The sequence below is a fragment of the Lutjanus erythropterus genome, chromosome 9 (assembly GCF_056507025.1).
Source record: "Lutjanus erythropterus isolate fLutEry1 chromosome 9, fLutEry1.hap2, whole genome shotgun sequence".
Classification (NCBI taxonomy): domain Eukaryota; kingdom Metazoa; phylum Chordata; class Actinopteri; order Lutjaniformes; family Lutjanidae; genus Lutjanus; species Lutjanus erythropterus.
Window position 1 is genome coordinate 22396647 of NC_139325.1, and position 140696 is coordinate 22537342.

The 140696-nt window shown below is 39.5% G+C and overlaps 13 protein-coding genes across 19 annotated transcripts; 8 read left to right on the forward strand and 5 right to left on the reverse strand.

Annotated features, from left to right (window-relative positions):
• The first annotated feature begins 605 nt into the window (after positions 1–605).
• epn1a (epsin 1a) lies at positions 606–13577 on the forward strand. The gene is made up of 11 exons (XM_084726615.1): positions 606–707; positions 1105–1263; positions 2446–2574; positions 3442–3562; positions 3722–3879; positions 4061–4132; positions 5595–5678; positions 6921–7209; positions 9620–9784; positions 9986–10228; positions 11608–13577. The coding sequence occupies exons 1-11, from the start codon at positions 639–641 to the stop codon at positions 12072–12074; spliced, it is 1956 nt and encodes a 651-aa protein (XP_084582741.1). The 5' UTR covers positions 606–638; the 3' UTR covers positions 12075–13577.
• Positions 13578–13767: 190 nt separating this feature from the next.
• On the reverse strand, positions 13768–23138 carry foxj2 (forkhead box J2). Its single transcript, XM_084726617.1, has 9 exons — positions 22784–23138; positions 20874–20948; positions 20647–20746; positions 19912–20090; positions 19333–19834; positions 18338–18508; positions 18119–18220; positions 16268–16606; positions 13768–14928 (listed from the first exon to the last, which is right to left on the reverse strand). Exons 1-9 carry the CDS (start codon positions 23111–23113, stop codon positions 14816–14818), a joined length of 1911 nt encoding a protein of 636 aa, XP_084582743.1. The 5' UTR covers positions 23114–23138; the 3' UTR covers positions 13768–14815.
• Positions 23139–23919: 781 nt separating this feature from the next.
• On the reverse strand, positions 23920–27912 carry isoc2 (isochorismatase domain containing 2). Its single transcript, XM_084726613.1, has 7 exons — positions 27781–27912; positions 27475–27594; positions 26941–27065; positions 26187–26399; positions 25672–25742; positions 25438–25555; positions 23920–24068 (listed from the first exon to the last, which is right to left on the reverse strand). Coding segments are annotated over exons 2-7 (594 nt in total). The 5' UTR covers positions 27476–27594; positions 27781–27912; the 3' UTR covers positions 23920–24002.
• atg12 (ATG12 autophagy related 12 homolog (S. cerevisiae)) lies at positions 27869–31839 on the forward strand. The gene is made up of 4 exons (XM_084726614.1): positions 27869–28060; positions 29553–29689; positions 29835–29897; positions 31628–31839. The coding sequence occupies exons 1-4, from the start codon at positions 27967–27969 to the stop codon at positions 31685–31687; spliced, it is 354 nt and encodes a 117-aa protein (XP_084582740.1). The 5' UTR covers positions 27869–27966; the 3' UTR covers positions 31688–31839.
• A 3929-nt stretch (positions 31840–35768) lies between these two features.
• LOC146321457 (germ cell-specific gene 1-like protein) lies at positions 35769–43628 on the forward strand. The gene is made up of 6 exons (XM_084726618.1): positions 35769–36102; positions 41326–41508; positions 41684–41731; positions 41827–41979; positions 42990–43101; positions 43214–43628. The coding sequence occupies exons 1-6, from the start codon at positions 35907–35909 to the stop codon at positions 43584–43586; spliced, it is 1065 nt and encodes a 354-aa protein (XP_084582744.1). The 5' UTR covers positions 35769–35906; the 3' UTR covers positions 43587–43628.
• Positions 43629–46050: 2422 nt separating this feature from the next.
• On the reverse strand, positions 46051–51084 carry rcvrn2 (recoverin 2). The gene is made up of 4 exons (XM_084726619.1): positions 50822–51084; positions 50162–50704; positions 47903–48014; positions 46051–47388 (listed from the first exon to the last, which is right to left on the reverse strand). The coding sequence occupies exons 2-4, from the start codon at positions 50540–50542 to the stop codon at positions 47300–47302; spliced, it is 582 nt and encodes a 193-aa protein (XP_084582745.1). The 5' UTR covers positions 50543–50704; positions 50822–51084; the 3' UTR covers positions 46051–47299.
• A 2838-nt stretch (positions 51085–53922) lies between these two features.
• On the forward strand, positions 53923–56302 carry LOC146321459 (uncharacterized). The gene is made up of 3 exons (XM_084725685.1): positions 53923–54695; positions 54947–55031; positions 55608–56302. The coding sequence occupies exon 3, from the start codon at positions 55678–55680 to the stop codon at positions 56110–56112; it is 435 nt and encodes a 144-aa protein (XP_084581811.1). The 5' UTR covers positions 53923–54695; positions 54947–55031; positions 55608–55677; the 3' UTR covers positions 56113–56302.
• A 2753-nt stretch (positions 56303–59055) lies between these two features.
• On the forward strand, positions 59056–73327 carry LOC146321460 (C-Jun-amino-terminal kinase-interacting protein 4). Of its 3 annotated transcripts, none has more exons than XM_084726620.1 (28): positions 59056–59191; positions 60597–60977; positions 61105–61299; positions 61418–61538; positions 61649–61719; positions 61841–61905; positions 63006–63072; positions 63173–63345; positions 63489–63757; positions 65066–65123; positions 65367–65519; positions 65663–65705; positions 65917–66044; positions 66186–66239; positions 66775–66915; positions 67015–67147; positions 67538–67624; positions 67724–67771; positions 67918–68059; positions 68210–68252; positions 68372–68452; positions 68601–68668; positions 70787–70935; positions 71024–71195; positions 71711–71824; positions 71921–72019; positions 72957–73046; positions 73181–73327. In XM_084726620.1, exons 2-28 carry the CDS (start codon positions 60879–60881, stop codon positions 73297–73299), a joined length of 2982 nt encoding a protein of 993 aa, XP_084582746.1. In that variant the 5' UTR covers positions 59056–59191; positions 60597–60878; the 3' UTR covers positions 73300–73327. The 3 variants fall into 3 exon arrangements, with proteins under 3 accessions (XP_084582746.1, XP_084582748.1, XP_084582747.1); XM_084726622.1 differs by having other exon boundaries at positions 67051–67147; XM_084726621.1 differs by having other exon boundaries at positions 63176–63345.
• A 1263-nt stretch (positions 73328–74590) lies between these two features.
• LOC146321461 (transmembrane protein 238-like) lies at positions 74591–76615 on the reverse strand. Its single transcript, XM_084725686.1, has 2 exons — positions 76457–76615; positions 74591–75435 (listed from the first exon to the last, which is right to left on the reverse strand). Exon 2 carries the CDS (start codon positions 75423–75425, stop codon positions 75096–75098), a length of 330 nt encoding a protein of 109 aa, XP_084581812.1. The 5' UTR covers positions 75426–75435; positions 76457–76615; the 3' UTR covers positions 74591–75095.
• A 954-nt stretch (positions 76616–77569) lies between these two features.
• Positions 77570–82721, forward strand: ccdc106a (coiled-coil domain containing 106a). Of its 2 annotated transcripts, XM_084726625.1 has the most exons (9): positions 77570–77718; positions 78207–78276; positions 78368–78466; positions 78589–78810; positions 78939–78995; positions 79852–79925; positions 80022–80136; positions 80252–80419; positions 80592–82721. In XM_084726625.1, exons 2-9 carry the CDS (start codon positions 78207–78209, stop codon positions 80906–80908), a joined length of 1122 nt encoding a protein of 373 aa, XP_084582751.1. In that variant the 5' UTR covers positions 77570–77718; the 3' UTR covers positions 80909–82721. The 2 variants fall into 2 exon arrangements, with proteins under 2 accessions (XP_084582751.1, XP_084582749.1); XM_084726623.1 differs by having other exon boundaries at positions 79852–80136.
• A 1833-nt stretch (positions 82722–84554) lies between these two features.
• u2af2a (U2 small nuclear RNA auxiliary factor 2a) lies at positions 84555–95142 on the forward strand. 4 transcript variants are annotated; one of them, XM_084726626.1, is made up of 12 exons: positions 84555–85180; positions 86330–86471; positions 88386–88421; positions 88728–88831; positions 89283–89434; positions 89567–89683; positions 90192–90348; positions 90473–90552; positions 90749–90871; positions 91014–91100; positions 92486–92734; positions 93044–95142. In XM_084726626.1, exons 1-12 carry the CDS (start codon positions 85132–85134, stop codon positions 93176–93178), a joined length of 1431 nt encoding a protein of 476 aa, XP_084582752.1. In that variant the 5' UTR covers positions 84555–85131; the 3' UTR covers positions 93179–95142. The 4 variants fall into 4 exon arrangements, with proteins under 4 accessions (XP_084582752.1, XP_084582753.1, XP_084582754.1 ...); XM_084726627.1 differs by having other exon boundaries at positions 84556–85180; positions 90192–90330; XM_084726628.1 differs by lacking the exon at positions 88386–88421 and having other exon boundaries at positions 84556–85180.
• Positions 95143–102719: 7577 nt separating this feature from the next.
• Positions 102720–117153, forward strand: cacng6b (calcium channel, voltage-dependent, gamma subunit 6b). Its single transcript, XM_084725687.1, has 5 exons — positions 102720–102808; positions 106433–107178; positions 113397–113471; positions 114573–114710; positions 116368–117153. The coding sequence occupies exons 2-5, from the start codon at positions 106815–106817 to the stop codon at positions 116586–116588; spliced, it is 798 nt and encodes a 265-aa protein (XP_084581813.1). The 5' UTR covers positions 102720–102808; positions 106433–106814; the 3' UTR covers positions 116589–117153.
• Positions 117154–124073: 6920 nt separating this feature from the next.
• On the reverse strand, positions 124074–139650 carry cacng8b (calcium channel, voltage-dependent, gamma subunit 8b). The gene is made up of 5 exons (XM_084726630.1): positions 139321–139650; positions 137731–137955; positions 130794–130877; positions 128027–128167; positions 124074–126675 (listed from the first exon to the last, which is right to left on the reverse strand). Exons 2-5 carry the CDS (start codon positions 137951–137953, stop codon positions 125876–125878), a joined length of 1248 nt encoding a protein of 415 aa, XP_084582756.1. The 5' UTR covers positions 137954–137955; positions 139321–139650; the 3' UTR covers positions 124074–125875.
• Positions 139651–140696: the final 1046 nt, after the last annotated feature.

Below are 140696 nucleotides of genomic sequence, written 5' to 3' on the forward strand. Positions count from 1 at the left end.
ATTTTACAACAGTTCCAGTGAAATTAGACCTAGGATAAAGTTTTGGCTCATTTGTTGTGACTTAGTAGTAATCTCTCAGTGAGTATGGATTCTTTTTTAACTTTAATCTCAATCTTGCTCCATAGTTTTCATCTCCCTACGCCTGTGGTTTTGGGACCCAATGTTGCCACGGGAAGAAAGAGACAAACTGAGACATAGCACTCTGTGAATGAGTGGCTCACAAGCCAGAAAAACGAAGCAATATCAAGAGGAGAGACCCCTTTTCTGCATCATCCTTGTGTAACAGGTGTGCCTCTCTCTTCCTCTGTTGGTGCCAGCAGTATGATTTTAGATTGATTTCTGATATAGGCACCATCTTTCACACGCTGATTGTTCTACTGAAGGTCACCTGCTCTTTTATACAGACTCTTGTTCTTGCACACATCCTCTCTGGTCTTTGTAACTCTTTATCTTCTTGGACTCTTTTTAGTCATTTATTTATTTTTATTTTTAGTGGTATTAAGAATGTTTCATTTATCTTTGTTTGAAATAATGCTCCTTGCCCTCTCCTTGTTTGCGTTGTATTAACTCTATTGTACAACCTGTCTTCTCCATCTGCTATTCAGATTGCAACAGAACTCGACGGCCAGACCGTTGCCATGTCGACCTCATCGCTACGGCGACAAGTAAAGAACATCGTCCACAACTATTCAGAAGCTGAAATCAAGGTTGTGTGTCCTTCTGCTTATCTGACTTTTCTTCTTCTCCTCTTTTTTTTTTTTTTTTTTTACACCCACATTCCCTGTATGTCCATGGTTTTAAAGTGTAGCACATGTATTGCTGCAGCACAGATGATCAAATGTAACTGCTGATAATCTGATATTTCTTTAAAGTAACATTATCACTCCTTCCCCTTGTTAACACAATAGAAGGTAATCTAATCATATTATCCATCCATTACTTTGCCTCTCCGCAGCTTGTGTCGTGATTGGGTTTGTATTGCTACTCAGAACACTGTGGACCAGTTAAATTGTAGCAGAATATTGGACCAAAATGATTCTCGTCACGGACAGTTTGGATGGAGAATGACATAAGCTTGCCCCTCGCTGTGCTGTTTTTGTCCAGGTTAGAGAGGCAACATCCAATGACCCATGGGGCCCCAGCAGCTCTCTCATGTCAGAGATTGCTGATCTGACCTACAATGTTGTGGCCTTCTCGGAAATCATGAGCATGGTGTGGAAGCGCCTCAATGACCACGGCAAGAACTGGAGACATGTGTACAAGGTTTGTGTGTGTGTCTGTGTGTGTGTGTGTGTGTTGAAATTGGGAATAATTGTTGAGGCAATATATTACAATACATATTCTTACAATAAAATGTAGTAATATCCCAATATCTCAACTCATGCATTTTTGATGCACTGGTAGCAATATTACAGTATTGTGTTTGCAGTGTATGCATTGTGATTATATTTTGAAAATAAGAGGTGTGCAGCTGTGCCCCTGGTGCAGAATGAGTGCATGCTGAAAGGATTTCCTCCTGGTGAAGTGAGCGCTTGCAGGACCAGGAAATCCCATATTCAGAGAGTTGTTCATATTTGCATTGCTCATATTTGACTGTAAAGGCACAACGACCACAGTGTTTTAGTGCCCACTGCTGTCGCAGCGTGAAAAGAATCATCGTCATTCATCTGCCTCGTACGGTCTTGACATGAAAAGTGACCGCACAGTTGGTGTCTCAGTTCATCTTTTATCTCCTTGCCAGTATAAATGCATAATATGTCCATTTATTCTGTAAATATACAGAAAGTATGTAAAGGTTTTGTGATCAAGTTGATTTAGAAAATTAAAATGCATTAAATAGATTATGGCTCATCATTAAAAATGAAACTTAAAACAACATGAAAAAGTCTAACACAACCTCTGATGTGAAAGTTATATACAATATAGTGCCTTCAAATATTCCCAAAATGGAACAAAAGTAGTGACCATGGCACATACATTACTTTCTCCTAACATTCCAACAATGCAGTGCATGATAATTTGTAAGGGCAAAAATTATAGTTGTTGCAACACTACACATGTCAGGGGTGATTCAGACATGTCTGAAATCTCAGTTTACTGCTCACTGAGGAGTAAATGATTGACTGTGAATTGTATACTCAAAGAAGCTACGAGCGAGTGATTGTAGACACAGCCCAAATATTGGTGGTTTTATGAAATGTATGAATTATAGATTATTCATTCTTGATTTTCATGACTTTGGAGTTTTTTTTGACATTGTGAGTTATTTATTGATTCCCACTCCTAAACTACATAGCTGTGTGTGTGTGTATTTGTGTGTAAATGGATGTGAAATGAAATAGAGGATCTAATTGTAACTTGTTAACTGCTTTACCATTTGCATTTGTCCACTACTGTACTATCCAGAACTTTTCTACAGTTGTTTGTGATTTTTATTTTCTGCAGGCTATGACTCTTATGGAGTACCTGATCAAGACAGGTTCAGAACGTGTTGCCCAACAGTGCCGAGAGAACATATACGCAGTCCAAACCCTCAAGGATTTTCAGTACATAGACAGAGACGGCAAAGACCAGGTACACAAACACACCCATGTGCACAAAGCTTTACAGAGAGTTTAAATGATTAGTGTGTAAGGTCCACCTTTATGGAATGCAGGCACTCTTTGTCAAACATACCGCTTGTGGTTCATTCAAGGACATTTTACAATGAGTTTCTGACCTCTTGTGCAAACCTACAAAGCCAACCATAACTTTTTAAGGGTCATTGATAAATGAAACTGTGCTAAGTTAGCAAGCTATTACACTAACAATTAAATGTGCGGTGAAACTAATAGTATTGGCAATGAAATGTGTGTATGTTTATGTAATATATAACATTAAGGGTCTGTGTCCACCAAAGCGTTTGTTCTCAGCTGAAACACCAGGCACTCTTCTTCTGCTGGGAGCACATGAGAGCTCTTTTGAGCTGCATCTTTATTTTAGCTAAAAAGCTCTGGTTGCTGTTATACAGGATATCTGCTGGAGTAATCATTAATATATGTTTTGCAAATATTTAATTTCTCGGGTAGTTTGTCTTATCAACATATACTGAATGTAAAAGACTGAAGCACATAGGGAGAGAGGATGGACCTGCCAATCTATATGAGTTCAAGTACCTTTGTTCAAGCAGGACACAATTTGTGACACATTTCCACTGTGATTAAATGGCTGGACAAGCGTAGCACAATAAACATATTTCAACTCTGAACCAGAAAAAAAAGCCAAATGCTCAGTGCCTTGTCAAGCTGCAGGTGTTTGTAGCAGAGTGTGAATACTTGGCGTTCCCATTGGAGACAATTTAAAAAAATGCTGGGATCAGGAAAAACACTTTGGTGACACAGCCCCCCCAAAATGCTATGCTCATTTGCAGCATGTAATTGTGTATACCTGTATTTTTTCCAGGGGGTGAATGTGCGAGAGAAAGCCAAACAGCTAGTGACACTTCTGAAAGATGAAGAGAGACTAAGAGAAGAGAGGATCCATGCACTCAAAACCAAAGAGAAGATGGCACAGACCTCCAGTGGTGAGATGGGAACTTAAAAAGTGCATTAAGATTAAACTAGCGCTCAAATTACACTTTGAAAGAAGGGTGGCTGAACATCAGCATGAAGGACTTCTGATTAGCTGATAACGTAAGACAAGCTCTCATCCATGACTGTCCTTCTTTTTCTTTCTCTCTCAGCCTCCTCAGCTCCCTCAGCACCCAGCCTGGGGGGTAGTCTGTCAGTGGGGTCCCATTCTGGAGGGGCAGACCCTGAGCAGGCCTGGCCACAGAGCTCTGGAGAGGAAGATCTGCAGCTCCAGCTGGCTTTGGCCATGAGTAAAGAAGAGGCAGAGCAGGTAACACAAAGCAGTCTGTCACTGCTCTCTAAGCTAAGGATTAAAGCATAACTAAACTAACAGTGGCAAAGTTTGCAGTTTGAATCTGTTGCAGTACCTGTATACACAGGGGGATATTACTGATATTATTCCCTGCATACACGTAGCTTTGCTCTCATCATGTAACACCTGACCTCCCCAGACTGGCACGGACCCTCTGGAGGACGCAGAGATCCGCTATGCAATCACACTCAGCAAAGAGATGCAACAAAAGGTCAGGGGCAGAGCATGTGCCCATATGACTGGCCAGCCAGTCATCAACTATCTGTCTTTCTGTAAATTGGAATTTCATCAAGAATTGATCAATCAAGAAAATTAATTTATGCTCATATTTGTCATGTGTCATTTTCCTCAAGATACAAATTTGCATCAGACTGCAGTGATACTGTTGAGATAATTTAGTTTGCTGTAGTGTGTCACGTTCTTGCTTGCATTCATAAAAAGCTAAAAGATGTAAAGATCTAAAACTGCACAAAACCGAGCAACCAAAGAATTGATTAATCATAATTTGATTGTTGAATTTGCATGGCATTGACAAATATTTATCATAACTGACTCAATTAAACACTAAGTTGTTTATAAGCTTTGATTTTCTTTTCTCCCTGTTACCCCCTCTGATGGCATGCATTCAACTGTAGTTTTGATTTGAAATGCTTTCTTTTCCTTATCTGTTGCAAATCTTCTGCTATTGTAACTTCCTTGTACTGTGTTCACCGAGTGCCTGTATGCAGCTGTTAGAGTCCTGCACCTACTGTACCATTCGCCTGGTTTAGTCTATAAACTAATGCAGGATTTTTTTAAGGATAATGGCATTGTTTGAGTTTGTTACTTAGTGGCATTAAGTATAAGATTTGCTCAGTTCTTTAACAGAGAAAGCCTGTTTTCTCATGGATTAGTCAGTGTTTTGCAGTTTGATTGCCAATCCTCCTCATAATGAGATAGGATATAATGTGGCATTAGGTAGGGATGACCCAGTATTATCTGCAAAATATGCATCACGAAGGATCAAGGTGTTGTCCATTTCCACTCCCTTTTTAGTGTGTGGGGTTTTTTTGTGCTCCAGGTAGGCTGGATGATGAAGAATCTCCACATTGGTCATTTAAAAGACTGGCACCCTAATCCTACTACATACTGTTTTAAGGAAGTGAACCACGAGCAGCACAAACAGATATTTAAAACAGCCAGCCGTATATTATTAATACTTAGAATGACAGAATGTGTCAGGAAGCAAGCTAACCACAGGGTTTGCAGCTGTCCCCGCCTCTGAAGTGCTTCTGTTGGGTGAAACACTGTTCTGTTTTTAGTGGGGATTCACAGCCCCCATAAACCTTCTTTCCACAACAGTTTTACAGTTCTCATTTGTACTTTAGGTAGCTTTGTGACAGCAGTTCTGGATGAGCTCATTTTATGAGTGAAATCAGACAAGCTTTCATCTGATTTGATAAAGTTTTGCTAAAGTACTGTGAGAATTAGACAAAATAACAAATACTTGCAAATAATGCATGGACTGGTTAATTTTATGTTGACTAGAGTTGGTGATTAAAGGACAGGTTTTTAGTTTCCACTCCCACAGCATCAGGCTTTAATTGTCAACTGATCCTGAATCTGTACCTGTGGTATGCTTTCCGAGGTTGTGTGTCTCAGGTTGCTGACATCGCAGTGTGTGTGATTGGCAGGAAGAGCGACTGCGCAGAGGTGACGACCTGAGACTGCAGATGGCCATCGAGGAGAGCAAGAGGGAGAAGCTGAAGCCTGAAGAGGTGTGTGCAAAGTATATTCAACTAACTCTCACTGTGTCTCCCTCTCTGTCCTCCTATTTCAGTGAACATGTGCACTGGAAATTGTTAGTGTTATTTTTTGTCCCATAAAATCATCCACACAATAGAAACTAAATCATTAAGAAGTTTCAAAATATCAGTGGTAAAAAATTCATAATAATACCATTTATGGTTGAATAAACTAGATGCTGAATGTTAATTAGTTTAGGAGTGAAAATTCCGTACAGATTAGTGACATTCTAATGTGGATGAGATTTTCTAACTATTACATTCTCACTCCTCCATATGTAAAACCTGTCCCAGTATACAAATCCTGTCCAATTTAGGCTTTACTTTATATGTTTTGTATTTAAAGCTACTATGCTCAGATTCATATTTGTGTTTTCAGGCCAATCAAGTCAAATATACATTTGATTTGTGATTTTTTTCAGAATGTTCAGAATTTTCAGATATGATGAACATACTCAGGAATAGAAGATGCCTACGTGCTCACGATATTTTGATTACAGCTGTAATTGGCATTTTGTGCTGTCAGATTCTTGAAGGTAGTAACCCACTAGACTCTAGATTAATTCAGTTTAGATCTGGAGCCTGAGATATCTACTGGAACAGCGTCTCTGTGATGATCGCAGACAGCCCTCAAACCCCAAAATGAGTGTATGTGACAGTAAACAACTGTGTACATGTTGCAGAGTATATCGCTTACAAATGTTATTTTATTAAGGATGAATTAAGTTTGTTCTTCAGTTAAAAATGTAGTGTTTAGACTAGAAATATTGTGGCAGTTTTATCAAATTATTTTCACATTGCACAAACAAGGAACTAAGAATTTATTGTTAGAGGTTTAATGTGATTTCTTTTGTTGCCTGGTTTGCAATCCTCAGTCTCTTTCTAGTTCTCTCTTTCGTGAATTTCCTCTTATCACAACACCATTGTCTAACTTCAGTGTGGTTTGGTGAATTTGTCCTCAGGTTTCTTCCTGAATATGGCTGCAGGAACATTAATCCATAACCTAGAGAATAGAAATATATGTAAGCATAAAGAATTCTAAGAAAAAAAATGAAAATATGAATAAGAAGCATGTATAATGTGTGCATTATATTACAAAATAGGTCTAAATATGTATAATTATGTATAAAACAACAGTGTATATAACAACAAAGCTGAAAAATGTGGTCTATAAGTAAGTGTGTTAGAATGGAAGAATAAATTTCTCTTGAACAGGGTTCTCTGATGGAGCTGAGTGCTGTGGACCCCTGGGGGGCCCCTGCTGTTGCCTCCGCTGCCACTGTGGGCTCTGCTGGCCCTTCACCTCCACCCACAGTTCCTGCCCCTGCTGCCTCAGGTCCGTGGGGCGCAGCCCCCACAGACCCATGGGGCGTAGCATCACCCACGTCTCCAACAAGCTCTGACCCCTGGGGTGGGGGAGCCCCACCCACTATAGCCCCTCCTCCAGACCCTTGGGGAGAGACATCTAACAGAGTGAACAACGTCGACCCCTGGGGAAGCTCAGGTGAGCAGTGGCATCACTGGTCATGTATGAACTCTGTAGCCAATCAGGTTGGTGAGAATGTATTCAACGCTGATAATCAAAAGAGAAGTGGGTCCCGCTCTGTAAATGAAAGAGGATGTGAAGACCTTTCAACCTTTACGCCTCTTCATTCCACTGTTCCATAACAGCCCTGTTACATTTTCTGTCATGTCACCATGATGTCATATCTTCTCATCCATTCACGTGCTTTCAGTTTGTAATGAGGAAAGCGAGCATGCTAAATCCATTCTCCCTCTGTGTCTAAACCAGGATGTTTATCCTCTTGTTTCTACTCAGGACTGGCTGTGGCTGTGTCTCAACCAGAGCTGTCTCATCTCTTTACCCCTCTGTGCCTTTTTAATGTATGAGGTAGTTTCTTATGATCTCTCCTTTACCTCCACTGAGCTTCAGATATTGAAATAAAGTAACATGGTGGACAGCTTCAGAAAATCTGCTCCCACCTGTCAGGTTAGTGGGACCGCAGAGGTCAAGGAGAGAAACACTTTAGCTGTATTCCCACTACATAATACGACTCGACTCTACTCTGCCCACTTTCTGGTTCTTCTACTTTGTTTTTCCACTGCAGATTAGTGGTGGGGGAAAATTGATTATTAGATGGACATGGAAGATTCTTCATCGATTCACAAATGTCAAAAATCTATTTTCTAAATGTTAGTTAATAATGTGATGTTGAGGGGGGGAAAGGTCAAACTCAGCTGTAAGGACAGTGCAACACCTGGACAGTCTACAGAATGGACATGCTGGAGTTATCTTGTAATTCATCTTCACTAAAGGCAGCGGTTGCATGTTTTGACTGAATGCCAAAATAATTGTCTTTACGAGAGGTACGCGAAGTATGTGGTGACTGCTTTCCAAGGCATCACCCAGAGACTAGCAGTAGTGGACAAATGACAGTGGCTGATCACAAATACTGCAGCAGTAAACAACTTAAACCAACTTTGTGGTGAAGGAAATAACTCAGACTGTTTCACCTTAAAAACTCTCTGCTTGCTCTGCATCTTGGACAGTGATGGCTTTCACTGAAGCTAACAGTAAAGCAGAGAGGCTGTTGTCGACTGCTGGAGACATAAGGTTAATGGCAACGCAGCAGAGCACTCTGCCTCTGTTGTTTTGATTAATTAATTAATTAATTAGTTAATGCAGTTAACCTTTTTAAATTAAAAGTTTGCAGGCCATTTAATTGTCAGTTATGTTTCATAATGTATTCCAGTGGAACTGGAGCAAGAGACTGAGGCTGCATTCTGGTCCACAGTGTACTTAGACTGAGCTCCCTGCTCAGGGAATGTCAGTTAAGGTTATTTGTCTTGACAAAATTCTTCCTTTTGGAACAACCTGCAATGTCACCAATATAGACATCAGTTCCTGTAGTCGTTAGCCTGTTAAAGTAAAACACCTGGGATATCTTTTACTGCAGCTGTGTAAATTTTACATGACTGAAATAAAACAAAACAAAAACAGATGAATTACAAAACTTATTTTATCGAAATGTAGGCATTGTAAGTTGTGAATGAATGTGATTTGATTAATTTAAAAGATATATGATGCATTCCAAAAGAGGTTAATATGTAGATAATTTACTGATTATTAAGTAATGTTGATTATGTATAGACTACCACTCTGTAATATTTATATTGTATTGCCCTTAATAATTATGACTGGTAACATTATATTTATATATTTATTTATATTTATATTACATCAATACATCAATAATTTAAATGTATTGTTAAATCAGATTTGTTAAATTAATATTTTTAAATAAACAAATATAAAAATATTTGTGGAATATAAAACTCCTACGTGAGCTCCATTTTTTAATTTTGGCACAGTGACTTATTGGTAATCTTGCTTGTCATCTTCATGCAAAGTGAAGAAGAGTTGTTCACATGATCCATTCAGAGTTCACAGTTCCCTTTGAACTGAACATTTTTGCTCCCTACAGTTTTCAGTCTCACTTAACATGGCTGAATACCCTGTGCAGTCCACTTTGCAGTGAACTTCTAAGCAGTCTGTAAATTGTGCCCCTTTGGCTATTCATCCCGTCAAGAATCGATTCTGACTGGAATCAGACATCAAAGAATCAGCATCTAATTGAATCGTGGGATACCCATAGATTCCCGCCTGTACTGCAGATAGTACTCCCTCAATCTAGGCAGAACTGACTGTCATAGCGACGCTCTGCTAGCAGCCTCAACGGAGGTGATACCAAATAAAGTACCAGGTACCACAAAGTCGAGCCGTATCCTGCAGTGGAAATGAGTCTTAAAGTTGGAACCCAGCCCAGCTTCCTGCTCCCTCCTTATTGTGGACTGTACCTGTAAGGTGTTGTGTTAACCCTCCCCTCCCCTGCGTCTCCTCCCCTCCCCTGTAGCTGTGACCCCCCCCAGTGCCGATCCCTGGGGCCCCCCGGTGCCACCCAGCACTTCCTCCTCGGGGGGGCCAGTAGACCCCTGGGCAAGGGATGGGCCTGTCCCTGCCTCTGACCCTATCACCTCCGACATCTGGAGTGGCACCGCCAAACACACTAACGGCACAGGTACATTCACACGTAAAGCTACATGGACTCACACACACTGAGGTACTGGTACACAAACAGATTTTCAATGCATGCACTCAACAGTTGTCTTGTCTTACATTTCATCCTCCTCTAGTATGTGTGGTAGTGCAGGTCTAAATTGTTTTATTATAATGAAAGAATTTTCTGGGTCTGATTTAGTTTCTGTTCCTTCCCCCTCAGGAGACCCAGAGCGACGAGGGTCCCCAGCACTGGGCTGTGACAGCACAGGCTCACCGGTGCCCTTTGACCTGTCATCTCTCGGTACTTCACTTCCTGTTCGTAAGACTCCTGAGTCCTTCCTCGGCCCCAACGCAGCACTGGTGGATCTCGACTCCCTGGTGTCATCTAAACCCAAACCCAAACAGCCGCCGCCTCCTTCCATCTCTTCCTCTTCAGCGCACAACCCCTTCCTCCAGAACACAGGTTAGTTACAGCGATCGTCTTAACTGTGTGTAACCTGTGAAAAGAGAAGCGACTGCACTCTGTACACTCTGCATTCGTTTTGTGGACCGACAGGCTTACTTTGTTCCTGGGAATTGTCATGTTGGACCACACAGAGTAGTTCAAGATGCTTTAATCAGCTTGCAGAAAAAGACCATTTAATTAAAAATGCATTCTAAAAAGATCAAATTAAATGTCTTGAACCACAACTTTTTAACATTAACGCACAAGTATGGAGACAGTTTGGCTGGAACAAAGTTGGTTCTTCTGAACACCCCAGATCAGAAGCAGACCGTTAACCACCCGACAATTATGTTGGAGCCTCTGTGGTGACCTGGAGACAAACCATTCTCATGTTATCTGGAGTTGCACTAAATGAAAGCCTTTTTGTGGGACAGTGTAAATACAGCTATAAAAGTCATTATGGGTATGATATTCCAAACAACTGTGCTGTGATGTTTCCAATGAAACATTCAGGAGGTTATACAATTAACCTTTAAAACAAAGAAATAATCGAGGCTGATCCACTAGGGAAACGGCGATATCGCGATATTATTCAGGAAAGGTGTCCTGTGAAAAGTTGTCCTATCTTTGAAGAGCTCAAGGAAATATTGACTATTTATCGAGTACTTGGGGAAAAGTGAATCATGTACTTGAGTTGCTTAATAAAGAACTGGAATTTAGAATTTAAGTATAAAATGTATACATACCTTTGATAAGAATTTGTGCTTGTACTACAACTAGTGGTTATTTTCATAATTTGCTGATTGTTTTCCATATTAATTGTTTGCTCAAGAGCATGACAACACTTTCAAATATCTTTTCTCCAGCTAGCATAGAGTCACACAAGACAGAGAAAAATAGTAAGTAGCTGAAACCAATAAACATTTGACATGAAAATGCCCCAAAAAAATAGTTGATAATTAATTTCCACTGAACTGACTAATCGCACTCACTGGAGTATTAGGGCCACATTAAGGAAAAAAGAAATAAGAGGGAGATTTTGCATTTGGATTTTGTAAATCAAGTCAAAATGTCAAGAAGAAAATTTAACTTTCAATATAACCCGAGGAGAATAAAGTTGAAATACAGTGTTAAGGAAAGAAGTCAAAATGGTATGTCAACTTTACACTCAGTGTTTCTTGTCCCCAACATTTTTCCTTTTGCCTGGCCCTCTGATTCAACTCTTTTCAGTCTTTCACTCTATTTTCTCCACTGTCACATATTGTTTCTAGAATCTGAGAGCCTGATATAAATGAAAGTAACATAGATTTAAGTATATGTTGGATATAATGTATAAACAGATGTTAAATGACTCTTCTTTTGTTAAGGTTTTTTTTTCTGTCACGTCTGCTCCTCAGGCTCATCTCCTGCTCCTGGCATGGCAGTGACTCCAGGCAGCACCATCTCTAGTAGGGGGGTTTCTCCAACACCTGCCTCCTCCAACCCTTTTGGCGTGGCTCCACCCATGACCTCCATCTCACCTCAGCCCTCGTCACTAGGCCTAAGTGGTCTCCGCTCCAGTCCTGTGCCTCCCAACCCCATGCTGGGCATGGTGCAACCAGGAATGGGCATGGGGCCGATGAGTGTGGGGATGGGGGCTCCAGGAATGGGCATGGGCATGATGCAGGCCAGCCCCATGGGCATGCCCTACAGCGGCCTCTCGCCTATGGCCCCCCCGGGCTCGGCCCTGTTGGGGCCCGGAGGAGCACCACCTCCTCAGCTGATTTTGGGTGGGCCCACTGGAACAGGAGGAGTGATGGGAGCGGGAGGATCAGTGGGAGGTGGAGGAACGACGGGTGCAAGCACCAACCCTTTTCTCCTTTGAGGAAGTGTCACCACTACTCTGCTCACCTGTTTCGACCTCCTCTGTCGTACCTGCTGCCCCCTTCATTCATCCCCCCTCCACACGATTTGTGTCCAAAAAGAAAAATGTGTACATCTCTATATTTAAAGAAAAAACACAAAAAATCAAAAATTATGTTTATCTTTTTCTTCAAAAGCATTATTTCATTTCAGAATAATTTTCCACATTTAGTTCCTTTCATTTCAGTCTGGGTTGTTTGTGGGAGGGAAATAGAGATCTATTTATTTTGTTTTAATCTGTTCCATTCTGTACCGTTCTTCATGTTGTGTTTTCTTTCAGTCCTGTCTTGAGATGAAGGTAAGTCTGTGAGAGCAGGAGGTGTTTTTAGTAGTGTCACTTCTAATCTTACTGCACTGAGAGAGAGCTGGAGGGAGAGGGGACATAGCCACTAACAAACTGAACAGAGAAACTGTTGTACCTGCTGCCTCTTCCTCTTTTCTCCCTCTAGAATGAAGACGACAAACACTGAATCACTGAAATGAAACCAGTGCATGAAGGATGATTTCTTTCTTTTTTTTTTTTTTTTAAATGAACTCCAGACTGAGATACGGACTGAAAAACCTGCATTAACATTTCAGGCACAATGTGGTCAAATTGTTTCAACTATTTCACTTTTAATTTAATTTAATGTTAAATGTAATTTATTTTTTTTCCAATTTTTGGGAACAAATAAACAAGGAAAATTATGACGATGCCATTTAAATCAAATGCTTATTTTTCTTTTCTTCCTGATTTATTGTAGAAAACTAAAGAGAGCTCTGACATCTGTGGTCCGATGGGGAAAAATGATGGGATGTTTGCTGAATGTGTGTGTGCGTTTGCAGCCATGTGTGAATGAGAATGCTCATTTGTGAGTGTGCAAGTATGCAATAGTGCAAATGCCTGTTTCTGTGTATATGTATCAGTATCTGTGTCCGATCTTATTTCAGTGACTCAGAAAGGAAGAGATGACATCCATTATTTTTGTTTTTAAAAAATTGTCACTTGTAATGATGCTATGTAATGGGGATTTCAAATGAGGTATTATAAGGGTCACACATTTCTCTGCCAATCTTATTTCACTTTTTTTAAATTAATCTGAAACATTATTTTTGTTTTCCAATCACATTTCATACACGGGATCCCTGGTGTACAGGAGTCCCAAAGCACCACTGTCCTGTGTTTTCATCCCTCTTTCCTGCGAGGATGGAGTGATACTGATGCTTCTTAAAAAAAAAGAAAAAAAGACAATTATTTCAATGAATGAAAGGAGAAAAAACAACAACAGGGACTTGACGACATGCTCCATGCTGTTCTTTTAATTTAGTTTGATGAATTTATTGTTATTTTATATCAACAAGAAAAATATCTCTTTTATCGGGTAAGGTTGAATTTTGTGTGGTGATGACTGTGAACATTCACATTTGAAAAGTAAAATGGAAAAAAAATCAAAAGGAATTTATGAAATAAAACAAAAACACAGGATGTGTGTTTGGCTTGTTTCGTACTTACTCTATAGTTAATGCTTAGGTCTATAAACCTTTTATTACTGCTATAGAGTACAATAACTTACAGCAGCGAATTACTGCCATGTCAGGAAAAAACAGATCAGTACCGTTATAAAGTGAAACTTTTGTTATAACAAGATATTTTCATGCAATTACGAATTTTTCAAGTTGTAAAAATACACAATTTTATCTTGTTAATATGTAACTTATTAAAACATTCATGTTATAATGTGATAACATTTTTATAACGTCATATAACAAGTTAACACATTAAACTTTTTATGGTGTAACAATAAAAAAATGACGTTATAACTTAACATGTTTCACATAAGATAAATAGTATATTGTTTTAACCAAAAGTTTCTTGTTCTGACAATGTTATATTACAACATGAAACATTTTATCTCATAACAGTAAGTTACATGTTGTAACAAAACTTTTCACATTAGACAAAGCTAAAAGCTGGTTGTTATACCCATATTATAACATTAAAAATGTTATAACAACAATTTACTTGTTACACATGAAACTTAATGTTATAACAAGTAAAGTTTATTGTTATATTATAAATTTGTATGTTACAATAACATGAAAACATTGTTAGAACTGTAAACATTGAAATGTGAAAATATCTTGTTATAATGGAAAATATTTGTTATAATATGAAATGGTCTTGTTACATGAGAGCATCTGTTAAAGCATTAAAACACTGATATAACATGAAGATATTGTATTATAATATGAAAATATCTTGTTTGAAACACAAAAACATTGTTAAAATGTGACAAACATCTTCTTATAACAAACTTTTCACATTATAACATTACACTGATCTGTTTTTTTCTTTTTCTGGCCTGGCAGCAATATGTTGGTGAAAAATGTGACAAGATTAAATTTACACTTTATTTTCTTTGGTGAACATGTTTATAAATCTGCTTTCCAATGGAAAACACCCTGCCAATAACCTACAGAAGAAAAGCTAAACAAAAGTTATTACAGCATATGAATTTGAATAAAAGGTGAAAAAAAAACTTACATCTTTATAAACCTTGAAATACAGCATTCAGTCATACATGAAAAACTTGATCCCAAATTTGCTTCAAGATGCACAACAGCGAGGCAGCTTCTGCATAGAGTTTAGTGAAGACGTCTGTGAAGAGCCACATTTGTCTTAAAAGTTCAGTTTTAATCGTTTGTCCACGCAGACTAGGAGCGTCAAGCGAGCAGAGAGTCCCAGTCAAAGTCGTCCTGGATCTCCTCACTGTTGCTGTGCAGACTCTTTAATGGAGGACGCTGTCTGGGTGGCATTGACTGAGGCTGCATCCCCGCTGAGACACAAAGACAAGCATAGACTCAGTTAGCATCGGGGCTGGGTGTAGGGCGACCAGATCCCAACAAACCAAATGTGGGACAAAGCATGAGTTTGAGTGGGACAATGTGGGGCATGTTGTTAATACATTTTAGAAAACTATCTGTCCTGCAGTGATTTAACTTTTGAAGAGCCAATCAAAATATGGGACATGGGACGAGGGATAAAAATGGTCTGCAGTCCAATATAGAGTGAGTTTAATTCTGAATAATCTATTTTTCATGAAGGACAGGAGAAAAAAGGTTGAAGTTAACTTCAAATTTAACTGCCTTTGAACTTTATGTATCAAGGCACACAGGTAATAGACTCAATGGATCAGTGGATAAAAAATTCCCCTTCGTCATGTCAGTGTTTGCAAAGCTCGTGAAAAACACAAAAAACCTGTATCTAGAGTTAGTGTTTGGTTTGTCCATTCAGGGCTACTGTAGAAAATGGTGGTGCAACATGGCGTCCTCTGTGGAAGAGGACCCGCTCCCCTGCATACATCGACTACAGGTGATTTTACATGAATGAAAACACACTCATGAACATTGTATTCCAATGATGCCATATTCTGCCAACAATCCTGCATTCATGTGGTGTTGCAATAATTGGAAAAAGTTCCCTTCTGGGAAAATTCACATTAAATACCCTCACAAGTCGGAACAGCAACTTGGAAAGCCTGAGAAAATTTTTTTAACACAAGTTGCTGAGTGGTTGTCTGTCACCTTCATATACGCAGGGACTTGGCAGACGAAAATAAATGTTTGGTTGCTCATGTTTTATAAATTCACTCATCACATATCAAGTTCTTGCTCAAAGGTCTCACATAGAGCGATTACTTAGATTAGTAAAAGTATTAGAAAAGTCATTTATTAGCAGTACTGCTGATGACACGTCAGGTAGTCAACAAATGTATAACATACAACTGTTTTTTCCACAATATTTCACAATAAGCTCATGAACATACCAAAAATAGACTTTCCAACTCAGGAAATGTGAACACAAGAGAATTATGTAAACGCTGTGTTGCTTCTCACTTGTGGTATGCGCCATTATCATGAGATATGATTGGCTGATGGCTTTAAGTGGAACTACTGAACACTTCATTAAATAATCTCTCAATGCTATTGATGAAGTGTATATTACTGATATTATCACTATTGTTTTATTGCTCAGGCCAAGTCAGTACATAACTGTGGTGCAGGGATGGCAAGAAAAAATTGAATTTGGTATTAAAAAGGCTTAACTTTAGTAAATACTCACTTAATAAAAGTTATAAATAAAACAGCCTTTTGTAGAAGATGTCAGGGTCTTACCAGTGGTGTTTCCAGGTTGTGTGAGCTGTGGTCTTAGTCCCTGTCCCTGCACATGCAGAGCCCTCCGGGGCGGCTGCGCTCCACTGATGGGGTGAGCCATGGTAGAGTAGGGGAGGGGTGAAGGGTGAGTGAGGGTGGCGAGGGTGGGGGCAGGAGTGGTGGTGTACGGTGGGACCTGTAAGGGGTGAGGGGCACCGAGGGCGAGAGGGGAGTTATTCCCAGAGGTGATCATGCCTTTCTGAGTGAAGAAGCGGTTCAGAGAGTCACAGAGGGAGGTGAAGATCGCCGGGTCCAAGGCCCAGTCGCAGAGCTCCGCCTGACGCATGCTCTCCAGCAGGTCTGGCGACACAAAGAATAGAACATTATCAAGACAGGCAATGTCAAATGAATATTTTTTAAAAAATGTGAAAAAGAGGTATCTTCTAATTTACTTCTGGTGGTATTTAGACATGGAGGTAATCACTTTCAGCACTGAAAATAACATTTATGGTTTTTGACAGCAGATTGTAATTTCAGGCTGCAACTAATGAGAATTTTCTTTATCGGATGATCTGCAAATTATTTTCTCAATTAATCGATCAGTTGTTTTGGGTATGAAATGCCCAATATGATTTCCTAGAGCTTGTAGTAGAAATGTTCATATTTCTGGGGGGTACTTCTGCAGTTCCCAGGGGCTGTGTGGAAAGTCTGTAGAGTAGCTCAGCTGATTTGAAAAAAAAATATGATTTATGATTTGAGTGCATCCACATTTTCAGTCAAATATAACAATTTATTTAGGTGTTATTGCAATTATGGACATGTGAAAACTAGTTAGCAGGCTAATAGAGAAGATAAAGGCAATGGATAACCAATTGAAATAATTAGCTAAAAGTAATGAACGGAGCTTTTGCTACTCCACGTGGTTGTAGCATGAATGCAAACTTGACCAAACTTACCACAACATTTCAATTGTACAAAAATATTTTAACATCCACTAATGTATCCACTTTTATATGATTTATGGTACTTGAGTTTATCGGACAGGACTGTTGGGTTTGGGAATCACTGAAGAAATTTTAGATGCTGAAACCAAAAAATGTTTGCTGTTTTGTAGATTAATCAGAGTAATGCTCAGAGGTGGACACCTCAAAACCTCATCAGATAAAACCTAAACCACCCCAAGAGGAGAGAGAATGTGTTATTTTGTAATTTTGGGTGAAATTAAACATAAGTCTGATAAACAGCACAGACCAAACCACTGACCAGTCTGCTTTATGAGTGTGAGAAGATTACACCCTACCTACCAGGCTATGTGTCTGATTTCTATAGTACTGTTCATAAAGTGAAATGCTGTTCTCTACACCACCTGAAAGCCCAGTGGGAGGAGGACTCCTGACAAACAGTTATTAAAACAATATATATTTTGTATTGTGTTATGCATGGATTGTTACAGAGTAACATATCTGACCAACTGCACTTCTGTAAAACCAAACTGACTGCAACTTAAGTTGAGCGTGCCCAAAACTGTACACATTCTGGCTGGAGATTTTTATACATTTTCCTACATACGTAAAAGAAAGGTTGACCCAGATCCTGATATTGCAACATGAGGGGTTATCTCTAACAACAGACATCAATCAGATCTAATACGATCTAATAAGATCTGATGCCAACGCCTTCGACTAGCAGTCCCCACTGTATGAACGGTCTCTATTTGATCTTTCTATTGCCATTACAAATTTCTGCATGTAAGGTGTGCAGGATATTGCACCCAGGTGTGGCATTTATACAATTTTGCCTCTTTGTTCTGCTCTGTTCCTCTCTTTATTTTTTATTCGCTGAAAACTTTAAAGAAAAATAAACAGCACAGACCTGGGTGACCAGAGAGGTCTATGTTGGCCCAGTCTAGATTGCTGGCGATGCGGAAGCTCTCTTTCAGAGAATCTGGATTACTGAACCAGTCAGGCGGCACCGCTGCAGTGGAAGAGAGGAAGGTAACTTTAGAAAAGCATGAATCTTTCCGGGATTATGTTGTTGGTCTTTAATACAATTCAAGGATTTTTGGCGTTGATAGAGTAACATGAGACTGACTGTATTGTGAAACGCGCTCTGACTCAGGAGGGTGTGCAGCCGGTGCAGCTGGTGCAGGTGGAGCAGGTGGAGCAGCTGGTGCAGGTGCAGGGTGAGGAGACATCGGAAGAAGAGTTGGAGTGTGAAGTGGAGTAGTGTCATTGCTGAGAACAGCTAGAGGGGCCACATCCGCTGGAAAGAACAAAACAGAGGTCATTCATCCGAGCTGTCTATGTGTATAATGCACGCTTTATAAAGTTAAAGGGGTAGTTCGCATAATTCAATGTAAGGTTGCGTGAGGGACCAGGTACAGTAGGTGGTGGTTGGCACGCTTCCAGTTTGGAGAAGCAGAGACGCTAATTAGTGAACTGCTGTGAATAGGGTCAGCAGTAGCAACTTAAAAAAGAGTTCCACCTAAAAAAAACAATATCAGTTTAAGTGAATGCTATATTTAGATATGTTTACCCCTTTATCTTGCTATCAGACAGTCTTTTCTGACGGCAAACTGCTGTTATACAGGCCAAATATTACTGTCTCTGAACCAACCAAGCTCCACAGGGGGAATCAAGAGTTTTATCTCACAAAATGCGGGAGTTGCTGGTCTTCTGCTGCCTTGATCTGTTAATTAGTCTGTGTTAATGTGTGACTTCGGTAAATCCAAACTAACCCTTTAAATGACGACAATCACACAGTGACACAAACTAACCAAGGCAGCAGCAGACCAGCATCTCCCATGTTCTGCAAGGTAAAATTATAGATTTTGCCTTTGGAGTTTGGTTGGTTTGAAGAGTGATATCTGGCTCACGTGATGGTGGTTTCCTGTCAGAAAAGGCCGTCTGATGGCGAAGTAAAGTGGTGAAAATATAGTGTACGCTTTGTAAACTGATTTTTTTTAGGTGGCTAAAATATGTTTTGTTGCTGACCCTGTCCACTGCAGTACATTGCTTAGCATCCACATTGGTGCTTGTGTCCGAACTGTCCCTTTAACGGACACAAAACACACATACAGTACTTACACTGTGAGCCCCCCCTCTCCCGCATGGTCTTGAAAAGTGACTTGAAAGATGCATACAAGTCTGGCAGAGTCATCTCATCGAAGGTGAAGCGGAGCTGAGGATCGGTGGAGGCGTTTAACGAGATTATAGGAGGGGCAGGGACAGACGAAGGGACCACAGGTACAGAAGAGTGGGTGGGTCCTGACACGGTGCAGACCGATACAGGCGCTGTGTTGGGAGTGCAGGAGAAAGTGGAGACAGATACAGGTCCTGAGTTAGCAGGAAAGGACAGAGCAGCTTCAGAGAAAGACGGAGCAGCTGGAGATGCTGTGGACATGTTGGCAGCAGCCAGAGGTGTAGCAGAGGTGGTGGGGATGGAGAAAGTGGAGCCGGGTGGAAAGGGAGGTGGGAAAGAATTGATGGAGGACATAGGGGCAGCAGGTGGGAGCCCAGGTGAAGGAGAGACAGATGGATGAGGGACGGGGAGGCTGGACACGGAGCTCGGCATGTAGGGCGACGGTTGCTGTGAAGATAAAAGATAAGGCATTAAAAACGTCCAGGAAACCTGTCAGTGATGACGAGGCGTGAAACAGACTCTACCTTGGATGGTGGAGGAGAGAGGGAGGCAGAGTGGGGTGACTGGTTGGCTCCCAGTGGCTCTGTGTTCAGAAGCTGGTGGTCTGTGTGGGAGGTTGGTTGTGGTTGATGAGGAGACGCTCCTCTGTCTGCTTGTGTCTCCTGTAACAGCACAGAGTTACAATTTGCAAAGGTAGGAAAACCTGGTATAAAACTAAAACTAGCATTACTCAAGTTTAAAGAGTTGAGCCTGAAGTTTTGTCAATTCAGGCTGACAAAAATGATAAATGAAAGTGTTAAAAAAAAAAAAAAGAACAGTTATTCATTTCCATATCATTTTTTGTCAAAGACACAGGGACCCACTGGAGAGGGGCAAAAGAGCCCCATGTGGCTTCAGTGCCACAGGTCCCTCACCCCTGATGTGACAGAACCTATGGTGGCCACAAAACTCTGGAAAAGCCATATCTGGAGCCAGTGTTTGGTTTGTCTGTTCTGGGCTACTGTAGAAATATGAATAGGTGGCCTCTGTGGAAAAGGACCTGCGCCCTCTGTAAACATTAAGAACGCTCTCTAAGCTAACGAAAACACAACAATACTTATTTTCAGGTGATAATACACTAATAAAAACATACTTGTATACTGAATATTATATTACTTTTTTGACAATACATTCCTGTAAATCTTACATGCTGGACCTTTAATTGACATGTTTGGACAATACAGTTTTTATTATTGACAAGTGAATGAGTGATATGAAACAACATACATCCTGCCTCTCCTCTTCGTCCTCTGGATAGGGACGTTTAGGTGCCCTCACTTGATTCCCCTCTGCAGGTCCATCCATCGTCCAGTACGAGCCCTAGAAATAGAGCACACGTTTGTAGCTTCAGGCTGTTTTTAAGCGACCATTTCTCCATCTCACATGATGCAGATTCTAACAAAAGCACATTTATTCTTGCGACATCAGAACATAGAAAGTCTTTCACCTTGCCGGGGTCATTCTGTGGCCGAGGAACTTTCCTGAAGCATTTATTCAGGGACAGATTATGACGAATGGAGTTCTGTTGAGGGCACAAAGTTTCATAAAGGAAAGGGTCAGTCCCAAACCAGCTGGTGATGCAAATGATATTAAAATTGGTTGCAAATCAAACAACCAACTGCTTTAAATACATTTCAGTTACAGATTTAATACTGTTCTAACACACGAATAATATGTTGTTGTTCTACATTAAAGTATTTTTCAATTTCTAACATACATTGGTGAAAACTGAAGTCCCGTTTTCGAACTCTTCACGGTCAGCAAAACAGACATCTGTGTGGACCAAACTGTGAATCTTTTTTCATTGCTTTCACACAAAATGCATTCAGTAACCACATTTTCTAAAATCAGTTAACTAATTTCTTGTTCATACCCTACTACATGCAAAACACTATAGATTTTCAGCACAATTGTTAAATGCTGACTGTTTTCAAAACAGTTAAAATTACATTCAGAATAGAATGAGAGTATATTTTGTGCATTTCTACCACAACAATATTGAAATATAGAGGAAATTTTATCAGATCATTTACAAAAAAATGTAATAATCATCATTCCAAACACAGATGATCGCAATTTCATCAGAAAGACAAATGTCCTGTATGTAGTCTTGTTAACAAACAGCACACAGCACCATGTAGGGCTGGATATCGATTTAGATTTCCCAAATCGATTTGATTTGATTTGATTCGACTTACGATGCATGATGCTCGATGCACGATTCAAATCAAGTCAATATCAATTTTATTAGGTCAGCTTGGATATGAAAGAGATTCTCAGAGAAGACACATAAAAAGGTCGATGTGGGGATTTTATGAATCAATATCGGACAGGCAAAGGAAAAAATCAATTCAAAACAATCGATTTTTTTAAAACCAGCCTTAGCACTGTATAGTATGAGTGATTTTACGATACATGTTGATTGTTTTTTTGGCAATTTTACTGCAGACCTAGAGGGTTTTTTTGTTCAACTTTCAAATTTTTTTTTCTTACAAGTAAATCACAATACTACGTAAAAGCATAGATATTATTATTATACATTTCTGGTGCATTATTGTTACATATACTTCTATAAGGTCAATAAATTGATAAGGTGTTATTTTTATCTTATAATGAAATACTGTTAAATGTCCAATATTAATGTTTTTATTTTTATTTTATTTTTTCTCACTTGCCCAGTCGGGCAAGGGTGTCGGAAATCCACTCAAAGTCAAGTTTTACTCGCATAGGTACAAACTTTTAGTTAATTTCCATGTTCAATCTAGGGCTGCAATGTCTATAAAATGTCAGAAAAAAAGTGAAAGATGTCCACCTCAGTCCAGGGTGATGTCTTTAAATGTCTAAAACTCAAAGATATTCTGTTCAATATGATATTAAACAAAGAAAGGAGGGAAATCTCTGCATTTTCTGTCAATTTGCATGAAAAATGATTTTAATGATTAATTGATTATGAAACAGTTTAACTAATTCTTTTTTCTTTTTAGATTTACTTTCCTGACATGGCATTTTACTTGACCTGCGCAAGCAGGTGAGCCATATTGTTAATCCTTGCAATTTATGTGAAATTCATTCAAACTTCAAAGAGAAAAGTTCACCATTTATGTAATTCTCCCTTTGGGAGTTTTGTTTTGGTGTCAGTGAGTTATGTGCTTTCTAAATGTTTTATTTCCAGTGTTTTGGTCCAACAAACTTACTTTGAGACATGAATGAAATGTTTTGGAGGCTCAAGCCTCCAAAACATTTCATTAAACTTTCTGGCCGAGACACGTGTTGATAATAGATTGCATGAAGAATTTTGAAAAAGTGGCTTCAATATTGACCAGTGATTATGAGCAACTGGAAAAAACATCAACTCACCTTCCATCCACGGCCTGTCCGGCTGTAGTAGGGGAAGGTGTCACTGATCCAGGTGTAGATGTCATTCAAACTCAACTTCCTCTCAGGTGCTGCTGCTATCGCCATGGCGATGAGTGTGGCATAGCTGTGAGGGGGTTTCCCTTTGGAGTTGGAAGGGGAGGGGTCCGGCACTGACGGTAGAAAGTCTCCCCTCTCCCTCCCTCTGTCTCTCTTCTTCTCCTCTGCTCCTCCTCCTGCTGCTCTTCGTTCTCTTCCCGAGCGCAGGCTGCTGATTCCCAGCTGAGGCAGCCAGTCAATACTGGTGAGACTTGAGTCCAAGTCAGAGGACATTCTGTTTCTTTTTCTCTGTCCAGGACCTGAGGGATTAGAAGAGGAAGTACTGAATCAACACGTCCTTTTACTTTTTATTGACTCTGGACTGTGTGGGAACAAACATGAGACATGCTGTAGTACATTCCCTCCTGCCTGTATTGTAACACTGTCAATCGTTCTGTTCCTGTACTCCAGCGACAGTTACAAACCAGCAAGACCAGACACAAGACACTCTGTGCTGCTACGGAAACCGTCCACTCGCAAGCAACGAGACACTGCATGAAAGTGACAGCATTTAAATGTGTGGAATCCACCTACACTGTCTGTTTTCTGAAGAATAAGAGAGACCTGCTTACCTCTGTGTAGTCACTCGAGGCCCAAGGCCTTAAAAAGTGTTAATATTTGATGTTGTCATCAGCTGTGCACGACTGCTGTTAAACTGGAGCCCGTCCTCCCCTTCAGATCTCTCTCTTCAGCATGTTGATCCCCTCAAGGCCTCCAGTCATACCTTTGCTTTGGTGGAAGTTTGTGTAACTTTGGAGAAATATACACTAAAACTTATCGGAGAGCTTCCTTTTTCTCTCTCTTTCCCTCCCTCTTTCCTTCCCCTCCCTTTCTGGATAGACCAGAATGACGTCATTCACTCCTCCCCTCTGTGACGTCACTCTGTGCACCCGCCTCTGTGAGCTGGTCCCACCTCTTCAGCTGTGAGGGAGAAGTTTCTGCAGCTGTGGGCTCATCAGGATGTCAAGAAAGAGGAATAAGCTCTAAGCTTCACCTAAAACCGATTCAGGAACATGAACACAAAAGCGCAGCAGTACAGATTTAAAGTACCAGTGTCACTTTATTGAAGCACTTTAACAGGATGTACAGTATCTTTAAAGCACAATAACAAGTGTTGATCTCTCTATAGACCGCTGAAGAGGGCGAGGAGGCCAGTATCAGGGGACGGGTGGGCCATAAGCTTCTGGATCTGTCAAAAAAGTTGAAAAAAATATTTGTTTGTCACTTTCATTAGTTAGGCAGGCAGCATACTCAGACTGAAAGCAACTTTGGCATGTTTACAGCTAAAAAAGGTGCAACATTTGGGTTTGATCATTGGAGTATGAAGTCTCCCTTCAGCACCTGAATCTGTATAGGACTGAGTTCACTCATTCACAGTAGCCACCCCAAAGCTTTACAACAGTTACAGTCAAGTGTTACTTCTCTATAGACCCTTTTAAAGCTAAAATGTACATTATTTTAGTTTGTCGAAATGTCTGAAAGTGCTGAACACATTGTATATGTGTGCTTACATTAACCAAAATTTTTCCAACAATGGTCAAATGCAGAGAAATCAGTCATTTAGTTAGAGACACAATGTGTTTCCTGCTAGTTGTTGCTGGTTGCTTTAACTTCCGGGAACACGTGACATGTCAGATACATCAGAGTGATGAAGGAAGTTGGCACACTTGACTAAACATCCAAAATCATGCCAGACAGATTTTCATTAACTATTGTCATTGTTTAACAATGAAAATAACAACTGTTGTGATCCTATGCTACTTCACATCATCACACTACGTCTTTTGTTATTGATTTAATGTGAGAGTGACCCCCAGCAGCAGAACCTTCACACTCTATATTTAAGGCTAAACTTGAGACCCACATGTTTTCTCAGGCTTTTGACTGTATTCTTAGTAGTGTTGTTTTGTTATTGTTACTGCTATTTTTCTGTTACGGTGTTCCAAATTTTTATTTTTCATTATTTCATTCTACAGCAACATTTGTTTTTAAATGTACTTTATAAACAAATTTGATTTGATCTGAATATGGCAACAAATCACAATTATTTTCATTATCGATTAATCTCTTCCTCACTTAGTTGCCGGGTCTAAAATGTGTCGGAGAATGGTAAAAAATGATTGCAAATTTTTCCCAAAGTCCAAGGGGAGGTCCTCAAATGTCTTGTTTTGGCTACAACCCAAAGATATTCAGTTTACTGTGATAGAGGAGCTTAAGGACTCAGGAAAGCAGAAAATATTTAAATTTGAGAAGCTGAAACGAAAGAATTTGGACATTTTTTTCTTTTAAAAAAAATTTAAAACAATTAATCATTATTAAAATAGTTGACACCGAATCGATTAATAAACTAATCATTGCAGCTTTATGATATAAGGTCACCTCTAACTTGTCAACAGTGTCAGTAATGTTTGTTGTAGGCAGTGTAATTTTAGCAGCCCTGAAGCTGCAGTGCGCAGGACACGGCAAATTTGTTTTTCTTTGTAGGGTACTGCTAGATTTATATTTATGACACAAACAAAAGTAACTCAAGTGAAACAGAGAGCAACTGCAGTGAGCACCTCCTTGAAGTTGGGGTGTTTAGCATCTTGAACCAGCTGTAGCAGAACACCCTCTGTGGTGGTGAGGAAAGCTCCGCTCTGCTTCAGGCGGGACAAAGCAAACAAACGGTCCGTCTGGCTGAGGAGGGACACACAAAAAGTTTCAACACACACACTCAAGCACAAATAGGAACAAATCTATATTTAAGGCAGGTAATAACGATGCTTTACAGCAGAAATAATAGACATAGATACCTTCTGGATGAGACGGCATCAGCCACAATATGAACCTCCATTCCTTTTTCAAGCAGGTCAAATGTTGTGCACTGTGGAGAAGACAAGAAGCAGAAGTGCTGAAGCTCTGTGGCACACCAGGCTAGAACATATTGCAGAATTTTGTCCTGAATTTTACATTTTGAACTTGTACCTTTTATACTTAAAACTAAAGTTGAAGGAGTACAGACTGATAGACGTGTGTATCTTGTAAGCCAAACGGCGTGTTGGTCTTGTTAGAAAACAAACAGTCCAATAATTAAAAATTTGTTTAATGCAATGGCATCACATATGGTATTAAAGATAACTTACATATTGAGAAATAGACAAAATGTGTTGAAGAAATAATGATATAATCCCCTTCGAGACAAAAATGACATTGAGTGTGTAAACATAACTTGCATGTATTTTTCATCTTCCAGTTGTCTTTTTTGTTGTTGAAAAGTTTATTTTGTCATTTTAACAGCTAAAGTGCAGAAACAATGATGTGGTCTTACTGCAATACAGGCGTGTGCCTCTATTCCACACAGTATGGCCTGTTTAGGGTTGCCCAGAGCCTGCAGCTCCTTCTCCACCTCCTCTATCATCATGGTGAATGAGGTTTTCGCATGAGCTTTCAGGTCTTCTGCTCCCAGCTCTGGTACTGTGGGACCCAGGCCTTTAGGGTACTGCTCCGTCAGGATGGGGGGGATACCCAGAATACGACTGGCCTGTGAGAAAGAGGAGAGAGAGAGCAGGCTGATTTTATCAGATCTGTTCAAATAATTAATACTTAATTTGAGTTAATCTTCACCAAATGTAAAACATCATTTTGCACACATACACAGTCACAGACATTTACATTCATGCTGCTCCTATAGTTCACGCAGACTTTTGATAGTCTTTTACTTTTATGCTCTGTCTCCATCTGTAATTTTTGACCTGCATGTGTTGCATACTGCAGTTCATTTTAAGTTTTGTTTGTCGACAAACAAAATTATCTTTGAAAGCCCAAGTCGAGTTGCAAATCTTAATTGATTTTGTCAAGTTGAGTCTAAAGTAATCAAATTAATGACTCGAGTCCACATATCTGCAAATTCATGTCTGAGGCTGCTACAGATTCTTTTCTTTCTAGCGACGTTTTATTTTGCATAATATGCTTTAGCAATACTTTCAGAATTCAGAATTTCATTAGGGCCATGCCAATAAAGCCTCTTTGAATTTCATAACTGGTATGAGTAAGACAGTTGTGTGACGGTGAGTATTTCCAACCTGGAGCAATCTGGCTGCATTGCTGACGATGTTGGTAAACTGGAAAATGTTGGGTCTGAACTTCTCCTGCATGTCACACAAGAGGAGGACTGTATCCTTGGTGGAGAGTCTGCCAATGTTTGCCACTGCGAGAACAAGGCGACACAAAAGAAGAAACTGTGTTCAGATACATTCATTGATACAATATATTTACATTTTATTGTTGAACCATCATTAGAGAGATGCAGATGTAGAGAGATGATTAATAAAGTTATCTTATCTTACCATATCTTATCATTAAAATAGAACTGCAGCTCTGAACAGTAACACTTGGAGAAATTAATTTGCAACGTAGTGCTGCTAACTGAATCTCACAGTATGATTTTCCACATAGGTGGAGGAAAGGTGTTCCCTTCCTTGTACGAAATATTTCCTCCATTGTGTTGCATTGTCTTGTAAACAATGAGACCTAAGAGTATATGGCAGTATAACAGCTCAACACAAATGAAATGCAGCGACATTTAAGCAAACTTAAACAGAAGAAAGTTAACTTACTGTTGTTGCCTGAATGGTCCGATTGTGAGGATGAAGAGTAGGTGACAGGTTCAACAGGACTGTAGAAAGTTCAACTGTCAGGTTAGGTTAGGTAAGGTTTTATGTCCCATGTGACGCCTCCTGTGCAATTGTAAACCAACAGAAAATTAACCTATTTTAATTGCAAGTGAAAGAGGAGGAATGCATTCAATGTGGAACTGAAGCCGCGTATCACAAGATAAATCAAACAGACAAACCTAAATCTGAGTTAGTTGTCAAATATTTCGTTATTAACATGCATATTACAAAGTCAAAATAATAACTAACCTAGCATGTAGCGAAGGAGACACACAAGTTCAACAACCTTTCCCGAAGCATATTGACCAATAGAATTACGTGATTCGCAGATTGGCGTATCTTTCATCCAATAGCAGCCGGTGTTTTCTGCGAATCGTTTTGCTAGCTCGGGTGGGAGGGACTCACACCCAGAGTGGTCATCACCACCTCCTGAAGATGTCTGACACTGCAGAGTCCCCAACGGAAACGCAAAAAGAGGAGTCGCAGCCAACGGCAGACGACTCGACCACAAATGAAGAGAAGAAGAAAAGTAAGCAAGCGTAATTTATCGAAAATTAGACTCAGTTAGCGAGTAATATGTGTTTATGAAGAGTCTTGCCAGAGGCTGTTGTTGAAAGAGTTCCGGGTGTGTGACGTAAAGACAATTGACAGACATTTTGACCAATAGGAACGCTGTTAATTTTCTGATCATCCAATGAACATTTAGTTTTTATCATGTGATACTACCGGTTTGGCGAATGGCTAAAGCTAATGCTAATATGTATGTGGATACATATTTTTCAGAGAGGCTGTTTATTTCTATAAGTTATTAAATATATGTTACGTTAATACCAACAGCAACTTCACATATTTTACGTAATAATACGTTATTAAGGCTAAGCTAACAAGTTTCGGTTGACCTGAAAATAGTCAAACTGTCAGCACAGTTTACTATAAACACGAATTTCACGTTTTGAGATTTGAAATACATTTGGTAATATATAGCTAAACAGCAACAACAACAACATTAATGATGATAATGATCATAATAATAACAACATCAAGAAAATGTTTTTACATTTCCTTCAGCCGGCTATGTGAAATTTTATATAATGATTTTCTTATGTTTCAGGGGTATTTCAGAAAACAATATCGGCGACTTTAACAAATAATTTTATCTATGCTTAAATTTCCTCTTAGGTTAAGATGAAACCCTCGTCAAAATTTATAGCATAAAGTTTATGCAGTTGTCTGGCCAAACCTCTACTTTTGATCTATTGATATTCCGAGGTCTTAAGATTTAAAGTAAAAGTAATCATATTACAGTAAATAAAAATTACTTAGCAGTAAATAAATGGCGCCTGCATACTGACTGTAGTTCATCATGTCTATTACATAGGAATTATATAAACTTAATTAACTGGCCCTGTATGTACAATCATTTTGTAAATGGCGGCACATTTATGTTGTGACCAATGTTCAGAATCTGAGCTACGGCTTGAGCATGAAATCTGAGCAAGATAGGATCAGATTTTTTTTCATGATTCACTTCCTTCCTAAAGGATGTGCAAGTTATGTTTTGCACAACTTTTATAACTCACCAGAATAAAGAGTATAAATGGATCTAATAACCTTAGTGCATGAAATGCCTGGGTTTCATTCAGAAACTTTCATTTTTAAATTATAACATAAAACATGGTTAAAGGAATCTCAGTACACAAAGATCCAAAGCAAGTTTTTTTTTAATGAATAAAGTTTTGCTGGGCAACATTGAATCAGAAAGCTTATGGGTCAAGAAATTAAAAGTAATTGAAATATATATCAGAAGTGATTAAAGGGGATGACAAGCCCAAGGAATGCTTGAAATTTTCACAACTGTATGGCAGTAATGCATCAATGGATTTAACAAACACTTCTCCAGAAATTTCCCCAGAAATGAAGAGTTCAAGTTTAGATTTGCCTGGACCTTGTCTGGGTGGCAGCAGCTGCAGCAACAGCAGCAACAGCACTACGTTCACTTTTTATTTTCTCAATTTTTACAGTTGATGTGTTGCTGAAAGCTGTGGGAGACACTCCTATAATGAAAACAAAGAAGTGGGCAGTGGACAGGGGGAGGACGGTACAGTCCCTGTCTCAGTTCATCTCTCGATTCCTCAAGCTTGATGCCAGTGAACAATTGGTAAAGATGAAGTTTTTCCAGTGGCTTTTTAATTTCACAAAATATTGAAACTTGAAAATGTCCATCAGGTCTTACAATTCTTTATGGTTAACTGCATTTGTTTTGTTTTTTTTGTTTGCTTGTTTGTTTGGGGGTTTTTTTTCAGTTCATTTATGTTAACCAGTCTTTTGCACCATCTCCGGATCAAGATGTAGGGGTCCTGTTTGATGTGAGTACATACAGACATAATTACTTGTTACTATGGTGTGCCGTGTTCTTACAGCTTATTTCCTATAAATCCTAAAACAAAATTTAGGAATGATGATTTCAAAGAGACACAAACAACAGGTGAACACTAGTCATATTTGTCTTATTCATTTTGTAATCCGCTTAAAACATGAGTGTGGAAGCTCATTCTTAACTTGGGAACAGTTTGTGTCACAAAATAATCTCTACTTACAAGCCTTTTCTGTGTGTTCACCTGCATCGTCATCAAACAATGTCTGGGTCTATTCACTGATGACGACCATGAGGTGTAGTTGAAAGTTTAGAAAAAGCTTGTAACTGGACCTTAGACACAAATTTAAACCATGTCTCCAAATAAAATTGCATCACACGAACACTTAAAAGACAAGTTTATTCATGTTTGTTTGACCACTTGCTAACAGCGTAGCTTGTCAATGCCAAACCTTATCAGTTTGAGCTTTACAAGAATATTATCTTCACCCTTATCAGTCAAATTGTCTTAGACTTGGGGCTGGGGTATCATTCAAAAAATGACAATACCAATACAAATACCAGTAGCCTTAAAGTGATGCCGATACTAATAGAGTACTTCATTTGATACCGATCACATGAATGGAAGCGTTCTACCACCATACTTTTGTATGTTTTGGCGGCATAGCAGAAGCTTAAGTGTGAGCTCGGTCAAATATATCACACTCGACTCATCATACAACAGACTGTATTGGTTCTATCTGCTGCGCTAGTAGGCCAATCACACATTAAACACATAAAATCGATTAGTTGCAAACAAAACTATACAAATAATTATTTTTTTCTAGATCTAGGAAAAAAATGGTCAAATGCAGGTATCATTTGACTGGAGAAATTTTGATAATACTTGGTACTGGGTTATTCCATTTTTGAGGCTTTTATATCATCCTGTAGCGTCTGATTGATTGTGTATTTGAATACGAAAATTAAAATCTTGGTTGAAATACGTACATTTTAACATCAAAATGCTTTTTTTCCCCAAGCCCTACTAAGTACGCTTTCCCATGTAACCTGATGTAGGTTTCTGTGTGATGACATTGCTACACATAACCCATCTAGGCTAAGAGTGTGAGAGAGTGATTTTGGTAAAGGCTGAGTGGGAATTTCCATTTGGAAAATCTGGTAAAAAAAAACAAAAAAAACAGATGGAGCTGCCCTTTGAAGTTGTCGAGTACCAATACCCAACCCTACTGACACTTCAAAGTAACAGTTGGCAAGAACGTAATAATTATATCGTTTTGGCTTTTTATAGGAGACACTCATGCTCTAACTTTGCCAGTCAAGCTGCAGCTGAGGTGGTATTTACAACACTGAGTAACAGTTTATCCAGATGTCTTCATCATATTGGTCAGGTCTCTTGGCCTGTAGTGAAATAGTAGAAAAGTAGCCCATGTAACTGGCAGGCGACTAAGTGAATGGGCTGTGTAGAGCTTTGGCCAGCAGAGGGGGCAATAAGAGGGAAGCTCCATGTTACATATGCCAAAATCCTCAGCCACTGATTAATGTCTTGATAAGTAACAGCAAAGACCTCAAAGTCCAAAATTCACAGTGGACTCACTGCTCTCACTGCTGGACGGGTCAATATCAACACCGTAATCGTTGAACTGTATTATTCCTCTGTCTTACAGTTTATTTAACAGTTATCTTTGTGTATGTTTTTCCCTCTCTTTGTCTCTTTTTCAGTGTTTTGGCAGCGATGGAAAGCTGGTTCTACATTACTGTAAATCTCAAGCCTGGGGTTAAACTGCTTTCCTCAACTCCATTTTGGACCTCTCCCTTTCTTAAATTCATCCTCCAGACATGCATACAATGTTGTTTTTGCTTTTTTGGCTTTTGTTTTCTTAAGAGTTTTTCTGTACATACATGTTGTAAATAAATTATTCTGACTACGTAAATCTCTCCCTGTTTTCAAGGCGTCACATTTGGTACCCAAATATAAACACTTAACTTAGTGGGCACAGGATTTGGCTTTGCATAGTGCTGGTGCTGATTAGGGACAAAAAAGGAAAAGCCTGTTCAAATTGATAAGTTGGCTCACAGTTTTATACTCTTTAGTGTAATAATTGAAAACCTTGTAAATGTCAAACCGGTGACGGACTTAAACTGATGGTAATGGTTTAGTGAGGAAACACCAATGAAAAGGGACAGACATAGGAAGAGAGGGGGCACTACGGCAACAGATGGACTTAGAGGGATTACATGATTCAGGATGGGTTTGTGACATAAATTCCCAAGAAAGACAGAAAAGAGAGTATAGTGGCGTGGCGATAGACACCCAGTCGCTCCACCAGTCTATCAGCATCTCCGTCCGACTATTGGCTGGGAGGATTAAAGGGGGAAGTGCAGCTGGAGAGGTAAGGGTCACTGATGCTCATCCTGGAGGAGGAACACTGGTGAGGGAAACGATGAAGAGGGTTGTGACACGGAGAATCAAGATGGAGCAACTAAAATCGAGATCTTAAGGAGTTTTTTTGATTGAAGGAGGCAGAGATAACGGAGGATTGTAGGTTTAGAGGACTGCAATAACTAAAAGTGTTTTTTGTGATTTACAACTTAAGCACTCCAAGGGACAAGAGAAAGCTCTTTGGTAGGTACCTGTCGCTATTTTAAAGTAACCAGAGCTGATATGATTGACTGAACATTAATCAGTGATTATGTAGATAATATGTTTTTTAGTTACATAAAAAATAAGAATTTGGTGCTTTTCTTTGTCATGTAGAACACAAAACTGAAGAGCTTTTAGTTTTGAACTGATGTCCAACTAAAACAAGTTACAGATCTGGGAAATAATATTTTTTTTCTACATGAACAGTCAAAATGATTAGAGCCCTACAAATAATTGAGAAGCAAACCTGCAACTAATGATTATTTTAATTGATTTCATTTCATCAATTAATTGATTGCAAAAAATGTCAGAAAATTGTGAAAAATCATGTCGATTACTGTTTTCATAAGTCCAAGTTGATGTCCTCAAATGTTTTTTTTCTTTTAAAAAAAAGGAGAATAGTTGCCAACTGACAAATGAATCAGCTCTTTGCAGTTCTTCTACAATGTGCTTCCTTTTCTTACTTAAGCCTAGATGGAGTTTCCAGATATTTTGCTAATTACTGATATTTTGCTAATAACTGCGGGTTATATGAGACAAATTATGAGTCCATTTTCTAATCGGCTTCTTAATATTTGTCATACAATTTCGAATTCTGTTTCTGTTGAACTTAAAATTCAGTTGAACAAAAAGTTATATTTGTGTTCTTCATGCTAATGTTGGTAATTCTGTCAAAGTCTATGAATTACCCTGCATCCAACCTGTTCATGCTGTAAACTTAGATTTATACGTTAAGTTAATTTACATATTTGAGTTAATTTTATAATATATTTAGAATGTTAATGCAGTTAACTGTTTAGTTAACAGTCATTATTTATATATTTACCCTCATTTTACACCCCTTATATTAATCAAACGTTGCTGTATGTTCAGTATATTATCACTGATAAAAAAAAAATGAACCAGAGTAATGTTGTGAACTGAGAAGTAACTGTCTTTATATTCGAAGAAATAATGTACAGAGTTCATGTCTTCTGAAAACTATGGACACATGTAGATGTCTACCATTTCAGAAATCACACAAAGCAGGCATTTAGGCTGGCCTTATTCTTTAGGAACTGTAAATCTTAATTAATTTGAATATTAGAAAATGATTCTAATATATTATCATATTAATATGCATATAATATTGTAGTACTGTGAACTGCAGTAAGATTAATACACCAAGAAACATGAACACAGCATCATAGCAATTTAAGACTATTCCTTCAACTAAGGGATTTTTTTTATAACTATCTTGCAAAGAGTTCCTATTTCCAGTGCACAACAGAATCTTAAGATTTATTATTTTCAATGGCGTGCAGCTCATAAAGCATAGTTTAGCTACAATTAAAAATTAAAATAGAGAGAAAGGTGATAAGAACAGTATGAGGATGTGGAAAATTTAATAATTGTATGCCAATATTATACATTGCCGTTAGTAGCAGCAGTTATCTCATCCATTAGGTTTGATGCACTTCCTTTTTTCTAAAGTTGTTAATTAATGTATATTTTGTCGCCATCATTCAGACACCAGCCGCAACCCTGTGTCTGTTCCCATGTAGATCGGGGATTGTGCTAAATTCAGATTTAGATTTTATTTCAAACATGTATAAAGAAAATAAAATACAATATACATGTACAGAAAACCCAAACAAAAGTAACAAAGGAACCTGACAGCAAACAGCAGAAATAAATAATAAATGTCTGAAAAGGAATAGGAAGAAGAGGATACTTATCAGATCATACACCCTTTTTTTTTATATTTCACTCCACCAAATGTAAACATGACACGTGAAGAGCAAATTAGCAGAATAAAATACAGTACAGTTGCTAGTTCCCCTTTTCCAGCATAGTTTATTATTTATTATTACTCCACGAAACCAAATTTCAATCACTCTGTCTGATTCTATATTATTTATCATGAGTTTCTTCTTTGAGTTAATAAAGACATTCCCAAGGTTTTTAAATTTGGTTTTACTTAAATTCTGTATAAATTTGTTACAATCAGTTTTCACAATTTTCTGCCATATCCAAATCTGTTCATAGTTCTGTCCTCTGCAAAAAATTGTGTCATCTACAAATAATATAGCCTTCAGTATTTCAGAGACGTCACATATGATATTAATTTATAATATGAACAGTAACGGTCTGAGCACTGAGCCCTGGGGAACCCCACAAGTTACCTTCCTGTGATTTGTCATTTATTATAACTAATGTCCTGTTTTATTTTAGGGGGCTGTGGGCTGACAGGAAGAAATTGCATGAGACAGACCGTGACAAACGGCAGATACGGTCAGAATGCACTTTCACACCGGAACACACCTAACACAAAGAGATTAAAACAGATTATCAGGGATTACTGGCAAAAATTTCATTTAGATCTGTAGCTTATTCATAATTTCATCAAAAAAAAAAAAAATAACCTCTTGTTTTTTGTCCCCCTCTGTCTTGTCTTCTGCAGAGGGTCCAGCGGCGGAGCTCTTCACAATGAGTGGCGGGGTCAGGCCTGAGTGTGTCAATCAGGAAGCAGGGAGATATTAGCCTGCATCACAGGACAGCACACATTAATTATTCATCCATAACACCTCCTTATAAACACAGCTGGTTGTCACATGTGACCTCAGCCAGTTTAAGGACATTCAACAAAGTTAGACGTCACCATATGGACACTCTGGTTTTAGCCTCTGTGCGTCCCAATCAGCATGTTAATTTCACTTTCTGGCCTGGTGATGAATTAAGTTTAAGGATGTCCTCTATCTCCTCTCCAGAGATTCAACTTTTAATGGTAAATTCAAGTATTTTTAAATGACCTTTATCCTTTTTTGGTACAGTCACACAAATCTAGTGCACACAAGAGGGTTTACAAGAGTTCAGGGGGTGTATGGCTACCATTCACCACAGGGATCAATAGCAGGATATCACATTAAAGCCGTCTAGTCAGCGTGGTGTTATGTTCTTGCATCCCACTGTTTTCTCCCACTGTGAACCATCGTCCACCTAAATCCCCTCTTGTTCATTTTTTCCATTCCATCTGTCCTTGTATCAACTTCGGAGAATCTTATCCCGCTCCCTCCCCTCTCGCTCCTCTCTTTTAATCTCCCTGACTTTACAGTATCGCTTTGTCAGCTGGGTTTTGTCATCCTCTCCCTGTACTGTTACATCACATTTATCTTCGTTTTACGTATAAACCTGGCAGCTCATCACCTTTTAAAACCACCCCGAAGCATCTGTCCTACCCTCTCGGCTCCATCTGTGACTGCAGTCACACCTTCTGCCCCGTTTGTCCTGTTCCCACGTGCTGTAACCCCTCTCATCCCCCAACCCCTCATCTCTCTCTCTGGCCTCCCCCCTGTCTCCCTCCCCTCCCGCGTGGCCATGCTGGAGCGTATGTCCCGTCGCTCTCGCTCCCTGCTCTCCCTGACCTTGACCACTCTGGCTCTGGCCCTCTCCATCCTGGCTCTCTGCACCTCTTACTGGTGTGAGGGCACTCACAAGGTGGTCAAGCCCCTCTGCCTGTCGCCTGTCAAAATGAAGAACTGTGGTCAGAACAACAGCGAGCCTTACACCACAGGTACTGACACGTGACATTGTCTTTCACCTTTCCAAAAGTTGTTTTCTCATTGTGCTTCCTGTTGCTCAATTGTCTCTTTTATTGTTTCTTCTGATGTATATTATATCTCAGATTGCTCTTTTACTTTGATTGGCCCTTGGACATACATTTATGTACAAAAATACATTTTATTATCCTCTTTTTGATATTTTGACAATGATTTGTTTAAAAAAAAACATACAGCAATAATCCCCCTAAATAATCCCCCTAAAATGACCCACTAGAGGTGTGTGTTAGTGTCTGTATCCACAGAGACTCTGCCTCTGCCTGTATTTTCTTATTTTCTCATTATCTGGCTGTGTTTGGGATGCTGCTGGGGCAGCAGCCTTTGGGGAGTGGTGTGTAACTCCCAGCAAATAACAGCACAAAGGTTTTGAGGTCAGGACTCTATAAAAACGTAGTGATCAACAGTTACATGACTGTCTCTGTCTCTTTCCTTTGCTCTCTTTCTGTGAGAGCTGCAGAAAGAGATACATACACACACATACACACACACAGGCAGCGCAGAATGAGAATCACTTACTGTCCGTATTCACACAAAATCCAGTGGTGTGCAAAGATGTGGGTGTGTTTATTTGTGTTTAAGAATGTAAGTGCTGTGAAACAATCAGAAAATTATGTTGCATTTTTTTTATTTTGATTTTTTTTTTTCACTTTTACGTTCGCCCCTTGCCTCATACTCTCTCTCTACCTCTCAACCGCCGCTGCTCGTTCACTCTCTCTTGTTTGTTCAAAACTATGTGGGCAGAGTGGAGAAGTTCAATTACTGTTCAGCTAAACGGAAGAGTTTTAGTTAAGTTTTAGTTTTAGGAGAGAACGAAGTTGACTTATGTTTCTATTTAGGACTTTTTCTACCTAAAAAGAAAGCAACAAGTATGTAAATAACAACAAATATGTATATAGCAGCAATACAAGAAGTTTTCAAATCCTTTGATACTGCAGTGTGAAAATACTTGGCCATCATATTTTATAAGCTGATCATATGATTTTTTTTTAAATGTGGAATATTACTCTCCGAAGTAACTAAGTATAGCTGTCAAATAAATAAAGTGGAATGAAAAGCACAATATTTTTCACTGAAATGTAATGAAGTGAAGTTGCATAAAACAGAGGTACTCAAGTTAAGTACCTTAACTTTTACACAGTGTTTGAAAAATGAACTTCATATTCCACGCTGGTAAATAGGAGTATTTCAGAACCTCGAGATGGACTAAAGTAAAAAAAAAAAAAAAAAAAATAGTGTTAAGTTTCTTTCCTGGGGACTAAAAACAAGTGGATGAAACCACAGTGAGCACAGTAGCCACAAAAAGTTGCCAGGTGAATAATACCAATATGTGTTGCAACTTGTTCACAGGCATGAGATCATAGATTCATCCTACAATGACATCAACTGATATCTGTTGTTTTCTTGGAATTAGGCTTAAGAGTCAGGCATAATCTGAATGTCAAAACAGTTACTGACCACTTACTACTCATCATGATTACAGTTACCATTTTAGAGTGACTGTAATCAAATATTTGTATCATTGATGTACTTAAAGGGATAGTTGGGTTTTTTTAAGAGTGGTTGTATGGGGTACTTACCAATAGTCAGTGTATAAGCTACAGAAGATGGCAGTTTTCATGCCCCCAGTTTGGAGAAGAACTGCTGAGGACAGGGCGTGCAGCAAATCCAGCAAAAAACAGCAATTTTACCTACACAATACAGGTGTTGCCTCAATCGATTAGTTTATTTGCGGTATTGTGTGACTTTGGTGAATCTAAACTAATCCTTTAAAACGCAGAAGTCACACAATAACATAATCTAACCGATCGAGGCAGGTAGATTCCTACACCAGTACTCCTGCTGCTTCCCCAAACTGAGAGTGTGCCGACCACCATGTTCTTTAGGTAACAAAAAGTCTATGGATTAATACCTCATACAACTCCACATCAAATAATCCAAACACTCCCTTCAACCTTAACTCTTTTCTGGAGCTTTCAACTGCATCTCACAGCCTTCATCAGCAGATTTTTCTCAGTCAGACTCAGAGATGTGATTCAAAGGTCAAAGCTAATAAACATGAGCATCATGTACCAAATAAAGTGGATACTAAATGTGCATATTTCATCACGTTTGTTTGAATGCATTTTATTAGTTATTGCGTATCCTTCTTCCAAAATGTGCTGAAGATACAAAATCCATTTTTCAGATTTTGCCTTCTCCAAAATTTTGGCCTTGACTTTTGAACTTGATTACACAAGTATTGAATTTGTTGATCTTTGCACTGTATCACTACATAACAACCAATACCTCGAATTAATCTGACTGGATAAACTGACAGGCTTCTCTCCCACGTTCGAAACTGATTGTCCTTGGTTTGATGTTTTTAATCTCTTTTTTCCCATACCTTACCCCACGGTGAACTTAATTATGGCTTAGCATTAATCTGTGGGGTGTGAGGGGAGCTCCCAAAGGTTTACTCATCCATGGAGTAGCGGTTTACACTGCCTGCTGCCTGGTTTTTAATTTATCAAAAGATATGCTTAATCCACACTGAGATTAACAGCTCTTACTGCATAAAGGAATTATCTTTGATAACTGTGTGTACTTTGTTTACTTGTACAAAAAGATCTACCTGTACAGTGGGGGATTTTACTCTCCCTTATGCTTCTAAACCAGATTTACAAACACAACACACACGTGGGATGACAAGGTGCTGGCTGACAAACTTGCATGTGACTGCAAAACACAGAGGCATGTTACTTTTGGGGCAGTGGTGTGATTAACAGACTTGTAGGTGTTTTGTGCTCACTGTTTTGTAACCGTCTGTCATTGTAAATATTCTTTAATTTCCAGTTGAACCTCCAGTAATTCTCCATCCCACACACATGCATGCAAAGTGGGTTTGTTATTTCATTATCCCCTCTGACTGTTTGGCGTAATATGTTTTTGACAATGGAAAATACTCAGCCAAAGAACCTATTGGATGTTGGAAGGCATGCTTGTATTTGGTCATTTGGAGCAGGATGATTGCTTTACCTCTGACAGGGCTATTTGCAGTGTTGTCCAGAACCGTTCATTTGATCAACTTCACAGTCAAAACTATTCCTCCTTCAGACCTTAGAAATACACCTGCCAAGTACGTAGTTGATTGAATGTACGGTTGTTGAGAAATGTGAGGAACTTTCATACACTCATGCTGCTACAACGCCATCCATTGGCCAAATATATCAAACTGGATAAGGTCACTCTACTCTGCCTCACTGGATGTAGACTATGGGTATAAGCCTGCCACTGGCTGCCTGTTTCAAAAGACATACACCATATCTGCTATCTCTTTCTTCAAAGTCTCCATTGGTCCCTATAGCAAACAACAACAACCTCAGAGCTGGCAACGTAGACACTAAAAATGGCAAGTTAGCACCTGGTTGCTACCAGTATGAATGTAAATAAGCTAGTAGTACTTATCTTTTTTTTTTCTTTTTTTTTTTTTACTGGGATTTAGCCTTTTTAATACTGGTGGTTGCCTCTCCATGTGCAATTGTTCCGCAAAAACAAGTTCCACAAACACTATTTTGTACTGGCACTGATGCTGCATCCTGGGCTTAGTGCCACCCAAGATGATTTTATTTCCCCATATAGCAGAATGATCAGGTCAGGATCGGGAGCCAGACCTTTGTCCAGCACTGAGCACTGTGGAGATAGGCGTGGCTATGCAAGACTATCATACAGCTGAGGTCAATATTATTAGCTCCTTAAGAACTGACCTTTTTACTGAACCATAGCACAAACCACTGTTGTGCAATGATGTGTAAAGCTCAAAGCTTGTAAAATTAAATTAAAACTGAGGGTTATCTTCCAATTTACACACAGCATAAAAACTTCAGTGAGGGTTTGAGCTGTCACTTGAGAAAGCATCAGCTTCACAAAAAAAAATCAATTCAGACTTGAGAAGAAGAATTGTTGATGCTCACAAAGAAAGAGAAGGATATACAAAGTTATCACAGCATTTACAAGCGTCAAGAACTGGAGTGAGAAGTATCATCGAGAAATTCAAAGAGAGACACACAGTACAGAACAAGGCTGGCAGAGGTAGGAAGTGAAAGATTTTAAAGACTCTGGAAAGAAAACTAGTGAGAGATATGTCTAAAGACCCCAGAACAACTGTCAAGACACTATAAGTCTTAGCCAAGTCGGGAATTGTAGTCTGAAAGAAGACAATCACTAGAGCTCTGCACAGGAATGGACTGCGAGGTTGCAGACCAAGAAAAACTCCACTTCTGCAGAAGAGACACCTTCAAGCCAGACTGAAGTACAACCTGGAGAAAGCTTATGCATACTGGAAGTGTGAGCTAGAGCTCTTTGGCCATAGAGACGTTGCTTATGTTTTGAAGAAAGAAGGGAGAGACGTATAACCCAAAAAACACCGTCCCCACAGTGAAACACAGTGATGAGAGTATTAAGTTGTGGGGATGCTTCAGTGTGTCTGGAACTGGGAATCTCATTAAGATAGAAGAAATCATTAAGAAAGAAGGATATGTGAAGATTTTGAAAGAAAACCTCAAATAATCAGCAGCAAAACTGGGTCTAAGTCATCACATTGTCTTCCAACAAGACAATGACCCAGAACATACGTCACTCCTGGTGAAGAACTACCTCCAGAAGATCAAAGTGAATGTTATTGACTGGCCTGCACAAAGCCATGACTTGAATCCCATTGAAAATCTGTGGGGTGAACTGAAGACCAAGGTCCATCCCAGAAGACCATCAGATCTGAAGGAGCTTGAGAGATTCGCCAAAGAAGAATGGGCGATACACCCACCAAGTGTAAAGATGATGAACAGTTGTCAAGATAATGGAGGGACATATAGACAGACATAGATAGAGTCCTTCCATTATAGACAGGTGCACCTCTGTGTGTTCTGCTTGCACATGCACATACTGTACTGGATGTTTGTGTTTTTGAGTGCATTAGTTGTTAATGCTCGCCCCTCAAAGCAATCAAATCCGGATTTTGTTTGATGTTTGCATGATATTGCTGCTATGTACATGGGTTGGTGTGTGTATGTCTAAAGAGACACGAAGAAACGGTCAACCTAGTGCATTTTTGGTTTTGCTCTATTATCCATGGTATATGAAGCTACACAAATGTCCCTAAAACACTTTTCTCTTTGTCATCCCGTTGTGCTGTCATCACACAGAGAGTCCCACTCAGAATCCATTCAACCGCACACTGTCTCCAGCCAGAAGGGAAGAACTGGCCAAGATCAGACAGAGGCAGCTGGCCAATGCTGTTCACTACATCTGGGAGACAGGAGAAGACAAGTTTGCTTTCAGATACTTCCACACTGGTTTCTGGGAAAGCTGTGAAAAACACAGTGATGGTGAGACAACAAAGCACACGTCCAATCACATAAATACACTTGCCGTTGATCACAATATTTGTTATACTGTTATACTAGTTGTATTTTCATGTATTAGCTCATGGATCAGCTGTCCACAAAATCTTTTCATTTCAACTCAAAGGACAATGTTTTCTATTCTCATTTTCATTGGCAGGGGAGAAATGTCGAAGCTTTATAGATTTGACACCTGGAGAAACACAAGGTGAATATCAGTCCTATATTGTGATATTTAGCCCCTTTCAAAAAATATTTTTTCTGTCTGTATGCCAATTGTGTATATATTTTCAAATGTTGCAGGTGTGCTCTGGCTGTCAGTTATTTCAGAGTTTACATACATCGGTCTGCTGGGGATGGGCTTCTTACTGATGTGGCTGGAAGTCCTGTGTTCTCATAAAGAGATGCACTCGCTAAAAATCAATGCTTATGCAGCAATCTGTACTGTGTTATCAGGTGAGACTTACCTTTAGTTTTACATTACTTATATGCACCTCCTCCATATATGAGTTTGTGACTGGGGCAGGGCCTTTTTGTGCAGAGTTTGCATGTTTTCCTCGTGTCCGCATGGTTTCTCTGCGGGTACTCCCGTCTTCCTCCCACAATCTTTGTTTTTAAACATAAGACTCATTTATGCTCTATGAAAATAAATGTCTGTTTAAAACTATGTAACAGTCACTGGCCACACACTTCCATGTGTCATTTATGTTGGCATGGATGTTAAGTGATACAGCCACCAGAGGGGGCTGCTCAGAGTCAAGTTACCCCAAAAAGAAGAAGAGGAGTCAAAAGTTTCAGACAGTCACAAACATGATAATGCTGGAGGAAGTTGTAATCATGTCCCCAGAGGAACGGCCAGGATTTGAAGCCAATTTGACAAAGTGGCCAGCCAACATCATCATAAAAAGACTTACACTGCAAAAGAAACGTCTGTAAAATGGAGGATACTTTTGTTGATATGTTGAAGCTCCGACATGAAAGTTGGCTTCTTGCACCACTGAGCAACCCTCATAGGAATGAACGGAGGCCCATCTCCAACACTGTATCACATTCTCCTTAGTACGTCTATGGTTGTAATAATATACCTCTTGACAAAGAGGCAAAAGCTTTGTAACGGCATTTTCTCTTCTCTTATTACAGCCTCCTCCAGCTTCACCGTGTTTGTTGCCACAAACTTATGACTCTTCTTCTTTGGAGTAACTTTTGACTGAGAGGCGCTTCTTGTAAATGTATTGCTTAACATTCATGCCAATGTAAAGGACAGGTGGAAGTATGTGGACAGTGACAGTTACAGCATTTGAAATGGACATATCTATTTTCAAAAGGGGGCATAAATGAGCTAAATCAAGCTTTTGGAAAAACTTGCACAAATCTGGATGAAATGAACGTAGTGTGCGGACAGAAGGCTATGTGCAATCCATATCATTATGCATTAATGAAGATATTTGTTTCATTCCCACATGTAGGTCTTCTTGGGATGGTGGCCCATATGATGTACACGACAGTATTTCAGATGACGGTCATTGTGGGCCCCAAAGACTGGAGGCCTCAGTCCTGGGACTATGGCTGGTCATTTGCGTAGGTGGCTGCCCTTCAGTCAGCATACAAGCCTGTGCTATTCAAGCATGTACATAAAAAACTTGTCATTTCCAGGATATGACGATATGCTTCTTTTCTCCTCTATTCCCAGTCTTGCCTGGGTGTCATTCAGTTGCTGTATGGGAGCCGCTGTGGTCACGCTCAACTCCTACACAAAGACAATCATCGAGCTCCGTCGCAGACAGAGGCTCCGGTTGGAGGAAGCGAGAGCCGCCACTCATGCTCCTTCCTACGACGAGGTTGTTCCAGGAGGCGGGCTTTACTCTGTCAGCGGCCTGTTGCAGTGTCCAGACGGCATGATTGATGTGGCATGGGCGCCGAACGGCAGCATGGTTGGAGTGGGAAATGGGGATGTACCGACGCTGGTTTTAGTAGGAGGGTGTGGCCCAGAGGGGTGTGAGGACTGTGAGAGAGAGATGGATGAGATGGATGAGGCCATGGACCGAGTTGATTCGCCTTGTTAGGGGATCATTCATATTCATCAACTGAAAGGGCTGAAAAACGGAAAGACATTGTTGCCGTGCTGGAGAAGGACCATGTGAGCAAACACATCCTGTTTTTCTTTTCTTCTATTTTGACTTTCAATGAAGTTGGGACTAATTTCGCTTGAAGCTCAGTGAAATCATATCAAGATGTAAAGACTACGATGTATTTATAGTTCACACTGACATGCATGTTTTCTGGATGTTTCTCAGTGCCTCAGGGTAGGAAAGTAAATGTATGTCTCTATATGTAAATGCACATAAATGTTTATATTATTTTATTGCTTATATTTTAACATGCAATGTATCAGGACAAAAGTCAGCTCAATGAGCTTTTCAATGCATAGATGGCATGAGTGTTTATCCTCCTGCTGATACCTGAATAGAACAGCCTGTTCTTTAGAGTAAAGTATTTGTTTATGGTTTGTATGATAGGGACAGACAATATAAACAGACAAAAGGAAAACAGCTATCCGATGACCCGTCCCTAGAGGGGTTTTCATGAAAACAAGTAACTGAAATAGTGAGGTAAAAAGAAGGTATGACAAGATATCATAAAGCTAATTAAAAGCTGAGCAAAACACAATAAAGCACAAAGTTGAAGACAAGTTTGTTGCTGAATTAACCAGGATCTTAAAGTGGTGAAGTCTGCAGAACATTTCAAGTGATCAGGTAGCGAGTTCCACGACTTTGCTGCAGCTGTCTGAGCAAAAGATTTTTTTTTTACTAAACTTTATAATATATAACTTTATAATTGTGACTTGAGGCTGCTCTAATAGACCTGCTGCAGCTCTGTAAGTTCTTGATGTATTCACAGAGAGGCTGAGGGGCAAGTCCATTTAAACATTTAACTTAAAATCTTTTATTTACTTAAAATCCAGCAATGATGGTACTTTATTTGCTTTTTGGCCACGATTTACAAAGCCTAATTATAAAAGCACTCGTTGGATTTAATTACTAAATGGTTGGCGTGGGACCAGTTAGTCAAACCATCAGACGGATGAGAGAATGTCATTGAATTTTGAAACAACAAGGCACAATCAAATGTCAAGCACTTTTTTTTATCATCTTAAAGCAGCGAAGGTTAGCCTTGAATGCTTTACAAAACTTTTAAGCGTGACTTTTAAATTTTAATTTTGAGAGAGTCTGTTTGTTGTTCAATGGACTCACCTTTAATTCTCAAGTTAAATGATTCTGTTGCAGGTAGCTTCTTGAAAGGAAAACATTCAGACTGTTTTCTTAGTTTCAAGCAGGCAGCATCAAGCCTCCAAGTTTGCGGTTAGTTTTTTCTGCAATAGCATCACAGATTTTGGCAGAAGGCTGTGTCGTCAGAGTACATCTGCAGACATGTATCAGGGCATATTTCAGTAAGGTCGCCGATATGGAAATTGAAAAGAATGGGACCCAAAATAGTTCCTTTGGGGATTCCTCTTTCAATTTTGTGAAAAGCAGATTTGATGTTGTTGTTAATCACAACACACTGTTTGTGACCCTTTGAATACAACTCAAAGAGAAAAAATATAATCTCATTTATCTGAGTGGGACTTTCATTTTTCAAGCTCGCCTCCCTCCCGTCACAAACTTTTCACAGACAGATGCAGCATTTGGATGCAATGTATGTATACCAGAAGGTACAACAAACATGGTCTCTCTGCAGCTGCACAGACAAACCCATAAGATAGACACATAGAGATAGAAAGATTACAGAGATTTTGAAAAGTCTGCTCTCTGATGTTGAACAGAAGATTATGTGTAAACCAGTAATCCCGAGTTGGATGAAACCAAGGAGGAGCAGAGTGAGGAGAGATGGTAGGCATGTGAAGGGATGGAGATGGAGAGGGGTGGGGCGAGTCGATGGGGGTCAGACTGAAAGTTGGACAGAAATGCAGGCATGCACACCCACAGACTAAACATCACACTTTCAGGGAAATAGCAGTTTGCAAACAGATATTACATTGTGGTATTTACATTCACCTTAAATGTGTGTAGGTTATACATTTGGGATAATCCTGGATTTACTGTCTGGGGGAGACAATTGAAAACTTAAAACCTCAAGCACCAGTTTTGTCAGCCACCAGCATTATGTTATACAGTATGTTTCTAGGTCATAGGAGATTTTTTTTTTTTTTTGGTAAAGATAAATTAATTGATTTTCAAAGCACAGATGTATGAGAAAAACTTTAATTTATTGTACAATGAATAATATGCAACACTTCAGAGCTACAACTTCTATTAAGACATTTCGAGTTCTGTAAAAAAGCTTTAACGAGCTAAAAGTCAGGTATGATACTATAATATAATTATTAATAATAACATTAAAGGTATAATATGCAGGATTTTCCTTAAAAAATGTACACACTCATACAAAAATAAATCTCTCTCAATCATCGCTTATGCAGAGACCCTGCCGTCTGCCTGTATATATATATTTTTTTTCACTACTGAGTGCTGAGTTCAGGTGTCAACCCTGGTACAGTGGTGTATAGCCAGGTGCACAGGCAGTGAGGTAGGGATTCTACAAAAACATAGCAACGAGTTGTTACATTGCTGTGACCATCTCTCTACCCTGCTCTCTGTCTATGAGAGCAGCAGAGAGAGATACACAAATACACAGACACACACACACACACACACAGGCACAGCAGACAGAACGCAGTGGAAAGGATATTGCATGTAGCATCTTCCTCCTGATGTAGGTTTTTTTTTTTGTGCTTCAGAGTGTAAAACAATCAGTCAATCAATAACGTTTCATTTTTCTTATTCTCTGTTCTGTTTTCGCTGCTTCTCTTTCAATTCACCCCCAAGCTTGTTTGACCATTGTTGCTGTCTCTCTCCTGTTCTCATTCATTCAGCCGGGGAGGAAGGGTCAACTCTGAAAGATGTGTTTACAAACAGCAACGGACAAATCCTGCATACTATACCTTTAATTTCTCCAGAGCCAAAATTTCATTCAAACCATTTAAGAGTTTAACAGTGAGACAATATTTACCATACACTTTCTTCATACTGTATAGATATATATGTTATGTATCTCATCAATATAGTCACCATGAATATTCCTCCTTTTAACTGTACACATTTTAAAACACTATACCAAAACTGACTGCCCCATTTTGCTCTGTGCTCCAATAACAGTTGAGCAAACTTAGTGCTTCGGTCAACTTTCTCTTTCTCCTGTAAAAGCAACATATAGGGTCTCAACTTAGCTAGCTGAGCTAATGTTAGCAAAACACTAGCTAGCTCACCGATGATGTGGATTTGCTAGCTAGTTAGCTAGAATTTTGCTAATATTAGCTAATTTAAGATGTGAATATAAGTTGCTTTTACACGTCCTGCAGCACCATCTTCAAATGTTGGTTTTCTTTTCAAAACAGATGAGCCTAACAAATAGCATATCTACGTGTAAGAGACAGGGAAGGAGAAAGTCGATAGAGTCAGTTGGTCTCTTTTAGTCTCTATTTGATATAAATGCATTGACAAACATTAGTGAAACAATGAAATAACATAAATGAAACTTACTGAAAAGTTAGTTGCAACCAAGACACTGGAGAGAAGAGTATTTACACAGGAGAGAGGAGTGAGCAGGAGGGAGGAGAAATCATATGAGGCTTGGTGGGAGAGCAGGAAAATTCAAAAGTTTTAAAGAAAGGAAAGAGTCTAATGAGAGAAAGGAGAGGAGATGAAGAAGGAATGATTTATTGTTTGATTGGTTCGTAGTGGATAAGACGCATTGCATTCTCATTTTCAATCACTCCTTTGATGAACTCGCCTTCAGCCAGCCGCTCTGCATGAAGAGAAAAAAGAAAGAGGACGAGATGTTACAGTGGGAGGAAAATGGTGAACAACATATACAGCATGGAGTGTGGGGTAAATATGAGGTTGAATAATGAGTCTTCTCTAAGAAATCCGGTCTTATCTCCTGTGTTGGTGTGCTTATGTTTTTGTGTGTGTCGCAGTAGCATGCAATGCAGTGCGGTCACTTGAGGTTTCGTGGTCCATGGCTGGTACATACACAACAAAGCTTGCATGACAGAAGTGATGCTGTAACTGGGGATGTGCCCCCAGGTGGATTTATACTTGGACTATTATTAAGCCAAACAGCTGATTGTAAAATGTAATCTTCACGACAGGATGTAAGAACAGCTGCTGAGGAAAGGTAGTAAGAGCTTACACAGATTTTCTCTCTCTTATGTCCTGACTAACATAAGTACATAGCGATGAGAACACAGTGACCTATCATTCACCGCGGGGGCACAATTTATATGCACATGTGTTGGATCATGTGTTATTTCCCTCACCGTTGTCTTTCTTTTCAAAGTAAGACCACAGCTTGTTGGCTCTCTTCTCGGGTGTGTTCTCATCCGCTGGTAGCTTGCTCTGCTCCTCCTTGGGGATCAGCTTAAATATGGCCTGGGAGGGGGTTGGGTAAAAGATTGGTGATAAATGCTGCATCATTTCTCTGACAGATATAATGTATGGAACGTCAAAACAGAACATAAAACAAATGTGTTCAAGCTGAGAAGCATGTAGCCTGTAGGACAAGTGAGTAAGATCAAGGCCTTTTTAAGTTAATTAGTGTCCTGAATGCATGTGTCATTTATCAAGCTTCTGATGCAAAACAACTTGACATTTAGAGAAAGACTTTCTCCTCATGATTTTCTTACATCTAGTAGATTACTGTTATTAGCCATTGTATCCTCTGTGCAATTTGGCTGAATACAACCAAATCAACTAGTCTGCAATTAAATCTTGCGTAAAATATAGCCTGCAATACCGACATGACAGTTGATCTGCCTTCCAAATGCAGCTGCTAGAGCAATACTCGAGGGCTTGACCATGATAATTTACACACAATTTAAAAATCCACTGCTTGTGTCGAAATTAATAATCAAGCAGCCCACGGCAGCGGCACATTCAGGCCTGTGTGTCATTTTCCAGAGATAGTTAATCTGCAATGGGCCACTTGGAATCCAGCGGATTGTAAATGACTGTGCACTTTAGGTTCAGGTCTTTAAGTGTGTGTCCCACTTAGAGAGGAAGCACTCATCTCCCACATTTAAGACACCTAGATTAACATGGATTAGTGCCAAGACTCAGGCCACAGGCCAAACACCAAGATCTCGTTTCTCCCTGGACTGTCCCTCCATCTTGCCCCTCTGATCTTGTAGTCTGAATAGTTCACAGACAGTTGGTCAGATATAAAAAAAATTAAACCAGATGTGTATCAAGCAGACACATGTGGATACCTTGAGAGACATAATGTGTTTACACCGTCTCTTAACTAGTCTAATATATCCATGTAGTAAACTATACTAGACTAAATTATTATTGGCTCCTCCTGCTTTCCTCACTTACTTGTTCCCACTTCAACCATGAAAACAGATATCACTGGATTATCTTTATGTAATATGGATGTTAGCCTCTGTGCATATAGCAGATCTGTTTTTGCCCAACTCTTCACAGACTCAAATTTTGTTATAAGTTGTTGAACTCTTGGCAGGGTGGCTTTAAAATGTAGCTATTTTGTGCAACGGTTGTAAACATGATGCATATGGACTCAGGCCAGTTGGCCAGGAATTAAATCCCATTACAATGCCAGCTGGATCCTCGGCTGATCTGTCTAAACCTCTTACAATTCTATTTCTCTTGTCTTAAAACTTTACAACGTCCATCACACTGATTTTTCATCATAAGAAAACAATGGCTAACAAGTCTTTAACAGTAATTTGCATTAATAGATCTAACAGTCCAAACAGGCAGCCTCATGAATAAAAGAAACCTGGACTACAATCAGGGATGATGGGCAGACCCTCTTGTGGAGTAGCCTTACTTAAGAGTAGGGCTGTCTACATTGTCTACGAGCTAAACCTGTAATCACAGAGATTATCAGGAGTTTGGGGCTCAAATAGGTTGGCTAATTGGGCTGCAAATTAGTACTGGGACCTACATATTATGAGAGGGATGGTCACTTTCCAATAAATAGCAACTCATCTTTATGAATGATAAAGGGAGTGGGCAAAATACCAAGAAAATCTGATGATGTGACGCAGTCCAACAATAATCTTCCCAAGCTATTTCCTCAAAAATGATCATATAGTTAAATCAACACATCAAAATTTTAATGAATATTATACACCTAAAATTTAGTTTTCATCGCAGGGCAATTGCAATGAAAGGGCATTAGATTATATAATGTCAAATAATCACCTTATTTTGTCTTTCTGTAGCAGCTTTGATGACTCAGAATAAAATTTTCCCCGCAGGACTTCAAACAACAGCACACCTTGAATTTCTGATATTATATGTTTATAGCAGCAATACAGATGAACATTATGGTAAAAATAAAACAGTGTTTCTGTCTTTAGCACTTCTAGTAAACATAGTTTGACACTGCTCCCCATATGAGAACATGAATGTTCAGAAATTAATCTCTCTCTGGGGAGAACAAGATAATAACCACGATGTGGAAATACTGAAAATCAATAACTGCTTTTTATCTTACTAGAAACATGGTTACAATGTTTCATCCTATTGTCTTACACATGTATCCTCCTCACCTGGCAGATCTCTGTCACCTCTGTCTTGTTGATGTATCCGTTCTTGTCCACATCAAACAGCGAAAAGGCCCACTCCAGTTTTCGGGTCGTCTTCCCAGTGGAGGTCATGTGCAGTGCAATGATGTATTCCTTGAAGTCCAAAGTGCCGTCATCGTTGGTGTCGAAAGAGCGAAACACATGCCGTGCGTAGCTCTTGGCATCACTTTCAGGAAAGAAGCGCATGTAGATCTGCTCAAACTCTTCTGGCGTGATGCGCCCCGTCGGGCACTGCTTCTGAAAGTTCTCATACCACTGACTGATCTCATTTTCAGTGAATTTGGTGCTGAGCTTCAGGTCCTCCAGGATCTCCTTTGATAACGCGCTACTGGTGGTATTTCCCATGGCAGTTGCTCTTAGTATCTTAGTAATGTGTCTAACTCACCGGCAAATATTTGCCACCTGAGTTTTCCTTCTCCTGCGCCACCTGAACTTCTCTTCTGTTCAAGGTATATTTTACTTCACTGGCTTCACCTCCCCTGTTGATGTTAGAGGCCAAACAAAACCCTGCAAGTAAAAATAAAAACATTTAGATATATGGTACAATCATTTAACAAATCATATATTTATTGATACTTAATCAATTTTAATGTGAGTATGATCAGAAATGTAGAGAGAACTCACCTGTGTGTCCTGCGATAAGATGGTGGCTTGTGAAATGAGCGTCTGTCTCGACAGTAAGACAGTGAGAGATAAGGAGGGCAGGGGGAAACACACTCCTACCGTGGGCGACGACTGGGTTAATTCTGTTAATACGGGATTTAAGGTGGCTGAGCTCTTGACTAAAATGAACCCCTGTATCCTAATTTTCTCTATTGGGTCTGGACATCTAGAAAGATCTACAGTGTCTGACAGTGTTGAGTTCATTCCTCCGTTAAATTATCTATTATCTATAAACAGCAGGAAATCTGAGTTATTTCTTGAGGTAGTGTAACCAAAAAGTTAATAGTCTTACTTCATTAGTCAATATTAATCAATCTACAGGGGTTCCATGCATTTCACTATATCATTCATCAAATAAAGAAGTAGAGTGCTTCAGAATTACACAAACCTAAACATTACTTTCATACACTGGGCAACAGATTATCAGACATATTCTTGGAAATTCAGTTAACACGGCCCCAGGTGGGTTTTCAGAACTAGCTTTAGTCTTTCCAGCAGCATAACAGCTATTTCGGTTGTGGCCTTTCAATGGGTTTAGTTGACCACTGACATCTAATTCTAGACCACCATCTGTCCAGGCAGTTTAGCTCCCTGCCCCGCCCACCTTCACCTCCAATCCCACCTACGCCCCTCACATCCTCGTCATTGCCGGCCTCCCCTGTACCATACATGACCTCCTTCCTGTCCTAGCAATGTTGCCCTCCTTTCTGTGACTTTTCTGCCCCTAGACTTGGTTTGTTTTACTGGGCTAAGTGTTAAAATGCGTTGCCCCTCTTTTTTTGTTCTGCAAAATTCTGATGTTTTTTTTTGGGCTACCAAATTGTCTTTCTTTATAGCCTTTGACTTTTACCGCCAAAAAATACCGCCTCGTGCAATAAAGGTGTCCTGTTTTATGTGATGCACTGCACACATACATGCAAATAAGAAGTTTGCTTTAATTTTTACTGGTTTGAACTTTTCTACCCAGCCCTCTGGGCCTTAAATTCATTTCAATTCAAATAATTAACCTTATTAATAAACAATAACAATACAAAAGAGCATGGAGAGCAAGAGGAGCTATGAAAGGTAGGTAAGAGTGATATAAGAGAAAAACCAACGACAAATTAATTTTTAATTAATAAACATCAATGACATGAGGGACAGGGGGCTCACAGAGTTGAGCTCATGGCAGGCTGCAAAACACAAAAATATTCAGTTTAATATGATAATAAACAAAGAAAAAAAGCCTCTCAAAACATATTTGAGAGTCTGAAACAGAATTACTGCCATTTTGCACAAAACATTTGTTTAACAATTAATAGATTATCTAAATTGTTTATTTATTTTTTGTTGTCAGGTTTACTTGCTCAACAGGGCATTTTATTTGCTCCTAGCAAGCGGGCGACACTTATTGCAGGAGACGGGAAGTCTCTCCGAGTCACTTGGGTAGTTTGTTATTTTTATAAAAATAATGGTTTCTAATACTTTCAAGTTGGTAACACTGAGTCAGGAAGTGCAGCTCTGTCTAAACTGTGTTCCGCATTTCTCTCTATATGATCTCAGTCATTCTGTAAACAGGCAGCACCTTACAGGAGAGGTCACAGTAATCACACACATTAAACTTACCTAATGACACTTTGCTGGCTGACACATTTACATCATCAGTCTGTTTTATTTGTGTCTGCAAGTATTACCTCAGTTGACTGATTGTTTCTGACTGACTTAGCATGGAGGTGGGGGTGTATGGCAGAGTTCATGAGTTACATGTGCACAAAGTTGTGGTAGCTGAAAGAAGACAGAGGGAAGTGTAAGTGGACAACGTTCGTAGCGCTTCTCACATATACTCTGCTTATCTTACTATATGATTATCATGTCGTATAATTGCAGCAGGGCTCTCTTTGCTCCATAAACATGCGCAGTGAGTCCATCTATCGGATTACCACTGCCCTGTCCCGTCCCACCACAATCCAACACTCAGCCAATTACCATCATCATCATCCTGTGAGCGCCATGGCAAATAGAATTACCCCCTCCTCTCCACAAAACAATCCCTGACATCTGACCTATACCCTCGGCTCGGCTAATTGGTAAAGCTAGAACAAGCAAGGATTTGTGGTCACTTCTGAAATGTTTTTCTACCTGTGGACAAGGTCAGCACTCATGTAATGTGGACATCTAAGTGCAATCTATGGCGCTGAAGCCCAACAATGACACAATGATGAAATGAGAAGGTCTTTATAGCAGCGTATTACATTGCTTTGAAATACTAAGTAGAATAGATATTTCTTTTGCAGGCAGCAATATTAAAAAAATAGTGCAGCAACGGGTGAAAGTTTCTCAATAGTAGAAGTTAACACATCTAAAAATATCTGCAATCCGGCTAGTGACTCACTACTGGCAGCATTCCAGTTGGCCAGCATTTTAACCAATTAACTGGCAGTATCAAACTTCATCTGTGTTACAGCATCGGCCAGGGAGCCAACTCTACGTCAGCACTTGACATATATACTGCAAATCTGCTCCGTGCAGTGTCAGCGTGGCTGGTTAGGCCCATTCATTCATGTACTTCATACACTGTAACAGAACCAAGCAGACAAGGAGTTTGTTTGCAATTAGTTTTCCAAGGTTTGTTTCATTTTTAATTTGTGTGTGATTATTAATGGTTATTTTGCAAATGAACAACCCAGTAACAGCGTGAACTCTAAAACATTTTCTCTATAACAGCAGTAACTCTCAATCCTATAAATTCCCGAGATAGTCACAAGGTTTAATAGCACACCTCATGCCCCAAAGTTGTAGGAGTAACAGCTCTGATGATTCACATTCAGACAACTTTATTGATCCCAAATAGGGCAATTCATTTGCAGCTTACGCAACTACTGTACACAACTCCAATACAAGACTCACAAGCAAAGGAAAAGTAGTAATATGTCAGAGGAAGCAGATCAACAGACAATGCAATGCTAGTTGAAAAATAAAATAAACCATATCATAACCAAGTGTAAAATAATGTAACAGTTATTTTAAATGACAACTGACAGTGTTTAGTAGCCTGAATGAAGGGCTTAAAGCAGTGTTTTTCAAACTTATTGTGCCAAAGGACAAGCCAAAATCTAAAGGCACACTTGTATTCATATTCACAGTACGCAATCAGAGTGTGGCTGGTGCCGATCAATCAGTGCTTTTGATGTGTCACACTCTAATAATTCCCATTATCTGGCAAACATCAAAAACTGGGATTCGTTTTGATGGATTTTTCGGGGGTACAGAATTTACCTCCAAGTGGGGAAATGAGTACATGCAACATACTGCATTATTAGATTACAGTGAATTCTCTGGACAGAACATGGTCAGAGAACATGGTGAAAAATATGCACCTCACCACCAGTTGCACGAGAAATGGGAACACTGAACAGGAAAATGCTTTAAAAAAGAAAACAGCCATTCTCAGCCCAAACAATGCCTTGGTGGGTCTCAACTCAAATCCTAAGACTGAAAGAGAGAGGAAAAGAGGAAGGGAGTTGTTCCTAGATAAATATATGGTAATGGGTTATAATGACGCTTAATGACAGACAAGAGCTTCCTACTGAACACAAGGGAAGAGAGGAACAAACAAACGATGACAACAATCTTGACAGTTGTGTCCACCATCTTGTGAGGCCTGAGGTTGTGACGTATGTGACGATGGTAACGGCACTCGGGGCCCCTGCTCCCATTTCTTCACCCATTGTCCAGAGAGAAAGTCAGCAGCACTTTTAGGCTTTCACTAAAATCACTCACATATCCACTCAAAGCATTATATCTGTGACTTTAAAGGATCTTCACTTATCACAAATTATCCTGATTCAACACTGAGGTAAGTAACATTATACTTTTTATACAAAATACAACTTTTTTTTTCTTAAATTATCAATATTAACATAGTGCCTTGACTTTGCAATTACTTATCAGTCCATCCCAATTTATATGGGTATAGTCAGTGTATTACCTACAGACACTGTCAGACAGCCTTTTCCAAAGGGAAACTGCCGTCATGTAAGCCAAATATTGCTCTCTCCAAAGCGGCCAGACTCCACTGAAACATTTCCACGTCATTTTACTTTGCAGAACACAGGAGCTGCGATGTGATGTGTGTTTGTGTTGTGACGCTCTGAACCATCCAGACGTGTTAGACACTTTAAGAGGTTAAGAGGTGTGCTGAGCTGTCATTATCATGTTTAACTTGACTGGTACAGTTGTTTCACGCACTTGCAGTTTCAGTGCAACTTGCCCTTGGCATTTATAATTAAAATTTCACGTGAGGGTGCAAAATACTAAACTAAAGGTGCAATGTATGCTTTTTCTCCCTGAACCAGATCTGTGTCAGATAAACATACAAAACGTATTGACCTGTTTATGACAATTATTCATAAAATGTTTGAGAGCCATGCAAATTGAGGATGTTTAACAGGAGAGACAAAAAAGTGTTGGCAGGTATGGAGAAGTCAGTCTGATGGCAAGCTAAAACGGTGAAAATATTTTAAATATAGGGTCTGCTTAAACTGATATTGATTTGTTTTGGTGGGCCTTTTTTCAAACGGTTCATTGCTTTTTCAGCAGTTCATTGCTTAGTGCTTCAGTGCTGTTACTCTTCTCTGCAACCTGGGAACATTCTGACTGTCATCTGTTGAAGGTAATAGTCTGTTGAAAACCTTGTACAACCCTACTTCAAATAATCTTAACTATTCCTTTAAGAGGTTGCTAATCAGAATTATGTGTCATGATGTAGGTGAAAGAAAGAAGAAGAGGCTGCATGCAAAATCACTTCTGGTTCTCTGACAAAGGAATTAAAACCAACCATGACAACCAAGATGGAAACACTCGACCCTTCAGCCCTGTCAGATGTCACTGCTGCTGTCACCTACAACCCTAAATCTGAGACAGTGACCTTACCAGGAGGGGTCGTGTCAGTGGCAGGCCTCACCGTGGTGACCGGGGGCGCTGAGCTGTCCTGTGGATCCTGCATGTTGGCCTTCGGGTTTTGGGGAACTCTCATCGGCTTCAGTTGCGTAGCTGTGGGGCTGTGGGACCAACTGAACCACATTAAAGGGGGAACCTCTCACTTACTTGGACTAGGGTTTGTGATTCTGGCCCTCAGTTTCGTGATGGTAGGAGGTGTGGCGGCATTTTACCTGCTGACAAAGAAGAAGAGAGAGATGACGCGGGAGGCGAGAGAGGATGGAAAAGAAGTTCTCGTAGAGAGTGGGAGGGTAATTAAAAAAGTCACAGTATGAAAATGAGAAACTGGTGACAGACATATAAGAGAAATGGATAACAACTCTGCAAATAATTCTGAATGGACTGTAAATGACACAGCCTGGGCAGGAAAACCATTCTTCTTGTGTTTCTTTTATAAAACAAGTTCCCTCCATGTCAAACCCAAGTTATATCTCCTGCTTTTCACTTCCAGTCAATCTAAATTATGTAGAAAAAAATGGATCAGTGCATGACTTTAACAAATTCCCTCCATTTCGAGCTGCTTTCTACTTTTACTCCAAGACATTTGAAGGAAACATTTGTTGCTTTTTATTGAACAATATCTTATGAACAGTTACTACTTACTTTGATTATCAAGATTGCGCATTCAAAAATTATGAGATTTACTATAGATTAAATCTAACAGTAAAGAGTATATAAAATACTTAAAGTGATAGTTCACCCAAAAATGAAATTTCACTCAATATCTACTCACCCCTGTGCTGATGTGAGGATGGGTGAAGATCTCCAGTTCACAAAACACTCCTGGAGCTTCAGTGGAAAACAGTGTTGCAGCCAAATCCAGTACAACTGAAGTGAGCAGTGACCAGTTTTAAAATGAAAAAAAAAGAACATAAAAAACCCACAAAATGTCTCCATACTGCTTGTGTGGTGTAATCAAAGTGTCCATAAGCCGCAACTTTAAAATTGGACCCAAAAAGACGCCATTTACAGGTAGCATGTAAACACAGACGTGAAGGTATCGCGAGATCGCGTATATCTCATGGAGACATTTTTGTTTTTTTGTGTTCTTTTCAATTGTACTGGATTTGGCCGCAACGCTGCTTTCTGCTGAAGCTCTGGGAGTGTTTTGTGAACTGGAGATCTTCACCCATCCTCACATCAGCACAGGGGTGAGTAGATATTGAGTGAAATTTCATTTTTGGGTGAAATATCACTTTATGCTTAGCTTTGTTCAGCTTCAAAATGTTGTTTTTGTTTAGTTTTTTTAATATATGAATGTATGCATCTAATAATAATTCAGTATAATTTAATATTCTGAAGGTTGCTGCCTGATGTATACTTTATTTTTGAAGTAAAATTATGAATACAGGACATTTACTTGTAATGTTTTTATGTTAAGGTATTGCTACTTTAATTCAAGTAGGTATGTTGTAGTACTTCTTCCACCATTGCCTACCACAGTTTTTTACCCATGATGCCAGTATTTTGTTTTGTTCTCACTACTGGTAGTTTTGCATGTACTATGTAGACAGGCCTTGGACAGTACATAATAAATGGACTACATTTAAAATGTTTGTGTTTGTGTATGAGAGCCATATGACAAGAGAAGGGCAGAGAGAGATAAAAGTGTTTAAGAAACCTTTCCTCCGCTCTCACTGTGTATATGTTCACAGGCATATGAAGTGAGCTTAACACGTTTCCAGTTAATGTTTCAGACAGGAGTCGGCTTTTAAAATTTGCACTCGGAGCAATTGTGAAACTGTGATTAATTCGATTAAACACAACAAATTCAACTATGTGGTAATAAATCTGAAAATGATGAAATATCATTAATAAGATATTGTAGAAATGAATCAGTACAGTTAGGAGAAGGCAAGATTTACTATAGTCAAACAATGTTAAGAAGGTCTCTGCACACCAGATGTTCCGTAAATGGAGGCATTCGCTGTCTTTAAATATATGTAGAAATGTGTGTATGCCGCCAGTATACCTGATGAAGGTCATTTGGACCGAAATGTCGTCGGATATTTAATAAATCACTAGAAAGCGAGACAGAGTCTTCAAGATTTACTATAGTACCATCAGCAGTAGACATTCTGACATACCATAATAAATGGCAGTATGATAGTAAAATATTAAATGGAATATAACCATCATTAATTCTGTTTTTTTACACCTGTTCTTTTCTTTTCGATTTGTCAAAATGTCATTTGTAAAAAAGGTAGTTACATTATCCCACATGTCAATAAGAAACAACATAGCAATAAGTCAACATATGAAGTACAACACAATAATTAATTCAGAAAACAAATACACAAAAGTAAAAGTACAGAGTCAAACACATTACAATAGACCCTTTTAACAGCCATATTTATATTAAATACTGTAAACAGAGGTGTTACCAGTTATACTAAATTAGGTCCTGCTGCATTTAGTGAGTCAACATGAACAGTAGCAGCACTCTGACTCTGTTTGACCTGAATGGAACAGAGACTTCTACATTCATCGTAATGAATACGACGCAGAAATGACAAGATTTGATCTCATAGGGCTACTGAGTGCAAGAGTCAACAGAGTAGAAACCAGAAAAACCGCAACAGAAATCATAAGGAGGTGAAATGTGTGAGTGGTTTACCTCCAGCTCCACCTGCTGGAATTGACACGAACTGTATATCATCCAATGACGTTCCTCCTCGCTGTGATTTACAGTAAATGCTGTTTTGTTTCACACTGTACCCCAGTGAGTGAAATAGTAACACCACCCCTTCTATCTAAGATGTTACATAATCATTATTTACAGCACATTTATTGTGACATAAAAACAAAGGGTTAAGTAACAAAAGCTACAAAAACATGGCTCAGTCGTCTCTTTTATCTGTTGATTTGGACTTGGCACCTGAACAACTTTATGCAAAATGGCACCTGAACAACTTTATGTAAAAGCAGCGTTAACACTGTTAACTCAATACTGTTCTAGTTACGGTGACTTGGGAGAAGTGACTAGTAGGTTCTACAGGTATGTGAGGTATTGCCATAAGTTTGACTTGGACGTGCAGTACTCAGGTCACCTGACAGACCCACTGCAGCCTCCTTGGTCACGTGTCACCGTTCAAGTTTCAGGAAACTTTTTTTTCCACTTCTGAAAACAAAACTGCCCACGTCCCGCCTTTCGTCGCCGCTGATTGGTTACAACAGAAAATTACAGCGCTCTGATTGGCCAGACCGCGGACTTGTCTGCGTTCGTCAGAATCAAACAACACCCCCTTCTTTAAACTCGTTTATGTGTAATTGATATCGTCCCCGAAGAAAACGGCTGGAATTTCAGCAATTTTGGAGCAGCGGATGAAATTTACGAAGGAGCCAGATGTTGAGGTGAGTTTGTAAAGCGGCAGCGGACCGGCACGACGACTCGGCTCGTTTTTTTTGTCAACTTACAACTTTGTAAACTTGCTGCCAAAGATCTCTCAAGGTGTCCACTGTCAGTCATGTTACTTATTTATACAGTATGTTCATCCAAGTGTGTCATTTTTTTTACGGTTCGTTATCTTCTTAGCTAACCAAAACGGATAAGTAGCCTAATTATGGACGCATATAACCTGTCGCTGTCATGATAAACGAATGTTAGTGTGTTTACATTTAACCGTTTGAACTTTTATGTGCTATTTGTGGTGCTGCTACACACACACACACACACACACACACACACACACGGCGCTCGGTTGGTGTGTATCTCTACGCTACACATTAAAGTTACATAATACGTATTGAATATACATAAATATGTAACAGAAGGAGCCACTGTCTCTTTCATATGTACAACTGTAGGTTAAATATCAGAGGATCTTTAACTCGCACTAGTGAGACAGAGACCAGTAGTTTTGAGCTACACCCTGTCATTAAACGCCTTGCCAAATATGTATGAACGAGTAAGACTGTAGGATTATTTTCAGTATCAATTAACCTGCTACTTACTAGCTTGATTAGCTAATCATTTTTACTGCAAGGTGTTTGGAAACAACAAAAAGTCCCCATCACAATTTCCTGAAGCTCAAGGTGACATCTTGAAGTTGCTTGTTGTTTTGTAATATTTGTCAAATATTTGTAAAAATTTATGTGGATCTCAGAAATTGAATATAATGTTCAAAAGTATGTGTATAATCAACTGAAACTGAAATCCACAGAGGCCTCCATGTTTCTCTGATGAATAATACTGTCTCTAGATCCTGCTTTTATGGATTTGCATGTTTTTTGCGCAAGTTCTGCAGCCGCCATAGGTTCTCCTTCGTGTTTGGAAGGGAATGTTTAAGTGCTAGATGCCACTAAATCCTGCATACTGTTCCTTTAAAGAGAAATCCATCCAGGAATGAATGTGTGACTTGGTGTGTGTTTAATCTTAACAGTATTTTCACATTTGTCTGTGAAGCCTGAAGTGGTACAAGTGGTAATAACTGATCTTTAATGAATATTTTTTTTAGTTTATACCATAACTTAAAACCAACCGTTGGAATTAAAATTTCATCCTTGCTGAATAGATGCTTTGTTTTTTGGTTTGCTGTTAAGCAAATAACATTAGTCACAGATTATAATAGCAGAAAATCATATGACCATATTCAACCAATTATAAGATCATAGTTGTTAGTTGGAAAAAATACATGTCTGAGCTTGAAGAGGGCGTAAAACAGTTGACTGCCCTCTTGCAGTTAAATGTACATGAAGTGTGGAAACGACTGATGATCATTACACAGTATATCATGATATTTTCTTCTTTCTTTCCCAGGATGGACCCTAAAACGCCCCCTGACATCCGATAAACTTCATAGTATAGAAATGTAGTCTTGGAGGGTGCTGCCCTTGTCAAGAACAAATTAAACATTAAGTTTTGCAGGATGTGTGGTGCTGGTGTTACCAGAAATGATAGACAGCTAGATAAACCAGTTGTATTAGTTGGTGAGGAAGTGTAATCAGAGCTGGTTCGTAGAGTTGAAAAATCACTTACCTTTGGTGTTGAGTTGGGTAAGCTGTTTTTACACTTAATACAGCAGATAAACACAATTGACTCATGGAGTGCAGCGAGAGGGTGCTGTGTGGGACAGGGGAGGTGGAGCTGGACCCCAACATTGTGAGTGAAGAGGCAGGAAAATTGTATTCAGAACTACAGGTAAAAGCAGCTCCTCAAATATTCTTATACTTTATTTGCCATGTTTTTCTGAATGGAATAATTATGTAGATGTATATTTATGCATATTGTACCTGTTTTCTCATTCTGCTGTTTTGCTCTATCACAGACAGTTATTGAGACCCATGGTGAAAGTGTGGTGGAGTCGCTGGTACCCATATTTGTGTGGGTCCTGGAAGGATTGGCCAGCTGCAAAGCCCAGCTGAGAGACCGGGAGGAAGAGGCTGAGAGAGAGAAAGCTGAGCAAGAAGCACTGCTAGAGAGGTACCAGGCAGAGAGAGCACTCAGGAAAGAAAGTCAAGAGGTGGGGATTGATGGATTGATGGATGGATTGATGGTGTACCGTGATTATGTATTTTAAAAAGCTGTGGAAGTATGTGGTTGTCTGTGCTCCGAGCTGTTAAAGTGTTTGTTTTCTTCAGAGGTATCTGGAGCTTGATGACCAAATTGAACAGGAAAGGAGAGCCATGAGGGGGAGGGAAAAGGAGAGAGAACGGAGAGAAAGAGATCTAGAGAAGAAAGCAAGAGAGCAAGCTGATCAGCGTGAGTATTTGAATATTAACTGTGACAAATGGCACATTAGCCATCTGTCTTCTGCATGTTATGATTAGATGCACTTTCAGTCTAAAGCTACGTGTTACGTTTTCTTGCAGTGGTGGCCTTGGAGGAGCAGAAGACGAATCTTGGTAGAGAGCTGAGCACACTGAAGCACACTCACAACAAGGTCAGATACAGCTGTTTAGTCTAAAAACTTGTGTGACTTCTTAAACACCCTGTTATACGATATTTAGCTGTTTTTTTTTGTCATTCTTCTTCTCACATAACACTGATGTTCTCTCCCTCAGTTGGCTCACACATATCGGGAACTCTTGGAAAAGAGAAAGGATTGTGAAAGAGATTCTCCTCTAAGGTTGTTCTTATTCAACACCCTTTATCTCAAAACATTTTCTTGTGCTGTAGATAGTGTGTCACATAGGAAAGTTCGAGGTTTCCCAAGCCATTCAAGAGCTACTGTGGGCAGAAGCCAACAACATTATCAAGAAATCCTACTCTAAGCCTGTCTCAATATTGAACTGAATACCACAATACTGCCTAACATTTCTGTAAACGTCACATGATACCAATAGTGTAGCAGTGTCTCTGTTTACCTTTAACAGTGATGCTAAGTACATTATATACTATATATCCCTATATGCACAGGACTAGTAGTATCTCTAGTAATTTCTAATAATTGCAGAGGTTGTCTGTGATATTAATCCTATGCGAATCTGCCATGTCTGCAATTTAAATATTTTACTGCAAATTATGTTCTATATTTTGCAGATCAGATCCTCTGAGTATTGGCGTCACAGTGATTTGAGTTTGTAATGTGTTTTGTGTTGTCAGGCACCTGAATAAGAATGAAATTTGATCTCAGCTCATATGTTGAACAGTACACAGCAGCTCTGTGAGATTGGCTAAATTAAGTTGAAGTTGCATGATGATGACAGAGGAAGTTAACTGCAAATGTGTATTTGTGCTTGTAACACATGCAGAAAATGGACAAAACAGCCTTGATCTGTATTATTAATTTGGGTGGTGAAAAACAGAAGCACCACTTCTGAAACGCTGATGTGAAACAGAGCCTTGACATCATATCTGGGGGACAATGTCTGTAAAATAAAATACAGCCTTTGCTTATGCTGAGAAAATGTGTTCCAAAAACCACAGACCTCCAAGTCACATGAGGTTATGTAATTGAGAAATGGCAGTTTGAGATTAATAATTTTGCAAATGTAAATTAAATTTAGCAAATTTTCCATGTTTTGTTGTTGTTAGATGAGACATTAATGTAAAGGGTATAACTCATTCGTAATAAAGCTTTAATTTCACTTTTGAGATTTTGTCTGAAAATGGTATTGGTAATTTTCAAAATATGATAGCAGTTATAGGTGTGTGTTGATAACAAGTAACAGGTTATAATTCAGTACTGTAAGAAAGAAGCATAAACTCATTGCATGTTGTGTTTAGGAATCATGTGCGTCCCAAGAATGCTGAATTTCCATCCAACCAAGTTTTGCCAGAATCCACTGAAAAGGTAAAAACATTCTCACTTCACACGTCTATAATTTCAGTAATGTTGACATTGCACAAGATGTTTGTCAGGGAAGTAGCTTTAGTTTCCTGCTCTTTTTTAGCAGATGATTCAAAGACCACATTCAAATTCCGGTCCCGCCTGTTTAGAAGATCTCCTAGCCAAGGAAGAAAAGTCAATTGAGATTGCAGTAAAGCCCACCGCAGATCACTTTGTCAATGACATCATAAGCTCCACTCCTGAGCTGAGGCAGTTTCGTGGCTTGGTGGATGCAAGGTAATGATCTGAGACTATATGCTAATTTTTGTTGGAGATTCCAGTGAAAAGTCTGTGTTAACTTTATCTCACTGAAATCAAAGCTTCACATTTTTCCTCACATTTCTTACTTTTTTTTTTTTTTTGTATCTCATCTTCATCAGCACTCCAGTTGCCAGGCACACCACCACAGAGCCACCCAGAGATGAGGTGGAGACCAGCCTAGAGGATCAGATGGGGGAGGTGGAAGAGAAGGAACACAAAGTAGAAGAGGAGCAGGGAGGAGAGAAGCAGGGAAAAGAGGAGGAGGAGGAGGTGGAGGAAGATGACAGTATGGAGTGGGAGCTGCGCAACACCGACTCTGTGTTTTCTGAACTGTCAGAGCTGAGTCGGGACTATGTGGAGAGTGTAGACCACGGGGCCAGTGTCAGAGGTAAACTCATCAGGAAAACATGTTTAAAGGACAGGTCTGTTATTTTGAGGTTTTTATATGATTCTGTAGCTTCTCAGTAGCATTTCTTATGTATTTGTCTTGGAGCTGCAACAATGAATCGATTAATTATAAAACTGAGTATTTTTTTTTAAGAGAAAAAGACAAAATTCTCCTCCCGAATGTGAATATATTCTGGTTTCTTTGCTCCTCTGTGACAGTAACTGCATATTTTTGGTTTGTGGACAAAACAAGACATTTGAGGCTGTCAGTGTGGGCTTTGGGAAACACTAATCAACATATTTAACCATTTTCTGTCATATTATAGGCAAACAACTATAATCAATTAATAGAGTAAGATTAATTGACTATGAAAATAATTGTTACTTGCAGCCCAACTCTGAACAATTATGTACATATTTTAGCTTGAAAATGCTATTTTCCCAAGCCCCTCTAAAAAATTTTTCCTACATGACCTGATGTAGAATCCTGCATCATCATGTCGCTACATATAAACCCCCTAGGCTGAGGAAGGGGAGGGGAGGACATCAACGCTGTAACCTACTTCACTGTTTCTTGCAGAGTGGAAGTTCCCAGTTGAAAAACCCAGAAAAGAACAAAGATGGAATCACCCTTTAAAGACCTGTGTCACAAACCTAGTTAATGTACTTTCCTTTCATCTTAATCAGGTTTAAAGGGACAGTGCGCCCCCAAAATTAAAACAAAACATATTTTTCAAATGTCTCTTCCCAGAAATAATGACCTGGTTGCTCAAAATCTTCTACAGACCTTGCTGTGAGCCGTTTCATGTAGAAAGTGCTTTCTACAGTAGATTCTACAGAACTACTCTCCTTCTGCTAGAAACAAAGTAGTTCCTCCATGAAACTAACTGCCCAGAGATTAGCAAGTTATCGTTTTGTAACCCTCAGTTAGGTAGTTGTTTACTCACTGGAGAGCAAAAACCAAAAAGTGCCTCAATAACAAAACAAATATCTTAATAACAATGTATTGTATTAGATGCAGCTTTGAAACACAAAGTAAGTGATCACAGACATCGGGAGCTGACAGAAAGTTGGTTTCTCAAAATAATGTGAAATGGTGAGAAACTATTTATACCCAGCTAACATGAGGTGCGAGTACGTCAGTGAAAAAAGTAACTTACTGTAGGTTTCAGAAAGCTTTACTTCCCTTTTTTTTTTACAGTTGTGGATGTGAATGAAAAGTTATTAGTAATTCCAGCTAGACTTATATTTCCCTAAGTGTTCTCTGTGTGTTCAAGAATGTTTTAATATTTTTTTTTTTCCTGTGCAGGCAGTACAGACCAGTTTGAGGAGATTCTTTCTCAGTATGAGGAACTGAAAGTCATCCAGTGAGTCCTATATTTAATTTCTCTAACCTTTTATGACTAGTTCTATGTGCTTTTGATGTGCAGGGGATTTTCCAGACACTTGAGTACAGTACAGTTTCTTTCTTCTGCGCAAACAAATCACTAAGGAGGAGGAGAAAATATTCCAATCACCAATTTGTTGGAACTGTTTCCTCTCTTTATCAAGCGACTCAGTTTCTTTATAATCTTAAAGTATTCATCTTTTGCTCTATTTCTTTTTTTCAGCGAAATGACTGAAGCTGCCCGTAAGAATTTGATATCCCGGGTGGTGGAGCTGACTGATGACCGCTCAGCTCTTAAACTGGAAGTATCGACTCTTCAGGAAACAGTCTCACGACTAGAGGGGCGGATGAAGGAGAAGGAGGAGGAAACTAAGAGGTGTAGAAGATTGTTTTCCTATTTCAGTAGTTTGAAAATTCTTCACCTTTTTGGGAAAATAATTGCATTTACCCCATTAAAGTTATTACTGTGTATTCTGCTGTTATAATAATGTTGTGCTTTATATCCGCTGTTTTTCATAGACTTCGGAAAGAACTGGAAATATTCCAATCTGAGGATCCTGATGTAAGGAGACAGTATCATTTTCAAACTTTTATCTACTGTATTACAAAGATGTAGTACTACAGTAACATAAAAAAAATATTCACAGGAAATTCATATCACAATCTCACTGTCACTAATCACAATTTGATTTTTAAATTATTTTTGCATATTGTTCAGCCCTTGTGAAACCGGTGCATAAACATCATTAAATAGCAAACATCTGTCCATTCAGGCCTCTCTACCCACATCCATGCGCCACTTCTCCCGTTCTGAAATGGCTCGTGTGGTTATGGAGAAGAACCAATACAAGCAGCGTCTGTTTGAGCTGCAGGAGGCAATGAGACGTAGTCAGACACTGAGGTAATAGTTGTGTTTATATATTTTTAAATATAGGTTTATTTCTGTCCCAACAAAGAGCTTACAATTTGGCCAGAATATGGATGATCATGTTTCAGGTTTTTGTCTCGTACGTCAGTTAATGTTTTTTTCTTTTTTTGGTAGAGCATCAAAGGAGGAGAGATTAACAATGGACAAAAGCGCAAGTGTTTGGAGAAAGTAAGTGTTTGTCTTATCTGGAATCTCAACTTCTATTGTCATCTTCCTGTCAATTAAAATTGCAATGAAATTAATGTCATAAAACAAAAAGTTGGCTGGTGCAGCTTTGCTCCTCAAGAAAACAGAGGTAGCCTGGTCCTTGTGCCTGTGCTACAAAACCAGTGGAAATGAGGCACAGCAGCATTTGGTCTCTGAAATTGTCGTCAGAATAAAATTATTTATCTATTTGGTTGTAATTAGTTTGAAGTACTTGAATATGCAGAGTTGGAAGCTTAGGAGAGCTGCTTCAAGGCACAAAGACTGTTCCTTAAGATGGCTGCAAGGCAACCTGAGCACTGTGAGTGTTTGAATAGGTGAACAAAATATTCCTGAGAGGGAAGAATTTTTCCTCTTTTTGTTAGTAAATCACCTTGGTATGAGAACAATTGAAATAAAGAACTGTGTTAAGTAATTGCAAATTTGGTAATATGCTGTAGTTGTAGTGTAGACATTTTATGGTCTGTATGAAATAATTATTTTTTATTTTTTATTAAAGGTTCAACCGCTTCTTTGGCCTGACCAAGGACCCCTTAATCCCACCACCTGCCTCTGCATTTGTCCTGCCGACTTCTCCATCAGTCACTCGCCCTCCTCTGGGGTCTCCACAGCCACCAGCTGTCAGTCAAACTCATGCTGGGTAAGCGGGGACATGTCGCTCTTGTATATGCTCCACAAAATTGACTAATCATTAAAGACTCAGTTGAGCTGATTTTAACACCAGAAGCACTCTCTCTAGATCTGCTTCTCCTGCTGTTCTCTCCCCTCGTGTCAGGAGGAGAGAACTCTACAGAGAAATTCGCTCGCACATTTGGGCATCGCTTGGAAAACGGCAGATACATGGCTGGGGCACACCGCTGGCAAACACACAGGTAGTGGAAACGCACACATGGGCGCAATGTAAATCTGAATTAAGGCTGGTTGATGACTACCGAACTGGCGTATGATGATGTCCACAGTGAAACATCGGCAATGGACGATGACATTGTTGTTTGTCCGCTTTTCTGATGTCCCATAGAAGAGCCTACTTGCTCACCAGCTGTGGTCACTGCGTCCCTCCACTGCTGCTCTGACATTAACCTACAACTGTCTCACTCACACAGACACAATCAGACATCGCAGCTGTTGGTTGAGAGTGTGTTGTGGAGCAGCCGCTGTTACTCTGCAGACCATTACATTAGCAAAATAAAATGACAAATATTGTCCCCAGAAAACAACCAGTTCCACAACCCTAATGACATTCTTGACTGCCATTATCGTAGGAATCCCAGGAACCTGTCCCAGAGCCTAAAGATGTGCCTGTTCTAATGCAGCTCAGACTGTTGGATCAAAGAGACTCCACAGCTAAGGTAGATCTTTTCACTGTGAAACATCTTCAACACAAGAACCTAACAGCCTCTGCGTCATACCTCTGCTGCATTTAATAAACATGGTATTTTTCTCTTCAGCTGAACTGTGCAGTTGCAGTCACACCTGAGATCTCAGGAGAGGCCACGGTAAGTCTGTTATTATCCTGATTCAATAGCGACTCCTACTCTAATCACCGTTTACAGTGCCACCCAACCATAACTAACACTTCCCAGGGACGCATTGTTTCATGCCACTCATCTTTTCAAACCCCATATCCGTCCCTCTCTGCCAGTGTTCTGTGTGGGTAGTTTCTGGGCCTGCCTTCAGCAGTGATATTACAGTGATTGATCCAGCACGGTCCAACACAGTACTGGATCAGTTCAACCTCCCTCCCACAGCTCCTGCTCTATGCATCTGTGCTGTGCCTCCCATAGGTCAGTGCCAGTACTGCAGCAGCTGCCTACAGACAACTTGTCAAATTCACTCGTGTTATCTCATCATACCACACTGACCATTTACTGGAAAACAACACTGCTTCCTTAGCCCTTCCTTTTGACACAGTCTTTCCTGTCTTGTTATGTCAGGTGACACTGGAGGGACTGTGTGGATTGGAACTCAGGAAGGAAGGTAGTCTTGCTGAATAAGCAGCTCACTTCAATAAATAACACTCTCTCTGAGTGAGATTCTTGTTGGCAAAGCACTGTGACTGTCTGACTCTGTCTTTCTCCTTACTGTCTCTCTCACAGTATACTGGTACACTCAGCCTCTGCTGGCAGGGGGCGCTGTCTGAAGTCCGTTTCTCTCTCAGAGGGTGTTCATTCACTCACGTGAGTTCTATCTGCTCTGTGTTTGAAGCATACTTGTGTTAAATTATTAGCATGTAATTGTCTGTCTTAAAGTGACATTAAGCTATTTTCATGTCTTCATCCAGAAATCTTTGAGAATAAGCGACTTTTTGTTGACTCAATCTGACAGGTATTCCCAGGGTCAAGTTATAGCTGGTTTAGCTGATGGGACTTTAGCATTTTTCTCACACAGCTCAGGTAATGGTTTCTCCTCTTATAGTTATATCTGACTAGTTAAAGCTGGGGTCAGCGATTATGGAGAAAGATTGTTGATATTTGAACAGCCAAACAAAAACACACCTCCCCTCTGTGCTCCTTCAGAAACTGCCCTGCAAATTCATGGACAGGTACTGCCAGGGCAGCGACACTAACAACCAGCCTTATACGGCGTAAATTAACTAGTAAATTAACATTTCCTGACATATAAATCGCAGACATCACAAACATTAGCAAACAGGACTAAACAATACTGACTTACTGGTTCTGTTAAACATAGCAACACTAACCACCATTGGAAGGCCTTAATGATGGTAGCACAGCTCTTTGCTCTTGTCTGATCATAAAAGATCTTTAAAAAAAAAATCTGACCTTTTCCTTCTTGGCTGTTTCTTGGCCATCTCTCCTTGACAGTACAGTTACACATTAGCATGTGCCTGATTTACTGTCCATCTTGCTCCCACTGCCTCTTTTCTCCCCCTCCCCTTCCCTTTGTTCTGCATACGAACATGGATGCCACCTGTTGCTGATTGGCTGGAATAGTGAGAGGCTACAGATGAGGACAAAATTATTAGCCCCCCATGAAATTTAATTTTTTTTTCAATATTTTCCCAAGTGCTTTTTAACAGAGCAAGGAATTTTCAACATAGCATTTCTAAACATATTAGTTTTCTTTAGAAAGCGTAAATTATTTCTATTTGCACACAATAACAGAAGTATTTCAGAAAAAAAAAATTACCAGAGTCAATATGCTCTAAGCTTGTAAAATCAAGTTAAAACTGAGGGTTATCTTCCAATTTACACACAGTATAAAAACTTCAGTAATGCCAAAAACAAAAAAAAACAGTTCAGACTTGAGAAAGAGAATTGTTGATGCTCACAAAGCAGGAGAAGGATATACAAAGTTATCACAGCATTTCCAAGTGTCAAGAAGTGGAGTGAGAAGTATCATCGAGAAATTCAAAGAGAACTACACAGTACAAAACGAGGCTGGCAGAGGTAGGAAGCGAAAGGTTTCAAAGACTCTGGAAAGAAAACTAGTGAGAGATGTGTCTAAAGACCCCAGAACAACTGCCAAGACACTAGTGAATGACTTAGCCAAGTCGGGAATTGTAGACAGTCACTAGAGCTCTGCACAGGAATGGACTGTCAGGTTGCAGACCAAGAAAAACTCAAATTCTGCAGAAGAGACACCTTCAAGACAGACTGAAGTACAACCTGGAGAAAGATTATGCATACTGGAAGTGTGTCCTTTGATCGGATGAAACGAAACTAGAGCTCTTTAACCATAGAGACGTTGCTTATGTTTGGAGAAAGAACTGTGAATCTTGTCAAGATAGAAGGAATCATGAAGAAAGGAGGATATGTAAAGATTTTGAAAGAAAACCTCAAATAATCAGCAGCAAAACTGGGTCTGGGTTGTTGCTTTGTCTTCCAACACCCAAACTACACATCACTCCTGGTGAGGAACTACCTCCAGAAGACCAAAGTGAACATTACTGACTGTCCTGCATAAAGCCCTGACTTAAATCCCGGTGAAATTCTGTGGGGTGAACTGAAGACCAAGGTCCATGACAGAAGACCATCAGATCTGGAGGAGCTTGACAGATTTGCCAAAGAAGACTGGGCTGGGATTCCTCAGGAGACGTGTCTGAGACTTGTTGAAAACTATAACAAACGACTGCAGGCTGTTATTCAACAAAAATGATACAGAACCGACTATTAGCATCAGGGGTGCTAATAATTTTGACCCTGGTAGTTTTTGGTTTTTGTGAAATAGTTTTGTGTCTGTGTACAAAGTAAAATAATGTAAGCATCCAAAATAAAACTTTTGGAAAAGCTGTGTTAAAAGTTCCTTGCTCTGTTTAACAGCACTTGGGAGACGGTTTTAAAAAAATGAAATTTTCATAGGGGGGCTAATAATTTTGTTCTCATCTGTAGACGGCTAGCAGACTGTAAGGAGATAATCACTGAATTTGGAAAAACTGTATTGGATTAGAATCCCTGACCCCAGCTTTAATTAATCTTCATTTTGCGTGCTTCACAGACCTTAATGTTAAATGACATAAATAATGACTTAATGGGTTCTGTGATTAACAGGTGGCTGGAATCTACAGTCGCACTATGTGATGCCTCTTGGATCAAACCCTGTGCAGCCGATTCGTTGCTGCCTTGCAAAAGCCGGCCGGCTGTGGGTGGGATATTGGAACAAAGTCCACGTGGTTGACCTTGACAGCAAGAAGGTTGAGGTAAGAAACAGAGGAGGCGCCTATATTGTGTCTCATGTCCACACCTGTGTCTGAACTCACCATCATTATTCCTTATCTGACCTCACAGCAAACCTTCTCAGTGTCTGAACGCAGTGAGCAGCAGGTTCGTTTCCTGTGTGCTGGTGGAAGCGGTGTTTGGACATCCTGCCGACTCGACCCAATCCTGAGGCTGTTTGACTGGACCACAGGGCGACCGCTACAGGAAGTCGATTTTACTGCTTTGGTCACTAAAACATTAGGTGCTAAAACTTTTCTTTCATTACTAATGAATTTATTCAAATGTAAAATTCTACATTCACAGTAGGACATGCACAGTGTACTACAATATTACAGTATGTTTCAGCATAGTGTAATAATTTCCTATAATGTTAAGATAGAAATCTTTTTGTTTTATAGTACCTTTTGTCTTGCTGCTCTCAATTTTCTGATAAAGGAAAGAAATTTCATTGAGTGTTACTTGTGATTTTTTTTTCATATGTTAAACAGTCATATATTTTAGCAGCCCATGTGGTTTTTATAGTATGTGCAAGTTCCTCTGTGGGTGTGTGGCAGCAGTTTATAATCAAACTGATAAAATGTGCACCAGCTATAAAGTTTTAAAAGACCAGTTATTGTTAGAGCCAAGAGAATAAAATATCAATTAATGGACTACAAAATGCTGGATTTATTATTGACTGCTTTTATGCCACAACGAAATTCAAACTTTTAACTCTGTCCTACAGCTCAGCTAACACATTTCTCTCTCCCTCTGTAGGCCAAGCTTTCCTGACTCTCTCACCTCTCCAGATCTCATCTCTGGCAGTCATCTCTGGCCGTCTGTGGGTGGGCACTGGAGGTGGTGCCCTTTTCTCCATCCCATTATCCATAAGTGAGTTTTATTTACTCTGACAATACAAGAACTTGAATTTTATACTGTCAGAAATGTGTTCTGTCAAGTACTAACTATATCAATGACTGTCTACAGCATCAGAGGCTGTTTCCATCCCATATTGCTCCATTGCATCAGCCCAGCTGTGTTACCATGGACACAGACAAGCTGTCAGGTTCATCATTGCTGCACCTGGTAAGAATGAACCGAATGTGCTCGGTGTGTTCAGTAACATGTTAAAAGGATAGTTCAGATTATTTGAAGTGGGGAAGTATAATAGTACTTATGAATAGTCAGTGTATTACCTACAGCAGATGCCAGTTGACGTGTCCCCACTTTGGAGAAGCAGAGAGGAGCACCAGCATGGAAGCTAAGTACTGAACTTCTGGAGGCAGGGTCAGCAACAAAAGGTATTTTAGCAACATACAAAAAGTCCACCTTCAAAAAAATCAATATAATTTTAAGTGTATGCCATATTTTGAATATATTCACCACTTTAGTTTGCTGTCAGGCAGCCTTTTCTGACAGGAAACTGCAATTATGTAAGACAAATACTGCTCTCACCAAAACAATTGAACAGGCAAAATGAGTAATTTTACCTCAGAGCACCAGAGTTGCTGGTCCACCATTGCCTTGATCTGATAGTTTGTTTGGCATTTTAAAAGGTTGGTTTGGATTCGCCAAAGTCACACTGAAACAAAGTCACATAATATCACAAACAAACCAACAGATTAAGGCAGTGGTAGGCCAGCAACTTCCATATTCTGAGGTAAAATTACAGTTATTGCCTATGGAGTTTGCTTGGTTTGGTGAAAGCAATATTTGGTTTATATTTCTGTCAGAAAAGGCTGTCTGACAGCAAAGTAAAGTGATGGAAATATTTTAAATATAATATACACTTTTTTTGTTGGAATATTTTATGGCTGAAATACCTTTTGTTGCTGACCCTGTTCACAGCAGTACATTGCTCAGTTATCATACTGGTACCCCTCTCTGCTCATCCTAACTGAGCTCGCGTGCTGACTAGGATCTGCTGTAGTAATACACTGACTATCTATAAGTACCTCATTTAACCCCACAAAAATATTCCAAACTGTCTTTTTAATTTACATAATTATATTGGGGTCCACAGGTTGTTTGATCACCTCCCCTGGCAGCAGCACCGTCACTACCTCTCAGCTTATCCTCAGTGGAGGAGAGGGCTACATCAATTTCAGAATTGGTGAGTTAAAGAAAATCCCTCAGTGATGTCAAATTCATTAAAAATGTCTGATTGGCTCAGTGCTTTTATTTCCCATTTAGTAAGTGCGTAGTTTATTAAATACCTAACTGACCATTTCTGTACCACTTTTTCAGGAGATGATGCAAACGATGGATCGGTTGAGTTATCCCAAGCTACACCTCAGCGGTCTGAACGTAGTCACATGATCATCTGGCAGAGTCCCACCCCCTCAGTGCCCAGTCCGTCCCTCTGACATCACTGATCTCCAAGTTCTGCTCTTTTGTAATGAAATAAAGATGGAGCAGACATAAACTGCACACCAACAAAGCTCGAGACAACATTGAAAATGGTGCTTTCAAGGAACCGAATTAATCATCTTGATATCACAGCAATAAATATATATAAAATATATATATCTTAAATATATATACATATATGAGATATATACTGTTTCATCCCTGTTTACCTCATCTGTCTATTGACTGGATTATCCTAATGGATGATGATGCCTTACTGTGTGCCTTCTTCTGATTATATATCATTATTCTATAGAACTGGTCAGTAAGTCAGCTGCCTGAGTGTTAAAAGCTCATTTTTTACCTTTGCACTAATGTTCAGTTTCCATGACATACAGCTCTGTGATGCATTTTTCTACCAGAATCCTGTTGATACAATTTTGTTGTTGAACATGTAGATTTGTCATTTACATCTTCATTCCACTGAGGGGGCATAAAGTCTTTCTGTCATATATTTTGATCATAGTTTAACTTAATAATGTGGCTGTTATTGAAGCTGCTGTGTACAAACTTTTTGTTGACTGTGAACTGGAAACAGGTATTGGTCTTCTTTCAGCGTTAAGACAATCAAACTTACTGTCTCCTAATGCCTTGAAATTGGGGGATAGCTTCTGTTGGTTGTGATGTGTGTGTTTTCTTTTTAAATGTATTTTCAAATTCTACGCCTCCACATCACATGTGGTATAATTACAAATAACTGCACATTTTAAATGTGTCTGTCTGTATAAAAGTATGATATCCTCTCTTAGATATGAGCAGTTTCAGTGCTTGTCCTTAGAAATTATTTATTTTCTCAATCAATTCTTCGTTGCTTAACGTCAGGATGACTTCTTCTGATTTATGTTTTAATTTGAGTTCTGTATCTTTTGTAAAATAAGGGAGAGCAATTATTTTCAATTGTCCTATGCAGTATTTAAGTGCAATTGCAAGTTTGTGCATATATGTTGATGTCATGGAAGCGCCTCAACAATGAGTATGAGTATTTGTTCTGACTCAACCTTGTGCAAACATGATGATTGTCAATAAAAATGTCTTAAGTGGTAAATATAGTAAACTGCATTCGGGTGATATCTGGGTTTTGCATGTCCTTAAAACAATTTTGACAAATCTGGAAAATTGATTGAATTATGAAGAACAGTTTCTTTTGTTAAGTTGGATTAACTCCAGTCCAATTTTTAGATGTGTTTTGGGGAAAATGTTTTATTGATCACACTAACAACTACAAAATGAAACCAGCAAAGTCCCTATAACCACTAAAGCAAACTACAGTGCTTGTACTTTGTTGGCAGTATGGATGTGAAATAGGTCTTCCATTGCAGTCATAATGCTCTTAAAGTCATACATTTAACTTGTTGAAACCTGCAGAAACCCTGGATATTTCTGTAACAGTTAAGTCAATAGATGAGTGAGTCACTTCAGAGGAAATCAACCAAAAAAAAAAAAATACAGCAGATTAACCTTTTTAATCCTCATATGTTGTAATCTATATGTTAGGTTACAGTGTAGTCCGTATACAATTTATTGATCAGAGAGGATAAAAAAGTTATCTGTTTTTCTTATGAAAACATGACAAATGACACTGATAGTTGTTCTTCATGTGAAGAAGGTGTTTGTTAACTCCACAGTTGAGTTGTTTGTGGTGAGAATTACACTCCTTTGCCTCAGGCAGTTTGGCCTGCCGCCTGGTTAAGGGACAGCCCTTCATCTAACAATGGTCTATCAGTTACTGGTTGTTATCGTTAGGATCCACCTCCTATGTCGGGCTGCTGTGAGCCCTTGGGATCCGTATCCTGCGGCTCAGGGAGCGGGCGAGGCGGTCCACAGCTCCACCCACAGCTCCCCCCAGCTCCTTTCTGGAGGTCAAACCCTCAATGTTTCCGCTGTACCACATGACCCAGCCTGCCAGGGAGAACAGCACCAGCAGGGCTCCTGAGTACACCAGCAGATCCCCAAAGTCTCTACCCTGGATCTCCAGTGGAGCGAAGACCCCCAGCAGCAGGGAAATCACCCCTAGCAGGTCCATCAGCACAGCGAATACCAGGGCCAGCTTACAGTGGGACAGGCCGTCGTATTTGTACACCATGATGGCTGCACTGAAAGGAGGAGGATGTCATGAAATGTGCACTTTGCAGCTCGTCATCAAATATGTTATGACTCAATAATAAAAAAAGATAAATATTATAAACTAAGTGGGGCCCAACTGACACTGACTTTTTGCTGTAATATTAAAACAGATACTAGGTGTGAAAAAATTGCTCCATGCAATATTATTTATACAGAATATAGAATATAAACAAACATTTTTTGTAGTGAAAACCCTTGAATATGGTTATCAAAGACTGACAAAAATGTAGATATGGATCTTACAGTTTTAACATTAACTTAATTTTTTTTAGTTTTATTTTTTTTTTGTTTTAATTTGATCAGTGCACTGAAACAGTAAACCTCAACCGTTGTCTAAACAATATATATACATATATATATATATATATATATATATATATATATATACATATATATATATATATATATATATATATATATATATATATATATGTATATATATATATATATATATATATATATATATATATATGTATATATATATATATATATATATATATTTTATTATTTTATTTTTTTTTTAATAAAAACACAAATAGAGATAGATGTATATTTGAGCTTGAATTAAGAAAAGGGATCAAACATACATAAAATACTGCATATAAACTTAACAAATAAAAACAGTTGCATTATGTTGTGTTAAAAAATATATATGATATAACTGTGATAGGCCAGTTATTATTTATGATAATATTGGTAAGGTTCTATCTATCTATCTATCTATCTATCTATCTATCTATCTATCTATCTATCTATCTATCTATCTATCTATCTATCTTTCTACTTTTGTATCTATCTATTTATTGATCTATCTATCATGCTGGCTTTTGTTTTCTTTCTCTCTAAACTGGCTCTGGCCCTCTGCAGTCAAAACAGGTGCCACACCTGTCATGTCCGTTTCAACAGACTTCCTCTCTATGCAGTCCAAAAACACTATAAAATTTACTTATTACGAATAGTTTTAGTACAAACAAAATACAAATCACTTACCCTTACGTCACCAGTTTGCTGAGTATTTTAAATTGAGAAGTGCTTTCATAGAAAATCGTGCGTTTCGAGTCTTTCGGGCTGCTCTCTGTAGAGCCACCAGTGAAGAGTGAAACCTGACACCTCCTCCTCACCTGTTCTACCTGTCCTGCTCTTCTGCTGTAGCGCCAACAATTAAGCGTGTCAAAGTTGAAAGGAGAAACACTGGTGCACATTTTTTATCATTTTGTCCCATTCTTCGTGACAAATAAATATTTATATAGTATTTAAATAGCTCCTCATTATGTAACTTCACTGCCTTTACACAAGATTGTGTCGATACATGTAATTTTTAAAGATAATCTGCTATTGATGGTAGGCGTTTTGGTATTGATTGATTGTTTTTATTGCTTATATTAGTCCTCATTGTTTTATTGTGTTGTATTGTTTTTTTTTTTTATTTATTCTAAATTTATTGTATGTAACCAGGACACTATCGAAAATGAGACCTCGGTCTCCGTGGGTTTCCCTGGATAACTAAAAGTTAATAATAATAATAATAATAATAATAATAATAATAATAATAATAATAATAATAATAATAATAATAATAATTTTCAGATTTCACTACTGCCATAAGATAAAATAAACTTTACAAAGAAAGCCATTGCATTTATCTTTCTGTCAGTGACATGTATGAATGTATGAATTTTGCACTTTTTTATTTTATATGTTGACATGTGCAATTTGTTCAATAAAGAATTAGTTAAATCATTTTACAAACGAATTTGTACAAACATGTAAAACAGAAGCTCAAGAAAGAAAACACACATATAAAAGAAAATAAAAATTGAAATAAAAACAAATACACACACATATAAAAGAATGAAACTATATATACCCGTACATTTACAGTTATGAATATAGAATATCGCCATTATAATATAAAGGTAAATCATGTATACAGTGTCCTTCTTTGCACCAGACTCTCAGGAGACTAAACAGTACACTCCTTCAAAACAGATCAAAACCGTCATCAGTATTTCCAGCCTTGAAAACACAGATTTTGCCAGAAATTCTTCACAACTTAATTGAAAAATGTTTCCGAAGGACGACCATTAATGTCATTACATCCGGAAATGACGCAAGAGAGTGTTGAAAAAATAAAAGAGCGATAATTGTTATTGTTAGCTTGTTAGCTAGCAGACGAACTCGTGAATGGGGATATGACAGAGTAATAACGTCTTATTACATGTGCACGATTAAGTTATTACAAACGTAAAGTGGTATGTACCAATTTCTACACAATATATTGGTAGAGTGGGGATTGTAGTAACGTATGAATGACGGACATAAACATTGAAGTACACAGAAAAGAGGGAGTTGTAATTTTATATTCGTAGCTAAATTCTTGCTAACGTTATGGCAGGCTAACGTAGTGCGGAGCTAACATTAACATTGTGATCACATTACCTGGCCACTACGAACTTACATTTGAGCAACACGCCAAGTTTTACTGTTTCAGTTTATACGTGCATGACCAGTGAGGTGCATCATAAATTTAGCTTTGGTTTGCTGACTGTCTGCGCTTGCATAAAATACGACAGACCACATTATGAAAGCTTGCCGGTGAACTGTACTTTCTGCAAATAAATGGCAGTATAAGCGCTGTATTTATGTAAGTCACATAGAGCATGAGTTTAAAAATGCCCCAGTGAGTTTTCTTTAAAACCTGAAACTAATCAAACATTCTTCATGTTGTCTGGTGTGTGAGATGGAGGACGGAAACAGGACTGATGCTGCTTCCACATCCAAGAGCCACGCAGGCTCACTCCACCTGCAGAGTAAGATTTTAAAGGCTACAAAAAAATATTTAATTTTCTGCCTTAATGCCAGGAATTATAATTAATGCTGTGCAATTTTTCTCCTCTTCAGCTCCTAAAAATGAAGACGCCTATGAAATTTCCATCCCCTATGAAGAGAACAACTTTGAGCAGCAAGGATTTTTCAACCAGACTGATCAGAATTTTGATGGTGAATAGCAGAATGTATATTTTAAAGTCCACTTTTATCTGTACAGTAGTTTCACTCTTCAGAGAAACTTTTTTGATGTACAATATTATGATTTCCCAAACTCTCCTGTCTGTCTTCCTCAGATTCACCCCCATCTGCTGGCCCGTCTCCAGTCAACAACTCATACATGGTGATCACCAACCTGCGGACCCAGCTACAGATCTCTCTGGAGAAAAACTCTTGGCTGCAGAAAAGAATTGAGGACTTGGAGGAGGAGAGGGACTTCCTCCGTTGCCAGCTGGACCGCTTCATCTTTTCCACAAAGAGCCAGGGACAGGAGCAGAGTCAGAGCCAGTACAGTAACGGTGAGGACAGGGGACAGGTGTGAGATGACAATCTGTCTGACAAGTTTGATTAGAAACAGAAGTTTTTCAAGGGAAGTCTCTCAGGTTGGAAAACTAATTCTTACTTGTTGGTACTTGTCTCTTTGTAGGTTATGAATCTAGACGGTTCAACTGGAGGGCAAGAAGAGAGGACGATCGTCCTGCTGGTAAAAACAAAGACTTAACTGCTTAATTGTCATTCATGGTCAGATAAAGTTGTGTTTAAATCAGGGCTCCAGACTAACTTTTTCTGTTGGTAGCACTGGTGCTATGAAAATTTCAACACAAACTTAAGTGCACAACTTAAGTTGACATGCAAAGCTGCGTTGCATAAGTGGCCCTCCTACCTGAGTCATTATGTTTTTTTTTCTTTTTGTGATTAATAGTTCTGCATCATCCTCTCATACAAGTTGTAAACACTGATTAACACCCACTTTGACACTTTGTGTAGTGAGTGTATATGTGCATACCATATAATGACAATTAAAAAAAATAAAAAAATAAACAAAAAACGGGGCATATTTTCAAGTTGCACTGGTGCCCCTAGTTAGTAGCACTGTTTCCAAAAAAAAGGTTGCAGTCTGAAGCCCTGACTTAAAGCAATAGTTCACCCAAAAATGAAATTTCACTCAATATCTACTCACCCCTGTGCTGATGTGAGGATGGGTGAAGATCTCCAGTTCACAAAACACTCCTGGAGCTTCAGTGGAAAACAGTGTTACAGCCAAATTCAGTACAATTTAAGTGAATGGTGACCAGTTTTAAAATGTAAAAAAAGAACACCAAAAACAACGCAAATTGTCTGTACTCCATGTTCAATTGTAATGGATTTGGCTGTAACACTGTTTTCCACTGAAGCTCTGGGAGTGTTTTGTGAACTGGAGATTTTCACTCATCCTCACATCAGCACAAGGGTGAGTAGATATTGAATGAAATTGCATTTTTGGATGAACTATTGCTTTAAGTGTAGCTCATTCATGCTTTACTGTATTACATAATATTGTAGCTTTCTTCTCTCCATAGAGCCACAGAAGACGGACTCACAGCATTTCCCCTCACGTTCGTTTATCCAACGAAGGCCTGGTCCTCCAACGATGGTGCCTTCCAAAAACCACGTCTCCAGTCCGCTAACCAATCAACTTGCTTCTATTAATGCCTTGTTCAACTCTACACAGTCTCCATCCCTCTTGCAGGGCCATAGCAACCATAGTACTGCCACTCCTACAGCCAGCAGCAGCAGCGGAAACAGCAACAGTGCTACAAGGCCATCCATGAATGAAATAACTGGACATAGTAACGTTGGTCCAGGTAATACAAACGACACAAAGTTTCCATCACCTTAACTGATTTAATACTTGGGAGGGAAAAGAAATGACAAAAATGTTGCATGTGGCTTTTATCTTTTTTTTCATCGTGTTGTCAGAGTCACTTTCACTCATGGGAGAATCCGATGAGTACTTGGAGCAGGACAGCTACCTCGAGGAGGAGGACATGATATCAGGGGAAGATGTAATGTCAGATACCATCAACAGCAACAGACACCAGATAAAGAGACGGCGGGTCTTCCGAGCTCCTAGAGAGCGGCAGAGAGGTAGCAAAACTTTTCAGTTTCATTATTTTTTTTTTAATAATTAATTTTTTTATTCATTTTGAATAGGTTGGTATGTGACAGATTATCATATCAAAAGAAACATTTCAATCACAACATAAAAATAGTCATAAGACTGAGTTACCCAACTCTCCTGTCAATTCTTGTTTTTCAGTGAAAGATGCGGCTGGAGTGCTGTTTCGCTACAAGAAGATCCTGCTCACATATCAGCGTCTGAAAAACATGTCAAAAGCCTTCCAAATCCACGGTGTGGACCGCAACACGGTGGCTTCCACCACACCCATTGCTGAGCTACTACTGGTAGCCCCAGAGAAGGTGGCAGAGGTGGGTGAGTTTGACCCATCCAAGGAGAAGCTGCTGGACTACGCCCGCCGCTGCTACACTGCCCTCGATGAGGAGACACTCAGCAGGGTGCAGGCCCTGAAGAAGAATAACCTGCTTCTGCCCATCTCCTACAGGTTCAGACACTGAAGGGACAGAGAGATGGAGAGATGGGACGTGTCTCTGGACAACAGTGGAGGTGACGGTGCAGCAGGCCAGCTCACCTTCGAGGCAAAGAGAAGTCCAGAGGCATAAGGAATTATTTTGTTAGCTCAGTGTCGTGGATACAGCCATGTAAACTGTGGCTGAGATACTCAGACAAATTAACTTTTCACATCTCATTTTTAGTTTATGTCAATTTCTTCAACAAACCTTCACCATGGTTCCACTAATATTGAGGAAGTTGGATGTCTAGCTGCTGCTAGAAAGGGAAAAACACGGTTCCCATTGCTCAAAGAGCAAAATGACATCTCTGTGTGAACAATATTGTGTCTTAACTATTAGAATCATAGAGGGGACTGATTTTCTTCAGCCTTTAAACAAGTGTAACAAACTTAGCTCATTCATGTTTCAGCCCTGAGGTTTGCAAAGACACAGAGCCTTTCTTTCATGAACATATGAATCATCTTGAGGCAAGTAGCTCAGTAAATGATTGTCTAGATAATGTCAGTTGCTGATAGATTAAATGATTTAAAGCATTGCAATTTTATCACTTTATTCATGTGCAATTTTGACACAAAAATGTGTTAATTTTCAATCACAATGTTTGTATGTTAAAATTATGATGTGATCGGTAGAAGTAGTAGAATTATGCCTCACTTTCACAACATAATCGTTTTCTTTTGTTTATATTGCTCACTGTGTCTTTGATGTATTGTTTTTTTGCATTATCTTTATATCCTCAACCATTTTCACTTGCCTTAATGCAATTCTTCTGATTTCCTTGTGTGAGACATGCAATAGTTTTGGTCACTTTCGTTCCCTGAAAACCCAACAAATTAGAATCTTTTCCTTTCCATTTCTGCTGGGTGGGAGAACTTGAGAACTGACTACAGTAAAGACTAGTCCAACATTATGTGGTGCAAATGGTAACACTTCTGGCAACAAGAGCCACACTTTTGTAGTGAAAAATCTAAGACAGACACTGTTCATGATAAACTCACAGTAATGTCGTAACAGATGCTAATCTTGGGCCCACTTTTAAAAACAACAGAGCTGCATTACTCTGTTGTTCCACTAAGAGTTGTACCAACCTTTTTGTAAATTATGTGCACTAAAACAAAGTAATTGTCACTTCTTATGCTTCTGCTACTGAGGCTCTTGTAATGCTTTGGTGGCAATAATATCTTTTGTAAAGTAAGGTACAGAGCATTTACTATACTAGCTATTTATAACATTGTCTCACTTTTAGTTCTGTGGAAAAATTGTGGACGTTAATCACACAAACAATTTTACAGTGTGAGTTACAGCATCAGCAAAAGTAACTAGCTTGTGCACACGGTGGGATCTGTTATTGCTTCCTAGTGCTCCACTACAAATGCATGTGAGAACAGCTCTTTGATGGTCTGTAGTTCATAGAGGTCTTGTCAAAATTTGTAATTTTCAAAGCAGCAAACATGTTGATTATATTGTATGACAATGTGTGGTGTGTATACCAGTACAGTGACATGGTAAGATCTCTTATATTTAAACAAATTAGGCTACAATGACTCTTGGCTTAAATTTTCATATCCAAATAATCTTCTTCCTGAAAGTAAACAGATATTGATACTCCAAACTGTGGAAGTTTGCCATTTTCACTGTCTGATTGTTTGTGTGGTTAAAATGCAAGCAATCTAACGTGCAGTGAAACTGTTAAGCAAAATCATACCTGGGTGCTGTGTTTTTAAAAACAATAATTGGTTTGTCTCATTTTTATGTGTCATATTTATGTATTTTAAGTAAAACATGTATCTCACTGAAACTGCATATCATTCACCTAATGTGTTGTAAAACTCAGATGTCAAAGACATTTGATTTCTTATAAAAATGTAGAATCTGTAAAATCCCATCACCACTCACTTAGAAAAAAATGCTTTGATTGGGGACTTATGTGAAAGTGATTTTTGTTGTATGTTTTACCTTGTCCATGGGGAACTATGCATACATAAAATCATGTGCATTTTTTTTTCTCTTCTAAGTATTAGAAACTGGGCAACTACATTGTGCAGCAAATGGTCTTTTAGATAGAGGGAGATGTGGCTTTGCTTTTGAGCACTTTATTTTGTAATTTCCAGTTTCTCCAGTTGAGTAGTATAACTCTATCCTTTGAGGAAAACAATGAATATGATTTTTATGCCATCAGAGTTTGTGGATATTTTTTGTTAACTTGATAAACCCAGTGTTAAAATTTTAGAATTTCAATAAATCTGACAAATGGCAATGAATAATGCTAGATGAGTATGTTTGTCACCTAATGCTTTGTTTTGGCCAGCGAAGTAATGTAGGCTATAGGTTAGGGTTGTGATACAGAACAACATGGGCATGAATGTCAGAAGCTTGAGTGCGGTGAATGTAGACACTGCAAGCATGGCTCTATGAGCAGGAGAACTCAGATTTCTTGGTCAATATAACATTCACTGAGGAATATTTTACTTCAGTTGACTACATTTACCATCAACATTGACTGGACACGTGAAAAGCACTGATTTTTCATTTAACATAAAAACTATTTGTTCACAGCTACAAATCCAAAATTATGGTTTGAAACTTGCCTGTCTTAACTTGCCAAGACATGAAATTGGTAACCATCAAAATAAAATGCTAATCGTGCATTAGATAACACATCTTTAGCAGGCTAAATGAGAAAGAATAGGAATTAGGCAAAAGTGGAAACTTGTTTTTCTTTTCTTTTTTTTTTTTTTTTTACTGTTACATTTTTCCCTAAGTAGAAATATAATGTATGGCAAGCGATAGAATGACCCCGAATACTGGGGGACAAAATGGTCTGTGGGATGCTGCTAGGAGGTTGCAGGATCCCATTTCGGGATTAATAAATTATGTGATATCCAATCGGGGAATATAGATGTGTGTACTTGCTGATACTGATACCAGCATTTTAAAAAATATCAGAGGCTGATACTGATACTGGTATTAGTAATGGAACAACCCTAAATGTAAACAGAGTTTTAACCTAATAAAGGAGAGAAAACATAATTAAAATAGCTTTTCTTCTGCTGATTTCTGTCATATATATCAGGCATGCCCCCCTTCAGAGGCTGAAAAAGTCCCCTTCCCCAAATAATAATAATAATAATAGATAAGAATTCAGTTTTCATTTTAGTGACATGAAGGTCAGCATGATAGCATCAGCAAAATGTTTGTTTATTTCCCCAACATAGATCATATTCATTTAACTTTGTATCACTTTCTCTTTATCCACGCCCTCTCCTGTGGTAACTTTACAGGGGCCCAACCCCCAGTTTGACCACTTCTGACTGAAATCATTTGCACCATAGTGCTAACTCTCTCATATAAAAACCACCAAGAAGGGCTGTGTCTAAATACATTTACATTTATGAATAGAAAATATACCTTAAACACATAAGGCATCCTCCGTTATAATTTCAAATGTTGTATCATTTCTGGTATAGAAGGAAAGAAAGGAGGCTTTTGATACAAAGTATTGTTATAAAGACATAAGAAAATTAAATGATCTGTGGTTTCGCTTTCTTCATCACAAAAGTATGAACTTCTCTTGCGCGTGACCCCGAAGCACAGTGTAAAGCCTCTTTTTTACTCACCGGAAATCTGTCATTCATCAACTTCCGGTGTCACGGGGTACCTGGGAGACGGAGCAAAAAAGCGGGCATACCGAAATCTTTATTGTTTTCGCTTGGCTTAAAACATTTGCAGGCGTATACATTTGGCTTATAAAGTCAAACAACTGCGCCTTATGGGCCAGTGACCGCCTGGGATTTGCATTTGGCTCTGAAAATAGTCTCATTCATTCGGCTTTCGCACTAGCTAGCTAACTGGCTAACGAGCCTCCACAGCAGTGTGTGTCTGAAGCAGCAGGCCCATTCTTCTGGACTTTGCTACAAGCTAGTTAGCTAACGTTAGCAGGCTAACCCATGCGAACACGTTTTCTTTCTCAATGATTTTGTCTGTTACTTTGTAAATGAACACCACACCGCTAACCTGTGTGCTGGTTAACATTTTTTGGTAGTTGTGTTGGTAACGTGGGCTGCTAGTTGAAGCAAACTTACTTGAGCTACACCAGCGAGGCGCTTGTTTTTTTTAAAAGTGTTGTTCACTTTGTTGCTAGCTTAAGCTAGCCACCGCCAACTGAACAACGCAGTCGCTGAAGGCGTAGCAGCCACCAACTCACAGAGATGTCGGACTTTGACGAATTCGAGAGACAGCTTTCTGAAAACAAACAAGGTAAATGAGGTAGTCAAACACCCGCGGGTTAAAAATCAGTGGTATCTACGATTGGATTTGCCGCCATCATTTTAGCCAACCATGGATATGTCTATTTACTGGACCATTGTAAGCTACAGTATTAGCCCACAGTCTGGTACCATTTAAGGTGCTAGTTACTGCTGCGCGTCAGACAATTAAGTGGGATTGATTATTTCTAACACTAATTGTCTCTTCTATTATCTGAATGTCGGTAGTTTGCTTCACTGAATGAAGGTAACTTGTATTGTGTGTTTAAGGCAGTGGAAGTCTGTATCATGGTAGCCCTCCTGTCTGTGCCAGCTGACTGACTATGGCAGCTAGCATTCATTCTTTGCAGCTGTTGCATCTAGTGAACAGTTCCAGTGATATTTACCATTGTTGCCTTCAGGTTTCGGACACTCTACCGATAGCATCACCAAGTATAGCCACTGCCCTTATCCCACAATAAGCTCTCTTTAACCTAGTTTTTCACGTACACTATATACTGCACCCAGCTAGTAGACCATGTTAATCTATGGGCTGGCTAAATTACACATTGTATTACTCTATGCTCCTCTTTTGTCTAGCTTTCTATTTTATACAATGTGGAGACATTGCATTGATTGGTAACTATTTAGCATTAAACTATTATACTGTGGTCTTAATATCAAGTTGCTACCATATACCAGCTTTAAATGAAAACTGGTCGCCACAATTTTCGCCTGACGTCTTCAAATTGCTCTTTTTGTCGAACTAATAGTTCTAAACCCACAGACTTGTCAATTACTATCTTAAATGACGAATGCAAAAAGCAGCAAATGCTCACATTAAAGAGGCTGAAAATGGCAAATGTATGACATTTTTTCTTGGAAAAGTGATTGAAAAAATGAATTATTAAAACAGCTAGAAACTAATTTTCTTTCAACTAATCGTTGCAGTTCTGTTGGACAGATTCTTACTCAGCAGTGTTGGTCATTGCTATTATAATTTGCATCTACAGTCAGTTATTATAAGTGTTTGATATGTACGCTGTGTGGACATTTAACCAATTTGTATCTGTGATTTGTCATGTTTTCACTGTTCCACTGGCTTGCTGTTTATTGCCTTGTTATTCCTTTCTGTAAGTTAAAAATCACTCTATTTCTACAGCTGAAAGGGACAAAGAGAACCGCCACCACCGCCGATCCTCCTCCCGCAGTCGTAGTAGAGAGAGGAAAAGGAGGAGCAGAGACAGGGATAGACGCAGCAGGGACCGCCGTGGGGACAGTAAGGAGCGCAGACACAGACGCAGGTGAGTATCTTTACACAACTACACCTGAAAGAATAAGCTGTGAAAACTGATGTGTCACGTCATCATACATTCCTCCCTACTAGCCTTGCAGTTCATGTAGTTGACACTGGGTAAAAAATAGGACATAAGTTTAGAAAATGCAACCGCTAAAAATGGTTCGACCATTTTATTTAAATAATAAATTCTTTCGTTCAAAGTTGACTGCTATGTCCAGCAAATGTGAGTCACATGCAGATGTACATGAGCATGCACAGACTTTGGAGTTCTGCATCACATATACTCATATATGCACATATACATGCATTTTTACAACATCAGCATGTTGTCTCTACACCCTCGACTCAACGGTCTTGGCATCTAATCAATTGCCTACGGTATTGTAGGTGGCTGCAAATTCCAGTCTCAAGCAAATGCACACAGAAAATGACACTGATCAAATAGCACTGATTTAAAAAAAAATAAAACCCTATCTTTCAAAGACTTCTCCCATCGCCCTTTCAAACTTTTCAGGGTTATTCTCATCTCTGCAGCATTAGCAGATGCCACTCTGGGCAGCAGTGCAAAGTCAGAAATCTTGACAGGCATCTGCAGGAAATTCTGACTGTAAAGTGCTGTGGATCACAGTGTTTTTGTTTATTTAGATTGACTTTAAATGAGCTAGTTGGGTTCTGAATTAAGCTACTGGAAATTGATTGCACTTCAATTTATGAAATATAATTCTTATGACAAAGAATATTATTTCACCAACAAAATGACTTTCACATCATCTATTTTGAATGATGTTATTTTTATGCTGTCTGTCCCTAAGCTCTCTGTCACTGGTGCTAATGACATTGTATCAATTTTGCCTCAAGTGTATGGGACAGACTTTTGATTATGAAAAACAACTGCCGCTGTGGCAACCTTTTTTCTTTTCTTGATGAATTAATACACATTGTTGACACCACGTTATAAATGGTTTTATGAAGATCAGATCCATCCTAGAATCATAATCTACACAGGCCGTTATTAATAGAACAGCAGCTTGAAGAATTGCTTTGTCATTTTAGATGCCTTTTATATTCACTCTGGTGTCCCATAACAACATCAGATGTCTTTGACACACGCAGCCATGCAGTGTGTGTGTGTGATTGTCTCATGATGAGCCCAAACTGCACTGTTTGAAAGAATCTCATCCGGCCTGTGGCTGTGGGAAAATTTTCATACTGGTGCAAGCTCTTCCCAGAATGCAACCAACACATTTAATAAACCACCTACAAAGGTGACAAGCCTGTCTGTTGTCAGGGAGACATGCTTGCTTCTCGACATATAATACCTGCACCTCTTTTTGGACATGATTAGAAGTGTTGAGGATGAATGATATCTTTTGAAACGGTGCTTTTCAGTAAATCTAGTATTGATAATCAAATGTATGGATTCAGTTTGAATAACAGAGATTTTTAACAGTTTGTATCCACACTTCTTATAGAGTTCTTGAATGCATTATTTCTAACATGGGCTTCTGTAAAGCTTGTAAAGTCTCTTCTTGTTGGCTGTGAATGTGACCTCTGCCCTGACTGTTGCTTTTTGTGCTAATTTAGAATGGTTTACTGGTGGTCTCTCAATGTGGGGTGTAAGATTCGACCCTTCCCTTCTTTGCAGCTGCTGTGTGCTTTTGAGGATATCCTTTCTGCTTTCATTGCATCATTAGTTGCTCACAAATGGTATTGCACATCAGCTGTGAGGCTCACTGAATGCACCGGTGTGACATCTGATCCTGAAAAGATTTTTGTGTTCCTAGAAGTACAGATTATCAAGGCCCCTGTACTTGGTGGTGGTCATAGAAATTGAGGTTCTAATTTTGAGAAGTGGAAATGTTGGTGAATGTCATGGTTGATTTGAGAGAAATGTGAAACCCTTCCAATGTCATTTCAGCTCACCATCCAGCTACCCCCAGGACAATGCTGGAAGGTAATACAGCAAACTAACACAAAGCCGGTTTGTGCATTATTGCAACAACTGCAATTTAATGACCTGCCCGCTGATTTTATGTACTATTACCTCATTGTGTAAATGTCTGCCTGGATGGGGTTTTGTGTCCCTTCTGTTTCCTTTACCATCATGTTAACAAGTTTTGATTGATGCAGTCCCCTCTAAAGTTGCTAGATTTTGTAGTATATTTTTGAAGACATGACCCATCATCGGAACTAGTCGTTTACTGCTGTGCTAATCAGAGATGTGTTCTGTTATTTCACCTGTCCTCTCTTCCTCTAACAGCCGTTCTCCACACCGTGAGAAGAAGAAGAAGGTGAAGAAGTACTGGGATGTTCCTCCACCTGGTTTCGAACACATTACTCCCATGCAGTACAAAGCCATGCAAGGTATCAGCACTTTTTTTTTCATTTGTTCAAGCTTCATTTATTTCTATGAGATACATTGAGGGGTGGCCCTTATATTAAGCGATGCAGAGATTATGTTAAGCAACAGTACAATATACATAAAAACAAGAGCAGGGAAAAAAGACTAAGACAGACATTGAGAGCTCAATAACAACAATTGGTTAAGTTAGTTGTCTCCACAATATTACAGTCATCATCAGAACTAACTAGCTAACTCATTTCAACGTTTCAGGATTTATTCCTGCAGCATGCAGTTTTATTTATTTATAACAGGTGCTATAGTTTCACATTTGAAAATTTTGTCTGTTGTCTATATTGCTTTACTAAAATAGAACTGTACATTACTGCAACACATCAATAATACACAGTAAACTATGGCATGGTTAGATCTTATTAGATTGTTTAATATTTCCTGCCTGGCTTTGCTCTACAGCTGCAGGACAGATCCCAGCAACAGCTCTCCTGCCGACCATGACTCCAGATGGCCTGGCTGTTACTCCGACCCCTGTCCCTGTAGTGGGCAGCCAGATGACCCGGCAGGCCCGCCGGCTCTACGTGGGCAACATCCCATTTGGTATCACAGAGGTGAGGAACAGGACAGTGTTTCTAAACCTGATGGAATACTTAATGTAATTATTTCATCTTTTTTGTTGTTCATAATTGTATCATTAATTAAAATATCACTGTTCCTTGATTTCCTCCCTATCTTCTGTGTAGGAGTCCATGATGGACTTCTTCAATGCCCAGATGCGTTTGGGTGGTCTTACTCAGGCCCCTGGAAACCCTGTCCTCGCAGTACAGATCAACCAGGATAAGAATTTTGCCTTCCTTGAGGTAAGATTATATCCTCGTAAATGGGTCATTTGTTCTCCCTGTGTGTCTGTCTATTAAGCTGTGTTTGGAGAGCAGTTTTGTTAAGATCCTAATATTTAAGTTTGTTAAGTTTATCAGTACTTGAAACCTTTTTTGACCACCACTTGTTTAATACAATGCAATATCTGTCATAATTATAGTTTCAATAGTAGGGAAGCTACAGAAAAAAATATCGAATTGCTCATTCAAGGCCTCAGTTCAGTCTGTATTGTCCTACCTGAAATGTGGCTCGCAGCAAAACCAGACAGTTATCAGTAACCTTTTCTGTATGAGCAGTGTGTAGGTTGTTGATTTTTTAAAAAAAATCTATTTTGTGTGCCTCTGACATTTTTCTTTTTGCTGTAAAAAGGAGGTATCGAGTATGATTTTTATAGTAGCATTGAGTCAAAGTGTAATATTTTGGTATTATGACAGCTCTACTAATATGATAAAAGCAGTTTTAATCACTTGTACCTTTGTGTCTGTGTAGTTCCGTTCAGTGGATGAGACGACACAGGCGATGGCCTTTGATGGTATTATCTTTCAAGGCCAGAGTCTCAAGATTCGTCGTCCCCACGATTACCAGCCTCTGCCCGGCATGAGCGAGAACCCCAGTGTCTATGTGCCTGGTACACAGCCAATTAATGGTTTTTAACTCTCAGTACTTGTGGCATAATTCATAAGTCATCAGTAATTCATTCTCTACAGGAGCTTGCTCCCTGTGCTCGACTGTTTATGTGTGCTACTGTTCTCTCTGTGTGTCTCCTGCAGGTGTGGTGTCCACAGTGGTGCCCGACTCAGCTCACAAGCTCTTTATTGGCGGCTTGCCCAACTACCTGAATGATGACCAGGTCAGTGTTTCTGCATGAAACAGCTGTGCCTCCAAGCTGGGCTACAAGAGTATCACACTTGTACTGCACAACACACTTATATTACAGTCAGTCAGAAGTAGAAGTACTGAACTTTAAGCTGTTGTTCACTTGATGGGAAAATCTGGAGTCAAAGTATTGAACTTTGAGTGACTCTTTTGTCTTCTGTGTGTTTCAGGTGAAGGAGCTGCTGACGTCATTTGGCCCCCTGAAGGCCTTCAACCTGGTGAAGGACAGCGCCACAGGCTTATCTAAAGGATATGCCTTCTGTGAATATGTTGATGTCAACCTTAACGACCAGGTAACTAGTGCAACAGAAATGATGTCTGCAGGATTTGTTATCCCCCTTTTCTGATCAAACAATGTTAAACAGACAGACTGTCCAACATTATTTAATATTGCATTGTTCTTTTTAAGTGTGATATAAAACTTTATCATTTCAGGCTATTGCTGGGCTGAACGGCATGCAGCTGGGAGACAAGAAACTCCTGGTGCAGAGAGCCAGTGTGGGATCCAAGAACGCCACTCTGGTGAGTATCCAAATGCTGGACAGATGACAGCAGGGTGGTGGGAGGCTGGATGCTCTTTTAGACCTGCTAAAATGGATAGAGACACATTGCTGATTAAATCTACTGTAGAAATCTATCTGCTACACTCCTCAGGCACGCTGCTAACAAGTTGACATGTAAAACATTTCCTCTTCGGTGCACTTACAGAAGTCCAGGAAAATATCCTGCATACACATCACTGTTGACTAGTATGAAAGTCAGCCTTATTGAACCATTCTATGTCTAAAATAGTTGCCACTAGAAGAGGAATGTGGTGCATTATATGTGCTTATATTGTGATGTCCTTTAAAAAGAAACATATCAGTAAATTACAAACCTCAGCTATATAATCAAAGCACCATGAAGCATAAACTGGGATATTAAAAAGCTACTTTGTTGAAAGTGTTTCAAATGGCTGGCTCACTTGAATTACCAAGACACATTTTCTCACTTACAGTAGTAAATAAAAACAAAATGATCTAGTGCCAAGTGATGCAATTTTTTAGAATATGTGAACCATGATTTAAAGGGGTTTCTTAAAATTGGCAGCAGCAAGGAAGGTGTTACGACCTTTTCTTAATGGCTAGCAGCAAACACAGAGTAACCTAATGAGTTTACTCAAATCCTTTGTCAAAATGGAACCAGAACGACAGGAAAAGGGCTGTCAAAACACTTATTTTACAAAAAGCATGATCAAGAATGATAAACCAGCTAAAATTTAATGTGCCAGGGTCTCCAAATGGCAAAATAATAAACAAAACTAACCTACACTAACTTGAAAATAAAGCTTGCTTGTTTAGAGAATCAAACAAAAAGCTGAGCTAAGATTCCTAACTAACCAGAAAAAAAGAGAAAAATAGGGAATCAAAATAAATGGCAGGCTTCCATAAAGGTTACAGGCTAGTTGAACAAGACCCTTCCAGCAACCAGTCAGCAATGACACAGGAGGAGCGGGCAGAGCTGTATCAGGGTACTTTCAAAAACATCGTTTCAGATAGTAGCAACAACCACAGCAGCACCAGCCCAACAAACAGTTCAGTGGCCAAAGAGCAAGAGCACTGCTTCCAGGAGCTGATGCACGACTCCACTGACAGTGAAATGATTTTCAGGAATGCACGAGAATTGCGCTCAGAAAGGAGTGTGACAGACCTGAAACACAGTGAGAGACAGTTGTGAGCTGATGTAACACACTTTCCAGGATATACTTGATTATATTAAACTGTTAAGTATGCTGCTGTTTTGGCCAGAAGGATCTATATTGAACAACATTATAAATGTCTTGCTGTTACTTATAATCCGTGGAGCAAGTTGTTGTGTAAAATATGCACAAACCCTGCTCTAACCTTTCTTTCTCTCTGTCCTTGCAGACAAGTATAAACCAGACACCAGTGACGCTGCAGGTGCCAGGTCTGAACAGCTCAGTGACTCAGATGGGTGGCCTGCCCACTGAGGTGCTGTGTCTGATGAACATGGTGGCCCCGGAGGAGCTGCTGGATGATGAAGAATACGAGGAGATCGTGGAGGACGTCCGGGACGAGTGCAGCAAGTACGGCCAAGTTAAGAGCATTGAGATACCTCGACCTGTGGACGGCCTGGAGGTGCCTGGGACTGGCAAGGTAGGAACTGTTGCATCAAAATTTGAGTTGTCTTGAGTTAGTGGCTGTTCAAACCTAGTATTAACATGCATCTTGGGTGATCTGATCACAAATGGAAAGCTCTAAGTACATGACTTCACTCCTGGCATTAAAATCTGTCTCCAGATGCATCATCTTAATGCGTCTTGACCTGACCACTTTGTCCTGTCCACTTGTGATCGGATCTCTCAGGACGCGTGTTAATACCAAATGCGAACAGGCTCTTAGATGAAAAGTGATATATCATGTATGACATGTCATCATTGTAATTTCTTTTTCACTCTTCTGCAGATCTTTGTGGAGTTCATGTCAGTTTTTGACTCCCAGAAGGCCATGCAGGGGCTGACAGGAAGGAAGTTTGCTAACAGGGTGGTGGTGACCAAATACTGCGATCCAGACGCTTATCACCGCCGGGACTTCTGGTAGAGGAGGCATGAAGAGAGGAGGGGATGAGTGGGAGGGAGGACGGGGAGGGAACGTGTGCTGCCCATTTCCAAATGAGCCCCCTGATTGATTTGCAACATTTCAGGTAGATCTGAGAGTATTAATCATTTGACAAGTGGCTTCATTGTGCCATTTGAGATCTACGTAAAATGTCCCAACAGATATTTGGAATTGGAGAAGGAGAAGAAGGGGGGAGGGTTTATATTCAGTCGTAACAGAGTGGGCTAGGTTTGGGTGGTGAGGGTGTAGCTGGGTGGGTGGGGGAGTCAAAAGATTTTTGAGAAATGTGTGTAATAATAGGTCCAGGGTGGGGTCAACAATTTTTATACTTTGTGAGACAGGGATGTCATTTAGGGTGGGAGGGGGGTGCCACACTTTAAGGTTTGTATTTAAATGGAGGTAGCCTGTTTTAAGTACATTAGGAAGGAGTTACAGTAGGGAACTAACTGGACTACTCTGGTTGAGAAGAGGGGTTGAGAAAGAAAACAGGAGTGTTTATTTGTGAAAGGGAGATGTGGGGGAGATGGAGAGGAAGATGAGGGCATTTTGTGTTTGACCATCTAATGTAGATACACCGTAGCTGTAACATCCACTTCAGTTTGCCCCCATCGTTAGTGAGGCGAGAGGAGAGTCCTCAATTTTGTTTTTTTTCTGTCTGGACTCATTTCTTCACCTTCCTTCATTTTCATCAGACTACTGCCCCCCTCAGGACGAGTGTCAGAGAATCTGTTGTCTAATTGGACTCTGTCTGAATGTTAACTGTAATTGTTCCAATACTGTGTGTAGCTTCACTGATATGAGCTGTAATATCACCTTGTAATCAGGCCGCAGAATAACATGACCTGCAGAAAAGAACGTTTGTTTTTCTTCCTTCTTTCTTTTTTAAAAGGTTTTCTGTAACTTTTTTTCACGTCCATCTTTTGTGCACAGCTTTTAACAGGTGAGATTGTTTCTGTCTCAGCAGCAGCAGCTCAGATCTGGAAATAAACAAAGGAAGATGGGGAGAACAGATTGGGTATTTAACAGTGGATTTATCTCTTCCTTACCAAAAAGCCTTAATGTTATTACATGTCAATTTGCTTAAAGGAAAGAAATTCGGCTTGCCCCTCTTATCAATGATGTCTGTATGTTCAGAGATGTCGCCATCTTGTATTTCACCTTGCATTTTTTTTTCTTTGTTTCCCAGTGAAGTTGGGATGTAAAATGTGTTGCACCCAGTTGTTTTTTTTTTTGTGCAGCGTCTCACCTCTGACAAGACCAAATAAACACATGGCTAATAACCCATGCCTCATGTTGTACTGCAGAGTGAAACCAAAACCACAGATTTTCTCTCTGTTCTGTCAACTTCCAACCTCACTTGTTTAAAAGACAAAGACAAATTGATAGGTGATGGCTTGCCACACTAATACTGCAGTTGTTTGTTGAATAAATTAAATCCTGCAGACAAAGAATAACTATCATAGACCTAACTGAGTTTCAACAAATATAGTAGTTTCACATTGTATGTTTAGTTCCCATGATTTTATTGTTAAGCTGTTGGGGGATTTTCACTAAATCAAAGAGCTAGTTGTTGGGATGTTAGAGACTGTCTGCTTTTCTCTCATCTCCCTCATCTTCTGCCCTTGATTCTCTGAGGACCACATGTTCACTTCACACTGTACGGGCTTGCTTTCATTTGATACCTTGGGTTGCTTAAGACAGCGCTTACGAAAGATTGTGTCAGTGATAACACTTATGAGATGTGTTACTCCTTTACTTTCTGAAACCTGCTTTCTCAGTGTCACTGTGTCATTTAATTTCTTTTTTCTCTCTCTGGAAAAAAAATGTGATTTCTTAAATGATTTAAAAGCTAAAAAACCACATCTAGTTTATAAAAAAAAAAAGCAAAAAGTCTTTCATTTGTCCAATTTGTTTTCAAATGTTGATTAAAAACTGAATTTACATGATGTCTTTTCTTCTTGATGCTTCCTCTCTTATGCACACCCACATCCACCCACCTCCCACTGCAGCACAGTGAGCGATGACATTCACAGTTAATTATGGAGATGGAGTAGACTGGAGCCATGTCCAGGCTGTTTCATTCAGTCGATGGCATCATTTATCAAGCCCTGTAGTTAACGGTGATGTCCTAACGATGGAGCTATTTCACAGTCACCGAAGGTGCTCAAGTAGATCTTTTCTTATATAATATGATATCTATTCTCATACTATTCTCATACTGCAACTGAATATGGGTATAAGTAAAGGTATAAGAGCACATTTCCCACAAATGTTCATAATTTTATTCTACCACAAAAAAGCGTTTTTCACATCACAACCCACTCATTAAAATATATCTTACAAGTTTCCAAGTATGTAGTTAAATATCTTTTGGATCATTTCTAGTCTTATTTTTAATACGTTTTTCAACTAATTAGAGATTCCTCTGTCAATTCGACAGTCATTTAATCATCTCACAAGCAGAGTCCTAACATATGGAACTGCTTTTAAAGTATCTTCCTTAAAGTTGTAAAAAAAAAAAAAAACGTATTTAAAAGAAATACTTATGTCTGATTTATATTTTTTCTCATGCTTCCAACAGTGTGAATATGTGGCTCACACCAGCTGAAGAATTGAAGTGTTTCCTGTGAAGGGTGTCATGATCTTTTGCAGTCTGTTGTTTATTTGATCTATATTTTTATTTGGGCTGCAACTAATAATTACTTCCATCACCAGTTAATCTGCTGATTATTTTCACTATTACTCTCTTGATCATTTTGCCTGTAAAATGTCAAAAGGAAAAATGCTCATCCCAATTTCCAGTCTTCAAACTGCTTCTTTTGTCCAACCATGGCTGAAAACCCAACGAGTCTTTGTTCACTGTTATAAATGACAAAGAAAAGCAGCAAATTCTTACATTTCAGGGAAATGACTGCCACAATTAATTGATTATCTGAATAGTTGGCAATCATTTTTTTTCAGGTGACTCATCCATTAATGGACTAATGATTGCAGCTGTAATGGGACGACATGGCCGAGGTACTTTGAGGTATTGTGTTCTACGTTTCTCTCACTGGTGTGTCACCATATGTTGAATAGCTGTATATTGTCTGTGTTTAGAAAAGATTTTATTAAAAAAAACATTGTGAATTTGTCTTTTTTATTTTTTAGTTTGAGGAAATCAGTGATCTCCTCTCAGGTTTTCCCTCTCCCTGCACATTAATTGTCATTGCTAAATGTATGTCATTTGTCTAATTTTAACCTGTGTAAATAAATTCAAGCTCATTTTCACACCTCTTAACAGACAGATTTATTTGACTTCTGAACTGTTTAGGAACAGTGTCTTGCTCTTCCTCAAGTTGGAGCAGCACCTATGATTGCTGTGTAAAAAATCTCCTCAAGCAGGACTGCAACAAACTTCAATTAGTCTGTTGAATATTTTCTAGATTAATTGATTAGTTATTTGAAGAATTGTGAAAAATGTTGTTCAGTGTTTCCTAAAGCCCAAGGTGATGTCCTTTAATGTCTTGTTTTTCCCACATCCCAAAGATATCTGTTTTTGTATCAGATTTTTTTTGCTCGTATGTATATGAGAAAGTTCATCAAATATACTGACAAAAACAAAACAAAAAACCCCTGTAATCAAAGTGGACTCGTTCCATCCAGTCTTTCTCTTTATACTGAAGTCAGTCCACATGAGTACACAGTCTCAGCAGCAATAAATGCCATAAGCTGTTTCCACCTGGGACTTATTCAACAGGGAGTTGCTGTAAAACACTTACAGAAGAGCAACACATCTCTGACATGAAATAATGCCCTCTGTCAGCTCTATACTGCCCATCTCCATCTGCATCGCTGCACCCCATTGCACAGACCCAGCAGCAGGGCCACTGATGCAACACGCTCGGCTCTGCCCTGTTGTTCCCCGAGGGCACAGATAATACAGCAGCTCTACCGGGCTGCCGGAGCCACATCCACCAGAAACATGTAAAACTGACTCTTTCATACATCAGGACCGAGAGGCTGCCTAACATGAGAGCCATTAAATGTTATTAGTAGTCCTCCTCAGGCCTGATGCTGCAGTGAAGATTGTAAATACGTGATCCCCCTCTAGTGGTGGATGTAAAAGTGTGGTGATGGTCATTGTCATTCTGGGCAGTGCCTCCCCATTGATCCTCATTCAGAAAGATAGAACACTGCAGCAGAGGGAGAGTGCAACACTGGAGCAGGATGGATGCAGTACTCTGTGTACATTATGCCAGTTCAGCATATGGGAGTTCAAAGAATGTCAACATCCCAGTGGAAAAGGACTTTGACACAGAAATAACTCTCAGAACACGGCTACAGAGATGTCAGGTTGAATGTGAATAGACTGTTTTTTACAGAAGATATTTTGACATGTCACAGTAGGGAGAAATAATAGAACTAATGAAGGCTGAGTTCAATTCAGCTGCTGCAGTTTCAGGCTCTCGTATTGTGACTGACTGTCATACTTACTGAAACACTTAACGGATGAAGTGTGATTTTTATACTCTGACAGCTCAAAATGTCTGCTGTGAAAAAAGACCAATCAGTGCCATTTGTCAGCGATTAAAGAGATCGTAATAAAGGGAAATGTATTCACACGTGTAAGGGGTCAGTCTCAAAAGTCATGACATTTGTCAAACACAGACAGACTGCAGTTCTAAAGAACAGTGGAACTGCAGACCCAGGCTGCGTATAGAGGTGTGACGAACGCTGTTAGTTGAGAATTTAACCCCATTGTACAGACCTGTATTTTAAATCTGAATATCTTTTTTGAAACGTCATTACCTTGATTTGATCTACTTCAAATGTAACCAACAACTTGACTCATCTCTAACGTTACATTTTTATTATCGTTACTGACTGTCAACCCTTCCTCCTCCCATTCACATGCAAAGTGAATGTGAGAAACAAGAAAAGAAGCTGTGAGATGAGATTTCAGATGATTCTGCTGTAATAAAATTTGTCATTCATTATCATTGGTTACCATCCAACTAGAGATACAGGGTCGCATGATTTGATAAAGTTAGACTGAAAAACTCTTTACATCAGTCAACCTTAAAAATAATATGGAGTTCAATTGCAGATCAAATGTATGTTAAATGGCCTTGGATGTCATCTTCTGTGTTTATATAGTTAAATGTAGTGTATTGATTATCTCTTGTTTTAATGTTTGTGACTGCACCATCATGTTAAATGTATGTATTTTGTTTCTTATACTCGTGTTTTTTTTTTTTAATCTATGATGTTGCAAATGGAGCTGCTAAAACACAAGACAAATCTCAGATTTGTTTTGACAATAGAAGTATCAATCAATCAATCGATATATCAACTTATATTTTTGATTATGATAAAGAATGATGATACAGGCCACAAAAAAACATGCAGCTGATGAATACAGTTACATTAAAACAATGTTAACTTATGACAGCTCCGACATAAACATCACATGCTGTTGTGTAGCTGCCTCACTGGGTGAAAGAGCCAGAGATGTGACAGAGCTTGCCTCGACAGACTCTGGTCCAAGGAAGAACAACCGGAGAGTGAAGGCTAACCCATCTGGTCCCACAGAAGAGCTACGGTAGCACAGATTGTTGAAAGAGCCGGCTGTGACAGAAAGGTGTCAGAACTGGTCAGACTACCCCTGCTGACCCCTGTCTACTGTCGAGAGTGTCTACAGTGGGCGTGTGAACATCAGAACTGGAAGATGGTGACGTGCTGTTAACAAAGTGTTGACATGGCCTCTGAATTCACCAAATCTCAATCTAATCAAGCATCTGTGGGATGTGCTTGAACAACAAGTCCAATGCATGGCGGCACCACCTCACAACTTACAGGGCTCAAATGATCTTGTGGAGTCCATGCCTTGACACGTCAGGGCTGTTTTGGTGACACAATATTACATTATCAGGCAGGTCGTTTTAATGTTGTGATCACCGTATAATTTCATTTTAAAAAACTTATTTTACTATAACAGGTGGGCACTGTACTTTTTGGTAACCACTACTCAAACAGGAGTTATTGGCAGCTGCAGATTTGGTGCACTAGCTTGTATTTAGCATAAACTGTATGACACATGATGTCACCCACAGGTTTCTGAAGAGCCATTGTGAAGCTCACAGTGTGGCGACTCTGGCCATCACGATCCTGGCAGGGCCTGACTCCATTTAACTCCCAGCTAATCCAAAAAATGGGCAAAGAGTTGCAGTTTGGGTGCAGCTGACACCCACCAGTCACTCAAAGTGTCCACGTCTCTAATTATGCACACCTATAAGCCATAATTGATTTTTAATGAGGGATTTCCATAAAGATTCATGGCCTGTATCAAATTCAGTTTGGTAAAGATTTAGATTGTAACCTGCAATTAGTTACAGTGTAATTTTTTTATTAGCGATGTACCAGCACAGTACCTACCAATACATATATGTAGGTACTAGGTAACAAGTTGGAATGAGGAAGCAACATTTCAGGATTTTACAAAGAATTTATACTGTAGTTTTTTTTTTAGCTACCTATTCTACTGTTACAGGGTAAGTATGATCTACTGAGCAATTATCTGGATATTTGTGATGAATTTAGAGAGAATTTATACTGTAGTTATTTTGTAACTAATGTGTACCTATTCTAATATTACAGGGCATGCGAACTATATTCTAAAGCACTGACATTTCTCTCCTTGTTACATATAGTTATACAGTAACTACAGGACAGGCAGGCAATAATCTAAAGCGATTACTACCCTGTAGTTAAAAAAGCTACAGGATAAATTCTCTCTTAATTCATCACAAACATCCAGATAATTACTCAGAAGATCACACTTACCCTGTAATAATAGAATAGGTATACTGTAGTTAAAAATAACTGCAGTATAAATTCTAAAATCTAAAAATAAAAGTAAAATCCCAAATTGTTATACTCTTATTCCATCTTGTAACTCAGTACCTACATATATATATGTATTGATAGGTACTGTGCTGGTACACTGTAATTACGCAGTACATTGTGTCTAAAGCATTATCATCAGTTTTAATATGGTTGTAATCGACTTGTAATGGTAATTGACTTGCTTGTGGAGTTAAAGTGGCCGTTTAAGGGACTGCAGCTTTTGGCTCTTCATATCTGGCTAATATTTGTTAATCCGATCAGATTTTTGTATAATTTTGTCTTTCATGGGATTTGCTTGACTGCACGAAAAATACAAGAAGAATACAAGATATCATGAGACTCACACATTAATCAAGCAGATTGTCTCAGCGTTCATTACTGTTCTTTCCAGTGTCAAAGGAAGACATGGATGCAGCTGTAATGTGCACAAGTGTGGTCAGTGTGCGCATGGCTGCATACATGAGCGTACATGTGTGCCCTTCAGTGTGTTCAAGCATAAATCAGTGCTGCTGACAGGGCCACTTGAGTGGTGTGGAGACAAGATTGTTCACATCAGCATACTGTAGATTATTGATGGCCTCAGACCCACTGTGGACACTTTCTATCAATCTCATATGATGGAGGAGCAGAGACGGGCTGCGTAATTAGAAGCAAAGTCATTTTAAAGAACAGACACATATGCGCAGCAAAACAAATAGTAGATGTCCTCTAGAGGAATCAATTCATTCTGGCTGTCATGGGCCCAAAAGTCTGTCTCCTAACTGCACTGTGGCATCACAACAGTCCCTCCTAAAAAGGAATACAGCTTGACTGTTTTGCACATTGTAGGTGTTTATTTTCCTGTCACAGCCTACAGCCTGTTTCGTCCCTTTTCTCCGATTCTCTCCTGTTCTGTCTCTCTGTCCCTGGCTCACTCTCAGTTTGCAACCCCCCCACCCCCTTTTCTGTCCCCTTCCCCCTCTCCCTGCCCTCCCTGAGCGTGGCTGGCCGTTGAGGTTGGCCTCCCTCTCTCCCTGTGCCACGTATGTAACCTAAACTGTAGCAGAGCCAAGCGGGGCTGGGCTACAAGAAAAGCTTTCCATAAGACCAGGCTGAGTCTGTGAAGTCTCTCTAGACCTTGTTCAGTGAGGAATGAAATGGGGCTGCACACTCTCATTTTCTTCTCTTTCAACCACTTCATTTTCACTCAGTGTGCTCCATGTCCGCATCTGCCTCAGACATTAGTATTCATTCCCCTTTTCATCCCTATTTCATCTCCTTTTCCATTCTCTCTGTCTTTTCTTCCACCTAATTTTTCCCTCTCCATATGCGCTGCCCCAGGAAAAAAAAAGTACACTGAAGAAGACTTTAATAAGTACACAAAAGTAGACTTAACCCAGGCACGAAATAAGTACACAGAAGTGGACTTAATTCGGGTTAAAAATTACACTAAAGCAAAAAAACAACAACAATGAAGTACACTCTAAGAAAATTTAGTATACTCAGGAATAATACACTAAAGTGTGCTTCAGCTCAAAGTAGCATTTAATAATATTTTAAGTGCATTTGAAAGTTGTTCCAAAGTCAAATTATATCTACAATGTTACTGTAGATATATGTTAGACATTATTAGAGGGTAATTAGGGAAACATTACAACAGAACATTACACTAAAGTGTATTTTTACCACTGTTTGACCCTTATTAGGTTTTATTAGAGGATAATTTGTGACATACTACAATGGGACTGTAAACTAAAGTGAAATCACATCTGCTGCTTCCCCATTTAAAAACAATATGTGAACCAGATCTCCAAAATAACAGCTAAAATTACAGAGGCAGAGGAATATACTGTCTGTGGTTGACTGCACAGACTAATGTACTGTCGACAGATGTGTCTCAAGTAGCAGATATGTTATTTCACTTTCATTTAGAGTACAGTTCTGTTGTAATGTATCCCTAGTTATCCTCTGATATTGTCTAATACGGGTCTAATAAAAAACAATTTACAGCTTTTTACATCTCATTACAATATAATTAGGTGCATGGTGTCTAATTAGGTTATAGCTGTGTTTGTTTACAAACTAATAAAGCATGTATTAATAACTTTTGTCTAATTTTATACAAAGTACAGCTTGTCACATCTTCTATTAGTACTGTAAAATAAAGAGCAACCCCTTTTTTTTTTACCTGGGCCTCTCTGCTGCCTCTCCGTTTCACTTTCACTCTGTCTCTGTGTCAGATTTTCAGTTTCCTCACAGTATATTGTGTTGCTGTAAAATGCCATCCTGGCCCCTCTCATATAAACACATGCTCCTCCTTCACCCTTACTTAATGTCATTAACAGGTGGCTGTCTAAAATAGACACACACACTGTGACAGATACACAGGCATGTTTTTAATCAGGGCTGTCGTCATGCGAGTGGAGTGGACCACCCTGCAGGCAGCACTGTTGCTCATTGATTTAACATTTCAAACGTGTGTGCGCAGTATGAACGGGGTGCTGTTGAGCTGCAGCATGAGTTGCAGGTGCAATCTCAGCAGTGCAAACACACATTTAATCATCAGCAATGTTAACCAACCAGGCTGCAGTCCCCTCCTCCCTTGTTACACTCACTTTCCATAACCCTTACGTACCTCCCTCCCACCCCTTTCTCTCTCTCAGTAACTCTCCCAACAGAACTCTTCCACCTCTATTAAGTTTCAAGCGTCTCTTACTCCTCAACTGAACAACACACACCAAACAGGTCAGACTTATTCTTCTTTTCACTCAAGTGCTTTAAGCTGCTTGCTGCTTTCTTACTCCCATATGCCACACAGGTGGTCGTGGCTGGCTTCGGTGAAATGGTGGAGAGAGTTCCTCATTTTCACAACACTAAATGCACCCGTCTGTACAGGCTTATGATCGCCTCAGCTGCTGTAGAACTTAAGTCAGTGCACCAAAGTATTTGTTGCATTGTCAGCCTCAAAAATGTGCATGTTTACACTTCTTAGGGTAGGTTAATCTTGTGGTACAAAGTGGGCATTTGTCTGTGTATTATTATCCCTCCGGAGTAGAGTAACCTGGCATGCTCTGACCCCTCAGATCACCCTGTGGTTAATATGGATGTAATGTGATCAAGGTTTGTAATTCTATGATCACTAACATGGCTGTCAGCAGCTGCAGGCCTGATATTCTTTATTGTAATTAATGTTAGAGGACTATTCTAATGCATTGTTGTTATGTCAGACCTTCGGTTCATTAGACACATGCATACATTTGTTTTTTGTTATAGTGCTTACTGTAAGTTAGGATTGGTAGACAGATTTCTCTCATTCATTAACTTTTGGCAGAATAACATTGTGATGATATAATCTTATAATGCTATATTTCCACAAATCTCTGCTGTTTAAATTGATTAATTCTCCAAACAAGATGTAATTCAAATCTAATTCAATTTCTTTGTCAAAACGATGTCACTACAAAGTCAGTTTTATAGCTGTTCTGGAGATTTCAGTCATATCGCGTGATCTTCCTCCCATGGAGTTCACTCTTTCAGATAGAGTCAACTGACATTGTTTTTATTAATTTTTGCATAACTGTGAAGCACAGTTTATTGCTTTGAACGTTAGTTTCGTTCATTTATGTTTTGTTCATTTTATGTGATTTTCAGATCGTATGACATTGCACAGTATCGCATTGTGTTGCAAGATGACATCTCAAGTATCAGTCAAAAAATCCAAAGATTTTCAGTTTACAATATGAAACAGTGAAAGGCACAAAACTCATCACAGTGAAAAAGCTGGAACCAGAGGATGGCTTGAGTTTAAGTAAAGTCTGTGTAAGGGAAAAATGACCTTTTCCTCTAAACACATAATACATAGTTGTTGAAAACATGTGAAAAGACTGAAAATTATGTAGCACTGAATTCTGGAGTCACACCTGTAAACTGTAGTTCACGATTTCTGTGTTCAAGATTTTTTGGGGGTACTGGCTTAGTGATGTGCTGGAGTCATCATTCCCCAAACACCTTATAAGCCTCACAAAGCGTCAAATGAATGGCACCACCTCCCCCTCTCCTCACTCTTGCTAACAGTCAGTTAAAAACGTACCTTTAACGAGTCTCTCAGTCCGAACCAGCCCAGCCGTTCACTTCAGTTCCAACCACCTGACACAGAGGTGTTGCAGGTCATTTTCAGGTCGTACCAGTGTTTGACACTGAGACACAGAGCAGACGTGCCCCCAGCGTTTCACATCAGAGAAAAATGCTCTTTTTGTGAGTTTGAGACCTAATTTTATATACTTAATGTATTTTTTTTTTCAATCATTCAAAATTGTCTGGATGGTTAACACACGTTTCTGTGGTGTGACAAACTCAGATCAAACATTTATTGTTGCTTTACAAGATCTTTAAGTTTTAAGATAACTGTCTTTTCTATTTTTTTTGTAAGTTTATTGAGTTTTAAGACACAAACAAAGGTTGATCTATAATATTTAGCTGAGATAATGTACTTTTCTTCTTTAGATAAACTTAAATCTTTGGGTTTTTTCAACCCAACAGATCTGTATCTAAAGAACTGTTCACAGTGTGTTGTGAACCTCATTTTCATTATTTTGGGGATTTGAAAACTGAAAATATCAAATTGCTAACCATTACTCAAAAACTTACTACATTACTACTTTTTTGTTTCTGACACTCAAAGATTTATGTTTTTCTAAGAAGAAAAGTATATTGCAACAAAACAACAAAACAGGATCAGGTCTGCAAAACTTTTTTTTAGTTTATTTCAAGAGAGAGTTTGATACAAAACTCAAAAAGTTAGTGAAGACAGTTGCCTTGAAATTATTATTATTAGTTTGTTCTTCTTCTTGTTTTTTTTTTTTTTTTTTTTTTACAGTGAACAGACTTAACCAATGAACAAACTAATTAGCCTACTAATAAAAAGTTATTTAAATAAAATCAGAATGATTTTGTTTTTTCATATTTCTAAGTGATTAATGGTAGGGATTGATTTCAGCCCATAGGCCAACAGTAAAATATTGTACACAAAGGACTTGCACTTAGTGGGTTCATGTGGTCCGTTGCCTATATAAAACCTCTGATGCTGTCAGCGTAAAGCTCTGAATTAAGTGATCCACCAACTGCTGGTGCTGCCTTCCTGACTGGCCGGGCCTCTCGCCTCCACTACGTGACCTGTTGGATTGCACAGCAGAGTTAATTACTGCAGCCCTCTCTCTGTCAGAGGGTTCAGGCATGAATTATCACCTCTCATGCACCCTGTGCAGAGCAGTGACACCGATGTACCCCGTCACTCACGTTGTTTAAAGGCCCCTCACTCACACTTTGGAATAACAGAAACAGCTCAATAATCCCGGATTCAAATACAGTGTACAGCATATACCACACATTAAAACAGTGGTTCGCAACCTGGGGGTCAGGACCCCCAAGGGGGTCGTGAGATGATTTCTGGGGTTTGCCATATGGTTGTTAAGAATGAAATAAAATAACATACTGTAGCCAGCAGCACAGAATGAGAGCCAGTAAGCAGCTCTGACTGAGCTGACGGACAAAGTTAGACATTTAAAGTCATCACCTTGTACTTTGAGAAACTGGGATGAACATTTTTCAGTATTTTCTGACATTTAATAGATGTTGCAGCCCAACGTTAAACACCACAATTGTTGCTATTTGAGAACTGCTAATAAATAAAATTATTTGTACAGGCGGAAGAAAAAATTGACTTAGAGCCTGACAAGCCCCAACTGGGCAACTATTAACGCTGAACCCTGACACCAAGGTTAAGTACCACTGCACAAAACACACACACACACACACACACACACACACACACACACACACACACACACACACACACACACACACACACACACACACACACCCTCATGCCAATTCAAAAAGACAGTCATGGCTGCAGATTCCAAGCGTTTCCCAGCACATGTAATGCAGGATGGGAGGTATTTGTAGCAACCCATTATCCCCTCAGATCAAACGGGATCTGTGTCTAAGCCACAGATAGTATACCTGCTCTGTTGTTGACTCCTCTGGGAAAATAGAGGATGTGTGGTCCCAGTCTGGCGCTGTGGTGTTATCTCTCACCTTGACCCTGCACCAAACGACTCCACCACCAGCTCATCCAGCCCGATTTGTTTCTTCATCTGAAGCAAAATCTGCCTTTCAGGGAAACGCCATATGGCTTATCTATTGTTGGCTGAGAGCATGTCATATGGCTTTTAGGGAGGGATCACTGTAGATGCTGATAAAGCTGTTGGAAATTAAATATTACGCTGGTGATGAAAGGATTTTTTGCTCTTGTGTGAAGCATATGCTGGCTGCGCTTTCATCTCTCTGTTTCATCTCTCTGTTTCACAGGACTGGACGGACAGAAAACACTGGCTCTCCTGGTCCTCGCCTCCGTCTCCTCCCATTTTATCCTTACTTCATCCGCCCCCCTGCTTCATTTTAGCTTTATTCATATCGCTTTCTGTCTAATTTCATTGTTCGGCCCACTTATTTTTACTTGATCCTTTGTTCACTTTGGCAGCTTTTGTTCAATTTACCCATCCATCACAGGAGAGCTGATAGCTTTGTCTCCTCTTTTTTAATATACTGCTTTAAACACGTCCAAACCTGCACCCTCTTCACCCTAAACTTCTTTCCAGCTTCCATCTTTTCATCTATTATTTCCTCATCTAATCTTTAACCAAAGTGCACCGTTCCTTCCCCTAATCTTGCTTGGGCCTGGCCAGTTGAGATGTGGTCCAACTTCTTCGTTCAGCAGGATGAGGAGGGTCGTATCGGGGTGGCGGGGGCTGGACAAGCTGGAGGTTTGGGTGGAATGAAAGGTGGAAGGGGACAGAGGAGGATCCCCAAGATGAGTGACAGTCAGGAGGGAAAGATCAAGCTGGCTTTCTTTGTGGCTATCATTGGCGTGACCCTGACGGTACTGGGCATGGGGACAGAGTTTTGGGTGGAGCTGGCCCAACCGAAGAATTTCAGCGGCAATCAGACCTGCCAGATGGCCCATTATGGCCTGTGGAAGGGCTGCATCCGCACCCTATGGGTGGCTGACATAGACCCGGAGAGAACAAGCTGTGGCCCTGCTGAACTACCTGGAGGTGAGACCTGTGGCCGACCTGTGCGTGTCCGTGTGTCTGTGTGAGTTTGAGTTCTCCTGTCTGTCTGCTCTCTGTGCTGTCTAGGAGGTGAGCAGGTGAGGTTTCTGGAGGCCATGTGTCTGTTTTGTTTCTTCGACTGTCTGCTCGTGTCTGCATCTCTGTAAACTGAATTGCCCGGCCATGCAAGTCTACCTGGAGGCTGCCTCCACACCGCAGCACGCGCCTCAACATGAAAACGAATTACAGGATTCATACAGGTGTTGGGAATCCTTGAAAACACTTGAATTTCAATGGGGTCTTTTCAAGGTTTTAAACGTCCTTGGATTTTGGATTAAGTTCTTGAAACAGTTTGAAATTGTAATTGCATCACTTTCATAATAAAGTACAATCTCACTGAAAATTTCACTGAATAGATAAAGAAATAAAATAAGTCAGAGACAGCCTGTTCACTTCTCCCTTTCACTCAAAACTTCACTTGAGCCTCACTTGCTAAGTCTGTGCATATGGCTGCGCTAAGCATGATGACGTCACAAAGTTACTGTAATTCCACTACTTTTTATTAGACATGTAACTAATTACTTTACATAAATTAATAATGCAATTACAATTTATTAAATTTAAATGGGCTCATTACTTGCTACTTTGTCTTACCCGAAAATAGTGGAAAACTGCAGAGGAAGGCAGACATAGCAGACCAACGCAGCCTGTTCAGCAAGGTATAATCTAATGTGCTCCAAACTTAAAGTGACAGTTCAAGAATTATAAGTTTGTTTTTCACAATAGTCTAATACAAACTGTTCATCATATAATTATTTATTACTGTGGTAACCTTTAGTTAACATACCCAGCTTCCTGTAGGTCTGCTTCAATGGAATATTACTGTCTAACTCATCGGCTCACAGGTAGATGCTAGTCATCACTGCCCCCTTGTGGTTGGGAGTATTAATAACTCCCATTAGTGATAATGGGTACAATGACAGATACAAGTTGACAGTTGTCATTAAAAGAATATAGCTACACTAAAATTATAGATCTACAATAAAATAACATAGCTGCAATAAAATAATGTTCCTAAAATAAAATAATATAATTAAAGCAGACATTCAAAAGTGACACAAATGTTACTTTGCAGAGTACAGTGGAAGTCTCATATAGTGAGAGTGATATAGTGATAAAGTGGATTGTTTTGGTTTTCTTTATTTCTCATGCAGATTAGCATGTAATTGACATTTGCATACTTATCACATGAATATGAAGTGATTAAACAGACACAGCTTCAGTATTTTTCTCTCACCAAGGGCATGCACACAGGGGTATTACAGGATTTTTCTGTCTCCACTAGCAGACAGTCTCTTGTCATTTGAGTCAACTACACAAGCTAGCCTGATTTTTACCAACATGCTTTCAATGTTCACCCACCACCAGCCACAGGTAGCCAGCTGGAAGTGTACGGGTTCTGATTCTGCCCCAAACTTTTTGATCCATATAAGCAATGGATCAGAATTTGAGCAGTTAGCTCCATGGCTAACTGAGCTAACTAGCTAACCACAGCTACAGATAACAGCAGACAGCAGTAAGCTTAGTTTAGCAACAAGTAAACTAGCCAACCCCTGTCTGTCTATCAGGTAACTTTGCAAGTTAAGCCACCATGCTACTGTACAGTCATGAGACTGGTCTTATAACATGTAATGACATCTTTATGACAAGTCAAAAAGGCACCACTGTAGTTGAAGTCCAGGAAATTATTTATGACACTGTTTAAAAGGTATTTGGCAGTGAAATAAAACTTAGTGACATCTTTACGACAAGATCCATTTTACATGAGGTCAAGGAAAATATTCATGACACACTCATAATGGTCTTATTACAGCCAGTGTCAAAACCAACCACATATGACAGTTTGATCTAATGTTAAAACATAAAGCTAAACAGTTTTTTTTAAGTCTATTAATGTAATATTGTCGTGGTAAAGACATCTCAACTTTTCATTAAAGATGACGTTATTGACCGGATGACACTCAATGGCAATAAATGGTCATAAACATCATGAAGACTCCTCAAAGGTCATAACAGGTGTCATAACATGGTTATGACAGTATAATGACAGTATAATGAGTCTTATGCACACCCCTTTAAATAAAGTGTTACCAATATTTCTGAGAGGTTGCAAGTTGTTGACATCGTTCAGGAAAAAACTGTGTACACTTAAATGCCATGATTTTTCTTTACCATTACCACTGATGTGAAAACAGAGGGAGCAGGCATCACTAATATGATGTCTGCCCTCTGGGAATATGCTTACATCTGTAGGTCTTTCATGTGTGCCCATAAGGGACTGAGGAAAGCTTTGCCGACAATTCATTTTAATAAAAATAATGTTCATCCCACTGACAATCTTCAGATTTATCAGCAACATGTTCACAATTTTTAATACGCATTTCAAGTCATTTCCCTGTGTGTGTATTATGTGCATCGACTGTAACCTTGCAAAGGGATAGAGAAAAGGATAGTTGTGTATGTGAAGCTGCCTGCATACATATGTATCTAGGTCATCCTACAGATAATGTGCAAATTGAATCATTAAAGAAATACGATGCTTGGAAACAGAGCACGAGCAGGACCACAGAAAAGCTCTTCTATTGTAACAACACAAAGCAGCATGCAGGCACGTGTGGAGTTATACAGTAAAATCTTTGTGATTCACAGCATTGTCAGTGTAATGAAGCATTAATTTCAGTTTTTTTTCCTTCACTGGGTACGTAATCATCTCCTGTTGTACACACAGTACAGACAGGTGATGAGGGGCAGACCACAGGTTTATTGTGCTGACGAACGTCCATGTTTAGGGTTGTGACAGCGCTTCTCTGAAAGCACTTTATTCAACTTGACCACAGTTAGGTTCTCGAGAGCGCGTCGATTATCTGCACAATGACCTATTTCTGTCTGAAAAGTGAATCTAGAGACGGAGAGAGGCAGGTATTGGAAGAAGTCAGATAGAGATACGCGGGCTCCTGGAATCACTGCCTGTCTCAGGGAATCTGCTGAGACACAAAACCAAAAGAATCTCCTCTCCCAGCAGGAATACACAAGGATATGTACATTAAGGGTGACATAATATACTGGTATTGACAGAAACCGTGACATTTTAAAAATGAAATATTGATATCATGCTTAAAAAGACGCATATGATAATGTTGTGTGAGACAGAGGACTTCAGTGTTTTTCAAGCCATAGACCCCTAAGCTGATAGAGATATGGAGCAGGGGCCCTACAACATATATGGCATTCAGGCATATTTTACTTCTGGTGAAAAAACAAAACAAAAATCAAACAATAATTTGGCATCCCCCCTTGTGGTAACTCTTACCTCTTTTCCATACACGTGTTGGCTTTGCTTGACTTCGTTTGACAGCTCAGCACAGCAGTGATTTTCATCTCCACAGGGAAGTGAAATGCAACAACACCAGGGCTACCCGCTTGGAGGTGTGTCTTTTAACATAAGATAAGCCATCCTGCTGAAAGGCAACACGAAACAGTAAAATAAAGCAGATACTTGAAAGTACAAACATCGGTGCAGGAGAGAACCTGAACTTCAAACCACAGAGATTCAGTTCGGAGCTACAAAAGTACTGAGAGCTGAACACACAGAGAGACTTTTAAAAACATCTTTCTCTCTGCCCTCCAGAAACACGGGTTCAGTCTCAAAACACTTGTTTGAAGGGGAGAAACGGGGTCTTCACAGGTTGGCCGTGGTGATTGAGACGTCACTACAGCCTGCTTGGAGGCGGGTCAGTCACACTTTGGAACTGTTGTGGAGAACGTCCATCATGGGCACTATTCTGCACAGCTCGGTGTGTAAAAGTGGTGAGGGAAATGCAAATCAGCGCGGCACTGTTGAAGACCCATGATGTAATGTATCCTCTTGAACATATGCTCTTAAATCAATCTTTTTGGCCATGTTAATCGTGTAGTGAAAATTTGATATCGTAACAGCACTAATATACATAAATACTACTGACACATCACCTTGAATGATGTGTTACAATATTGTTTTCCATCCAGCCGTCAAGGACTAATTCGTCTTACCTGCCAAACTGTCCTGCATCTCTGGCTGCTTCTAAGCAGCAGATATATCTCTGTGCTTCCTCCGACATGGTCTGTTGGTGTGTGTGAAAGCAGCCAGTCTGCTTCTGACAATCTTTCTCACACGCGCTAACACTGTTGGCCCACGCCGCCTGTCGCAGATGGCCGTGGGCTTGTCATGTTTGGACGAAAACAACTGTTTTTGCCATCTCTTTGCTTCTCCGTTTCACATCCCTGTTTACATGCCTCTGGCTGCCGTCCCGAGCAGAGTGCGGCCCGCTGATGCCGTGCCTGTCATCTCAAGACCAGCCATCCATCTTGGCTGCCTGCTGGAGAGGAACATGACAGCTTAATAATTATAGTCTCAGCAGGGGTAGCGAGAGCACAAACCAGTTGACTGTGATAGCATAATGTGTTAAAAAATCAGTAGGCTGATAAATGGCATGTCGGCTTCAATAAGAAATGTTTGCAAATGTGCTCAGGCACAAACATATTTGTGTGTGAAGGAAATGTGTGAGTGTGAGCATGTGGTCATCTTGGACCACAAAATATTCAGTGGGTGAAAGTCATCACTATGCGCCTGTGAAGCCAAGTGGAATCTGACTACTTCACAGTTTTTGTCTAAATATAGAGAGGGGGAAACGAGGATGAGGGACAGACAGGGACTGAGGGACTGAGTGTACGTCTAATGCAGTATTAACCAACCAGCCCCTCTGCGCTTCTTCCCCCTCTGACATCTCCTGCTCCCCTCACCTCCTTCTCCATCTGTGGCTCCCGTCACTCCTCCTTTCCCCCCTCTGCTATCTCATCCTCCGAGCCTCTATGAATATTTCCTGCATCCTCCTCTCATCATTCACTCATCCTCTTCCCCTCACTCCTTCTTCTTCTTCTGCAGCCACGCCTCTCCGTTTCCATCCTCCATCTGCCCCTTTCTCCCTGTCTACCTCTCTCCTTTCTCCCCTCAGTGTTTTACTGTCTCTCGCCCTCTCTGGCGGTACCATATGTGCGGTGCTGGGCAGTGTGTGTGTGTGGACTATGTAGAGCAGTGTGTGTAGTGGTGTGTGTCTCTGGGTTTTCCAGCTAATGCTCGACACTTGGATATAAATAGGAATAATGCCTGGAAGGACAGGGAGCATGGATGCATAGGACGCACATAGCAGAAGTCCACCAGCCATCCATAAGAATGTGTGTGTGTGTGTGTGCATGCATGTGTGTTTTTGTATTACTTCATTGCAAAGATTAAAAGTTCATCATTCCAGACATTTCTATACAATTCACTCTCCTTCTCCTCATCTTCATCCTCTGCTCACAAACTCCCTGGCTTTCACTGCACATCAGCTTCTAAATGAAACTGTAAACGCTGACTTCAGTATAATGGCATGCTTCATGTGAAGTTACTGTTCTTTTGCGCGTGTGAGTCAGTTCAGGACCATGACCACTTCACACCGGATCTGATTTGGTCCACATTTTGAAAAGTTAGTTTGAACAGTCAAACAAAAAAATCTGATCTGAACAATAAATCAGAAGTGAGCACTACGGCTTGCAGTGTGAACATAGCATAAATGATGCAGACTCAAATTAGAAAGGCAAAATAATAATAATAATACTAATATTTTTTAAAAAGTAAATAAATAAGTAAAGGAGAGTGCATAGGCTAAGAAAGGGGGGTATTCTGATTGGGGATAAGTGCAAATCCTGGGCTAAATTAAATGTTGCTCAATTTTTGTGTGTCATCTCTAAAGGTAAAGACTCATTTGTCCATGTTCAAAATCTGTCTTTAATCATAATTAATCAAGATTTAACTGTTTTCATGTCCTTGGCACCTGCTTCATGGCTGTAACGTGCAGTATGTTAAAGAGATGCATGTCACCAAATTTTTATCTTTTAGCTTTATTATGCCTGAATGATTTTCTAGTTCCAGGGGTACTTTTAAATCAAACGTAAGGTTTTCATACCTCTTCCCAAAATGGTATCAATACTGGACACTTAAAAAGGGTATGTGTGTAATTTGCTGCTTGTTCCCCACATTTTCTTCTGTGTGTGTGTGTGTGTGTGTGTGTGTGTGTGTGTGTGTGTGTGTGTGTGCATGTGCATGTGGACGTGTCTGACCTCTTTGTATGATTGTCTTCCCACAGAATCCAACTGCACCTACTTCAAATTCTTCACCTCCGGGGAGAATGCAGTCATATTCAAGAAGACGACTAACAAGAGTGAGACATTACACTTTCTTTCCCCTGTCGTTTTTTTGTTACACATACATACAGATACACACTAACAGTCACAGTGCAGCTACTATCAATAAAGATGTTCACTGGGGTGCTCAGTGACCATTCTGCTGCTGCTGCTGGTGGTAGTTTTTGCATGTTTCAGCCCATTAACTTCTGCTGCCACCCAGTTTCCAAAGCGAATCATAAGCTCTCAGACTGATTAATGTGTTTACCTTACTGTCCAGGCAGCAGCCGCAAGTTCAGCTGGCTGAGACTTGGTACTTACATCACAGTGAGCCTAAAGTCAACTTTATCTTTTGGTGAAAAGTTCTGAAAACTTCCGTGATGCATTCAAGGACATTTAATATATAAGAGCTGTGAGAACAAATTGCAATCAGACGGTGTGTTATGTACGGATATTAAACCAGGAAGATGTACACTAAGCATGGATAATGGGATGCAGTATTCAGCCAAGGCTGATAATGGTTTAGTTGTATAGCAACGTCAGTCAGTTGGTGAATCCACCACTTTGATCCAATACAGGAACAAAAAAGTAATAGTTACTTACCCTCCCAAAAACAAAGCCCATACCTAAAGCTTGTTGTGCTTTAATTAATAAAATAATAATAATAATAATAATAATAATAATAATAATAATAATAATAATAATAATAATAATAATAATAATAATAATATCTGTCTCTCTATGAAGTGTCAAAATACGCAACATTGGCACAGGCTGTGAAATGTTGATCAGCTTTTTGGGTTGCACCTGTTCAGGTGTTCAATGCCAATAAAATCTGTTTTAACCAGAGCCAGTCTGGGAAGTGGCACAATTCACACCATGTTTGTATTTTCCCATTTCAGTAATCAACAACTGTATGCCCAGTAGAATAAAACTCTGTGAGTTGGTGCAGTGTCTCATTCTACTAAAACAACCAGTTTCCACACAGTTTCACAATTTTTCAGCCATCTTTATTGTAGATTTCTCACTACATAAAGTTATAGATTTCAACTTTATTAATTTGTTTTAAAAAATTCTCACCTATACTTAATATTGTATTCCCTTTTTTATTTTAAATTTCCTTCTGCTCTCCTACACAGATCTGAATCTAGCAGCAGCCATTTTGGCACTTCTGAGTCTAACCATGATGATGATGGGCTCCATCTGTATCGGCATGTCCCTCAGTAAAGGAGTGTCCTTCTTTCTCAAGCCAGCTGCTTTCAGCTTCATCCTGTCAGGTGGGACCTCATGATACCATGTTACCTGTTTACATCTGACTATGGTTATTCATCATACACACAGTGACCATTGTCATGTTCAGGGTGGGAAGCTCAAATGCTTTTGCCAATTTTAAATGATAATTATAATTTCTGTGTTTCAAGGTGTCTAAACAAACTGTCATCATTTCACCACTTCTGGACTGATCAGCAACTGAGAAGACAATGGATAGTAACAATCTAGAAAGACATGGGGCAATATTTCAAGACAAAACAACATATGTGAGAGCCCATAACCTCATGTTAGCATTCAACCACGTCCTCGATAACACAGCCATTCGATAGTGTAACACAATAGAGCAGGAAGGCGTAAATTAAATTCTGAAATCTCAAACAACATCTTGGACACATTTATTTGAACCTGGAAGTAAAATGCACAGGATGTAATCACACTATTAAACCATAATGTTAGTTAGGAGGTGGCTGAATGCTAACGTTAGCTGTTGTCTGTCAGATATGTTCACCTTGAAATATGACCCAGTCACCCTCCAGGTTTTCACTGTCCATTGCTGATCAACAAAGAAATGATAATGATTTGGCAAACATATTACCACTCCAATTATTTGTCACCATCCGTCAGTGTCTAATACCGAAGCAGTCAATAACGGTCACGTCATTTGAAACGTATGTGTTTATTTTTGTGCATGAAGGGAACATAAATGAGCCTTAACATGCGATGAACGCTGTCAAATGTTCACAGTTTGTTTAGTTTTAGGCACAAAACTGTGTGGTGAAGTTTAGGCAGAGTGAGAATAAAAAAAAATAATTGTCCCTGTCACTGTCAAGTAACTGTTACTTTAAACAACAATAACTACCTTAGTATTAGTAACTTAGTAAGTTCACTTGATATTGAAAGTGAATACTGATATGAAACTGCAACAAAGTATTTTTTGTGACAAAAAATGCACAGAAAAAAAAAATCATGATTAGCCTGTGCCATTAATATGACAATTAAAATTTACTTAGAAAAATGACCTCCCCATTCCTTCTCTTTTTGTTTTACAGTGGTTGGCATCTATCGTAATGGTGCATTATTACAATGATTTTTTTGAATGAGGCACAAAAACTACTTAGTTAGGTTTAGGATAAGGATATGTTTGGGAATACAATAACTATGTTATGTATGTCACTGAAGCGAACAGGTACCATCCTTGTCTATATGAGTTGCAGAGGGGCGGTGACAAATCATCGATATCTGATGAGACCGGGCTGATTTATTAGTTTCCCTACATGTAAGGCACCTGTGCTGCACTGTAGTCTGTAATGCACTTTAAATTTTATCAAATTTTATTGAAATTTATTGCATTGGCTTGTCATATGTAGGACTACATATGGAAATTAGTGTCTTGCTAAATCTGGTGCAACCATGTTTTCATTTCTTGTAAATGATCAATGTCATTGCACACTGAAACTAAACAAAAGTTAACATTTATATCGCTCGCAACCTGGAATACAGCAGATTGACATTTGAACGTCCCACTCAGAGGAAAATGGTTGCTGTGTGAACATGGTGAATGAGCCTAAATTAATTATTTGGTCTTTATAATCAGACTTTTATTCTTCCATAGCTTAAAGATGATGTTTTCATTGATGTGATTTTATTTTCACCTCTGTGCAGGTGTACTGGTGCTTCTCTCTGTGCTGATGTTCCACCAGTCCGTGCTAGCTCTGCTGTCCAGTGACCACTCTATACCTTTACACCACGAGTTGTCCTGGTCTGTGGCCTGTGTGGGCTCAGCGGGGGCCATTCTTATTTTTGGAGGTTTCCTCTTCATCATCCTCTCCCTTCCTTTCAGCCCCTGGCAGAAATGCCTGCCACACAAGAATAGCGCCACCTAGCATTTGAATGCTGAAATACACACGCGGTATTCTTGATGTCTCATTTGAGAGCAAATGGAAAAGTCCTTTTCCCCAGGGCTGTGACTTTACTTGCTCTTGGCATATAATCTGTCAGAGAAGTCATACCAGGTCTTAATCAAATGTCTGAAGAGAAGTCAGCAACACATTAGTGAGGCCTCCAGAATTTGATTTTGCAAAATTTAGTTTTTCTTTTAGTAGAAAATAGATGGAAGGAGCAACGGGCCTGCTGCTGACTGTGTAACTTTTAGCTCTGTGTTGTGTTTACTTCAACAAGTGTCACAAATAGAGTTGTTAGCCTGCCAATAGCTGTAAAGCCACACATAAATCTCTCTCTCCTACAATAAGGAGAGTAAATAAAAAAGTTTTTTTAAGGCTCAGACACTTTTCTATTTTAAAACATTTTGTTTTCTGTTTAATACGAAAGTCCATTTCTTCCTGGAAAAAAAGGAAAATTTACCAATAAGGGTTCCAAGTTAAAAAACAAAAGTTTGCCCTCGAGATGAAAGTTGGAAAAATTTTCCTGATCTGAGTACCCTATGTCAGCAGGATGACATCATTTTTCTGGATCTTTCAAAAGCGTTACAAGTCTGTTGACGAATAAAATCTGTTAATTTATGTGACGAATCTGTGGTTAGGGTTTTGTGATCATGGTTTGGATTTTTGTGGGGGTTTTATATAATTCTCTCACTTTATTGTTCCTTATGTATTCAAATACCAGCATTCAAGTTTCACAATGCTATTTTCCAAGTCCTTCTAAAAAACTAAATATTTTCTCGTGTGACCTGACGTAAAACCTGAGCAGGCGTTTCCAGATGAAAAACCCTGAAAAGAACGCAGATGGGGGTCACCTTTTATTCGTCATGGTTAAAACAATAAACAAGGTTAAGTTTAGGGAATGACTGTGATCATGTTTAAAAAAAATTGTTGACCATCAGCGGGAAACAAACCCATGTCTGATGCTTTGACGATTTTTTGACTCATCCATACACCTCAACTTTTTTGCATCTATAATAATCCTCTCTTGCTCATAGACACTTAATTTTAATTTTCAAATATTATGACCCCCTGAACTTTGCTTCACGATCAGTGTTTGTGACTAATTTCAAGTCAGAGACAGAAGCTGGCCATGCTGTCATTTTAGAGTTTAGATTGTGTGCCAGACTTTTGACTTATTAGGTCTAAATGACGGACACAAAGTCATAAAGTAATTACATCTTTTTTCATTCATTTTTTTCAGGCAGAAATGGACTTTCATAGTTTAAAATTCCTAAAGCATCATCAGAATGTATCACCATCAGCAGAGCAACAAATGCGATGTTGTTGATAATGATAGCACTCCTGATTCACATCTGCTACATGTTGCCTTATGAATAGAGTTGATGAGTCTTCTAGTCAATGAAACTTTTTAACACTCAAAACTTGATAAATAAGAGGCTTTAGTCGTAACTTGTTATTATTTATGTGCGTTTTACAACTATTGGGTGAATGCTGCTTCAGTACACCAGATGAATGAATGTTGAATGAAAACAACTGTGAGAAGAGATTAAAAAAAACATTTTGTATATCACAGAATTGTATGGACTCACTTTATAAGCTCAACTTTGTACATAAACTGAGTGAATGTGTTTATATTTTATGAATGGTCACTGTTTGTAGTTTCGTCTCCTGTCACTTTATTAGCAGTAAATATATTTTTGCCACAGGATGCTCATCGGGAAGTGCTATTTTACAGAATATACGCTGTGCTCATTTCTACTCATATAAATGTACAGTATGTGGCACCAGTTTTGCTTTTCATTAAAAGGATTTGACATAAAATAACTGCCTCCCTTTTGTTTGCTGACACCCTGTCTGCTTTCAAACTTGACATTCACCCATTTTCACCCCTTCACAGTGTGACTCCTAACCCCTCTGCCAAACACCCCCCCCCCCTCCTCCTCCCCCCAAAACACGCTCCTCTATAATTAGGCCACAGCTCATCGTAATGCGTTTCACTGCAGAGGTTGGGAAACCTTATCCTTGAATTTCAACTATGTACCCTCCGGCCTATCCTCATACCTCTGTGCCCTCTCCTCTGCTTCTCCACCCCTGACCTCAGTGTGTCACTTTCCCTGCTGTCTCCAGGGGGGCCTGCCGGACACTACTCCTCCACACCACCTCCAACTGTCTCACACACACACACACACACACACACACACAAACACACACACACACACACACACACACACACAGACAACTGACTGGGCACATCAGAGATTTCCCAATAACTAACTACACACGGCCTGCGAATGGGGTCTGAGTGGCATCCAGACAGTCACATGCACTCATATGCTCACCTGCACACACACACACACACACACACACACACTCACACACATGCTTTTAGCTCCGGGTGGGCAGAAACTGGATCCACATGACACACTATCCTGGTTGTATATATAGCTGTTAATAGTCCTACTGAGACAAGTGGTGCCGACCACAAGCTGCATGTTTGTAAGTGGAAATGAGGTTCCAAGAATTCTTGATAGAGCACCTGCAGATTGAAGGTGGAAGCCCCCAAAAGCAGAAAATCTCAATTATTATTGTTGATAATGTGAAAATATAAATGCCCACATATTTTAAGATGTTTTACCCAAAACCAGGCCTATTCAATCGGCTTAAATGACATCAGTCCAGGTTGGATTAACATAAATTTATGGGTGTTTACATTTTAAATTAGAAGATACACATGGACACTTACTATCTCAAAGTTGTAATTCATTCGTTAAGTCAGAGCAAATTTTTATTGAAGGAATGAAAAAAGATGTTAAGGGCAACATTGTGTCTACATAAACAACAAGCTACTTCTAGTACAAGTTCTTAATCTAGGATTACAAAGGCACATTGATTTTTCCAGTTCTTTTTCTTTTCCAATTACACCTTCCTAAGTCCCGCCTACTTTTGCTATTTGCTCAGAAAACAACTGATACCTGGTGAAGCTTGGTCAGCTTTCTTTTTTCCTGTTTATTGTACTTAGTTGCTGTCATCTATTCATGAGAAAACCAAATTCTGAAGATGGTTAAAAGATGTTGCTCAGGGACCTGTAAAAGTGACACATAATCACATATTAAGTTAGTTAATCTTAGCAAAACATTAGCTAACAGTTAGCTATCTAGCAAGCTAACAACTGATGTAGATTAGCTAGCTAGTTGGCTAGCTTTTAGTAGTTTTGCTAACATTAACTATCAGGTGAGATGATTGGTGTGGATTAGCTACCTAGTTAGCTAGTGTTATGCTAACATTAGCTAACTTTATGTCGCTTTTACAGGTCTTGATTGGTCTCGGTCTTGAGACTGGTCTCAAGAAAAGTTTTTGAAGGTCTTGGTCTCGACCGCATTTTAACTCTGTCTTGTTTTGGTCTTTGGCAAAGAGGACTTTAAGATTTTTGGATTTTTGGATTTTATTTTAAGACCAGTTCAGACCATAACTGCTGGGATATCCCTAAATCACCTATGCCAAGGGTCTGTAGCCTTTACTATCAGACTCAGGACTACCCACGGGCAAAACTTAGAGGAACAGGAGCTGAGCCTGGCTGTCCTGCATTGAAAATATTCAGAAATTGAATATATCTGGCCTAAACTGTGATAAGGAATGGTGCCTGTGTAGTAGATGACATGAGTTTGCTTTGGCAGCACTCCTCCTTAAATCTCTCATCGCTGTATCACTGTGGCTGTAACCAGACTGCAGTAGGTATGATAATAGTGGGGCGAGGCTCTCCAGATAACTAATCCTCAGGGTTCAGGAGCACTGCTAGGAATCTCAGGCCCCTTGTCAAGGATCTGACACCACTTCCCTCTGCCCTGAGTATCATGTCTTGTCTCTGAAGGGACTCCTACATCTTAATCCTCCCTGGAAAAATTCCCACTTCTTTCCCCACCATCCCTCTGAGGTCGAGCAAAAAACCTGCCCAGTGGGCCATCAGGGACCAGAGCAGACCATGAGAGTATTTCTTAATTGTTCATGCAAAAACATGCATGAGGTACCAGATGGACCCATCAGGGGGAAAAAAAATGATGAGCTCAGGTAGGGCAGTGGTCACAGAAAAGCATTCTGAATTAACTTTCAGCTGCTTTTCTCATTATCCTGTTTGGCAAATACCACCCATCTGGCGCTACACATATATTTGCAAATATTATGAGCCTGAGGGTCTGACAGGGAAGGTCAAAGTCTTTTTAGGTTTACAGCATCCAAAAGATTAGCTGAGAGACCTTGAGCTTCAGTAACTACTAGAAGCAATGTTTGTGTGTGTGATACAGCCCAGAGCTGGGAAATAATTACAGTAAGAGCACTTAGGCTTCTTTGTACCATGTACGGTAGATTTCCCAAGAAAGTATTGTACTTTACTCTACAACACTGACAGTTTAAAAATTTCCATAAAAACACATGATCAGTTTATAACACATAGTGTACTTTTGTAGATTAAATTACCACAGCAGTACATAGACAGGATTGTGAGGGTTACATTAAAAAAAAGTATTTGTCTGTTAAAAACTTAGTAAGATAACCTCTTCCAAGAATCACAATATTACAGCAATGTAACCTGATTACTTCCAGTTACTTTTGGATTACCTCACTATCACATGGTGGAATGGTTTAGCCTAATAAAATGTTTTATGTGTATGTGGCTACAACATTAATATTCTGCTTACACGATTCATCAGTAATAATTGACATTAAATGACAATAATGTTAATCATTTAATAAAGAGCAAAAGGGGCCATTCTTCATGCTGAATACTTATTTTTGATACTTTTAAGTATATTTTGTTGCTAATCCTTCTGTACTTTTACTTTAAGATATTCTCCAGACATGTTTTAAGAAAAAAAAAAAATCTGATTTCAATAATGATTCATGTCTGAAATGTTTTTGTCCACATAAAAAATAAAATTTTTTAACCTTGTTTTAAATTCTTAAAGTAAATCTTCCCATTCTCCCTTATCAAGAAAATTCAGAATTTATGAATATACAAATATTGCTAATTTCAAATATTTAACACTTTCACAATAAGATGCTTCTTGCTAAGTCATCTCTCAGTGTTTGTGCACTGACAGGTTCAAATCCCACTTGTCTAAGTTGTATATTAGTCCATAAATGGCTCAGATTTAAGATGAGCCTTCAGCTTATGAATGCGAAAACAACTCTCTGAACTCTGCATATACATCATTCTGCACAGTGAAGGTCAAACATCCAAGCGAAGTAACTGTGAGAACAAACTTTTTTGAACAGAGGGGGGCTTTAATTTTCAATACAGGACCTTTACTGAACCTATAATGGAATATTTAAAAAATGTTTAATGCTACTTTTACTTAAAAGACATAAATGTAAGAATTTTTGTTTTAAACATTCAGAATTTCTTCTAAATGTGTCCGGGGTGCACTCAGAGCTCAGTAGAACTGCCTTTTCCTTTTATGCACCCCGGGCATGGAATGAGCTACAGAGGTCCTCTGGGGCCATTACCTTAGAAGCACTCCCTTCTTTGAATGCCTTTAAAGTTTTTTTTTTTTATAAACTAGCCTGAAGGAAACATATTGCTGTTTTACATAGTCCTTGACTTGAGGTGGAATGTGTTATGGAGAGCACTGGCCAGCCCTGTATGCCTCTCGTCTTTTACTATTTCCCTTGTATTGATTTCAGCGGGCCATCTACGGGGGGCACTGGGTTTAATGCCCCCCCCAAAGTAAAAGGTGTAAAAGACAGTTGTGAAATTACAACTCACTACAAATAAAGGTATAGCATATATGATTTACTTGATGATGCGTAGTGTGTGTTTTGTTGCATCTGTGTGTTACCGGTTGAGCAGCACCCCCAAAAAGGAAGGTTTGGGTAACCTGTATATGTGATGCTGTCTAGCAGGGTTGTTGTGGGAAGTGTCAGTAAGTCTCTCCCTGCATGTGAGAAATAACAGCACACAGCCACAGACGTGCTTTATGGCATTAGGGGTAGTTACATTATGTAAAGCATGTAGTGGGCAGCATAATAGCAACTGAGAGGCCATGTGTTGTGTTCACTGTCACAGAGAGGGAAAAAAAGTTACTACGGTGTCTTCCTGCGTTCTTCAAAGCTGAGTTGGTCCGGACTGTGAAAAAACCTGTTAGCAGTAGTGTTGTCAAAAATTTCAATAACTATCAGTACTGAAAATTTGCAGTGCTTTCGATACTGTTTTTTTTTTTTTTTTGCAATATTGATACTTTAGTACCAGCTGCATTTTATTACTCTTTCTTCCCTCTGACAGCGAGTTGACACACACTGCTGCACTGCCATCATGGACCTGCCTCTTCTCACTTACTCACAGGTCAGTCTTCTTCTCATCACTCGTTTCATGCTATAGCAAATTTTATGCCATCAATAGTGGGTCAAATTTTTTCCAAAGGTAGTAAATATGACTATTTTTCAAGGTATTGCATCGAAATGAGTAATTCTAACACATGACTGAGGCTAAAGTCAGTTAAAATAGCCTAAAATGGGAGTCGTGGATCTGTGAAGGTAACATGCAATGACATTCATCAGTGAATCAGACTTCGCGACAAACAACAACATGTTGCCCAGCACCAACAACAAGTGTGTAGCCTGTGTAAGTGGATGATCACAGACACTGGAAGCCAGTGTCAGTGCCCATCGTTGTTTTTATGTTCTAACATGTCAAATTGTTTTTTTTTTCATGTGAAACTACTAGTGTTGCCATTTTGAAAAGAAGTAATAGAGAAAGACACAATACCAGAGTTAACACTGCTGTTGCTTTCCACCGCTGGAGGCAGCTCCTGTTGAGTAAAGGGATGAAATTTGATGTCAGGTAAGTAAACAGCTGCTAATGTTAACATTAGAATTTTAGCACAGCTTATAAAGATAATGTTACTTAATTTTATAATGTTATGACCAGAGGGACTGGGATGGGCATGGACACCCCAACTTTTTTGCGATATGCTGCCCTCAAGTTGCTTATCATCCAGCAGTTATAGAACAACATTATTGTTCATTTGGACTCATGTTCAGTATTTCATTCTTTATAAGCTCTGCTTTGGTATCCACCACGTCATGATGGATACATCTGTCTCTTAAATGCTCTACTGGGTTCATCAGCTAGTTGCACCTGTGTCTGTCTGCTGTGCACAGTAGGTTTATGGATCTTTTTGGATGAAAACAGCTGACTGCTGAGGCTGACAGTGTCACTACGAGAGCAGTGAGACTGAATTAAAACAGGTAAGGTGCAGCGGGACAGCTAAACATGTTGCTGCAGAGTGTCATGTCACACAAAAATAGTGATTAGAGCCACTTTAAGTAATGTATTTGAATACTTCTTCCATCGCTGTTAGAGCCTGTCTACAGATATTCTTGGGGGAAACTCAAACACAGATATATGCTCACCCTGTACTTCAGAAGAGATCCCACTCTGCTCTCTTGGCAAAAAAGAAACAAAAGACAGCAGTCTGTGAACATGTCTGTTATTGTTTTTTTTTTTTTATAAACTTCGTGCAATACAGTGTTTAAGTTTATCACACATTTAGATAAACCATAATCATTTGTCTAGATATATCTATTCTCAACTACATACTATTCATATTGCCCACATAAATGCTATCTGTGTGCAGTTTTTATCACATTATTCTTTTTCTGAAATGAAATCAAAGAAATGAAAACGTATAGAATCTGGAAGCGTCTGGTAGTTTTTGTTTTGTTTCTTCATCTTATCATGTAGCGGCGTGTCCATGGTTTCGACCCAGATCTGCAGTCACTCGGGGCAGTTAGGAAGAGAGAGTGGGGAGGGGGGCAGGGCGAGGGGTGTTTACATGTGTTTACATTCTCATCAACATAAACAGGTCAGAGTTCAGACTCCGGAGTCGGCGGTCACAGGGGAAGCACAGTGAAAAGAATCTTTGGGGAGGTTTGGATGGTGAATCTGTTATTGGTGTGATAAAGTAGGGCGACACTGATCCTGTGACCAAAGGAGGGGGGGTGGGGTGGTGGGGGGGCAGGGTGCAGGGTTTGGCAGATGAAACCACCCAACAAGAGTCCAGGGAACAAAACACTTTAGCCAAACCTGCCCAAAATGCATACCCAGTTTGAACAGTGGTCCCGAAAAAAACATATCTATAGACTTTACAAATATATGTATATGCGTAATTACAATGTACATGTTATCTTTTCAAAAGTTTTCTCTGTAGTGTTTTTTAAACCCTCTCAACCCACATATACATATTGTATTTTTTTGCCACTGAAAATTATGAGTTGCATGTCTCACTTTGGGACTCTTCATAGAAAAAAATGATTAGGTTTTTTTGTTTTTCTGCTCAGGCTGTCATCTTTACCTGAATCTGTACAAATGTATTATTCTATGTCTCTTTTTTCTGCTTTCCTCCGGTCAGAGGTTTCTGTTAATGCCCAAGAACAAACATCTTCAACACGACTATAGCTACAAGTACTACTGTTAACACTGATTAGAATGGAAACAAGACTAACAGAGGCCCATAGAAAACTCAGACTCATAATAATAACAATGAAGTTGGACATCTGTTTCAGTCACTCACATTATTGTTTTGCATTTCTTTCAGTATCAATATTGGAAGACAATTTACAGTATTCAAATCTGACTTCATGTTACAAATGAAAATTATATAATGTGGGGGTTAAAAAATAAAATACAGGCCCTCATTCTCCCACATATTGTGCACACTCATGCTTGACACTTTGACACAGTTACACACTGCAGCTCACTGTCAGTCCCAGTGGCTCCGCATGGAAGAATTTCACAGTAAAAGTCGTCAAGATCTAAAATTAGCGTGAAAACAACATGAAAATTAAAAATTTCATTCCAAACTTATAAGTGTTTTGCAAATACGGCTAGCCTGTAATAACGCTAAGAATAATCACAACAACAATTTTTACATTAATGATGATCTGGTTAAATTAGCAGTAATATTGCACCAAAAAATATGTGAAACATTTTCATAATAGCCCAAGGTTAATTGCGTTTGATCATTAACAAAATAAATCATTTTCTAGCACATTAAAATATCAAAATAGTTTTATTGTGAAAGTTCATTGTTGTTGTTATTATCGCTCTGTTATTACTCTTCTTCTTTTTGCTCTCAGTGAGATTGAGACTAAATAACAGTGAACATGGAGGGAGCGATATCACATTTCATATCTGATTCCTCTAGCTTCCCTCCTTCATCACTACCCATCATGCTCCTCTCCCTTCCCTCTAACCTCCCCTCTCTCGAACTCTCCCTCTACACAGGCGTTGTCTTCCTATTGAGGGTGTTAGAGTTGCTCTCCCTGTCTCCCTTCAGCCTGTCCAGTGTCCCCATCCCTCGCTCCCTGTCTACTGTGGACGAGGTGAAGGGTGGAGGCCCCGAGCCCACCGAGTTGGGCATCGGCGCGTTGGAGTTGGAAGAATTTGAAGGGTTGTGGGACTTAAGCGAGGGAAGTGTACCACTCATCATCACCCCTCCACCTCCGCCTCCATCCTTTGGGAAGCAGTTGTGGAGCTGGTAGAGCGTGGCCCTGTCCACCGTTCCATACATGGGCGGCAAACCCCCCAGCTTGGGGTCACGGGACAAGGTGTAGAGGGAGATGTCGCCTCCAGCCAGGGCCGTATGGGAGCGGGAGTGGGGGTTCGGTAAAGTGGACACTGAGATGGGCCCCTGGGAGAGCAGCGCAGAGGGGGGCAGGCCGAAGTTCTTGCCCCCACCTCCCCCTACAGGCGAGGGGTCTCGGGAGCGGGAGGGGTCGGTGGAGCGGGACGAGGAGCGGGAGCGGCGGCGGAAGCGGTAGCTGGGCAGGCGGAGCATGGCGTGCGTGGTGCTCTTGAAGATGTCGGTGCGTGAGCGGCAGCGCAGCTCCTTGTTCTTCTCGATGTAGATGTTGACGGCCAGCACCCCCACCATCTCCGCCATGATGAAGGACAGGCCTCCGAAGTAGAAGGACCAACCGTAGGAGTACTGCCACTTCTTGTCCTCGTCCTTCTTAGGAGAGATGTCCCCTAGTGCTGCCGAGATGTACACGATCACACCAATGATGTTGCTCAGACCTGAGACAGCGCAGAAACACAGTATTTACAAAAGAGCTAAATAAAGTCAGACAGACCAACTCGCAGAACTAATAAACACATTTGTTTGACTTGATGATTTGTGACACTCTCAATTAAGACGAATGGAATGACGAGACCTGCATGTAAAACCTTCTACTAAACTCACACAACAAGACACTCCCAAACAAAGCATAAAAACTGTTAGTGCAAGTAATATTTTCCAGAACATCTCACACAAGCAGACAAGTACATACTGTATCAACACTCACATTCATCCATTCTTGAGGACTGGGACAAATCATGTCCAAAAAAAAAAAAAAAAAAAAAAGGAAAAATATTAATACAAACACTCTAACTCAAGTTTTGGTGAAAATTTATTCTGTAAAGTTTTATATATATATGAAATAGATGTAATTTGTCAAATGTTTTGGTTTGCTTTTTTTTTCTAAACTTGCTCTGTGCCAGAAAACACACTTGTCCCAGACAAGAATTCACAAATTTCAACAATTTAAAAATTTAAATCTGAAACTAATAACATCCATTGATAACACAGGTATAAAAATGTATAAAACAATGCAATGTGTTCGCCCCATGTACTGAGGCTGTTGGTCCTCTGCAGTGGTCGCTGGTTCGATTCCCGCCTGTGGCCCATTTGCTGCATGTCATTCCCCCTCTCTCTACCCCCTTTCCTGTCATATCTTCAGCTGTCCCTTCCCAAATAAAGGCAAAAGCCCAAAAAATAATCTAAAAAAAAAAAAGTAATACTATAATCATGCTTGGTTTAAAATAAATTTTCATGAAAATCCTGGCCCTTTAAAGTTGTGTGAGAGATTTCTCTAAACTTAACCAGATTTTGACAAAAACATGATTTAATCAGACGGAGCCTTCTCACTTCTTGGTTTAAAAAAAAGGCAGGAATACTGCTCAAGCACTGATAAGCTTTTTATTTTCAACAAATTGATTAAATAATATTGCTATCAGATGTGTCTCAACCATAACATGCCAACTCTGTAGCCCTTCTAAATCAAATCTAAATAAGAATTATTCTTTAAAAACTTGATAAGCATTGAGAGAGCCCTTAGCAACTTTAAAAATTAATATGGCTACTCACTACGACTATGCTGCGAAATTACAAATGTATCATGTAAACTCCGCCAGATTTTCCATCTGATATTTTGATAAAAACTGTAATCACTGGGAGGCTGGCCCACTATAAGGTTTAATATCCAAGAGTTTGATCCTTTAAAATAGACTTACCCAGCATAACTGAAAAGTAAAAATCAAAACTCCCTCAAAATAAGACTTTGTTCCAGTTCTCACGAATGACTGACATTCAATATTCTTAAGTTACCTGCAGCCACAAAGAGAATTCCTGCCCCCAGGATGATGTTCCTTTTGCTCTTATAGAAACGACTAGCAGCGATGCAAACCCCTCCCATCAGCAGCAGGATGGCACTGAGGATCGGGAAGATGTTGGAAGCCCTGACTACCCCTAAACAGAGGAGAGAATAACAGTCAGCAGCAATAACTGGAAAAGACAACCAGTATAAATACATGTGAAATGACACTGGACTTCTGTGACAATATCTGGATTGTCATAACTCGGGCCCCCACTGACCCCTGAGGTGTAATTTATAGATGGAACTATTTATTGATTGAACTCATGTTTGCCATGGGTCCTAATTTAAAGTATCACACACTGTCGGGGGGGTAGGGGCACTCTGTTCCTCCTGTCACATGCCAGTATGCCCTGAGCATTGCATGAGCCACATCGTGTGTTATAACTGCCTGTAGCGTGTGGTGTTCATAGTTCTATGTAACACCATTCAGTTTACATTATGTACAAACAGAAGAATATAAGTTTGAACAATGTTTATGCAACCTTTATTTTGACAGGGGTCATACTGAGACAAAGGTTTCTATCTACTTTTGCACTGAAAGACAAATAAAATTAAAAAGTGTTTGATGTTGAATGGCTGTGTGTTTATTTCATTTATTTATTTATATTTTCACTTAAATTTATATTTATGGCTGGTTTCACCCTATAAATATAAATGTTGGTATAGCTTTCCTAAATATAATAATAACCCATTCTTTTTTTTCCAGATGACACAAATTCCATAACCAATAATGTTTTGAGTTAAGATTTTGCTGTGATGGTTGTTTCTTACATTAGTTTATTTTTGGGGGGACCTCAGCTGGTAGTCCTTGTATGGTGTATGTTAAATATGTTGGTGGGCTGAAGGTTCAGTCAAACAGTTTTTGATGCTATTTGGTGATTGTCTTTTTCTCACCAACAGTCACTCAATTTATTTTCATTGTAATTACCTCTCTAAATGTTAATTATAGCGGCGGAGTCCGCCATTCCCACACTGAGTTCAATTGGCCTACCTACACACAAGGGATGCCATATGCACATTAAATCCAGTGTTTCTGGTTAATTTGATGTCATTGATACAGAACTGTGTTATGAACAGCTAATGCTAATGAGACTTTTCCTACGGATGCAAGTTTAAGGGAAAACACATGGTGGCACAGGGTATTTCTAACAGAGTAGCCGCTCAGTGAGTGTTAACTGTAGTTAATAGTGTATTCAAATGGGGTTGTGTTTATGAGATAAGCCCTTTTAACATTGTACATAACTTTTCTGTTAGCTCTGAGTTTACATTGTTATGTTCATGACTTCTGTGTCATAATTCTGAGTTAATGAGTTCCCTTTGAACACAGCGATAATGTGCTTGCTGTCACCATGGTAACCCCAGGTGTCTCTTAAAGTAGAGATGAAGTTATGTTTTCTTCCTGTAAAAGAATTTAGGACATGTGCTAATGTAGGCTTGGACCAACCAATTTCAACCAATAATATAATGATATCCATCAATCAGTCTTAAACTTTTATAGGCACAGAGCCGAGACTCATTAGTTAGCAACAGAAGGGGTTTGTCCAGTTATGACATAGCCTCTTTTCAACATTAAAACCAAATTCCTTGCATTGGTATGCATACCTATCCTGTTGTGCATGCCTACAATGTTTCACTTGGAAATACATCCTGCAGTCCTGCACCGGGTCAGGAACCCATGGGTTCCCCTCTGGGTAAGCCACAAAAACATTGTGGCACTTTGGAGAAATTTGGTGTGATCTTGGGTTTTGCTGCTTGAAAAGAGTGCCAAAAAGTATTAGCTTTTGGCAGCTACAAGCTAACGACATCATTGCTGAGGAAACACTTCGGCAAAGCTGCTGCACCAAGTGAGAATACAAGTGAGTGACTGCGTGTGTGTAATCATTTGTGCAGATCGAGTCTTGGGACGGGCAGGTTTGTATTTGACTTGAAGATAATTGTGGGTAACGGGTCAGTTCTGGTGCAGGTTTGCAAAATTAGACCCCTCTGCATCACAATATGGAAGCAAGATACTCACGAAATTCTGTTTCATTTGGACTGTATGGATTATAGCTTAAAGAAAATGTGTGATATATTCCAAGTAGAATAAAACAGCTACTTCACTACTTAAACCAGGTTTGGACAGTGCATTAGGATGCAGAATAATCGTGACAAAAAAAATGAAAATGGTGAAAGCTGTTAAAAATATACACATAATACTTGGTGAGGAAATTAATTACTCAGTTCTAGACACACGATTGAATCAAACCCTTCCCATGTGGCCCTCAGTGCTTTCAGCAGGTCTGCCAACCATGCACGCAATACACACACACACACACACACACACACACACACACACACATTAACACTCCTCCCTCATCTAGGACAACTAGGCCACGGGAGAGAAAATGCCACCTAAATGCCAGCAAAATGCCTCTGCAACATTGTAAACAGAACACAAGCTTTTCTTTATATATGCACGGGCACACATGTAGCATATCACAGAGCAAAAAGACATCACTGCAGGGCACTGAGCACGAACTAGGGCACCCCATCTCCCCTGATTTTCTGCACACACTGTCACATGTTTATGTCTCGCAGAGAGGATCTTCTGAGGGATGAGCAATAAAAACAGAGTTTAAAGGTAAATTTACACTTTTTTCTCTGAACTTCAGGCCCTCTCTCTCTTATTCATAACCAGACTTCTCTCACAACCATCATCCGTCTGTAGTATTGACTTACGTAGGACGTACTCTGCCCCGTCATGGTCAAAGTCTGCATCTTCTGGGAAGTGGTTGATCTGCGAACACACTCCTCGCTTTACTCCTGAGATATGAGAGAAGAAACAGAGTGTGACCAGACACAACAAAAGACAGGAACTCATAACTGTGGCCTCAAGAAAAAGAGAACAGCAAATATCCTCCTGAGAGACAAACTGATTGACACCAGAACACAGTTATATATTTGTCGAAAAATCTCTTTTTTTGAATCCAAGCATATGTGAACAACATATTGATAGAAACACCACAAATGGTAATGCTTCTTCTAAATGCAAGTTAGTAACATCACATACACGTACAACCTCAATTCAAAAAAGTGAGGAAATTGTGTAAAACATAAATAAAAGCAGAATACAATAATAATAATAATAATATTACAATAATGTTTCTACCTCAATCTGTATAAATGGATACAGTACAAAACATGGTATTTAATGTGCAACCTGTTTAACTTTATAGTTCTGAAACATATTCCTAAAAAAGTTTAAACAGGGGCATGTTAACCCCTGTGATACATCACAGTCATTTCACTCAGTAAGCATTTGGGAACTGATGACATTAACTGTTGCAGCTTTTAAAGTGCAATTCTTTCTCATTCTTGCTTGATATACAACTTCAGCAGTCTCTGTTGTTGTAGTTTGTGCTTCATAATGTACCAAACATTTTCAACAGGGGACAGGTCTTGAGTGCAGGCAGGTTAATCTAGTACCCAAACTCTTGTAATATGAGGCCACACTGTTGTAACACATGCAGAATGTGTCTTGTCATTGTTTTGCTGAAATAAGCAGGGACGTCTCTGAAAAAGACATTGTCTGGATGGCAGCACATGTTGTTCCAAAACCTGCATGTGCCTGTCATTGTTAATGGTGCCTTCATAGATGTGACAGTTTACCACACCCCCATACAGTACCATCACAGATGCTATTGGAAGTTAGTGGTAACAGTCTGGATGGCGCTTTTCCTCCATAGCCCAGAGGACACAAAGTCCATGACTTCCAAAAGCAGTAAGAAATGTGGATTCATCAGACCACAGCACACTTTTCTACTTTCCGTCAGTCCATCTCAGATGAGCTCAGCTCGAGGCAAGTCAGCAGTGTTTCTGGATGTTGTTGATATATGGCTTTTGTTTTGCATTGTAGAGCCTAAACTCGCAAATTGACAAATTGTATTTGTCACTGCATTTTCCTAAGTTTTACAGAGCCCATGCAGTATCCTTTATACAGTTATGTGAGTTCTTGGTGCAGATTGTAATACAGTTTTTCACAAAGTGGTGAACCTCACCTTATCCTTACTTGTGAATGACTGAGCCTTTCAGAGATGCTCCTTGAATATCCAATCATGATACTGTCACCTGTTACCAATTAATCTGTTTACCATGTGGAGCATTCAACAACTTTCCCAGACTTTTGTTGCCGTTGTCCCAACTTTTTTGAAGTGTTGCAGGCATCAAACTCAGAATGAGTGTATATTATAAAAAACATGAGCATTAAATATCAGATCTTTGTACTGTATTCAATTGAATAAAAGTCATTTCAAATGCAAATCATTGCATTCTGTTTCACGCACACACACACGTAAATACATACAAGAATGCAGACACATGGGCAGACAGATAACTACCCGCCGGGGTCCAGCATGTAGACAGACAGACGAACGGAGGGATGCACGCACGATGATGACAGCACACCACTGTTGCTGATGGGTGGATTGTGAGAAAGATGGATGGAAGTGATGGAATGAAGAGACACAGATGGAGGACAGAGACGAACAGATGAGGGGTGAGCTTGTCTCTTTCTCACAGCTCTTTCATTTCCACAGGTTGGTCTGAAAAGAAACAGATGGAGGTACAAAGGGACGGGACGTCAGTTGAGCCACACGGATCAGTGTTATTATCATCGCCCTCAGACACAACAGACTCAACAGACAGGTGGCGTTCACACAGTCAAGGCTTTTAGACACTAGTGTAAGTGGGTATTTTGGCAGATTTCCTCCAGTTACTAAAAGCATGTGTTTATTGGAGGGCTGATTACTGATTTCCTGAATGACTTACTGCATCTAAAACACTGCAGCTCTACCAGCTTTTCATTACAGGTTAGCATAACATGCTTGTGGTGGAATGATTGCTTGACCAAAATGACAATTAGAAATGTATGAGGGTGAATATATGCAGGTATGTTTGTTAGTATGTGTGTATGCATGGATAATATGTGCACATAGAGGACACTTTGTAAGGTGTGTCTAATGAAGAGGGACCAAAAATTTCACTGCAGGATATAAAAGGTAAAGGTCTACACACCTCTGACTCCAAATTAATCATTTAATTCTCTTTTAAGACATCCTCTTTTAAGGGAACATTTTGATCTTAAGGATCTTCTTCGGGCAAATACACTAAATGAAGTGGCCACCATAGATACTAAAACACATTTTTTCATATCTTTACATTTCTTATCCATGGTGGCCACACTCACAGATATGAGTGACATCTTTGCTGGGGCTGCAGGAGTGCCTGGTGAGGTACATGTGTATATGTAAATATTTATATGGGTAATAGGTGATAATAGGCAATGGATGCAAGTAGCTTATGAATGTACTGTATGTATGGATATATAGATAGATAGAGACATACACCAATCAGCCTCACATTAAAACCATCTGTCTAATATTGCAATATTGTGTCACCAAAACAGCTCTGATTGGTTGAGGCATGGACTCCACAAGGCGTCTGAATGTGTCCTGTGGTAGCAACAGATCCTTTAAGTCCTGTATTTGCAAAGGTAGAGCCTCCATAAATTGGACTTGTTGTTCAGCACATCCCACAGATACTCTATCGGAGTGAGATCTGGGGAATTAAAGGCGAAGTAAACACTTTGTTAACACCACCTTCTTCCATTGCTCCATGGTCCGGGTCTGACACTTATGAGGCCATTGTAGGCGCTTTCAGAGGTGGACAGGGTTCAACATGGCCACTCTGATCAGTCTGCAGCTCTGCAGCCCCACATGCAGCAAGCTGTGATAAACTGTGTGCTCTGACACCTTTCCATCAGAGCTGGCAGTAACATTTTCAACATTTGTGCTACAGTAGCTCATCTGTGGGATTGGACCAGATGCTCCCCATATGCACCAATGAGCCTTGGGCGCCCATAACCCTGTCCCCGTTTCTGTTGTCCCTGTTTGGACCACTTCTGGTAGGTAATAACCTCTGCATACCAGGAACACCCCACGAGACCTGTTGTTCTGGAGATATTCTGACCCGGTTGTCTACCCATCACAATCTGGCTTTTGTCACTCAGTCAAAAGTCACTCAGAAATTTACTCTGCCCGTTTTGCTGCTTGAAGAACTGACTGTTCACTTGTTGCCTAATATATCCCACCCCTTGACAGGTGCCATTGTAATGAGATGATGAATGTTATCCACTTTGCCTGTCAGCGGTTTTAATGTTGTGGCTAATCAATTTGCTTTGCTGTGTAGTTTTATATGTAAGGATGTGCTGTTTGCTGTGTAGCCTGTGTGTTGGTACATGGTATGTTTGTCATCTGTGGCTAGTATTGCTATATTGGTCTTCCCTGAAAGAGAACCGCAGTGGAAGTAAGTTGTTCTTTACTGTGTTATCTTTGATATGTTCAATGAGTATGTGATTATAACAGTGTATGTCCTATAGAAATATATTTTGATATGTCAAATGAGTCAAAACCGACATCAGCATTTAATGTTCAGGTACATTAAAAATGTATTGTCACAATATCTACTTTTCTACATAAATTCGGTCAATTCAGTGAATATATTAATAACATGTCGCTTGGTGTTGATGAGGGGGTACTTGACAGGTCTTTGTGGGCAGGTTTGACCAAATTAAATTGTTAATATCTGTGCTGTATGAACAAAAAAAAATCCTCCAAATAACAAGTAATTCAGTGCTGCCCCACCTTCAGTAAACCTGCAGAGGAGCCAGAGAGGAGGACAGGACACATCTCTATCCACAGCATAATGTGCCACCCACCCACGGGCATAAATCTTTTAGAGCTAGCATGTCCTGCATTTCGACTCCAACTACACCTCACTGCATCACTGCACGACTACTGAGCATCTATCTTGGCTGAATACTCCACAGACATCAAGGATACTTGACCTCTAAGCCATGCCAAGACACTGTCAGCTTTACTGCACCACAATGTGAGAGAAAAGGACTGAAAGAGAGGAAGCTATGAGGAAGGGAAGAAGAGGAGAAACCAGTGAAAGATTAAATATAATGTTTGGGGGAGTGAGACGGAGGGATAGCAAGTGGAGAAACTGAAAGAGTGAGGCAATGGAGGGAGTGGGTGGGGGTGCATTGCAGCAGTGCTGCAAGGGCTGGAGCTTATCTCTAATTGGCTGCTTTGCTATCAGGAAGCTTAGAGATGAGGACAAATTAGCTTTGTACAATGACCAAGCCCAGGATGGGCCGGGGATGCTTTATAAGGAGAGCCAAGAGGTTTTCCTGGAGACAGAAGTCTGTATGTGAGCAAAGGCGCAGATCGCTCACTCACACCACCCCTTTGGCTGTAGCTGCTCTACTGTTAACTCCATCCCAGCCTTTACTGCTGAGTGTTAGCCAGGCAGTGTAATGTATAATGAATTAGCAGCTTGTGTTGCAGTGACAAACTGAAGATTGAGAGATGGTCACTGCCAGTTTCTGTTGCTTCCTCCACCACTCGGAGTGAGAAGTCGCTGTGCGTCAGGGTGAACGTGGGCCTTTTGTTTCAGCTGTGAATGAAATCACTGCAGCCTGAATCAAACACAATGATTAATGGATTATTTTGACTGAGGGTTACGCTTCAGTATCATGTAATTATACTGCAATTATGCGACATTGTTTTCTTGTGACTGTGGCACGGTCTAGCAAATACGAGTTGAATGTGTTGATGATAATAATTGTTACAGATATCACAGCAATACTGCAGCGTTCTAAACAAAGAGTCCAAAAGTCAAGTGAAAGGATGACACACTGAACATCTGCTGAATGATTTAAAAAACAAACAGTGACTGACAGAAAATATATTTCCACTGAAAAGCTTTAACATAGCTAAGAGACACAAGGATTTTATTCCATGGACTACGGTGATAGACCTTTTTCACGACAAGTGTTTTAGCAGAAGCAAAAAGACGGGAGTTTGTGATTGGAAACACGTCTACATATAGAAGTCTTTGCATAAATGAGTACTCAATCTGAATTGCTCTGCAAGGTAGGAAGGAAAAAGGAAAATTCATATTACCTGACACAGGAAAATTCAGACTAGAAAAAAGCTATGAACAGTTTGAAATTTTGAGAAATACGCTTATTCACTTACTTAAGACAAGATTGATACCACTCTTATGTCTGTACTGTCAACATGAAGCTACATCACACATGGGAGACGTTAGCATTCAAGTCTTACTGCCAGAAGGGGTTTTTCTACTTCTGTTGTCTATTTTAACCCAAACCATTTCCTAAACCTAACCAAACAGCAACAGCAAAAAATAGAATAAAACCTGAGGATAATAAGTCCACTATGTCTAAAACAAAACTGTAAGCTTCACAAGCAGTGTCAGGCAGTAACGTAACCCTATTATATTATTACTTTTTACAGTAACCAGTAGCATCAGCAATTATATTGCAGTTACTAATCCAAGTAATTCCGTTATTTTTTGACCGGAACACTATCTTTTGATGACATGAATGTGCGGCAGGTCATGTCAGCTGTTAGCCAAAAAGCTAAAGGATTGATGGAGGATGAGGGAGAAGAAGAGTATCAGACTTTCCACAGGTGAAAGTACTGTCATTATTTTGAGTTTGTTTGGCTCCTCCAGAGAGAATCTGTGATGATGGAATTTAATTTAAGGGCCGCACTCAGAGAGATGGACTTTGTTTCCACCACAGCCGACATCTGGACAGCTAACAACAAAAGCTTTCTGGATGTTAACAGTTCACTGGATCAGCAGTAGTTCTACAAGGCAACAAGGCGACCAACAAGGTACAAAAGTAATATATAGTATACCAAATACTGTAACTTATTACTTTTGATACCAAGTAATAAGCAAGTTTTAAAGGAGTAATAAGTAAAAAGTAAGCCAACCAAAGTGTTGGGCAGTAACTTGCCCAACACTGTTTACAAGTGAGTTGAACCCTAGTCCAGGTGAAAATCCTCTGCCTAACCTGGACACCAGAACCTGCTTCTGATGTGAACTTTTCTGTCAGAAAGCATGAACAAGATTTTTGTAAAGCAATGCATATTGGCTTGTGGCTTTCATTAGGGCCCTGATGAACTTTTGACCTTTTCGGACTTTTTCCCTTCTCCATGCATCTCAGAAGTAGACTAGGTGAGGTGAAACACAGCACAAGACTGTAAACAGAGGAAGCAGTTTCCCCTGTAAACTCACAAATTGTTGTTTTTACACTTCAGTTTTTGGGCAGATTAAACAAATGAAAGATAACATGTTGGTTAGTGAGCTTTAGAGGTGCTGGTAGGTTGATTTGTTACCTTTGGACAGAGTCAGGCTGGCTCTTTTCTCCTGTTACAAATCTTACACTACACTAAGCTAACTGGCTTCTGGCTGTAATTTCATGTGCATGATATCAATTTTTCATCTCGTCTCAGCCAGAAAGAAAACAAATGCATTTCCTTAAATGTTAGCTATTTGTTCTATTGTCAGTTGACTGTAAGTAGCTTTATTTTTCTTGCTCAACCTCACGTCCTGACACGTCCTGACAACTAGAAGATCTAGTCAGGATCTTGTGACTAAATTTGGATCTACATTAAATGCTTAATGGCTAGAAAATAACCAGAGCTGTGTTGACATGTATCAGCTTCCAACAACTCCCACATGCATCTGCAGCGATCCAAGTCCCATAAATTCAAAGTGTCTCATGCAACTTCTTCTTTACCTTCCAGGCAACATATCCTCCAGAGTCCAGAGTGGGTGAGCGCCCCAGGATCCTTCTTGTCCTTGTTGTGGGGGTCGTCCTGCGTGACGTTGGCTGTGCTGTTGCAGATGAGGGCACGGGAGTACAGCCAGTAGTCCGTCCCTATTGCCACCGTCATCAGGCCGAAGGCTGCGAAAGCCCCCACGGTGGTGAGAAGGATCTGGATCCCCTTCTCACACACCATGCCTTCAGAAAAGATAGGAGGAGGAGGAAGAGTAAGGGAGGGAGGGAGAAAAGGAGATCAATAGAAAAACAAACATGTATTATGGAGAACAAGCAGGCATGGAATAACCAAGCAGTTTACAATCAGACACAAAGTGCAGTTTATTGAAAAAGACAGCGAACATTCAGGTGAGATGATGAGGGGTAACAGGAGGTGAGGGGCACCAGTGGGAGGCGATGAGAAGAGACGAGAGGGAGGATGAGGCTGATGTGGGAGGTGCATAAGTGGCTGTGTGATGTGTCCTTGGAGGAGAGTTGGATGACTCTGCTGACTCCGCTTAACAAGACAGAATTGATGTGAAACACAACAAATCACACCCTCCCAATCTCCATATTCATGACCCTCACACACGTTCTCCCTCAGCACACACACACACACTCGCACAGAAAGAAAAGACTGAAGCAAAGTCAGTCGCACTTTGTTTCACAGTACACTAATAAGACGTAACAAGCCGTACTTTGTATCAAATTAGATGCAAACTAGAAATAATATGTTCTTTATCAGACAGTACTAGACTCTTATTAGACTTTATTAAACCATAATTTGGAACACATTAGAACAGAACTTTACTGTAAGCTAAAATGAAATCACAAATCTGCCGTTTCCCCATTTAAAAACAATTTGTGAAACAGACAAAATTATAGAGGTAGAGGAGTATTTTGTTTATGGTTGACTGCACAGACTTATTGTAACACTGTAGGCAGATATTTGATCAAAGAAGTAGGCATCCGTCTTGGCTACTCTATCATCTGTATGGGACCAGCCAAAGAACGTGTGTCTCAAGTAGCAGATATTTGATTTCACTTTAGTTTACAGTATCTGTTGCAATGTGTCCCTAATTACCCTCTAATAAAGTCTAATTAAGGGTCTAATACTGTCTAATAAAGAACATATTATCTCTTATTGTCTAATTTGATATAAAGTATGCCTTGTCTGTAAATACTTGATTCTGATTGGTCAATCCCAACAGACGACAGGTCTGGTATTTCTGTGTAGCCATATGCTATGGATGCAATTCTGATATTTTGTTTCAAATTATGGATTTTTTTGGTAAGTAACCACTTAATAAGTAGGATAATGTACAGTGAACATGGCACTATAGTAAAATAAACCACTTCAGGATGATTCAAGCTCCCCCAACTTCACGCTGGGGTCCTGCAACACCCTGTTGAGGTTTATTTTACAATAATGTCCCGCTCACTGTAAATTATCCCTTGATTAGTGTACCGTTAAATGTCTGGTGTCTGTTTTCTGACTATCTAGTCAGTCTACAGTTTGCTACACCTGAATAAAGTGCAACCACAAACTCTCTAAATCTTAAGACTTACCTGACGGCGAGTTTCTATCCTTCGACTCAATTTTGAAATCTTTCTTTTCCTCGTCAGTGAAGAACGTGCTGTCCCCTCAATCCGGACAGCATCCATCGACTGTTTTCACCCGCTCCCCTCTCTCCTTCTTGCTCTCGTTTTTCTCTGTTTTGCCTCTGTCTCTTGCTTTCTCTCTCTGTCTTTCTTCCTTCTCACTGGAAAGGTGTTGCTGGTGGAGGTTGTGGCTTGGACGGTTGTCCTGCTCTCCGTCCGTCCTCTGTTAGCAGAAAACTTCCACCATGATCACGGCTCTGCTACTGCACATATAATAGAGCAAAAGACAGGGGAATATAATGAGTTTAACAGTTTGAATGGCATATAATTAGAATTCTGATCATTCTATTGGGGCTGCTTTTAACAATTGTTTTCATTATCAATGAAATGATTTTATCAAATATTTAAGCAAGAATACCAAACATTATCCAGTTCCAGCATCTCAGTTGTTAGAATTCGCTGGTTTTCTTTGTCTTATGAAGTGGAGGTAATGTGTTACAAACTGCTGAAGTACTCAAATTACTTTTTTGTTGTAACAAGAAACAAAGCATTAGTTTTGCAATTCAATTACTCAGTTATTAAGTTACAGTTTCAAATAAGCAGCCCATTACAATTACAATTTTATGGCATTTCCACCACTGCAAGAAATACTGCTGCCTGCATCTGTCACTGGAGGACACTGAGTGAAGATAGAGGATAGACACAGCCTACAGTCACGAAATTGCAGAGTATCTCAAGCTGTATCTTGAGATGGATGTATTGAACAAATGCGCCACGATCAAATCCTTCTTTGAGTCAATACTGCAACGCCAACCAGTGTGCCTGTGAAGAGGCTTTTAAAGTCTTGTCAGAGTAATTGACACATGCTTTGAAAAACTTTTCCTGAGCTGTAAGAGAGTAAACTAGAGAGAACATTGGTTGTGTGAGTCTTTGTTATTTGAAAAGCCTGTACACTTTTACTGTTTGTACGTTATGAGAAAGCAACTGGGTCATTAGTTGCATGTTGAAACATGATGTACAGTAGGCTATACGAGCTGTGTTTTATTGTTTTCATAGAGGCAGCTGTGTAATATGCCTCTGCCCAGTTTCATTATTAATCAGCTGATCATCTGGTCAAGAAAATGGCAGAAAATAGTGAATATTGCCTCCTTCCACCTTCTTCCCTAATACTCAAGATGATATGTTACATTTTTTTATTTTATCCAACCAACAGTCCAAAACCTAATATAGCATTAGACAAAATAATGCAGTGAATCCCCACAACAAGGAACTGGAACTGGAAACTATTTTTAGCCACGTTAGCAGCATGGCTCAATGTCAGACTGAAATATCTCACGAACTAT

Excerpts from the sequence above, each read along its gene's own strand:
- epn1a (XM_084726615.1), top strand. The coding sequence starts at position 639 with ATGTCGACCTCATCGCTACGGCGACAAGTAAAGAACATCGTCCACAAC. Across the intron at positions 2,575-3,441 it reads ACAGAGACGGCAAAGACCAG|GGGGTGAATGTGCGAGAGAA; the intron begins GTACACAAACAC and ends TATTTTTTCCAG. Across the intron at positions 3,563-3,721 it reads GATGGCACAGACCTCCAGTG|CCTCCTCAGCTCCCTCAGCA; the intron begins GTGAGATGGGAA and ends TTTCTCTCTCAG.
- foxj2 (XM_084726617.1), bottom strand. The coding sequence starts at position 23,113 with ATGTCCTCTGACTTGGACTCAAGTCTCACCAGTATTGACTGGCTGCCT. Across the intron at positions 20,091-20,646 it reads GGAGAGGCAGGATGTATGTT|GTTTTCCTACCTTTGCAAAT; the intron begins GTTTCATATCAC and ends GTTTTATACCAG. Across the intron at positions 18,221-18,337 it reads AGAGCGCGTTTCACAATACA|CGGTGCCGCCTGACTGGTTC; the intron begins GTCAGTCTCATG and ends CTTCCACTGCAG.
- isoc2 (XM_084726613.1), bottom strand. Across the intron at positions 25,743-26,186 it reads AGGCACACGCCTGTATTGCA|TGCACAACATTTGACCTGCT; the intron begins GTAAGACCACAT and ends TCTTCTCCACAG. Across the intron at positions 25,556-25,671 it reads GATGCCGTCTCATCCAGAAG|CCAGACGGACCGTTTGTTTG; the intron begins GTATCTATGTCT and ends GTCCCTCCTCAG.
- atg12 (XM_084726614.1), top strand. The coding sequence starts at position 27,967 with ATGTCTGACACTGCAGAGTCCCCAACGGAAACGCAAAAAGAGGAGTCG. Across the intron at positions 29,690-29,834 it reads TTGATGCCAGTGAACAATTG|TTCATTTATGTTAACCAGTC; the intron begins GTAAAGATGAAG and ends GTTTTTTTTCAG. Across the intron at positions 29,898-31,627 it reads ATGTAGGGGTCCTGTTTGAT|TGTTTTGGCAGCGATGGAAA; the intron begins GTGAGTACATAC and ends TCTCTTTTTCAG.
- LOC146321457 (XM_084726618.1), top strand. The coding sequence starts at position 35,907 with ATGCTGGAGCGTATGTCCCGTCGCTCTCGCTCCCTGCTCTCCCTGACC. Across the intron at positions 41,509-41,683 it reads CTGTGAAAAACACAGTGATG|GGGAGAAATGTCGAAGCTTT; the intron begins GTGAGACAACAA and ends TTTCATTGGCAG. Across the intron at positions 41,980-42,989 it reads AATCTGTACTGTGTTATCAG|GTCTTCTTGGGATGGTGGCC; the intron begins GTGAGACTTACC and ends TCCCACATGTAG.
- rcvrn2 (XM_084726619.1), bottom strand. The coding sequence starts at position 50,542 with ATGGGAAATACCACCAGTAGCGCGTTATCAAAGGAGATCCTGGAGGAC. Across the intron at positions 48,015-50,161 it reads AGGTGACAGAGATCTGCCAG|GCCATATTTAAGCTGATCCC; the intron begins GTGAGGAGGATA and ends ACCCCCTCCCAG. Across the intron at positions 47,389-47,902 it reads CTTTGAAAAGAAAGACAACG|AGCGGCTGGCTGAAGGCGAG; the intron begins GTGAGGGAAATA and ends CTCTTCATGCAG.
- LOC146321459 (XM_084725685.1), top strand. The coding sequence starts at position 55,678 with ATGACAACCAAGATGGAAACACTCGACCCTTCAGCCCTGTCAGATGTC.
- LOC146321460 (XM_084726620.1), top strand. The coding sequence starts at position 60,879 with ATGGAGTGCAGCGAGAGGGTGCTGTGTGGGACAGGGGAGGTGGAGCTG. Across the intron at positions 61,300-61,417 it reads TCAGGAAAGAAAGTCAAGAG|AGGTATCTGGAGCTTGATGA; the intron begins GTGGGGATTGAT and ends TGTTTTCTTCAG. Across the intron at positions 61,720-61,840 it reads TGAAGCACACTCACAACAAG|TTGGCTCACACATATCGGGA; the intron begins GTCAGATACAGC and ends TCTCTCCCTCAG.
- LOC146321461 (XM_084725686.1), bottom strand. The coding sequence starts at position 75,425 with ATGGTGTACAAATACGACGGCCTGTCCCACTGTAAGCTGGCCCTGGTA.
- ccdc106a (XM_084726623.1), top strand. The coding sequence starts at position 78,207 with ATGGAGGACGGAAACAGGACTGATGCTGCTTCCACATCCAAGAGCCAC. Across the intron at positions 78,277-78,367 it reads AGGCTCACTCCACCTGCAGA|CTCCTAAAAATGAAGACGCC; the intron begins GTAAGATTTTAA and ends TCTCCTCTTCAG. Across the intron at positions 80,420-80,591 it reads TCCTAGAGAGCGGCAGAGAG|TGAAAGATGCGGCTGGAGTG; the intron begins GTAGCAAAACTT and ends CTTGTTTTTCAG.
- u2af2a (XM_084726626.1), top strand. The coding sequence starts at position 85,132 with ATGTCGGACTTTGACGAATTCGAGAGACAGCTTTCTGAAAACAAACAA. Across the intron at positions 88,422-88,727 it reads CCCCAGGACAATGCTGGAAG|CCGTTCTCCACACCGTGAGA; the intron begins GTAATACAGCAA and ends TTCCTCTAACAG. Across the intron at positions 90,349-90,472 it reads TGGTACACAGCCAATTAATG|GTGTGGTGTCCACAGTGGTG; the intron begins GTTTTTAACTCT and ends TGTCTCCTGCAG.
- cacng6b (XM_084725687.1), top strand. The coding sequence starts at position 106,815 with ATGTGGTCCAACTTCTTCGTTCAGCAGGATGAGGAGGGTCGTATCGGG. Across the intron at positions 113,472-114,572 it reads CAAGAAGACGACTAACAAGA|ATCTGAATCTAGCAGCAGCC; the intron begins GTGAGACATTAC and ends TCTCCTACACAG. Across the intron at positions 114,711-116,367 it reads TTTCAGCTTCATCCTGTCAG|GTGTACTGGTGCTTCTCTCT; the intron begins GTGGGACCTCAT and ends ACCTCTGTGCAG.
- cacng8b (XM_084726630.1), bottom strand. The coding sequence starts at position 137,953 with ATGGTGTGTGAGAAGGGGATCCAGATCCTTCTCACCACCGTGGGGGCT. Across the intron at positions 130,878-137,730 it reads GAGGATATGTTGCCTGGAAG|GAGTAAAGCGAGGAGTGTGT; the intron begins GTAAAGAAGAAG and ends CTCATATCTCAG. Across the intron at positions 126,676-128,026 it reads AATTCTCTTTGTGGCTGCAG|GTCTGAGCAACATCATTGGT; the intron begins GTAACTTAAGAA and ends GCGCTGTCTCAG.